Source organism: Emys orbicularis, chromosome 6 (genome assembly GCF_028017835.1).
Source record: "Emys orbicularis isolate rEmyOrb1 chromosome 6, rEmyOrb1.hap1, whole genome shotgun sequence".
Lineage (NCBI taxonomy): Eukaryota > Metazoa > Chordata > Testudines > Emydidae > Emys > Emys orbicularis.
In genome coordinates, this window is record NC_088688.1 from 43,089,637 (window position 1) to 43,233,815 (window position 144,179).

At 41.8% G+C, this 144,179-nt stretch overlaps 1 protein-coding gene across 5 annotated transcripts; it reads left to right on the top strand.

Annotated features, from left to right (window-relative positions):
* Positions 1-26,578: 26,578 nt before the first annotated feature.
* PIK3R1 (phosphoinositide-3-kinase regulatory subunit 1) lies at positions 26,579-106,517 on the top strand. Of its 5 annotated transcripts, XM_065407046.1 has the most exons (16): positions 26,579-26,648; positions 31,462-32,359; positions 80,259-80,351; positions 82,280-82,354; positions 85,590-85,721; positions 86,583-86,784; positions 86,956-87,035; positions 98,216-98,318; positions 99,003-99,101; positions 99,226-99,406; positions 99,882-100,007; positions 101,232-101,374; positions 101,619-101,795; positions 101,893-101,961; positions 105,442-105,612; positions 106,125-106,517. In XM_065407046.1, the coding sequence occupies exons 2-16, from the start codon at positions 32,026-32,028 to the stop codon at positions 106,312-106,314; spliced, it is 2,175 nt and encodes a 724-aa protein (XP_065263118.1). In that variant the 5' UTR covers positions 26,579-26,648; positions 31,462-32,025; the 3' UTR covers positions 106,315-106,517. The 5 variants fall into 5 exon arrangements, with proteins under 5 accessions (XP_065263118.1, XP_065263121.1, XP_065263119.1 ...); XM_065407049.1 differs by lacking the exons at positions 26,579-26,648; positions 31,462-32,359; positions 80,259-80,351; ... (2 more) ...; positions 86,583-86,784; positions 86,956-87,035 and adding an exon at positions 94,693-94,708; XM_065407047.1 differs by lacking the exons at positions 26,579-26,648; positions 31,462-32,359; positions 80,259-80,351; ... (2 more) ...; positions 86,583-86,784; positions 86,956-87,035 and adding an exon at positions 96,724-96,829.
* The last annotated feature ends 37,662 nt before the right edge of the window (positions 106,518-144,179 follow it).

Sequence of the window (144,179 nt, forward strand, 5' to 3'; positions counted from 1 at the left end):
CCTATTAAGCTGTTTATTTGAAAATTAATACTTTCCATGAACTTTATTTCACCTTTGTTAACACAAACAGTGTCATACAGCTGGCAACTGAAGAGATAATTCACAGCAAACTGAGTAGTTAGAAAGGGCCAAGAACTTTGAAGCAAGTCTGAATGTAAATAATTCATTTAGTTAAAACTGAAAGTGATATGTTCTGTGCATACAATTTCACATTACATTCAGAAGGCATTAAATATGATGCTCTGGGACAGATAAAAGGCTATTTATTAAAACAGCATTTTACATTGAAATAGAAACACTAAATAAAATTAGTCAGACAAAAGGGAATTTCTTCATCATATGTTATTCATCCCAGTTGCACTATTCCAGGAACTGATGCTCCTTGTAATAAATCAGACTGTAACTTTACTCCATCTCCACCCTCATTAAAGTTGAGGTAGTGTTAATATAAAACTTTTAACAATGACATCTGAAGCATGTTCCATTAACAAATTTGTAGCCTACTTGATAAAGATGTGCAGCTATCTAGGGTATAACCAAGTTATTGTGTGGAGTCCCAATTAAACTGTTTTCGGGATGAGTATGATATATATTGAATCTCACATATTTTACATCAAGCTTGGCTTTTCCTGTTGAGAAATCTATGCCCAGTGATAAATGGACTGAAAGTGTTGATATTAAGTAGTCACTATGTTTAATCAGAAAATCAAACAAGATTCCCCATCTGTTTGGATGAGAAGTTATCTTAAATAAAAAGTACATTAAAGTTGCCAGAGTGTTTTTAAATAAGCCACCATCCCAAAATGAATTAAATATACTTTATGTCTGCAAACCCTTTTCCAGAGGCAAGTGATTGAATAGTGACAGCTCACTTCAGTAAAAACAAATAGGCTTGGCTTTTACATTGTACGGCTCACCTAAGGGTGTTGCAGCTATGACAAATAGACTTCTCAAAACTTCTGCAGCCCAGCATGATACAGAGGAATCTAGTCATATGCCACAGGACTTGATTCCTCCAATGGTCCATTTTTTCCTTACAGTTGCAGAATTGCCAGCATTTCCATAGACTGTATGGGAAATCCCAACATGTTTAGTCTTACATAATCATTCACGAAATGACAGCTGAAGAAGTGTATTCCGTGGGCAACTGAAGCAATGAAGTTGACCAAACCTCTGTGGTCTCTCAAGTGCTTTTCTGAGGGGCAGAGGGCATAATGTCACCTTTGCCCTTTCTCCTCAGGCTCTGTGCTGAGAACAGCATGGCTGAACACAAGGATTAAGTTTTATCACAGAAAGGAAGTTCGATTAACTGAAAATAGGAATTTCGAGTGAGAATTTAGAATGCCTTCTGAACTTTAGCTGCATACATTGGGCCAAATTCTGTTCTCAGTTATGGGTACAACTGCCCTTTAAGTCAAAGGTAGTTGTAACCATGTAACTGAGCACAGAATTAGTCCCACTAACTCCTGCTGCAAACCCCCACATGCACGCCCATTTGCTGGGAATGCTGCACTGGATTGTACTTTCTTTTAAGATGTATTTTGAGGGCTAGACTGTGGCTATGTCTACACTTCAAATGCTACAGTGGGACAGCTGCAGTGCTGCAGCACTTCAGTGTAGACACTCACTACAGCGACAGGAGGGGTTCTCCAGTTGCTGTAGTTAATCCACCTCCCCGAGAGGCGGTAGCTAGGTCGATGGATGAATTCTTTCCAAGACCTAGCACTGTCTACACTGGGGGTTAGATCGGCATAGCTATGTCTCCTGGGGGTGTGGATTTTTCGCACCCTGAGAGATGTAGCCATGCCGATGTAAGTTTCCAGTGTAGACCAGCCCTGACTGATAAAGTCCATGACTACAAAAACAACAAGGAGTCCGGTGGCACCTTAAAGACAAACAGATTTATTTGGGCATAAGCTTTCATGAGTAAAAAACCCACTTCTTTAGATACAGACTAACACGGCTACCCCCGATACTTAAGTCCATGACTCTTTATGAGACACTAATGGTCCACTTCGCCATTGTTCCACTCCTTGCACAGTTATTTACAATAATACAAAAAGTGGCAGGAGTAGAACACTTCCATTACACTTTGGTAGCATTTTACACCCCTTTGTACTATTGTAAATAACTACACAAGGGGCAGGACCATGAAAAATCATGCTGTAGGTGTATTTTCTTGTTTGTTTGCAAACTGCGCTTGTAGCTCCCAGGCCTCTACTAACAGCTGAAGTCTACAAGCGACTTGGCTGGCTGCAGCTACCAGCAGCCTCTTCAATCAGGTTTGAGGAGAAAGAAAGATCAGGTAGGTGACAGTTTTTATAAAGTATGTATTTAAAACCATCTGCCCCTCCCCCAATCTACACTTCATTTCCACAGAAACAGAAGTGGAAGTCTGCCACTAGCCTCTGTGAATCAATTTCAGCTACTCTCAGTTGATTTCCACAACTGAAAAAGGACCTTGGATCAGTGAAAATAAGAGCTTTTAAATGCTCTCTAGAAATAGCTTTTAACTTATTTTTACTGACCCAAGCTCAGTCTCCTGGAACCAGAGTCAGGGAGGCCAGCAGGGAGCCAGCAGCTGAGAATGAGAACTTTCGCTTATAGATTTCAACAGAAAGATGTAAGTGCTGGTTTATGAAAAGCAGCTGAAGCTCTGGGCTCCTGAAATCTGTAATATTTTTAAGCATTAATAAAAACATTAATTAAAAATGTTTTAAAAATTCTTTAAGACAATGACTTTTTTATATCGGTTTTAAAAACATGTTCTGGAAGCCATTTTATAAAGGTAACAACGTGCTTCAAGAAATGCATTTACTTTAGACTGCTGCACTTCTTGGGTGGTGGAAAGCACCCAAGGCATTTGGTATATAACCATACATTTTGTGATACGTTATTTTCTCACTGCAGTCCATCCATTACGTCCAATAGATGCAAGTCTAAAGTGTCCATATAATTCTTGACATAAAATTCTAGAGCAGGGGTGGGCAAACTTTTTGGCCCGACAGCTGCATCTGGGAATAGAAATTGTATGGCGGGCCATGAATGCTCACAAAATTTGGGTTGGTGTACGGGAGGGGGTGAGGGCTCTGGTTGGGGGTGCGGGCTCCGGGGTTGGGCCAGAAATGAGGAGTTCAGGATGCGGGAGGGGGCACAGGGCTGGGGCAGAGGGGTGGGATGCGGGGTGAGGGCTCCAGCTGGGGGTGTGGGCTCTGGGGTGGGGCTGGAAATGAGGAGTTTGGGATGTAGGAAGGTGCTCTGGGCTGGGACCGAGGGGTTTGGAGGGCGGGAGGGGGAATCAGGGCTGGGGCAGGGGTTTGGGGTGTGGGGGGTGAGGGCTCCAGCTCGGGGTGCAGACTCTGGGGTGGGGCTGGGGATGAGAGGTTTGGGGTGCAGGAGGGTGCTCCGGGCCGGGATTGAGGGTTTTGGAGGGCGGGAGGGAGATCAGGGTTGGGGCAGAGGGTTGGGGCGTGGGGAGAGGCTCAGGGGTGCAGGCGGCGCATACCTCAAGCGACTCCCAGAAGCAGCGGCAGGTCCCTTCTCCAGCTCCTATGTGGAGGCGCAGTCAGGCAGCTCTGCATACTGCCCCATCCACAGGCATCGCCCCTGCAGCTCCCATTGGCTACGGTTCCCGGCCAATGGGAGCTGCGGGGGCGGCGCTTGGGGCTGCGACAGTGTGCAAAGTGGAGCCCTCTAGCTTCCCCTACGCATAGGAGCCAGAGGAGGGCCATGCCACTGCTTCTGGGAGCTGCATGGAGTAGCCCCTGACCCCGCTCCCCAGCTGGAGTATCGGAGCGGGGCAAGCCCCAGACCCCACTCCCCAGTGAGAGCTCAAGGGCCGGATTAAAACAGTTGGCAGGCTTCCGGGAGCTGCGTGGAGTGGCCCCTGACTCTGCTCCCCAGCTGGAGTGTCGGAGCGGGGCAAGCCCCAGACCCCACTCCCCAGTGAGAGCTCAAGGGCTGGATTAAAACAGCTGGCAGGCCGGATCCGGCCCACAGGCCGTATTTTGCCCTCCCTTGTTCTAGAGTATTGAGTTAAGAGAACTCAAGGGCATTGGCTCTGAATTTTTGGCAAAGATATGTTGCAGAAACATAGCCTCCTTCTCCCCTCCTGTTACTTGTACATTGGTGTAGTGCCATTGATTTGAATGGTGTTACTCCTGATTTTTATAACGGAGAGGAGTTTCTTTTGTAAGAAACCATAGAAATGAAAGCCCAGTTTTGAGATATTTTTCAAAATATTGTAAATGTATAGTGAATCCCTTTGACACTACTCTGCTGATCATACAGTTTCTCTTACTTTATGGATGTTTGAAATACAGACCCTGAAGAGAAGAAAAAAGCAGAGGCAATATTCTTGTCAACATACTTGCAATAATGAGGGAGCAGAGCTAGACTATGTCTACATTAGAGCTGGAAGTTGTAATTAGCATCTCAAGGAGACATTCATACACTAATTCTGATTGAGCTTCTGCACTAAATATAAAAGAGTAGTCGCGGTGGGGGAAACAGCAGAAGGGGTGAGCCACCCTAAGTGTGATCCCATTCAAGACCTTAAATATGCATGCGGGGCAGCTATCCTGTCCTGCCACTCATGTCACAGTGGCTGCACTTCCATTTTTAATACGCTAACGTGATCAGAGCTAATGCATCATGTCTTCTGGAAATGGAATTTACACCTTTCAGCTCTAGTGTAGACATACCCCTAGCCTTGTCTAAATAAGTTACTGTGCAAAATCATTGAGTACCAAGTTTTCAAAACTCAGTGAAACATGTGAGCCACTAAAAAGACAATGGGTGAGATCCTCAGCTGGTGTTCTCAGCTAAATATCATAGCTCCATTGAAATAAATGGAGCCATGACAGTTGACCCCAGCTGTGGACCTGCCCCAGTGTGCGCATGTGTTGTTTTCTATGTTTGCACGCAACACACATTTGAATGGGTTAAATGTGTGTTAATGATGCAGATGCTAAGACTGGACCTACAGTTTTGTGGATGCATCCATTGCAGCAGGCTTTATATGTTTGGGTAGAGGTAAATTCACAGCACAGACTTCTAGCTGGGTTGGGAGTCATGTAACAAAAATTCCGTGTAGCACTTTGAATATGCAGGGATTACTAGGTTCTTCCTTTTTCTGATTAGTTTTACACCCTTGACATGATTATAGCATAAAAATTAAATACTTCACAGTATTTTTTTCAGGAATTTTGCATCAATTCTGCACTGTATTGATATAAAGGTCAAGTTCCATAAGCTTCTGCCAGAGAATTCTCTGAATTTTGCTGGGTTTTGTTCCAAGACACACAATAAACCAGAACATTTGTTCTAAAAATGTTTAACTTTTTAGATTGTGGTGTTTTTCTTACTTTTTTTTCTTCCAAGCTGAGCTTCACTTTTGAATAGTATTTGTTTATTTCTTTGTTTTTTATTTAGCTCCTTTATTTCAGCGCTGAGCCATCTCTGTCTTGGGTTAAGCCCTTAGTTCAGTCACCACAGCTCTCAGAAGTGAAAAAGAACATCGTGTTCCTACGGACTGCCCAGGACACATTCTTCACAGCTGTGCCAAGTTTGCAGCTGACCAATTGGCCTACTTTGCAAGAGGACTCATTTTCAAAATTTACAATCGTTTTTTTCAAAGTGTGCCAAATGGGCTGATGCACTGAGAGATGTCTTTGATTTTATTGAAAGCTAGAGCCCAATCCAGTTCCCAGTTAAGTCAATGGAGGTCTTTCCATTCACTTCAGTAGGAGTTGGATCGGTCCCTAACAGGGCAGAACCGTTTCACCATGTCACCTGTTGCTTCCATTGATACACTTCAATAGGTGGCTGATCCCTACTATAGTGTAATCGTGAACAATGGCACTTACTTATTTTGGGATTTATAAAGTCCTCCATCACATTACCTCTCAAGGGATTTACAAAAATGTAGATGGCAATTGAATTAACAAGCAACTAACAATTCCCCCAATTCAAGCCTATCGGGGAAATGGCAATGGCCAATAGTGGAATTTTGTATCTCTTTTTCCAGAAAAAAATAGTGTGTGTATCTTCACTATTCTTATTCTCTGGTCCCTGAATGTGGTTGGCTAGTCTGGGTCCAGGAAGAAAGTAAACTTCAGATGTATATTAAATCAAATGTTAATATTCTTAGCCTAAATAGGATTTGTTCATAACTGTAGAATCCTGCATAATTCAACCATATGATGTTTTGATTATAATTTAGCATCTGAAAATATTTTAGACTGAGCAGTTCAGTTTACAGAGAGTATAAACAGACTTCTGAAATTCAGTGTTTGCAGAGATGACATCATAAACTGGAAGACTCCAAACCCAGATGGCATTTGAATACATAGCCAACAATAGCACACACTCAAGAAATGCAAAACGAGCAAGGGAAGTGACGATATTAACATATACGCTACAAGCCCAAGAAAATTGATACAGTACAAGTACACAGCTGCTTCTCAGGTACCAGGAGAAACAAGGTGACAAGGGAAATTGAACACTTTGGAGATTTCCAATGGAATGGCCACCACAGTACAATAGGAAAAAATAAAGCGTAAAGCCCCTTTCCATGCCTCAGGGAGGAGCCCTTCAATACCCTGAAACAGCCTCATATGAGGATGGAATTAAGGAGCAGGAGAGGAAGGGAAAGAAGAGGAGGAAACAATTACAATTCACCATATGAAAAAGTTTTCCCCCATCATTTTTTTCTTAACGGGCCTTCTCTTCCCTTTGATCTTTTCTCCCCTCCACTTGTGTCTCATCTTCCCCCTAATTTTTTTTCTTTCTTGTTCTGGAAGTCCAGCTGGGAAGAGATGATGCGGCAAAAGAAATTACAAAGATCAGGTCCTATAAAAACTCTTCAGTGACCTCTGTAGTCAGTAGGCAGACTTCATGTTGCTGAATGAATATTCAGAAATAGCTGGTTATTCTGCCACAACTGATGTAACCACTTCTTTTGGTTTTCCAGCAATTTTTTAATGTCTGAATTCAGGTTTGCTTCAGATCACAGATGTCGAACTGACAGCTACCTGTATGCATTAGTTTGGCACAATATTATGCCCCAGCTAAGCTAATCACAAGAATGTTTTCTTTTAACCTCAAGGAGTGAGAGAAATTGTTTACTGTGATCAAAAAGGGATGTGACTAGTTCTGACTAAAGCCGGACAAGGGAAAATTAAAGCTGAATATCAGGAAAAGTTTTCTAATAGCAAAGACTATCAGAATGTGAAATAATATCCCAAGGGGAATGGTGAAAGATCAAAAGTGTCAGTCACTTATATAGAAATTGGTCAAAGCATTTGAGAATAGCTTGTATGGAACAAATCTGCATTGGAGATGTGTATGCATGAACAAGAAAACTTAATAAGCCCTTTCCATCTCAGATTTTTATTATTTTAAACTCATTGAAGCAGAATTACTATGAAAACTGCAAAAAGGACTTAAACAACCAGTCAATTATCCAACAGTTTTCTGGTTTTACAGCACTTGCATTGACACATAGATTAAATACAGGTATGCTGGAATTTTCAAAGGATCCTATGGGAGTTAGACACCCAAACCCCATTGAATTTCAATACCAATAGAGGACCTAACTCCATAATCTGTTATTATTTGTCTTATTGTAGCCCCAAGGAGCCCTAGTCATGGACCCAGGACCCTACTGTGCTAGGTGCTGTACAGACCAACAGGACAGCCCCTACCTCAGAGAGCTTACAATATAGGCATAAGACAAGAGACAACAGATGGACACTGACAGACAGATGCGGGAGTACAAAGAAACAATGATATACTTGTGAACAGGATAAGTAGTGCTCTCAGCACACCTGCAGCCTAACCATTGTCAGGTTTTTTTGTAGGCATCATGGAAAAGGACAGTTTTAAGGAGGATAATGAGGCAGCTTTGTGGATATTTACAGGGAGCGCCTCCCAAGTGTGTGGGGAGCAAGAGAGAAAGCATAAAGGTGCCTGTTTGCAAATTTAACAAGTGGGCAATAGAGGCTGGCACCATGGCTTCTTGAAGGCAACAGTCGACATTTTGATAGCGAGTAAAAGCTGATAGGTAGAGTGAGACTAGAGCATTAAGGGGGGCCTGAAAATGAAGACAAGCAGCTTGTGTTTGATGTTAAAGAGAAGGGGGAGCCAGCAGAGGGATGCAGAGAGAGGGGGGCAATGTGGTCAAAATGACAGGCTAGGAAAATGATCTTTGCAGCAGCATTGAGAATGAATATGCATGGGGCAAGATTGCATTTGTCAAAGCCAAAGAAGGATGTTCTAGTAAAGGCCATAAACCTTCCCCCAGGAGAAGAGAGGGAAAAAAACGGAAGTTAAGTACAATGAGACCTTTATGATGAGTCAGACTGGTGGCCTAGAGGTGCTTGTAATGTTTCTTGGTACCAAGTGGGAAACGGAGATTGAAGAGTAGCCTTTGGTAATGGCTCAGAAGGCTGCAGGGGTGGTGCTCTCCGCTTTCATGCGGGAAGGGAAGTGCTGTAAAATCCCTGCTGGCCAGTTAAGGAGCAGCACTAACTAAGCACCAAAAGAAACCAGGTTCTTGGTGTGAGGTTGCACTCCGTACTCTTTATGGAAATATGCTTATAAAATGGATATGACATAACTGAGATATACTTTATGCAAGATGGGTCTTGTAAGGTATCATTGGAAAGGTTATGATTTTCTGAATGTGATTTTCCAATTTGTATGCACGTATCATTTCTGTATCTAAAGTTAGAAATAAGGACTATGTAACGATTACAACTGGGTGTGTATTGGGAAGACATCCACCACACAACAGGTCATCAAATTTGATGAACCATCAGGAAGGAACAACAAAACCATGAAGATACTAATCTCGCTTCCTCCTGAGCGGCATCCCAGGACGTAACTGTGACACTACTAGGTCAGGTGGTCTTGTCACCTGAAACTAAACATTACCTGGGACTTTTTGTAACTTTCCACTGGAAGGGAAGGAGGGGTCAAATTTGGGAAACAAAAGATTCCCGCCTTATGTAAACCCTATTTAAGGGTGGAGAGAAAGGCAAACATGGCTCCTCCTCTCCATGGCCTGTCTGCTCAAGAAGAAAGACTGCTTAAGCCACCTGAAGGGAAGGCAAGGGGGAAGTCCAGACTGAGACAGGGGTCCAGTCTGAAAAGGAATATAATTGGAACTCTGAAGCACAGAAACTTTGCAACCTACCTAAAATAACATTTAGGGTAAGAATTTACATTTTGTAACCTGTTTCTCAAGTATATTGAGCTTAGCTTGTGTATTTTGCTTTATTTGGTCAGTAATCTGCTTTGTTCTGTCTGTTATCTCTTATATTCACTTAAAATTCATCTTTTGTAGTTAATAAACTTATTGTTTGTTTATAATATAACCCAATGTATGTAATTTCTAACTGGGGGGGCAAGAAGTTGTGCATATCTTCCTCCACATTGAGGGAGGTGGTGAATTTCATAAAACCTTTGGGTTTGTACCCCTTAAAGGGAGTGGGCACGTGAGTGCTGGGGGAGCGCTCTCACACAGAGCTGACTTCAGTCTGTGTCTGCAGCGGGGTGTGGCTCACCTGTGTGTGTGTGCTGCAAGAGGCTGGAGAGCCTAATCCAGCAAACCAGTAAGAGGGAACGCAGGCTGATTGAGCGGGAAGGGGGGGAGGCTTAGTTAAACCCCAGCACATCAGGTGGCATCCCAGAAAAGGGGGTCCATCCGTCACACTTGGATCTCCTGGCTGTGAACAGTTATGGCAATGCAAGCAAATATAGAAAGAAGGATGTTACATTGCCGGAAGAGGGGAAACATGGGTCACCTTTGAAGGTTACATGGGCATGGGAATCACCCTTTACCTTGCAGATCCTTAGGCCCCTGATTTTCTGTCTCTAAAATGGTTCTTATCTCCAGGTCTCAGGGTTGTTTCATATAGCAGTTATGTAAGAATGACAAGAGCTCATGGACTAAGATGAAAGGGGGCTAGTTACAAATAGGAAGAGCACCACACCTGGATCTGAGAATAACCTTGCTATGAGAGGGCCAAGCAATCCAAGAAGAATCTCAGACACCTCTCACCTTCCGAGAGAAAGGATAAAACTATGAAGACCAGAGCCAAGAAATGACTTTTCATAGTTACTGTAGGCAGGGAGATCCAATGTTAGAATCACATAAGAAAGCCAGGGATTAATAACCTAGGCTTGGTTTTGTCACTGTAGCAGGAATGCAGAGCGGACAAAGAAGAAGCCCGTCTCAACTATTGGAGTAAGTCCAATGACTCAACAAGGTAGCAGTAATTGATTATTTGTATCACAATAGCACTGACAGGCCCCAATCTGGACTGAAGCCCTATTGTCCTGAGTACTTGAAAAACCCATAGTAACATATAATCCATGTTCTAAAGCAGGGGTCGGCAACCTTTGGCACGTGGCCCATCAGGGTAATCTGCTGGCGGGCCACGAGACATTTTGTTTACGGTGACCGTCCACAGGCACGCCCCCCCCCCCCCAGCTCCCAGTGGCCATGGTTTGCCATTCCCGCAGCTGCTATTGGCCGGGAATGGTGAACCACGGCCACAGGAAGCTGCGGAGGGCCATGACTGCAGACGGTCAACGTAAACAAAATCTCTCGCGGCCCGCCAGAGGACTACCCTGATGGGCCACGTGCTGAAGTTGTAGACCCCTGTTCTAAAGAGTTTACAGTCCAAGGGTATGTCTCCACTGCAATCACAGGTGTGACTGCAGCATGTCTAGACATACCCAAACTAGCTTTGATGTATCTAGCTCAAATAACAATACCAGCAGCATGGGCTGTACAAGTCTGCTTGGAACCACGTGTATGTACTTCAGTGCCTACCCTGTGCTGCCACGGCTTCACTTCTGTTATTCAAGCTAGCTAGATCAAACCTAGCGCAGGGTATGACCTCCCATGCTCCTGCCACACCTCTGATTGCAGTGGAGATGCAACACCGACAGACCCCAGTCGTTGGCGGGCAGGATCAAACTGGGGACTTCTGGAGCTTAGTGCATGAGCCTCTACCGCATGAGCGAAAAGCCAACTGGCTCTTAGCTAAGGCTGTAGAGCAGACTCATTTTATTTCTCTACGTGGTTTCGATGCCACTAGATGGGACACAACACCACACCCAGGAGGTGTGTGGGTTACAGAGACATACCCTACGACAAGAGGAGGGTGCTGAGGATCTAGTAACTGACAACTGGGAGGGCTCGGGGAAAGAGGATGAGCAATAGAAATACACGTTACATAGACTAGACAACTACAGAATTAGCAGGTTTCAAGTCCTTTTTTATTTAAGATTTAAATGAATACAGAATATTTCATAACAGTAATAGATATTGGCCACCTGCTTAGTCAGCTAATAGCTTTAGTCATCTCACCTCCTCGCTTGGCCAAAAAAGTGACATATGAGCAGGAGATAATCTGGATTGCGAAACTCCAGAATCAAACGGGAAGCTGACTAGATCTCTCACATATCAGAAGAGCTAACATCGGAACAGAGGCTTGGGATGTCTGACTAAGAAGCTACATTTCACATTTTGGGGGAAATTTGTTTTATATTTTTATGGTAGTGTTGATCTTGTTTTTATTATAAAGAATTAATTAAAGTCTTATGTCAGTGCTGCACCTGACAAATTAAGATGTAATGCATTAATGAATATGTAACTCAGACATTAAAACAATCTGCGTGGGCACAGCCAAAGGGCCCATCCACCTGCCAAGAAAAAAGAACTCGTACTTTGGTGTGTTGGGAGGGGGCCCTCGCTAACCATTAAACATCTGTACTGATCAGCAGTTTATCAGAGATACTATCTCAAGGCTTTGTGGGTAACATGTAAGTGCAGACTCAGCAGGTTCAACACAGAGTCTTAGTTTACAGCCTCGGGATGAGATCTAGCTGACAAGTTTGTCTGTAGATCCCATATCAAGCTGGCTTGTTCTTGTTTGTCTGTAAAACTGATCAAGGCATGTGATAGGATGTGCTCTGGGATGCACTGCTGACTAATGAAGACCCAAGTCATCTGAAGCATTACACTTCCAGTGTTACATGTACGAATGGCACATGACAAAAAGGGAAGATGGATAAATAAATAAATCTATCTCCTTGGAACTGCATATTAGCTCTTTCAAAATGAACTGTAAGTGTAAATTAGAGTACTCGTACCATCAGCTACCAGATTTGCACCCCTAATCATCCTGCTGACCTTTAAATGGGAGCATAAAGTCAAAAGCAGGTGCAGGTTGAGGTTACTGTTTAGAAAGTTTGTTCCCTAGAATGGGAAAGCATGTTTGGCCCATTTTAAACCCTACCTTGGGAGCTGTGTCCTTTAAAATTCTTATACAAGGTCTTAATACTGGTGAGAGAGTGGGACTGTTTGTTGATTATGAAATCTCTTCCTTAGTCCTTTTAGAGACTAAATTCACTAAGTAGTTAAAAAGGGATAAGCCAAATTCCCATTTTTCCTTTCTTCATATCAATGCCATTTTGAATCTTATAATAATGACAGATTATGAAATGAACAGCCAAGCATCTGACGTGATACCTCTGTCCCTTACGGGGAAACTATTTTCTTGGAAAGCTAATGATCAAAATACTTGATCTAGGAGAGAAGTTTGTAACTGGCTCCTTGCTTAATTATTTTCACCTTCTCACATTGCATTAGATAACATTCATCCATTGTCCAGTGCAGAATTACAGCTCCTTTCTTCAGAGATAAACATACACACAGCCAAGATGTTCTCATAAAAGATTAAAATTCCATTCCATACCAACAAATTACTCATTTGTTTTCACATTGTTGCACTTCAGAATCAGAAGAACATAAATTATTTACTATTCTTATATTCCTTAAAAAAGCAACTATTTTAGTTAGTTGCTAGTTTGAGTATGACTTAAAAACAAACGAAAGTGTAGTGTACATTTTGGTCATATTGAAACCAAAAGTGGATTCCAGCAAGCATAATATTAGCACTTGGTACGGAGATTTAGAGTGTGCAACTCTTCACACAAAGTGGTCAAATAAGGAATTTCACCAAATATTGTGATAAAGAGAGAGACAGAGATATTTAATAATGTTTCTGCACTGTACATGGCTCACCAGCTAAAAGTATATTTTCATTTTTCCTGTATTTGGAGACTTGACAGCTGACACGAGGGAGTATAATTATATAATTTTGCAAGTGTTTAACAATCCTGCTTGGTACCCTGATGGCAAAGTTCAATCAAATCTTATCTATTACATGAATAATTAATACTTTTACAGGACAGGACAAAGTTAAGGCCCAGTTCTACAAAAGAGATTGGCCAGTGCAGACCTTTGTACCTGCACTGAACCCAGATCTTCAGCTGGTATAAATAGATATATGCCAATTTACATTCGCTGAGGACTCAAATAGTGTGGGTCCTGATGCCATAAGGAAAGTTTAGCAGAATATCATATCTAATGTTATGAACAAAACTAGTCTAAGCATTTCAATGAAATATTACTAGGCAACTCTGCAGCAAGACATTAAACAGAAAAAAACTGTACACCCTCCTCCCCCCCGCAAGTATTTTCCTTCTACATGAAAATAACCCAACTGATGGAGTAATAGAACCATCACAGCATTGCATCAGAATCTTTGTAGGTATAAAACCCTGATGGGCAGCAGAACCCATGGACTTCAAGTATGTGGGGTGGGGAGGTGGGTAAGAATGCAGGGAGCATATGCATGGAATCTGCCCTACAATGGTTCCTACCACCCAGAACAATGGGTGAAACAGAGGGTGGGGTGAAGGCAGGGCTGTTGGAGTTGCAACTATTGTGAATCCAACAGCCAAGGTCCATCCCCCATGGGCATGTATGGGAGGGGCAGAGCTTCAATTAAGTAACCCTGCACTGATGTTATCATAGGCCTGATTGTCAGCAGGTGGAGGATGGGGACAGCATGCAAAGAGTGAGCATATGTACAACCATGTTTGTGCAATATTTTGGTCTACTTGGTGGCCTGCAGCCTTTGCTGGAGTAGGTTCAGTGAGGCCAGTAACCTTGAAGCTGCTTTCTTACAGTAAAACTTCTGGAGGACAGCCAGGGTGCACATGTAACCCATACTGACTAATGGGTTACTTGTCTCCCTCTGTGTCACATGCAGAGGATGCATCTGTTACAGTCCCTACCTAAAGTCTGACTCTTTAGCTCAAGCTGTTGAGACTCACTTTTAGCTTTGGAGGTCCCCACTCAGTAGACCACCATCTTGGCTACCATCATACAAATATTGCCTGTCCTCTCTTAGAGTACATCTACAGTGCAGCTGGGCATGCGAATGGCAGCTCTTGTAGAGGTACTCTAGCTAGCTCATTAAAAATAGAAGTGAGGACACAGTGGCCCATCTAGCCCCCTGGGTGCATACTTGCTTGTAAAGCTCAAACCCAGTGGTTTTCAACCTGTGGTTCACGGACCCGTAAACTATGTCTAAGATTTCCAAAGGGAATGCACCTCCATTCGAAATATTTTAGGGGTCCGCAAATGAAAAAAGGTTGAAAACCACTGGCCCAAACCAAAGGCCATGCCATCACATCCTCACTGCTATTTTTAGTGAGCTAGCTAGACTACACAAGCTGCCATTTGCACCTCTAGCAGCAGTCCAGCCCTCTGAGGGCTGCTGCGCTCCTCTACAGTCACAAACTGCAACTGCCTGCATCGGTGAGGGTACATCAAGTTTGTTATTGCAAATACCATTGACACTTACATGGGAGCATAAGGTCCCAGATTCAACAGCAAAGCCATATTTCCAGTAGGCCGGAGACTGTGTAGTGTGAAGGCACACAAAAGGAACCTGATTTTCCTCTTATTTAAGACAGGGTAACCAAGAGTATCTGTTGAAATCAATGGAGTTACATACCAGCATACACAAGAGAAGTATCAGGCCCACATAATGTCTATACTTCATAGCAAACAGATCTCCATAGTGGCCCTGTGTTACCATGCCTATGATGAGAGGAAACAAGACTGTGGCATACGGGTCCATGCACAACACAGATCCTCTGGGCACAAGCCTGTGAAGGGTGAGAGCAGTGGGCCACATCTGCAACTACATTTTTGAAGGCAACCCATTCTGCTGAGCAACTGAGGGGATGCTTCTCTCTCAGAAGCAACTAGATAACAGAAGTGAACCTGCCCCTTCCTTGGAATCACCTTGGCTTGCCGAATGCCATACACATACATCCCTCATGAGGTCTTAACATGGGGGTGGCTTCTTCTTTGGGTGCCTGAAAGAATCAGACAGGAAATAGATTTTAAAAGGGCAATATAAAAAAAGTGATGTAACTTAAAAAGGTTTCCATCTGGTGAAATGAAGGCCTTATCTGACTAAGAATTCTACCCTGCCCTCTCTTTTGCCCTTCAAAACAGGTGCTCATAGTTGGGGTGGTGAGGAAGAGAGAAACCCACTTAGTACTTAGCTGTTATATAGCATTTTCCATCAGTAGATCTCAAAGTGCTTTACAAAGGGAGGTAAATATTATCCCTGGGAAAACAGGCACAGTGAGAGGAAGTGATTTGCCCAAGGCCCATCAGTAGCAGTGTCAGGACTAGAACTAAGGTCTCCTGAGTACTACTCTAGTGATCTACCCACTAGGTTTTGCCTAAGCCTCGCAATTCTGCTGTCTTCGTTGAGAGCGGGAGGGAATCTTCAGTACATATTATAGTCTCGTAAAGGAGATTTGGGTGCAAAATAAAGTATTTGTTTATACACCCCAAAAAAAACCAGCTGTTTGTTTTCAAAGCTTACAATGACACCCTAAAGATACAAGGTAATATTTACCCCTGTGCAGGGAACCAGCAGTAAGCTAATGCCTCACTAAAATCCCACCTGAGCCCTGCCTAGCTACATAGAGTGGGCATCCATCCAACCTGAGAATAAATGGTGCCCTTCTGATCCTGTTCCCACAATAAATCGTTGAAAACAGTCACGTTTCAACAGACTGCAGTACAGGACTTCTTTTAAGGATTAAGGTGAGACATCATCTTTTATTAAAAGGTGCCGCATAGATGGTCCTCTCCAGATGACAATCGTGTAGGAGTTTTAGTCTATAGGGCAGAATCTTCACAAAGTATACGCCCTTTTTAAAAATAGTCTGTTCCCTAAAAAGCATGTTTTTCAAGTCAGAGCTCAGCAGCCCAGTGTCTGAAATGCCATTCCTAAGTGTTCTCTCTTTGGGGGAAACAATGGCAGCCAGAGAACTAGTTATAAACACAACTGGATTAAGAAGTCTAGAGCCCTAGGCACAACTCACAGTAAAATTAATGCCACAACCATGGCTCTTGTATTAGCACACATCCACCCATCCCACATTCATCACAATGTGAAAATCCTTTGGGAATCCCATCATATTCGAGGGAACAAGAGTCTTCCAATATGTGAAGACCTAAATAATATCGAGATTCTTTCACAAATCCAGAAAACCTTTAGCTTTCAGTTCAAGAGCTTGAAGACTCAGGGTTTTGTCCTGAAGATCAATGGTGAGCAAGATGGATGGATGACACTATCCCAAACACCTGATTAAGGACCCAACCAAAGAATCCATTGGCTTTTCACTCCCATAGAAAATATGGTCCACTTTGAACCACCGCTCCACATCACACGGCAGATGCACCTACCTCCTTCATAAATGGGGACTGAGACACAATCCTATTTGTGACTTCAAACCTTGGAACACCTCATCAACCAATGTCTCACACAATCATATCCTGGTGGTATCTCTTGCATCCAATGTGCATCACCCGAGGCAATCAATTGAGTCACTAGCCTAGACTTGGACATCTAACACTGATGTTTTTATGCCATGCAAAAGAAGATGACCAGGCTCCATCAGCTGCTGCTCTTTCTAGAGAATCACAACCCCCCTCTCCCCCCATCCAGGTCTCTTATCCCAGGCTTTCCACAGTGCCAGTGTAGCATAGTCCCAGTAAGGTCCCTTCCCAACCCTCGTCTCTCTGTGTTGAGCACAGGCTACTTCTTATATGGCTCCCCCACAGGCAGTCATGTGATCCCTGAGACACATGACTCTTCCTGAGGAACTACAATTCCCAGAATTCCTTTTCCTTAGCGAGTGATTCCTCAGTATCAGGCCATCTGGGGACACCTCCTCTTAAAGGGGTTGGCTTCCCTAGAAGAACTATGATGAGATGAAACTAAGCCACACTAGTACCTGCACCCCCATAGAGTTCTCTGATGGAATGATAGTGGTGAAGGCTTTCCCCGAGCCACAGATTGCAGAATTAAGTTGGATGGGACAATTCACAACTTTTGGCGCTTTTGTTTCAGGCTGTCTGCTACTGACACTGGCTGCTGAAAAGCTAATGCAGTTCCAGGCTGCATTAACTCACTTTTGTATATTCCACATGGCTTTGAGGGGCTGATGCTGTAGGTATCTATTTGCCAACCCCCCTCCCTCCTTTGCTATCCAAAAATGACTAAATTTGTAACAAATATTACTTGAATTTAATAGATTAACTAACTCTATTCCAGGCATTCTTTCCCTACCCATTACACGTCGAAAGCCTATATTCCAAACAACATTTAAAATAAAGCTCTGGAATTGCGGGAGTTGTACAAAAGCCCAGGATCATCAGCTCACATGAGATGGGCAATAACAAGGAACAATTCTAACAGTAAGGGGCTGCGTATCAGCAGCCTTATCTTTGAACTTACATGCTTTCCTCAGAACTCTCAACTTCATTTTAGTATAGCGTTTTTTTTTGTTTTTTTTGTTTTTTTTTTTGTGGTTTAACAGTTAAAATGAGAATTGGGAGGGAGTTGCACCATTTCAGCTGCAAGTAAAAACATTAAATTATTCTGTTATTCTGAGGCTCACTGATAATAGGGAGATGACAACTGAAGCATGTGGATAGTATTGCTCTCATTCTATTAGTAACAGATGGATTTTATTTCCAATTTAGCAAAGTCCTGGGCATACTTGTTTTGAAAAAACAGTTATGGGTAGCTGTTTAAGAACGACATATCAAAACAACACTTCTCTGCAGTATTCCTTTAGGTTGGACAGCTGACACCTTCTCTTTTTCACTTTTGTAAGAAAATAACTTGTAGACAACAATTCTGTTTATACTTTAAAATACTAACTAAAATTTATTTGATCACATTTTTGGTGATTAAACACATTAGTACTACAAAAAATCTTTCTGTAAAAATTTATTATATCTGGCAAACATTTTTTTTTAAAGTTGCCAATGCCAACTGAAATGAATTCCCCCCCCCAAAAGGATTGTATATCAAACAGCAACCACTCATTTTATTATGTTTGTTTTACACTGACATTTATTATTTTTTTTCTTAAAAACATTTTATTGTAATGCATATTATCTCATAATATAGAATTTTTATAGCAGCTATAAACAGCAGAAACACACTACACAAAAGGACAATTGCAGTGAGAACAGTGGTATATATGTTTATATTATGGTCCCAATTTTCAAAAGTATCCTCTATTGATGTCTCAAATGTGGTTGTGCAACTTTAGACATGAAAATGCTTATGTCAGAGGACATGTTTTGCTATTTTCATTTGTGTCAAAAAAAAAATAACAACCTACCCGTGAAGATTCTCGTGGTTAGGGCACTTGTCCAATGGCTCTGGTTGCAACAGTGGGGTGGAACTAACACAACCATTGTAAGTTTCACTCTGCTACTCCTGTCAGAAAAATGTTATGTGGAGGAACAATAGAGGCACTGCGTTTGTAATTTAGTATCATATGTGAAGGTGAGAGACACTCTTCCACTCCCTTACATCCATTACTATCTCAGTTTTATGAAACAACCCTAATTTTGTCAAAAAAAAAAAGGGTAACAGCAAAGAATCATTCTTGTCTGGTGCTTCAGCACAGGATATTTCCCCAGCCCAAGCAGCAGAATGAAACTGATTAGATCCTGCATTCTTCCTGAACCTTAAACTCCCACTGATTTCACAGGATGGGGCCCTAATTTCATGTTAGCTTCAAGCTACTGATATCTCTCAAGGAGGCATTTTATGCATGAACATTTTATGTACATATTACTGTCATGCAGAATTTGGATCATTCATATTTATATTGAAATATCTTCACCCCTTTCCAAAAATAATTCTGTTTAAATTGGAAGATCAACCTACTCCAAAACTTTCACCATCAAGTTGAAAATATTGCATGGTAGGGCATTGTGCCTTGCATGCTTTGAAGACATGAAGGTGCTGCCTATCTGCTAGGTGTATCACTATTTAAAGTGATCACTGACTGCTATGAATAATTGTTTTACGGGGAACTGGGTGCCTCAGATGACTGGAGTCCATAGAATAAACTGGAGAGCCTTTACCATATGAAAGTTTACACAAAATGAGTTGTAGTTCATTTAAATCTAACTGGCAAGGTGGCATCCCAGAGCACAACCTCTCATGGACCAATGTGGTCCTGCAGGCACCTGTCCTCTTTTCCCTCCTGGTTCTCCGAGTAACTTATTCATAGTCCTGAGTACTTCAAGTGACCCCTTTTGGGGTTATGATGTCTTTACAAAAGTCAATCTCCTTTGGCTCTTTCAGGCCCAACCCTTCCCTCTTGTTGTTCCATATCACCCTTATTCCAGGGCTTCAAGTTCCCAGTTCTGATGCAGTTCATCCTGAGTCAGGGAGCTCTGCCAGTCTCACTGCAGCCTCTGGCCTCTCTGGAGCATCTTTTCCACAGATCTCCTCCTGCCCTGGTCTCTGTTGGTCCTTCCCATTGGTTCAGGGGCCCTACAGCTCTTCTTCTTGGGGCTGTACTGTGATTCAAGATGACTTCCCCAGGTCACCAGTCTCTCTTCTGGTTCTGGTTCCCATCCCAGGGAACCTCTCTCCTGACTCGATATGCCCTGCAATTCTCTTCTCCAGGCTGTCTGCCCTCTCTCCCCTTCTGAGAGTCACTTAGCAGCTGGGTTTTATCATATTCAGGAGATGGCTACCTGATTCAGACCTGGTCCCCATCCCCCATCTTGTCCGCTGCTCCCCTGAACACCTGTTTCCTTAAAGGGGACACGTCATGGAACTGGGGTTGGCTGTCCTTCTCCCCCACTACTCCTTAAAGGGGACACACCACCACCCTGTTATGCAAATCTATCTGTTTCTTGCATAGTGCCCATCATCATGGAATCTGAATCCCCCCAAGGTCAGATGTCTGTATTAAAGCCCATCTCACAACTGTCACCTCTATTAACAGTCTCAAAAGAAAAGATATACATTTGATGGCTATAGAAATTTAATTACATTTTCTAATTCCTAGGGGGGTCTCTCTAAGACAGTGTTGACTTACACTGGGTGCATCAGTGATATGGTAGTTGTAAAAACTTGTAAGACTCTTACTCTTGATGTATTTGTTGTCTACACAGAACACTTTAGTCTGCAGAGCTATCTAACCTATACCTTTCATGAACATGAAATAATCTGTACAGGACAGTGGGAGGTGTTGTAATGGAACTTCATCAACAGAAAAAGAATTACTCATATTTAATAAGAGGCAGAATCTATGTTTATATCATTTTACTTGGCTGAAAAATAAACACAGATGTCACAGTTGCAGATATGTTGTTTGTAATACATTATTTTACCACTTTCTGAGATGTCGCAGCTAAGAGAACCATTAAATATCTCTCTCAGTGCGTTGTAGTGCTGGTCAAAAACATTCCACTGACGTTTTGTTTTTAACAGAAAATAGCTTTTTGACAAAATGAAATTTTTGCGAAAAATGTTTTTGTTGAAAATTTCTAGGGTTTTGTAGAAAAAATAAAAAATTCAGTGTTCAGTGGCTGAGAAATGAAAAAAACCCACAATGTTTGGGTTTTGACATAAAACCTAAAAAATTTCAAAGAATTTTGTTGACAAAAACAAAAGAATACATTTCAATTGACATTTTTTGCAGGAACAAAATAGTTTCCCAGCCCATTCTAGTGTTTTGTAAGTTTGCTCATCACTATAATATTGGAACACCTTCTAGTTAATAGATTAGCCTATCAAGGTCCCTAGTGAATGTAAAAAATTCTTTGGCTTTTCTCCTTTTACTGATTGTAAAAAACTGCTCATGGGGTAAGGGTTTTTTTGGGTGTATTGAACTTGGGTAATTGCTCTAACAGTCATTCTGAATTATTCTAATTATTGTGGAAAAGTTTAACCAAAAAGGAAGGTCTAGCAGTATGACTGGTCAGGATTTTTGGCTCCTTCAGATGAGTGATATTCATGTGCTTTTTCTATGTGCCTGGTCAGGTTGGGGTGATCTTGGTGGATTGAGGAAAAATCTTGGGAGCTTCGGAGATATTGTCATCACAGCCATATTCTGTCGACTGCAGAACAAAAGTCTCATACTTACCTCTCCAAACATTCTTGTTTTTAATCAAACAAAGCAAGTAGGTACTGCAAAAGCTCTCCATTTGCAATATGTAGGGACTATAAGTACATATGACTTTGTTATCTTACATGGAATTGTAAAGATATACAACTAGCAGCTAGCCTTTGCTCTCTTTAATATCAGTATGAGTCATAAAACTAGTCCATTCTTCACCTCTTTTACTTGCAGCATGACTGTTACTCATGTGCCAGTTCAGCTTCTTTACAGTCTATTTAATATGTATTTGGCTGGGTTTGCTTCCATGCATCTCAATATGATAGCAAGCTTGGGCTTTTTCTTTTATACATTCCTGTGTAATTTTTAGCATCCCCTCCAACTCTGTAGGTCGTGGGTGGCAATGTATTGATGTTAAAAACACTTTTAAGCAAAGAAGCAGCTTGCTTTTCATGTTACTGTTTTGCCTTCCAAAGGCTGTCCATTAAGCTTGATTCTTTGGAATATTATATGCCCTTAGTCCAAGCTATGACAGGAATACATCACAGTTCACAGCCTTTAATTCCTTCCCTTCATTGTGATTTTTTCTCCCTTCTTTCATGTTTGCAATGAACTTGGCTTGGTTTTCTGTGTTTATCCTGACTCCACATACTTCTCCTTAATCCTTTGGGGTTTTACATAAGTAACTTAGCAAAGACAATGTGAACTGTGCTGGTATAGCCACAGACTTACTATAGACACCTCTACCCTGATATAACGCGACCTGATATAACACGAATTCGGATATAACGCGGTAAAGCAGTGCTCGGGGGGGGGCGGGGCTGCACACTCCGGCGGATCAAAGCAAGTTCAATATAACATGGTTTCACCTATAATGCGGTAAGGTTTTTTGGCTCCCTAGGACAGCGTTATATCGGGGTAGAGGTGTATATATATACACACACATACATATATATATGGAACAATGAATAAACAGTCTCTTTTACAGTTCATACACGGACTCACTTTCAACCAGCACTTCTCAACTGCATTTAAATCTGCTGGTTGAAATCTATTCCAGAATAATATGATATCATCTCAAGTGTCCACAGGACTCAGTCAGTTGATGACAAGTGATGCAGACACTTCACTCCTCCCAAAGCACTTTCCAGCAGAACTTCCCTACACACAGACACCCCTTACAATCTGCCCCCATGGGCCAAATTCATCCCCACTGCAAATCCACTGAAGTCAATGGAATTACCCGGAGATGAATCTGACTTAAAATATAAAAGATTTTAAAAACAGCAGAAGAATTTTGAAACTTCTCTGCCCCCAAAAAGTAATCGGACAGTGAATGCACAAAAGGGATTTCTCAGGGGAAATTGAAGTGAGGGACTTGATGCTGTGGGAGCTCTGGCTTCCCCATGGATCCTGTTTGGTAGATGCTACTCCCCTCATCTCAGATCTTTTAAACAAATACAACTCTGGTTTCCTTTCTCTCACCTCAGTTTTTGTTTTTTTGAATTTCCAACTTGAGATCAGGCTGAACCTCTTTGCTACAAGGAAATATGCTCCCTGGGCTAATTTCAATCAAGTACTGCATAGGCAGGGCCTTTGTAAGCAGAAAGTCTACCCAAAGGTGTAATGGCTCAACTCAGCTAGTTGCTAACAGACAGCAAGCACAAACCTCAAAGTAATCAGCACCAGCTCCAGAGAATGGTATGCTTAGGGTAGATGGAAATTCTGCTGATTTATTGCACCCCCTTAGGCAGCCTTTGCCAGCAGTCCTTCTGTGGAGCCCCTGATGAATGAAGATTAAAGATGTCCTTTACAGCAAACACCTCTTGTGAATGTGGCTTGCACCTTGCTAATCCAGTTTTGGTGAATTGAGTTCTCTTTTATTTCACCCTTCCCCCACTTCTGTCTTTACTTCTTTTCCCCAAACGCCTGGTTTGACAATTTTCCTTGCTTGTTATGTTACATTGTGGCTTTGCCTTTCAGTTGGTTAATGAAATTTTTCAGGAGAAACTTTGGGCCTTATCAAGCAAGTCCTCCACAAATGTAACTCCCACTGAAATTCATGCAAGCTTTACATGCAGAGGGCTTGCAGGACTGGGTCATGTATTTCTTTCCAAGCAGCTGTTCAGAGGAGAAGCACCCACAAATAGAATTTTCCCCACCTCTACGCTCACATTTCAAGGCCCCAAACTGCAGAGGCTTTTGACGTCTCTTTAAATCCTTAATTAACTGACCAATGCCTGGAACTGGCTTTTCGACCAGCCTTCTAACCCGCTTCAAAATTCATGTGGTTTCTGCCCTCGGCTACAGAAAATGCCAGGGGTAGCAGTCTGGACAGAAGAGGTGTACCTTTCTTTTCTTTCTTTACTCTACCTTTGCCTTTAATGCTGCATTTTTAAGCCCTCAACAAATGTATGATGGATAGGCCTGGCAGTTCCCTCAATATCCCTCAATTTATAAATTACAGTAATCTTCAGGCAGGTCCCTATCACGATTGGAGCCCTGTTGTGCTTGTTGATGTACACAGAAGCAGAAAGCACCAGTGCTGAGATAAGTCAGCCTAAAGAACTGATGAAGAAGTAAAAAGAACAGGAGTACTTGTGGCACCTTAGAGACTAACAAATTTATTAGAGCATAAGCTTTCGTGGGCTACAACCCACTTCTTCGGTGCTAATGATGTTCAAAGGGAGTCCATTCAGTTATCCTTGGATGCAAAGGCAGAGGTTGCAATGAGGTTGGGGATTCAGAGAGGAGGAAAAAATTTTAAATAGTCCACAGAACCCTAGAAGGAAATCATGGGAAAACGTGTCTCAGGAGAACATCTTTGAAAAAAAATAGTTTGATTTTATGTTCTAATTAAAAACGTGTGGCGTCAGATTAGTGAAAAAATGCTCCTGCTACAAAATACACCCCAGACTAAAACTCATTTGTTTAATACTGGGCCTACATAACAGTAGTAACTAATTTAACATACCAAAGAGAAATGTAACATTTAATAATAAAGTTCAGGATTTTCCAGAGTTTTGTGATTAAAAATTCCTTGATTAAAAAGAAAAATATAGGGTCAAAAGTAAGCCAGAACTCAAAAAATATTTAGTTTCCTCCATGTCCACTAACCTTTTAGAAAGAGTGAAAACTAATTAGATTGTACTGAAGTGAATCTGTTTTGCTCCCTACCAAAAGTGGCTACAATCAGTCGATGAACAGATTTATTTTTTCAGGAATGAACCACTAAAAACAGGGCAGTTTCCTATAAAAATGTACTTTTGTTTTAATCATCAGGCTCCACACCATATACCTTTTAGGGCATCTGCATCACTTTATCAGTCTAAGTCTTGCTGTTTCTTCTACCACATTTCAAAGATCTGACCTTTTTCCTCTGTCCAGATAGACAAAACTCTTATCCATGCCCTTATGTCCTGTCTTGATTACTGCAACTGCTTTTTCTCTGACCTCCTCCACACTCACATCACTTTCTCCAATCCATACAAAGCACAGCTGCTAAAATCATCTTCTTGGCTAGTCAATCTGACAATATCCCGCCCTTCTGAATCCCTCCACTGGCTCTCCCTGTTCCACCACATCAAGCTTACATTTCTTGTCCTTGCTTTCAAGATTCTGCATAACTCCACCCATGCCTACACATCCAGCCTAGTCCCTTATCTCATGACTGTGTCAATTCATACCCTCCTCCCTCCCCCCATGACATGGCCTTGATTACCTGTTTGCTTTTTGCATGGCTGTCTCTGTATGATTTTCCATGCTGCTGGCCTCTATGCATTACCGGTCCTCCCACAACTGACCTGCCAAGCCACTCTCTCACTGAAATCTCTCAAGACCCACTTTCACACTGATACCCACAAGTGAATCATAACAACATTTGTATACATATTTATTATTTACAATCAACTACCTGTTCTAGCATGATGTGTACATGCCTTAACTGCATGATCCTGTTGCCGCAACCCATGTGCTTGTTGTCACATACAATTTAGAGTGTAAATTCTTTCAAAGCAGGGACTGTCTTTTTAATCTGTACTGTGTGGAGCCTAGCATACTTTGGCACTGTAAAATTATAATTAATTATACCTGCCTAGTATTTTGGCTCCCACTGCCTCCCATTTTACTGTGCTTCTTGCTTTATCCTCCCCTCACCCCATGCCAGGGCTGTTCATAGTAGTGACACTTAGGTCCCTCGCAGCTCTGGGTTCAGGACAGCTTAGAGCATGTACCACGGGATGGAGGTGAGCAGTGCACAAGGGTTCATTGTCATCTGTCCCAGATTTTGCAGGCTAGCCCTGTTTTTTTAAATAGGACTGTCCCATAGTCAAGTTTGAGAACTTGGGAAATTTCATCACGTTGTGACAGGATGATGTTTTGACACAACACCATGCTGTTGGTGCAGCCACCAATGAAGACAGCGCTGCGTTGCAGTGGGTACCCATAATACACACGGGTACAGCCAGGCCTGTCTTCTGGACACTCTCAACCCGACCCTCATATATTACATTATAAAAAAAACACACCCAAAGAGGATCAGGATGCGGAGAGGACGGTGAGCTCTCACTGTCCCAACTCTCGTCCCCCGTTACCCTTCCTCCTCCTTTGTGCCTTGGCGTCCTTTGCTGCGCTGAGTCGGATTCACACTGCCACTGGCCTGCCTTGGGAGCCGCGGCTGTGTGTACAGCGCCGCGCACACTGCGGGGCGGCAGGCACAACAGTCACAACTAGGCTGCCCCGCCAGCCCCCCGCATCCTAACCTGCTTTGTCCCTACGGCCAGGAAAAGCCAACGGGCCCCGGGCCCTGCGGGGTAACCGAGTGGCAGCTGAGGGCCTTGATTTCCTTCTGCTCACTCGCTGGGGGCAGGGGCAACGGAGGGCCCCAATTTCCGCCCTCTCGGGGCTGCGGGGGGTCTCTGGGCAGGCGGGGAGAGCAGTTCCGGGGGGCGGCCTCCCGCTGAAAGCGGCGCCCGGCCGGCCGGCCGGCCGGGAGAAGCCCCCGGGTGGAAGCGCGGCGGCGGCAGGACCTGTGCCGGACCAAGCAGGCGCCCGGGGCGGCGGCCAGCGCAGAGGCTGCCCGCCGCATGACAGCGCGGCCGGGTGGGCGGTGCCCAGCCCTCGCAGCCGCAGCGGGTTGGTCGGGCGTGGGGAGGCGGGGCGCACGCCGGGCCGGGAGGGGGCAGCGAGCGGAGGGGCGCTGGCGCGGTGAGTGGAGCTGCAAGAGCCGAGCGGGACGCGACGGCGGTGCCGGGGCTAGAGCGGGCTCTTGGCCGCAGGGAGCCAGGGACGGCGCGGAGCTGCTGCGGACGGTAAGGGCTGTACGCGCCCGGCCCCGCCTGCCAGCCGCAGCCCCGGGGAAGAGCGAGCCGGGCGCTGGGCTCCTTCCTGCACGGCCGGGGCCTCTCGGAGCGGGGCAGGAGCTGAGCCCAGCGACCCTGGGGTGGTGTCAGAGGGCAGGAAGCGCTGCCCCGTGCAGCGCGGTGGGACTGTGCTGCAGGCGGCCTGTGTCCCCGCAGCGAGGGGCGTTGGGCTGTTAAAACCTGGCTTAGCCCTTAGCCCTACCCGTGGCCGGGATGGCGAGAGAGCGCTCCGGGTTTGCCCTGTGCAGTCAGCCTGGCTCTTTGTGTGCAGCGGCTTGTGCAGTTGCTGGGGGAGCCTGATCCCCTGCTAGACCGTGCCGCAACCTGCCCCGGAGCTTCGGGAAGGGAGAGGGGATCGCAGGACGCTCCCAACTTTTAAACTTCCAAGTTTATTAACTTGGAACCAAAGCAGGCATGATGTCCCCAAACTGTACTAGTGATTCTTTTTTAATAAAGGAATTGGCTGATTTAGCAAACCAAAGAGTGGACGGCACTTCCTACTTCAATGATACAGTGTGTGGTGTATGAGCATAGCAAGATGTTACATTTTTATATTGTTGAAAAGCTTCCATGGCATTGCAACTTTAGATTTAAATGTCAGCATTCAATCTCTTATTCGTGGCCAATATGAGCAATCCCTACAACTTCACATGAAAAACTGCCCCGTTTCTTTCTTCTCATTAGAACTCTGGGGTATATGTACATAATACATTTATTCCTGTTTTTTTTTAATGGACTGTGTTTAGAAACTTTTTAAAGAAATTAATATTTACTTGCATTTATGTTGGGAGATTTATGGTAAGAACTATGCTTTGCCTTTCTTTCCCTGTGATCTCTCAAAACTTTCCCCTTATATTTAAAAAACAAAACACAAAACCCTTTCAGAGTTACTTAGTAATATAACTAATGTCCTCAATTTAGCAAGTTTATATACAGATTTCTACAACAAACTCTTTTCATTGGAGACATTTAGCAGCTTGGTATGGGAATATTTTATACTACTTTGAGAAACTGCATTGCTTTCTGAATCTTAATGATGGTATTTGAAGAAAGAATAGCTTTTGTTAAGTGTATTGCGACTTTCCTGTCTGGTTTGTAGAAACAATCTAATGGTTCAAGGATTCTGGTCCATAAGTGGGAGGGAAAAGTACACTTGGTTGCCAAATCCCTGCCTCTAAGCAATGGCTGTACTTGCAGTATGTTGTGCTGACAATTATTAGTTTGTCTCCCAATCCTACACCTGTAGGGACAGAATTCTGTCCCTCTGGCTGATGGAAAGCTGATTTCCTTGCAGAAGTGATTTCAGTCTATGGGTGACCTCTTAACTGCCTGTCAGAGGAGGATTCTAGAGGGGATTACTTATCCTTCCTCTTAATAGGATGGAAAGACACTTAGGTCTGGCTACATTATAAGTTGGTAAAAATACAAAAAAATAAATAAATTAATTCATTAAAAAATCCAAGACGCTGTCATTTATCTCCAGCATGGCCTTGCAGTCAGCGTATATATAATATTTGATGGAATGTCTGCTTAAATTTCAGAATGGCATTCCTTGCTGGAATCTGGGATTGATCAATGTAGTTTGTCTGTGTAGAAATATTTGAATTAATTCAGTGCAGGAAACCACAGATGCTTAAACTGCTTCATCTAAGGATAAGGCATTATAAATGGTGTGATAAATCATACACAATACATTTTATGATACTTCATTGGTTTATTATATTAACTTTATTTTCTTTAGCAAAATAACATCCAAACAAGCTTATCTTGCTTATTTTTATTTAGAGAATGGTAGCATCACACTTTCATGGTAGAGATAACTGAAATTTGAATTGCACCTTGTAGACACCTAGTGGGGAGAAGTTAGTCAAGCAAATATCCATTGTTAAACTTCTATTTCAGTTCTTTCAGTGCATTGCACTGCATCTCTGCATTTGTTGATCTGGTCTGCTGACAAAGCTCATGTGATAATTAAAGAAGGAAAGTTTTTATGCTAGGCAGATTTTTTTCTAGGAATTTTCTTTCCCCCCACAGTGGATTAGGGAATCTTTGGAAAGAAATGTCAGATGAATGTATGTATGATAGGAACAATTGTATCTTGTGTGTAGTCTATTGGGTCAGGGAGGGGATGGATTTTTGTTACCCTGATGATATAGAAGTATTTTGTGGATACATGTGAACATGAGCAAATTGAAGCAAGTCTCCCTCCAGCCTGGCAAAGATTGAAAGCAGCATTTATTCATGGGGGTGGAAGGCAGATACATTTTCCTTTTTAGTTAGTCAACAGAGGAATGCTGCTGTGGGAGGAAATGCTTTGGTACCACAGGTGTGGGTGCCAGAACACTATTTTTTGGATATGGGGAAAAATAGTTAAAAATCTGAGTGGAGGATGATGTGTGGGAACCTCTAGCAATCTAGAGTTGAACTTTAAGTAAGTGTTATTAGCACAACACAAGGCATATCATAGAGTGAGTGGAATTCTGCCCAGAATTAGGGATTGATAAGGATTACAAGTACTCCTATCTCCTCAGGATCAAGCCCTTAGGCTGCAAATAGAACAAATTAGCATTTGATATGTTTACAATCCTTCTTCTACCCCATCGCACCCTACTCCACTCCGTCTGCCACCTGGCTATTCATTCATATTTCCTCCCTAAATATAGCAATGTTTCTTGCCAATGGTATGTCTTTTTTTTCTCCTTTAAAACTCCCCTAGCTGAATAATAATTAAGGCAGTCTCTTAGCTATTTATTTTTAACTCAAATGTCTGAAGATAGAGACAATATAACTCCATTTGGAATAAAGGTAGTCTGTCTATGTAACATCTTAACAGGACAAAATAAATAACTGGTGACACCGTTGATGTGTTGCTGAACAGCATCAAAGATTCATTTATTGTTGTTTTTTTAAACTCTTTAACCACGTTTGCACATCAGTGTATAAAGACTGACTGGGCTTTATGCGAGGAACTTTGGTAGCGGGACAAAATGGCTGCTGTCCCCCCACCCAAAATTGACTGATGTTGTGGTCTAATCTTGCGGAAACCATTATTCCTGGCAGACGCCACCTCTACTCCAGCATACTATCTGCAACTTCTGTGTCATTGTTTGGGCCACTAGTTATGTGCAAGTGTGGCTTCAATAACTCCTTCCCGGTCCAACTGCAACGGTGTGCTAGTCTCCAGGTGCCATTATAGCAGCCAGAAATTACCAGGAGCAAGGATTTTATGTTCCCCCTCCCTTGGTAGGTGGGATGGAGGGTGATGCAGCAGCCACTATGGCAGTTCTGTGTCTCTTGAGAATTCTACTATACAGGATGAATCCAACAGTGCCCAGTTAAATTGGGTTTAGGGCAACTTCATGCTACCTGAGCAGGGCAAAATTTTTCTAACATACCAGTGAATTGGGCCCTTTGTTCTCACATTCTTCTTTCTGTTATAGGACTATTCAGTCTTGATTTTTTTTCTACTACATTAAACTAGTTTATAACCATTTCTTACACTTGCACAGCACTTCAATATACAGTAAAACTATTGCCTACTCATATTACATAATTCTTAAGACTTTTTTTCTGCTGCGTTTTAAAAGTTTTTCATTGCGACACTGAATAGTTTGCACTCTTTGGTATCCTAACACAGCCGTTCAAATTCTGATTGGACGTAAGTAGATGCAAAGGAATAACAGTTGAAATAATAAAGTTTAAAAGGATTCTGTTGTTCTGTCTGTCTTCTTACTGTATATTAAAAGGTTATTTTTCAACAGTGTTTTTTACTCATTGCTTTCTAGTTAGACTTGATTGAACTTTCAGACCTATAGTTTCTTGTATTAAGTAATTTAAGCACCCAACCTCTCAACGCTGCTCAACTGCTCCTTCTTAGGTGGTCTGTGTGTGTCATTTTCAGTTGCTGAGTAACATACTTTACCACTGGAAAAACAAATTAAAAATTGAGGGGGAAGACCCTCACCTAACCAAAAACACAAAGTAGCATAATTTAAGAAAAATTGAGAGAGGGAAGGATTACTTCTGACTTCTATTGCACAGAGCATGAAAATTAAAGGAAACAGTGCTAAAAGGGCCCAAACAATTTGTTGGAGGGAGGGAATCTTAGTCAAAGTAGCATCATTCGTCACCCCCCCTTCCTCCCCCTTCCTCCCCTGGCTGTTTCTCAAACAGCAAGTAAGCTCCTCTATGCAAGCATGCATGGAGGTCCCTGGAGTTACAGGAAAACAATTCTGCACATCCTCATGTTCTACTCAAACCTCAGGGGAATACCCTGGACATGAATTCTGACCATGTCATCACTAATTCTAGTGGGTTCCCATTCTGTCCTGGCATATCTCCTGTGAAAGGTTGGGGCCATGTGCTAGCAGAAAGGCATTAGATGGAGTCCTGCTGCCAGGTTAGACAGTGTGCTGAGGGAAGAAGTGTGGACAGCTAGCCCTCTACATGTGCCCCAATATCCATAGTGTATGCCGTGTGTCTTGAGACATGGAGGTTCAGAGGGACATACCTCCTATTTGACTGAAGGATTTAAATTGGTCTCTTCTGACCAGGTAAGACTTTGGAAAATTAGCAAGTGTAAATGGCCATAGTTTTGGTATGACTTTGACCCTCTTTTTGGCCTTTCCATGGGAATGTATGACCTGTCCCATGTTTTGAGAAGTATGTCTTGCATATAACTTAAATGTAACATAGTTGAAGTCTTGCAAACTTAATGAAGTCTGAAACAATGTCATTAATCTCGTTTTTTTTCTTTTTATAGGTACAGCATGTGTGCAGAGCTCATTAACGGATGTTAAATATATGGAGATATACCTATCTCACAGAACTGGAAGGGACCTTGAAAGGTCATCAAGTCCAGTCCCCTGCCTTCACTAGGAGGATCAAGTACTGATTTTGCCCTAGATCCCTAAATGGCCCCCTCAAGGATTGAACTCACAACCCTGGGTTTAGAAGGCCAATGCTCAAACCACTGAGCTATCCCTCCCCCATGTTCTATGGCAAGTACATCAGAAGAAGGTGTAACAGGCTGTAAAATTCAGCTAAACTTGAATTCTTGGTCCCAGGAGTGCCAGGAAACTCAGAAAAGGAATTAATTGGAAGAATATTGATCTAGACTTGAAGAAGTGGAACACATCAGCAACAGAATACCAAATCCTGGTGCTTTTTGAATCTTTAGAGGATTGTATTCTTTAGGAATTCCTATTGACATTTTAACTATCCCATTTAGTACATTTTTAATCTGTTTGTACATAAAGATTAATCTGGACAACTTGAGTTTTGTTATTGTTTAATTACATTATTGAATGTTAAAATATTTGCCAAGATGAGTGCAGAAGGATACCAGTACAGAGCTTTATATGACTACAAAAAAGAGCGAGAAGAAGACATTGACTTGCACTTAGGGGATATATTAACTGTGAATAAAGGTACCTTAGTAGCACTTGGATTTAGTGAAGGGGAAGAAGCGAAGCCTGAGGAAATTGGTTGGTTGAACGGCTGTAATGAAACCACAGGGGAGAGGGGGGATTTTCCAGGAACTTACGTAGAATATATTGGAAGAAAAAAAATATCTCCCCCGACTCCGAAGCCTCGTCCTCCTCGACCCCTTCCTGTAGCACCAAGTTCTGCAAAAGTTGAAGCAGACAGTGAGCAGCAAGGTTAGTGCTGTTAGCTCAATAATTGTTTTTCTTGTGAGTTTTTGCTCTTATCAGATTTCTCTCTACTCCGTAGTTTTCATTTAAATATAAGTTTGTGTATAGGACAACCTGGCAAATGTACTGTAGTCAGCAATTTATAGAAATCCTATAAAGATTTCATATGGAGAATGAGCAGATATTGCTGTTTAAGTTTTAAAAAGCTGAAGGCAGTTTTTCCATTTTTGGTGCACACAATTCACTAGCAGGAGTTCTCTGCAAATATTGCATTCCCATTGCAAAATTATTTTGTTAATGGCTTAAAAAGATAGATATAACCCTGCGTGAAAATATTTCTAACATTTTCTCTTACAGTAAGATCAGATATTTATAAAATAAGTAATAGAATGATCATAGAAGAAACTCCAGTTATTTTACCGTGTCCCCTGTCCAGAAAGCGTCTAGTTTAGTTCTGTATAAAGGAGAAAGAACTTCCTTCGTTTAAGCACATACTTCCCTAACTTCTGCAATATGGTGGTCAGAATGAAGGTAGAATTTGGCCTATGGTACGTAGCTGACATTGGAAGGAGTTTTAATTGAAAATTGTAAGTAAATATCTGTGTCAGGGTGATTTGTCTAATCTACCTACTAAGATTCAGACTTTTAGGCTATGTTTACACTAACACTTTTGTCGGCAAAACCTTTTTGTTGGTCAGGGATGTGAAAAAAACCACACCCCTTACCAACAAAAGACTCACCCACAAAAGCGTTGGTGTCAACAGTACTATGTTGGCGGGAGAGTGTCTCTTGCCTACATAGCAACCATCGCTCATTGGGGGTGGCTTAATTATGCAGGCAGGAGAGCTCTTAGATATTTGCCTTAAACCAAAAGAAACCAGGCAAGCCCAGCAGACAGTATTTTGATATTAAATTACTTTTTTGCATTAGTCCTTATTTCAGATACAGAACAATTACTTAAGTGATTTTTTTTTGTTTGTTTTAAAGCATTTCTGCAACAGTTTCCTTTTATTCTATTTTATTTGTTTTTACCAGTAATTAACTACATGTAGTAGCATTTTTGTTTAGATCACCATGATTTGTATGGTGGCACAATCCTCCTATACAATGACATCACATTGTACTACCATGGACGTGGTGTTGGCAGTGTTACTCAGAATCATGACCTCAGTTAATCAGATGGAGTGGGATGGAAGCTGGTTATGAGAGGTTCTGTTTATACGTAGCTGCTTTGATAATCTACAATGACCAGAAAGGGAATTCAGAAAATCGTATATAACTAAATGGGAATTTCTAAAACACTCTTAAAATGTGGTGGAGGCTTAATAAAGAACTCACGTGACTTATTCTTCACAGTAACTCATCCTCAAATATTTATGAATTACTTGTAACTCTTAGTGTTTTGATCATAGGTACTTAGACCCCGGGTAAAATTTTTAAAAGCATCTATATCACATTTTTAAATTCTGGCCCGAAGTGCCTAAATCACTCAAAGTATTTAGTTGCCTAGTGGGATTTTCAAAAGCACCCAGGCCCAAGTCTTTAAAACTACTTATGCTTTGCTCTGCTCATTGTTGTAATGCCTAATCCCTAGGTGGCCTGCCCCAGACTAGGCACCCAGCTTTCCGTACAATACATGTAGAGAATTTAGGCACCTAGAAAGGGATTTTCAGAACCTGACCAACTGGGCATGAACTTTCCTAAGCTATTCAGAAGTGAAGTGGTGGGAACAAGGGCTTAGGCATCTAAGTGGCTGACCTGGGGCACATGGCTGATAGGCCAGAGATAGCCACCTCTCCACTCAAGATCATCAGCTGTGACTCTTCTGGAGTTAGGTACCTAAGCCAGGTCAGCTTTTAGGTAGCCCATGCCCTAGCATCCAGAACTGTATCTCCTGCTTATGCTTGAAACCTGTCTTATGCTTGCCGTGTGCACTCGTTGCCTTTTCTGCATGTGCTTTGCTGCCCCTGTGCCTATTGGTAGTCTGCCTCTGACCCTCCTGATGCAGGGGTTGACAGGTAACCGGTATTAGGCTCTGAGCATACCTACAGGATTGGGCCCCACTGGTGAGATCAGTGTTCCCCTGCCTACTTTAAGAATCCTATTTTGGTGTCTCTGGGCTTTAGACTTAAGCTATGGCTCCAAGCCCCTCTTTGGCTATGGAACAGCATCAGCGCTCAGGTGGCTTTACCGAGGTTGACTTAGGTGCCTTGGGAACTTAGATGCTGGTGCCTATGAAAATGTCAGTGGTGCCTAAATGGTGAATGTTGGCACCTAAGAGGCAGATAAATGCCAACGTATCTTTAAGGATTTGGGCCCTAACTCCCATTGATTTCAATGGGAGTTGGGTGTCTAAACACTTTTGAAAATCCCATTAGGCACCCTATCTGTATCTTTATTTAATATTTAATCTGCTCCAGCCTCCTAAATCCCATGGGCTTTCAATGGGATTTAAGCTCCTGACTCAACTAGGTACTTTTCAAAGTCCCAACCTTTCATTGTCTTTTTGGCAACTGGAACACACTGATTTTGATGCGACTACCAAGTCTGGTAAAGATTGGTTATTTCTGCTCTAAACTTGTTACCTGCAGAATAACTTACTTGGGTGGGCAGTAAAAACAAGAAGCCAGCACTCGGAACACAGGTAGCAGGCAGTGTTCGTTTGAAAATACAGCAGGCTAGGAGTGGAATACATTTATTGCCTTAAGTGCTGAGGCAGTCACCATTAACGGGCAGTGATTGCTGAGTCAGAAATTTAGGTGGTGCGCAGTAACTTGCCTGAGCTCCACATGTCTCCTCCCCATTTACTTTAGGGCAATTTAGAAAGCTACCCTCAGAGCTGTATAGTGACTGTCAAACTTTTCAGAGAAGTCAGACAGCTAATGATGCTTTGGAGCCCCTTATGGAATGTGCTCATTATGGGCACTTCTGCAAGCTATGACTCCGGCTGTTCAGTGAAATTCTGCCATTGCCTTAGAGCCCATTGTTGGCTTGTGTATGAGTGCACTGTGCTGGTAAAAATCCCAGACGAAAATAAGTGTCTCCCTTTTGAGTGGGACAGTGCCCAGAGCTCCAGTGGCAGAATCTCCCCTAGCTCTTGCCTCAATCCAGAGTATTAATTAAATGCGAGATTAGCATTCTTTGATTACCTTGGAGCTCTGGTGACTTAGAACTGCCAAATTTAACAGAGAATTTAATAATTTGAAAGGAGATTGGCCAACAGCCAGAGTGAGTTTTTGCAGAAACTTTTAAAAATCATTTTTGCAGTCCTAGACCTGTAACTTCCTGGTAAAAATCCTTTATTTCCCCAAGACTTCTTTGAATTCAGGGGTTTCTGTGTATCTTGTAACAGTTGACTATACAGTTAGCACGTAAAGATGAGTGAATGGTGTTCTCTGCACAGTTGTGAGGGAAACACAAAACTTTGAACTCCAAGTGGCAGTGTGAAGAGTTAAGTTTGTATGTTCACTTGAGAAAAATTTGAAAAAAGTAAAGATTGAAAAGGGATCTGTTTTTTTGTTAAATAAAATACACCATACAAACTTCTTAAAAAAGTAAGGTATGAGTATGTGCACCAAATAGTGGAGACAAAAGAGGATGGGTTGAGGGGAAGGGGGAAATCAAACTGAAAGGAGGGGATAGAAACCAATGTTAAATGTAAACACAAGAAAAAAGTCATTTGGACCCTCCCAAAAAAGGGGGGCAAAGGGTGTCACTGGAATGAGACCTGTAGGTGAAAGGGGAGATACAGTCTAGTTACAGTAACGGACGAAAATAAGAGTAGTTAAAAATGCATTTAATTTTCAGATGGCTAGTTCTGGTTTAAAAATTGCTGCAGGGAATGGAATAGTTAGTACAAGCCAAACTAACATGGCAGCAAGCCAATGAGATTCTTCCCAGGATGATAAAGTATTGCTCTGCACACCCCTAAATGCATTTTGAATATATTAATGCTTGCTGAGAAACTTGCTTGACTGTATTTGGTCAAGTTTATATTTTCATCACTTAACAATTTGAAACTGCTGTAAATCAAAGTGACAGACTGGTGAGGGAATTGGAAATAATGACATCTTTCTTTACTGCAACAGTCTGTCTATAGTTTGTGTGCTTTTTATTTGTTCTGTAATTTGAGCCAACTGTGTGTGTATATCGACAGAATGATAGTAGTTTTAGTGAGCTTATCAGAAAGACAGTTCTTTATACCATACCAGTTCCTTAAAATTAATTTTAATCTGTCAGTGTCTAAAGTTGAGAGAATGTTTAATAATCTAATGTTCGACTATTAACATTTTATGGTTTTTTTTGTTGTTTTTGTATTTTTCTCATTTTAGTCAACTTCACTTTCAGGTTTCCATGCACTAGACTGGGGGTAGGCAACCTATGGCATGCGTGCCAAAGGCGGCACGCGAGCTGATTTTTCAGTGACACTCACACTGCCCGGATCCTGGCCACCGGTCTGGGGGGCTCTGCATTTTAATTTAATTTTAAATGAAACTTCTTAAACATTTTAAAAACCTTATTTGCTTTACATACAACAATAGTTTCGTTATATATTATAGACTTATAGAAAGAGACCTTCTAAAAACGTTAAAATGTATTACTGGCACACGAAACCTTAAATTAGAGTGAATAAATGAAGACTCGGCACACCATTTGTGAAAGGCTGCCGACCCCTGCACTAGACCATAGCCACCATTTTTGTCCCAGATGAATAACTGCACATGTTAGTAGTCCTATTAAATTTAATGGCACGAGTAAAATTAAAATTATTCCTAACATTTGCAGTATCAAAGCCTTTGTTTATAAACTGCATAGAAATCTTTATTATTTTTCAAAATTATAAGCTATTAGAATATTTGTCAATCTTAAATTCTGTAAAAGCAGTTTTTACTAAACTTAAACTATAATTTTGGACACCATTTGAACTGACTGTCCCATTTAAGTTATTTATAGGAGAATGTGGATGGCCGGAATTCTGGTTAGTTACATTAAATTTTAGGACTTTTTTTCATTTTGCGTATCTTCCCTCCTCCTTCCAATTTCTCTGAATTCAGAACATGTTTGGTTTGCATGGGGTTGATTTTTCTACAGCATCTGGGTGGGATCATGGTTGGGGGGAGGGTGGGAGGAGGAGCTACAGGGCGCTGATTCAGTGCTGGTCAGGGCTATGCTGCACAGAGCCAACCTTACCTTATGCCACTGGTACAAAGTTTACACATTGCAATATAGCCTTATCAGGCTGGAGAATCCATCCCTATGACTTTAATGGACATAATAAGTTCATGTTTTACAGCTTAGGTGAGCGATTCCCTTTCTCTGCCCTACAAATCCTTCTCTAATTCCAAAATTAACAGGTTACTTGTAGCCCTGTTAGGTTCCCTGGTTTTTTGACTCAGCTCTCATCTGACCAAATGTATTCATAGAATATAATTTATGCATATCTGAATCAGTTTGCTGAAAGTGGATCTTAGACTCTGGGGTCTGAAGTTTCATTAAATTACAGAAATGTTTTTCAGATTGCATTTTATATGCTAAGTTGTCCTCATTTTTTAAAATTGCCCACCTCATTCTGCAAACTCAATCAGACCAGAATTTCACCTTAGCCATTTGTTTCACTTTTACTATTCTAGAAAGCTTGGTTACTTCCTGTTCAATTTAAAACGGTCACATCTGTTAACAATGAACTCGCTCAAAGGGTATGCAAAGCATTAATAATCACGAGAGGCCATTCAGTGTCATCACAGAAATTCAGCATAGTTTTTTAAACCCTTCGTTCTCTATCCTGCTATATAGATAAAAATCAGCAAGTCAAACACGATGGCTGTGATGGGGTACACTCATTATAGGGGGCACCTCCTTGTGCCTTCCTCTGGAGACCAGCTCCTGCGTGATGTGGTGCCCTCTTCCATTGGCTACTCACGCTATGACCCTTCTCTCTCTCTCTCTCTCTCTCTCTCTCTCTCTCTCTCCGATTCAGGGTGCTCCCTCTTTGTGACTCAGTCATCCGGCCAGGACATTATATAGTCCTCCCAGGATAACAAAGTGCCTCCAGACTAGCTGGTATCTCCAACAATTCTTTGCCATTTCCCAGGAGCTGGTAGGGGAACCCAAGCCTGCTCTCTACACAGGGTCCCTGGGCTGGAACCCAGTAATGAGCAGCCAAGATCTGCTCAGTTGTACTCCTTGCTTCTGTTTACCTAGACTCTTCCTACTCAGCCCTCTCAGGCATTCTTTCCCCACAATTCCTCTGGGATTGACCCTTCTTCCAGAGCTAGGATCCCAGGGCTTATTCTCCCTCTAGGTTTTCTCCTCCCCTCTCTCTGGTCCCAGAGAGTGACGGCACACTTCCTCTTTGCAGCCACCTTCTGCTCTCAAGTTCCTGACTTTATGCTAACTGGCCTGCTCCTGCCTACCTGGGCTTCATGTTCAGTTAAGCCTTGTGTTCCCTCCAGGTGCAGCCAGATACTATAGTTGGCCTCTCAAGCACACATTAACCCCTTCAGGGCCTGAGTTAAAGTTTGTGCATGGCACAAAGTGTTGGGACTCCCTTTCCCCATACTCCTTAACCTGTCCATGACCAATTGTGGGATGCAGTGTGTGGCAAAGACCGAAATGGAGGGAGACTAAAAACTTTATTTATGCCTGAAAATTAAAATGCTGTAGGATTCATTCCTTTATTGTAATTAACCTCAATGCAATTATTTCTTTCCAATGTAAATAATGTTCAATAATAGCAATGAGGGAGACACTTTGTGTGGAATATAGGTAACTTGGGGACTAAAATGAGTAATGTCCTTCAAAGTAAGGGGCATTTGAGAAGTATGCCTGGAGCACCACTTCCTAGAGAAGTGATGGTTATCTGATGACCTGCAAGCTCAGGTATACAGATCTTGATGTTGTATGAGCTGTGAGACTGCATAGTTCTAAGATTCCTCTATTCAGAAATAATGTTGATTTGGTGCTCCACTCGCGTTGCTGCACTGGAAAGCTGAGGGGAATACTACATCAGCACTTTCTGCTGGCAGCGGAGGGAAGAGTGAGCAGATAAACCCTAGTGGTGTGGGGAGAGGAGATGCCAAGGGCTCATTATTTCCTTCCTTCCTTTTTTCCCTATACAAACACACTCTTTGAGGATGAGTCTCCATCCTCCTTTGCAAGGTGTGGAGGAAATAGATCATTTTCCCTCACAACCCATTATGGGTTGCCAACTTTCTGACTGAACAAAACCGAAAACCCTTGCCCCACCCCCTTCTCCGAGGCCCCACCCTGCTCACTTCATCCCCACTCCCTCCATCGCTTGCTCTCCCCCATCCTCACTCACTCGCTCATTTTCACCGGGGTAAGGAGGGACCCTTTTTGACCGGGTGTTTGGTTGAAAACTGGACACCTAGCAACCCTACCATGCGGGTGGAAAAAGGAGGAAATTGTCAGGAGAAGGGAAGAGTCTTTATCTCATTCAGTTAACGTATTTGCCAGTTAAATGAAGGCTTCTAGGAAGTTGTCAGGCTTGCTCCTGGTGCCTTAATACTGGTCATAACAACCTTAGAGTTGTGAACTTCATTTTTGAAATGTTTACTCATGGGGGAATTCTGCACCACTGCGCAATGCACAATTTGCGCAGAAATTAATATTATGTGCAGAATTTCCTTTTCTTCCCACAAAAATGGGCTGCAGAGCTGTTGGCCACCGCTATGGGGCGCTGGACCTGGCAGAGCCTAGCTCACAAATAGAAGACACTGCCTAGGGGAGGGGGAAGAAGCTGGAGGGTTCCCAGCAGCTACAGTACCCAGCCTGCCCTGAAGGAAGGAGGCGGCATGCTGGAAACTCTGTACAAGACTAGGACCCAGCATCAGGCTGTTTCTCCTTCTGGATCCTGGGCTGTGTGTGTGTGTGTGTGGGGGGGGGGGGGGGAGATGAGTCTAGGCTGGGGAGGCACAGCTGGGCTCTGGGAGATAGGGGGTATGTGCAAGTGTCTGGGCTGGGGGGGCCCCACAGCTGGGTTCTGGGGGAGGAGGTGTGGGTGTCTGGCTCCCCTGCTGGGCTGGGGGGCGGGACAGAGAAGCGGACACTGGGTTGTCACAGGGGTTTCCGTAGCGCTCTACTGCTGAGGGAATTTTTTTGTCTGTATTGTTATAGACACAGTTGCTGATAAGTATTTTGAAATAAATTACAAAATAATTGAAACTGGCCTGATTATATAGGGTTATTTTGACAAAGTTTGCAGAACTTTAAAATATTGTGTCTAGACTTTAATTTTTTGGTGCAGAATTCCCCCAGGACTAAATGTTTGACCTACCGTGCTGCTGTAACCAGAAACATGACAGTAAAACGATAATGTGGTAGTGCATTGGTGACTTCATTAATTTACAAATCTAAATATTTTCTAACTGCCAGATCAGCCAATGTATCTGAAAATCAAGTTTACTACCTGTTACATCATGAACAGGAATGAAGGTTCTCCAGTCTACTGCCACCTAGCGGAGGCAGAACAGAACACGGCTTACTTTCACAGCTATAGTGGCTCTACAGTGCTAACTGTAGTTAAAACAACAGGAAATGGCTGGCCCTGAGTAGGAAGGTGTCACTTTATTGACCATGGCTTTTGACTATTAACCCACATTTAGATTTGGTTAGTTGTAATTTAATGTTTTCTAAAACTGCATTTAATAGTTGAAGAAAGTTGCCTTGCCAAGTGCCTAGTTTCTGAACTATTAAATTATATGGGCCCTTGAAACTTCATAGCAATGAATCTTTTATATCTTCTTGCTTTTCTTTGCTTCTTCCTCCGATTAAAAAAAAAAAAAAAAAAAAAAAAGTGAAAATATCCCCTCCATTACATTAGAAAATGATTAAGAGGGGAGCTCTATCTGCAGATGGCACCTGTTGTGAGATACACTTGTTGGGCTGTTGATTTTTAGATGGAGTTGCTAAAAACAAAATGTACAAAATATGCAAACTGAGTATACAAAATAGCTATATATTTTGCAGAACAGTTCTACTCTGAAAATTGTGGGAAGCTTCTCTTAGGTGCTTTATATTTGGTCATGATCATCTGCAAGTTAGAAAGGCTAGTGTAGTTGTCAGGTCCTTGCAGCATAGCAACAAGGCCAAGCAGTTGGCTGTTATGGTAAAGATTAAAAAAGATAAGCATCAAAGTTCAGCTTCTGAATAGCCACTTTTCATATTGGATTGCTGACTTCTGGTCTCAAAAAAGGCTTTTCACAGGGTATGGGGTGTGTGTGTGTGTGTGTGTGTGTTTTCCCCACCTCCAAGTCTGAAGTGCTCTTGTGAATCTTGTTTGTTTGTTCCTCAAAAATGTGTTGCCTTACTATGCAAAATGTTTTAAAACAACAAATACTGGGGAAAATGTCAGTTTTTCCATAGTTATAGGCATTTTTGTGAGCCTTTTTCTCCATAGGATCAAGGCATTTGGCCTACATGATGATATAAATGACCTCTTGTGCCAAATTCTGCCTTGGCTTACACTGTGTGCAATCAGTTGCATTGGGTGTAAGTCACTAAAGTCAGGGCAGATTTTTCTTCTTTATGACTTTCTTTGTGGATACTGTTGAATAATTGCCCTCTATTTCACATGCCATGAGCTCTGTAATGTAATAAAAACCATAAAGACAAATGTCTAGCATGAGGGAAGCTAGTCTGTCTGTGACCTATTCTTGCAGTTAATGTGAAATGCTGAACAGATAGTTGTCAAAGGACATTGTCTTCAAGTGCCCTTTTTAATTAGCTCAAAGAGTAATCATGCTTCACTTTTCACAAACAGCCTAGATATTTTTTAAAAGAATATGGAAATTGTGTCCTTAGACTTGTAAGGATAAAAAATCCTAACAATGTTCTTGTTTTATTCAAAACAAGAAAAATGACTGCTTAAATCTAGTAATCTATACATTTTTATGTTTGTGCATGCCAATGCAGCTGGTAATTGTTCAATGATCAGAGATTTTATACTGAACTGGTTAGTTTTCAAGTTGAATTTGCATTGCACAAAGTATAGTGGTATATCTGTAAAATTTAGCTTAAATTGTATGTTAAACACTAAGACATGAGGAGGTGCATGATTGTTGCCTGACCCCGCTGGCTGGTAGAGGGAAGTAAACATGCTAGTATTGCAAAAACGCAGATTGACAAAGAAACTACCTGTTTTACGCTGTAAGGAATACTCACCTGTTAGTTTGGTTCTGCAGTTATTTTAATGATGCTATTTTAGTCAAATCTGTACCATTATTTAGCTCATTATAGTTGTGTTTTAAAAGTACAAAACAATCATTTTGACTAATCTTTAAGTGACTTTCAGTCTTTTATACTACACATTCGCCACTTTTAATAGCTCCATATGTTACACACGCACAGCAGATTTAAACTTTGGCAAATACCAAGTGGCCTCCACATCTTAATCAGGATCATCGTAATCTGTTCTAGCATCTATAACTCATGGCTGTCTGAAACAGACACTAGACTAGTAAATGCTTTTCATTTAGGTTGTACATGAGAAAATTAAAACTTTGAGATTCTGCAACACATGGTGTCTTACAGCTGTTGAGTACTTGCCAAGAAAGAATAATTCTGTACCACCAGCAAATGACCATACCCTCTTAAATAGTTGTATGGTGCCAATTACACATCCGCATTTTCTTGTGTGAAAGAACACAGATGTTAGCAATACAGCTGGCCATCAAATCCTTCACATGTATATCTTTCTTCCAAGCTGGTTTCCATGATAAACTACCATGAAATCAGCCTAAAGGCTGAAATCTGATGAATTACATTATTTTAATAGCTAGGACAATTGCATGATAAGTACTTAAGAATAGTGAGAGGCCTTATGTATTCAGAGCACTTGCAATACTTTGGACATTAGATTGAAATCACCCTAAACTTGAGAACTTAGTTACATTATTTTAACACCAAAGGGAAGAAAAAAATGTAACCTTAGATTTTATTTAGTAATGTAATTGAAATCAGTATCCCACTGTTTGGTTATTAAGACTGATTTCTGTTTGCACATTTTACTTTAAAAAGAACTATTAAAACTCTGTCGTAACTTACAAAATGCTTTTTTAACTGTAACTTCATATGTACGTATTAAATTTGTCTTCCTATATCATTGCTGTTTGTTTTCAAAGTTAAAATACTTTTTTCACCTTAATTGACGTAGTTAAGGAAAGGTGCTATGTCTATAACTTATCACCTGAAGTCTTGTGTTGAATTACAAGGAGGTACAACTGCTTGTACCAACTCAACTTCCCTTTGTCACAACTGATGTTTAGATTCCATAGTGCAGTCTGGAGTAAGAGCACCTATATGTTAGTCTGCAGTTTCATAGTTTGACCATTATTACAAAATCATTTACAATTGGATGGTATCAGAAGTTATTAATTATGATGGTAATAAGTGTTTAATATAAGTAGGAGCACAGGCTTGATATAAGTATTTAAACTCTTGAATAGTTAAACTGAAATGCAAACTTCACTGGAGATTTAAACCTTTATTTTGTTTTTAAAAAAATCTGAAATGGCAAAAACCAAGACATAGAAATGTAAACTGAGTGAAATTTGAATGAACAGAAGCTTGATGAAAAATTAAGTGATTGAGGGAGAATGAGTTTAAAAATCACCCTCTTTGGCAGTCTTTTATTGGATTATTCTTTATCCCTTTTACAAGAAATCTAAAACACTCTGGGATCTATCATTTGTCTCCATTGTTGCTCCTTCTGTTTTCGATTATGCCAATATCAGTTACACGGTATGGACAAGTGCTACATTTATTATCTCTCTTTTTTGGGAGGGGGTTAATAATGACAAATGGGAGCACTAAGACAAACCCAATGTATTTGATGTGGGTACCGTCACTGACTCACTTTAGCGGGAGGGAAAAAGACCAAACTCCTACCTCTATAGCCTAGGAGAAAGTTCCTGCGCTAGGAATGGTGAGTCCTGGGGTTCAAATCTCATCTCTTTTAGCTACTGTTGATATTCCCATGCACTTTACTTCCCTTACTATTGACTAAGGCCATGAATTCCAACCCTGGAAAGTGCTGGCGAAGAGCTGCTGAATCTCTGCTAACATTTAAAAAATGAAGGTAAAGAGCTTATGCTAAGTCATTTCATGCAGTCAGGAATAGAACCCAGGCAGGTGTCTAATGTGACAAACCTCAGTCTTATTCTCTGCACCATATTAGCTGTCAGTGTGATTATACCAATTTTGGACATCCTATCTCTAAGCACAGTCCTCTCCCGGAAACAAGGGTGGAATCCAGGATTCTTGATCACCAGTATTCTACTGCTGACTAGTAATAGTTGTGTAACCCCCTGGAAAGTGTGTGTGAAGTCCAGCTCCGGGGGCTGGTAATGAATACTGTAGCTCGAGTAGTTAGGTTCTAAACTAGAGAGCTAAAGGTAAGGGTGTTCAAAACCTATTGCTGACCTACTGTGGGGGATGATTTGACTGCATGTGATTCACACAGTGGGAGAACCTCTCTAAAACATATTTGGTACATTTAAAAACTAATCTGTAAACTATGGTGTGAATCACCAAAATGTGTTTCACATTTCAGTAATTTGTCAAGCATTCTACTTGTGTAATTGACCGTCATTGTGTGTTATGCCTCCTTTTTGGGACCCATTCGATCCAAAGAGGATATGAGATTGTGGCAGCTCCTTAATGTGAGAGCTCTGGGGCTCCCTGGTTCAGTCGCTGACGGTGGCCATCACACATGACGTGTTGAGGGGTATGCTTCATAGGGGCAGGGACAGGAGCCTTCCTGCAGTGGTTAGAGCTGCTGCTGGGCTGCAGGTATGCACTCTGGGATGCAGCTGCTTCTGGCTGCATCCGGGATTCAGAAGTCTGATTGGCCATGGAGTGATGACTTGGGATGGTTGAAAAATTTCTATCAAAAATGTGTTTTGACATCAAATTGGGTTTTTGACCTAAAAAAAAATTATCATGGAAAGTGTTTTGCTCTCCGAGGAAAATTCTAATATTTTGCCATAAAACTTTGTGGTTGACAACCAAAATATTTCAATTGAAAATGGCATGCAGTGCCTCATAGGACTTGTAATTTTGATGCCTTATGTGCCCTTTCTCCTCTATTGGCCAGCTTTTCTGGCCAGACTACATCTGCCATGATGCAGCACAACCAGGGACTCCTATGAGACACACCTCACCCCGAAGGGAGAAGGTGGTAAATCACAGGATTTATAGTTCAGCTGGAGAGCATGGCCCATAGAGGAGAATGGAAGCAAAAAATGCCCCCAAACTACACCACCCATGCCATGAGACACCCTTGCCCACTTTCAGTGGAAATACTTAATTTTTTTTTATATTTTGGTAAAAACTCAAAATTTTCAGGGGGAAAATGGACTTTTTTTTTTTTTTAACTAGTTCTAGTGATGATATGAACTCCTTCAGAGGTTCCCCTCAGCTAACAGGTTATGTCATTGGTGCTAAATAGGGAGGGTTGCTCTTGGTGCACTTACTTCCAGTAACTTTTAAACGGATAAAATGTTACAGACACACAGACTTTACTGCAGCACGTCACAGCCTTTCTGATATCTTCTGTCACTGGGTTTTTGGTTAGGCCGGTGAACACAGAGCTCTATTCCCTCACACTAGGGAGCTGTCCCCTGGAGGTTCACCAAACTTGTATAAAAATACTAGTAAATTAACAAAGAAAAACTACATATAGTGACAGTTAAGGTTGCATCACATGACAATACCCCAAAAACCTTTAAAACTCTGAAATAAGAATCTAAGGTGAAAGATTCTTGCAGACTTTTCCACCTTCATATTGCCTACTGCACTGTCAATAGTGCATCCCAGTGCTCCATTGCTAGGTTTTGGTTTCTGTTGCTACCTGATGGTGTTAGATGGAGGAGTAAAAATGTCTACATTATTTAAAGAGTTAGGCCCAGATTGCCTCCAGCTTGGGAAGGGTTGTCGGGGAGTGCATTATTGCTCCCTGATTCTCTGAACTGGTTGGTGCTGGCCCTCCAGGCTTCAGTACCAGCTGATGTGGGTTGGAGGTCTCCCAGGTACTGTAAACTGTCTGGGGAGGGGCAGAGTGCACTGTGTTGCAGCCATGTCCTCTCCCTGCCCCAACCAGCCCCATATGCAAGCCAGATATAGGGGGTGATGCAAGGGTCAGCTATGTTGACTTTGCAGCAATTGAGAGCTCCACCACACTGGGGGAATTCTTAGCTAGCCAGATGTGGTTGCTTTTCAGCCCCGTTGTGCCTCTCACAGCAGTACAGGCAAGATCTGGCCATTCCTTTTTCACTTCATGTTTATTTTACTTGTTTGCAGTGTACTTTTTCCCTGGAGAGAAACTTCAGAAAATGTCATCTCTTGACATTTTTGAGGCAAGTTATTTTGAGTAGTTTGGAGTGGATTCTGTACAATGGTTTGAATTTAATTTAAACTATGTTCCTGCCAATCCAAATCTAGTCAATTGTTCTAAAGCCAGAATAACATAGTTACTCATTAGCCTACATAAGCAATTTTCTTATGAAAAGCAAGCCTTAGCGAGGGTTTTTTTCCAGTATAAGCCTGTTCTGAAACTTAAATTCTCTTTGTGGTCTTCACTTTCTGGCCTGTTAGCAAGAGAAAGTGTTGAGGAATACATATTCAGTTACACAATGGTAAGTAGCAAAAGCTTGCTTTGTATCAAATATCTGGAAATAAAGGACCTCTGTTCATTTAGTAAGGAGTCCTCGAGGGCACTGGGAGTTGTGTTGAATTCTTTTTGCTCTGCTGTATTTGTAATTTATTACCATTAGTTGAAGGATTAGCCTGCATTCCCTACTGCTTTTATGTGTTTCTAACTTCCTCTTGGGTTCAAATTTAGGGCTGACATCTACTAACCCCGTTGTTGTTTAATCTGTGTAATTTGCAGTCCCAAATTTAAACTGCTACATTTTCCTAATCTTATTCTTAGCAGGATACTTTCTTTTTGGTGTAGTAAATCACTGGGTTAATAGCATTTACCACAGAACGTTTTAAGATCCCCGGCTTCTTTTGAGCTGGTTATTGGCTGACTGTAGAATTCTGTTGCTCTGCAGAGCTAAAGGAACATTTTGCACCCATCTGTTGTATAGAATATTAATTATTGTCCTGGACTATGCTAGTTTAACAATCGGATCTGCAAATACCAGATGTGTTTTTCAAACTCATGTTAAATCTCACACTGAAAAACAAATTGGTATCTCGATGATGACTGAAGATAAGAAACTTTGACTAGCTTTTATAGCTTAGTGAAAAGGGGAAGACAGTTATAGGCTGGTATGGTTTTTCTCCAGATGTTTCCTCCAAGACAAATATCTAGGGTTTTATTATGACACGGTAAGGGCGCACCAACCAAATAATGGAAAGCAAAGAAGATTCTTATCTTACTGTTCTAAATATCCAGTCAGTCAAACACAGTGGTAAACAAAGTATGTCAAAACGTTCAGTTGGAACATACATGTGCTTGTTAAAAAGATGTGAGCAGTTCTCTTCTAAATGAAGAAATAAAATATTTTATTCAAAAGCCTATCAGATGCAATGAGAAGTTCTTTTTAGTACTAGAGTGCTTGTAAATGTTGCACATGAGTTGGGGGTGGGGTTCTTTGCTTGTTTAAAGGAATAGTAATATAAGATAGAGCAGGCCCTGATCCTACTCCCGCCTAGATCAGCGGCAAAACCTCCTTTCATTTCATTGGGACTAGCACCCAATTTATAGTCAAGGATTAGCAGCACTGGGACACATCCTGCAGTCCTTTAATTTGGTCAATCGACATTTTGCCTGAGAAGTACTATGGGATTTGGACCACCAAAGACATAATTATGCCAGCTCTGTGGTGTAGCGCCACCATATTTACAGTACACCAAATTAGTGAATAATACACTATATACAATAATTTAAAGGAAAACAATTATTCTTTGTCCTTTCTGAGACTTTAAAACCATTATGATCATAGCAGAGGGCACAGAATTTCACCCAATAATTCCTGTATCAAGCCCATAACTTCTGGTTGAGGTAGTCTCTCTCTCTCTCTCTCTCTCTCTCTCTCTCTCTCTCTCTCAGGGTATGTGTACATTGCAATTAGACACCCGTGCCTGGCCTGTGCCAGTCTGAGCCCAAATCAGCTAAGAGGCTATTTAATTGTGGTGTAGATGTTTGGACTTGGACCTCAGCCTGAGCTCTGGTCCCTCCCACCTTGCAGGGTCCTGGAGCCCGGACTCCAGGTCAAGCCTGAATGTCTACACTGCAGTGAAACAGCCCTTAGCCCACGCCCTGTGAGCCCAAGTCAGCTGGCATAGGTTTTTATTTGCAGTGTACACATACCCGTAGTCACCTCTGTCCCCTCTTGCTGGTACACATTTAATGAAGTTGGTTTAACTTTTTCACCATGCATATCTCCTGTACAAATAAAGATTTACTGGAGTCATGGTACTATTGCCACCAATTATGGTCCACAAACTTAACTTAATTGCAGCAAAACATGGCACTTTATAAGTAGATTCTGTTTAGCTAAATTGCTGTCTCTTTGTATTCCAATATCTTCACTAACTAATGTAAATAAGAGAGATCCATAAAACTATCCATAATCTGGCAAGCACACTTGGTTTCTTAGGTTACAATTGAGTAACTAGTATGGCAGTAACTATGGTTTCTCATAAGTGAGGAAATGAAATGGCCACAGTTTAAATTTAATACTCTGTAGCAATAACATTACTGTACTAGAGTAAACATGGAGTTTTACAATTTTGATGTAGGTGCGTACTGTACATAGAATGTATTACACACAGACAACTATGTTTAAAAGAACATTAAGGTTGAAAAGTCAAGAAATGCCAGAACTAAGGTTGCCTGCAATCTTAATGTAGCCCTGTTGAGTGTATGCATTGCAATTGGGCTTGGTAGGATTCGGTATTAGTTGATAGCTGTTGGTAAACGTCGATTTCAGCTGACACTAAAATCAATGGGGAAAAAATATTAGTTGGTAACAGTTGTCGTGCCTGCAGAGACTGGGTGTCACCACCCCTGTGGTAGTGCAGGGAGCCTTCTGCAGCCCTGCTGTCACAGGAGTGAGGGAGCAGGTCTGTCACAATGGAGCTGCAGAGGGCTCCATGAACTGCTTCAGGGTCAGAGACACCCAATCCCTGCGGACGCAAGGTGTGGGGTGGAGGGAGGGAGGCTGTGGTTCTTGCAGGGCAGAGCAAAGACCCCTGGCCAGGACTGCAAGGAGGAAGAGAACGAGCCCCTGGCCATGGGGGAGGCCACCCCACTGCCTGTGGTGTAGGTGCAGTGAGCTCTTTGCAACCCTGCTGTCACAGACCCTCTCTCACTCACTACATGGGAGTGCTAGGGGTCTCTGCTCTGCCCCACTAGGAATACAACTGTCCCTACACTTTATGCCAGCAGTGTGGCTGTGCACCAAGCCCTGTTCTGCAGCCCCAGTGTAGCAGGAGTGTGGGAGCAGGGCTGTGACAGCGGAGCTGCAGAGGGCTCCCTCACAGCCAAAGGACAGGTGACACCCGTTCGGGTGTGGGGAGGCTTCAGTCAGGCTGGCCCGGCAGAGCAGAGACACCCCCTCCCCCACCTCCCTGCCAGGATTGAAAGGGGGAGGACAAGTCTCTGGCTGCGGGGGAGGTCACCCTGCTGCTGAACAGTTCCTGCCTGGGGATGGCTCCCACACTCCTGGCAGTTGAGTGAGTGGGGCTGGTGACACCTGATCCCTGCAAGCACAAGGTGCAGGGAAGTACTGTGTGCATGTTCTCTTTCTGAGATTGTTTGCACAATCCTCCTAGTTGTCATTCCTTTGACGTCTCATGTTTTGCTGGATCTTTGGCATGTAAAGAAAGAATGCGTGCAAATGAAAATGTCTGTGGGGAGGGGCGGTGCGGGCACAGGACTTACGAAGAACCACAATATTTCCACTTTTGAAAACCAAGGGTGTATGAATATACGTCCTTATGAGAAACCCAAATTACAGGAATCGTTGTGTTAGGCTGTAAAGGCATCTGACAGATTACGTGCGAGTACATACATGTGTGTTTCATTATTTGATTGCCGTAGGAGACTGGTGTTTAAATTGGCAGATCTACTTATTAAAAGCAAAGCTTGTCTGCTGGCAAGATTACAGAATGCCAAAAGAAAAATAAATGGACCAAATGCCAAGGAAGGAGGGAGAGTATGTAGTGTGTTTAAAGCATGGGGAAGCTATAAAGTGAACAGGAAAAAGTATAATTAAATGTGGTTTCAGTCTGTTCTACTGTGTTCAAGATGATAGCAGTTCAGCAGTAAATGATGAAACTTTCTTATTTCAAGATCAAGTTAATATACTGGAAAAACTAGAACTCTCTATTCTACTAACTGTTAGTGTGATTTAACTTCTCGTTTGAGGCTGCAAAGAAGGCTGTGTTGGCCTCTCTCAAATAAGAGTAGGAAACTCACTTTGGGCCTGATCCAGACCAACTGCAGTCAGTGGAAAGGCTGTCATTGACTTAAATGGACTTTGGAACAGTCCCTTAAGTTTTTGTTCTGATTCTGTTTTACTGGTTTGTAAGAAGTGATGATATCAACTCCCAATATGTCTTAAATTTATACAGGTAAGTTGGTCCCTATTCAGTCACACCAGTTTAGAACAGGATTGGTCCCCTTTAAAGCTGACTTGGAGACAGAAGCCAAACAGGTTGAATTTTTACATCTCCACCTTTTACCACATTTTCTCATTCTGGTCTATTGCTGGAAAACTTTGCACAGTAACTTCAGGCAGCATAGGTAAGAAGCATTATATTCCCTTTCACTATTTTCTCTTAACTGGATGTCACCAACACAGCCATCATTTACCCACTTCTGTGCATTGGACCAAGTACAAACCCTAGGGTGTGATGTTATATAAACCTGCAACCTTAACAAACAGTCCTGCATAGCTGCCTTAGGCTTTGTCTCCCAAGTGTCCTCTGATTTAAGCATTGGTGGAGATGAAGTGCAAAGCTGACTAAAGTGTGAGGAAAAGAAGCAAAAGAACTGGATGACTCCTCTGAGAAACAATCTAATTCTTGGTTTAAGAAATCCAGTGTTTCTGTTTAAAACAAGGCTGTAGTCTTAAGTGAGTTCCGTTTAGTGTCTCTTCATTGAGATAGTCAATAGTTTAGTATGAAATACTACAACAACAAAAAACCCATTTTTGTACTATGTTACAAAAAATGACTGAATCCTGAAAGAACCATAAGCATCTGCAGTATCAACAGTTTTTAAAGTAGCTCAACTTCATACCACTTTATAGAAACTTCTAAAAATGAAAGGGTACAAGTTAGTTCCAGCTGCATGTTCACGTTCAATAAGGTAAAACTAAATGGATATGGATACAAAGATTACAGAGTGTTCTTGGAGCTGCATGAGGACATCTGCAATATCCTCAGGAATAAAGGATCATTAGCCCATTAAAGAAAAATGAAGTCTACTTAAAAGACAGGTTCTTCCTCTTCTTTGGGAAGGGAACAGTTTTTTGCAATGAATTAATTTTGGCAAGCAGGAAGGAAGTTCTGTTCCTGCCTCAGCAGGGTCCAAATAAGCAGCTCCCTTTATTCCTCCTTGTAAGTAGGGAAAATAAAAGGGGGGAGGTCCCCTTTTAGCAGGGTCAAAGAAAGTCAACTTTGGTTCTGTCTTTTGGCAAGAAGAAAGCCAAGGGATTTCCTCTTGGGCACAAAAGCAAAAACAAAGTTCCGTTTTTCACAGGGTAGCAAAAAACAAGTAGAAAGTGTCTGGCCTCTTCACATAAGAGCAGCCAGAGCCAAATCCTCACTAGCCAGCATGGAAGAAGGCAAGCTCTCTTCAGCCAGAAGCCTCTCAACTCAGCAAACCTCCACCCGTTTTATGGCTGCATCTTGTTGAGTCATAGCTGGAAGACCTTTTCGTGTACATTTTTATCATAGCTTGTGCAACTGTGGATATTTTACTGTCATTAATCATATATTTGAAGAAGCAGCTAGAATATTTTGCCCTTCCTCTATTTATTAATTATAGAGTATTTTTTAATTATGTTTGAAGAGGTGAGTGGGCTGGTCAAGATAGTGGCTAACATAAGGGGGGAGGCAGCTGTCAGACTTTCCAGCGTGATCTGTGGAGATGGGGAAGGAATCTGCCTTATGCTTGCAACACTTTAAACAAATGTATGGCAGATTTGTATTTTTTGGCACACTGAGTTGTACACTTAGTGCTTCCGTAGGCTCAGATGGAGCCAGTTGACTCAAGCTCCTATCCTGCTCCTCTGAGGTTCTCTAAGGCTCGGTCTACACTTACCCCCCCAAGTCGAAGTAAGGTACGCAAATTCAGCTACGTGAATAACGTAGCTGAATTCGACATACCTTACTTCGAACTTACCGCGGTTCAGACGCGGTCCACACGCGGCAGGCAGGCTCCCCCGTCGACTTCGCGGTACTCCTCTCGTCTAGCTGGAGTACTGCAGTCGATGGGGATCACTTCCTGGTTCGATTTATCGCGTCCACACCAGACGCAATAAATCGAACTCGGAACTTCGATCCGCAGCCGTCGAACTACCCGGTAAGTGTAGACTAGCCCTAAGTCTGGTAGGGAAGCACCGGAGCCACCACAGCTACTCCCTCTGCCCTCCCCTGCAATATGGCAGGTGGCCAGCAGAGGAGCTGCTGATCAGCTGCAGCAGGGAAAGGACAGCAGATGCTCAGAGTGCTCCCCTATCCCAGTAACACCTGCCCTGGCAATGCAGGAGTAGCAGTGAGAAGCAGTGCCCCCTACCTCCTCCCTGTAGCAAGGAGGCTGATTCAAACACTTGAAACCAACTTAGCAGGGAACACCTCTTCAGTTCCTAATCAAATACAGGTGGTGGTGTGTGTGTTTGTTTGTTTTTGTTTTTTAAGCACAACCACCCTCAAGCACTCCAGTTCAGCACTGCCAGGGTCCTTCATGTGATCTTTGGTTACTTCATGTGATAAGTGGTTGAAATGAAAATGAAATATTCTGTCCCCCCACTTGAACTTGCTGCTTTTGTTTAACATGTTTATGTTTGATCTATAATCTGACCTTTAAAAATATTACATTACTTATAGAGGGCCAAATTCTATCTTAATTTATATCCTAGGCAAGCCCATTGAGCCCATCAGGGTTGCATGGAGTGGAAGTCAAGCCTTTTCCCAGAAGCTCAATTGTTTAAAATTTGGATTTCCTTAAAGAGAAAGCATCTTCATGTTATTCCCATTGTCACTTCAACTTAACAGCACCAAAATATACAGAGTGAAATCCTGGCCCCATTAAAATCAATTGGAAAATTCAGTAGGGTCAGGATTTCACCCATGGGCACAGACATACACTAATATCTGCTAAAGTATGAAACTTCCAGCTTTTCAGTAGCTCCAACCTAGCTATTCTTCCCAGTTCTCCATCTTTTCTCTCTTACCAAAAATAAACTTTGTGTTGTTTGTGTCTAAACTGAGCACTACTCCGCAATATATAGAGAAAGACAAGTTGTTGTCCCAGTTTAGATTAAAGGGACAGTACAATTCAGAGACTTTTACTGCTTTGAATTAGTCCAATTGCTAACTTAGCAAATAAGCCTGAATAAAATAAGTCAAGCTCCTAGCAGTCATTTAGACAGTAAAGTTTGAACAAATTTACAATGGATTATGAAGGCGCTAGAGTAGATTACTTTGAACTCCTGTGCAATACATGCCAGTACTTCATATTCTTCAGAAGGACATTTGGACAGCACCCTGTATGGTATGTGAGGAACGTGAAGCACATTAAAATGAGAAATCAAACACATGTCTACACTGTAATTAAAAACCCATGGCTGGCCTGTGCCAGCTGATTCTGGCTCAGGCTAAGGGGCTGTTTAATTGTAGTGTAGACATTCTAGCTCTGAGCTCTAGGACCCTAACAAGTTGCAGCCTGAGCCTACATGTCAATTAAACAGCCCCTTAGCCCAAGCCCCGCAAGCCTGAGTCAGCTGGTACAGGCCAGCCACAGGTTCTTAATTCCGGCGTAGACATACCCTGATACTGGTGCATAAAGGAATCTAGGTGGCTGGGTGGCAGGGTTCAAGGATCTTCTTATATCCAGACTAAGAATCATCATCTTCTGTATCTTAAATAAAATATGATTATCATTATTAGATTTGCCATTGCTGTTCTACAGGACCAGTTTGTGAATTAAGAGGCAATCTGAGTTTTGGAAGTCTCCTGATACTAACTTTTATTGTTCCTTACCAGTAATATATTCATGTGAGGTCAGGCTGTAGTTTAATGGCTCTAAGGTACAATTAACCCATATTTAGTTTATGGTGAGTTCACCACAGCATGAATTAATAAAAATTTATTTCACATTTAACTGATTTGCCATCATACTTCTAGCATTGCTCTGCTCTTTCAAATTCTTAGAATAAGAGATGCATTTCCCCTTTTCTTTCAGGGTAAGGTAGAGAAAGAGACCTGAGTTGAAACATGTTGACTTGCAGAATGAAAAAAGCCATCCTAATGCTGGGATTTTTTTGATGGGTGACTGCTGTACACTCATTATTTTTAACTTTCTCATTTCTCTGGAAGGATACTTATAAATGCTTTCCATCATTCCCAAGATGAAGTAATTGTTTTGGCTTTTGTCTGTCGTCAGCTTCTGCCAGGATTTTTATGTAAATCTTCCAAATCTAAACAATTTAACTTCTCAAACGCAATTGCACACAGTATTTTTCTATTGCAAAGGCGAAGATTTTGTTCTACTTCTCTAAATCGCCTGGCTGGATACTGTGAGAGTGACTTGATTTTTCCTTCACTTCCACATTCATGCACAGTCACTTGATAAAACAGAATTTCATTTTTTCTGCACAAAACATCTTATTACCTCAAAGTTGCATATTTTCACTCAAATTATTGAATAAACAGAATCCTTTAAAAGACGTCTCTAGAGCAGAACACTAGCACAAGCTGGTGGTCCTTCTGGCCTTAAACTCAGTGACTCTGATGAGGACCTAGTAACTAATGATTAGCTCGCCAGCAATATTAGTTGGTGCATATTCAGTTTGATACAATACAGAAACAAACCAAAATAGCATATTCACAACACTCGTAGTAAGGCAAATCCTGCGGTGAGTGTGAGATAAATTGAGGTTTGTGTTGTTAAAGTAGTAGTCCATTTTAAAATTTTCCCCCCAGCAAAAATAGTTATGGAGGAATTTGTATGTGATCTATACTTCTACTATGAAAAATGGTACATAGTAGCAAATAAAGAAACAGTAGGAAAGAAGCTGTGGCTCCTGTTTCTCTACTATATAAAATTATTTATATTTTCTCTAGTTTAATTTTGTTAAGGTTCTCTGAGATTTGAACCCTTTTCTCTCCAGCCCTTGTGAGCCTGTGTGCCCTTCAGCGGCACATCATGGCCTAAGAGACACTTACTATGACCTTGTGTCTGATTCAGCAAAGCACTTCAGCATGAACTTAAGTCCCACTTAGGTGACTAGGAATTCAGATGTGTTTAAGTTAAGCATGTGATTAAACTCTTTGCATATGATAGGTGCTTTGCTGAATTGGGGCCTTAAATTGTTAATCAAAAACTATGGCTACACTATGAGCTAGGGCTGTGATTCCCAGCTTGTGTAGACACACTCATGGTAGCTCTCCTCTGAGCTAGCATGCTAAAAATAGGTAGTAGCCACGATAGCACAGGCAGCGGCAGGGATGGCCCAGGCCAGCTGCACCAGTATGTGCCCTCGGGGGTCCGGGTGGGTTTGTACTGGGGTCAGCTAGCCCCTCGTGCCACCGCCTGTGCTACTGTGGCTGCACTACTATTTTTAGTGCGTAAACTCAAATGAGAGCTAGCACAAGTATGTCTACGTGAGCTGGGATTCACACCCCTAAGTTGTAGTGTTAGCATAGCCTAAGAAGTTAAATATGCAAAATATTTATTAGATTATCAGCAATACCAGCTCCAAACATTGAAAAATCATGAGTCAGACACCCCCCCCCCCGAAATTAGCTTTAAAATCTTTTGGGGGGGGTCTGCTTTTGGGTTTTCTGCACATTTTGAGAATGATGGTACCCCAAAACTTGTCTGTGTGATCATCTCAGGGACAAAATGTGCACATGCACAAATTTAGAACCCCTTGTTCACAGTTTGTGACTTAGGGGCCACCATTGTCCCTAATGGCAGCCTGACTTCAGCCCCACTGGAAACAATAGGAGATGGTGGTCATCCTCTTTGCTGGGGCATTGTCATTTTCAGAGGGTAAAGATAAGGTGGTTATCTTGCTGAGGACAGCCTGCAGAGCTGCCCCGTTCACTCCTGTGAGGGTCTACAGGTGAGTCAGCAGTGTCTTGTGATCAGTGGTATTGAAGTTTGCTAATAGATCTAATAATACCAGCCTGGACACCCGGTCTTCGTCCATTGCCAGGAGGAGATTGTCAACCAATGTGGTTTCTATGCCATAGCCAGGTCTATACCCAGACTGAGAAGGGCCAAGGAGACTGAAGGTCTCTAGTTATGTGAAAGTTGACCTATCACTTTCTCCACAATCTTACCCAAGCAGGGAAGGTGTGATACTGGTCAGTAATTAGCAAGTTTGTCAACTCCAAGAAATGCTTTCTTGAACAAAGGCTCCACTATTGCTTCCTTCTGAAAAGTAGGCAGCCTGCCCTCTCTTAGAAAGGCATTAGCAGTCTCTGCAAACAAGTGACCCAGTGCTTCCTCACTCGCCAGGATATGGCTAAGAATATGGATCCAAAACACAAGTTGTATGACAAAATTCTCCCAACACCTCCAGGGTGAAGAGCTGGGTGGAGGAAAGTCAAGACTAGCATAGGAACAAGCTTGAAGGGGAACAGGGGCAGAACGGTCTGTGCCCACTAGAGGATACTCCTGTTCCAGAACCTGAATGGAACCCAAGAAAACAGCCTCTTCTGCTTCTTAACCCCAAGTAATCCCTAGAGCACTCTCCTTTCTGTGCACTGAAGGAGTCAGGGATCCCGTGGGGGAAAAATAGTCCATGTAATTAAAGACTTACCATAATGCATATGCACAAGGCGGTCAAATTAAGATTTCACAGGCAACCTTAATTCTGTCATTTCCTCATTTCTGAGTGCTTGGCTTGGCAACCTTAATATTCTTTTATGGTAGGGTATTTTTGTGTGTGTGAGTAATTTGTATTTATTGTATCCCTTGTAGTCTACCACAAATCAGCCAGAGGGAGCCCTGCTCCTCCTAACACTCCCCTCAATATGTTCACAGTAAGTGAAATCCTGTGTAAATGGCTAAAATGATATTCTCTCCCTACATCTGGTATGTTTAAAATAAAGTGTGTTCTTATTGAAGTTGGACAGTGTATTTTTAAATGGAACTACGGAATGCAGAAATAGTGTTAGAAATAACTGCATGGTTTTAAATTTAAGGAACGTTAACATTCTGACAAGTCACATGCTTAACTGAAAGGTCATTGGGGCAGGGACTGTGTTTGGACTGTGCCTTCTACAATGGTGCTTTGACTAGGGATTTCTGCAATATAAAGTTATGCAAGGATCTGGTAGGTCACCAGACGTTGTCCTCAATACAACACACTGGTAGCGCTCACAGCCTATCCAGGATACACTCTAATATTCAGTGGAGCACCTTCTCTCAGCCCCCCGCCCCCTTCTTTTAGCTATAAAACCACTGCCACAAGCTGGAACATTGTTATAGCCACTCTGTGGCAGCAAAGTTCTTAACCACAGCGTTTGCTGTGAAGGAAGTTGGATAGGATTTACACTTAGGAGCACGGCACTGCTGTAATTCTGGGGCTGCCGTCCTGAACAAGAAAGCGAAGGGGAGAGTGTGCCTCAGAACATGCGCATGACAATAGGAAATGAAGAGTGCAGCTTCTGTGTACAAAATAAAATAACAAAAGCAAAGGAGCGGGGTGGTCAGGAAACATTCCTCCACCAAATATGTCATAAATTTTCACCCTGATCATCATCTAGGCTGCTTCAGCTCAGAGAGCAGTTTTCCCGATTAGTAATTTAAATAAATGATTGACTTCGGGAAGCCTTGGTATATACTGTGCTCCTGTAGTCACTCAGATATTTAGGGTGAGGGGCATGGTATACAAACCTAGATGGAAATATGTATTGGCTCATACTGGCGTATTGGTTAGAAAAGCGTGGGAACTACTGAACTACCAGTTTTATACATACATACTATTAACAATTGGGAATGAAAGAATGAGACCCACCTTTGATCCAGACAGGCAGTAGTACAAATCTGTAGCCCAATTCTGCTCCCATTGCAGGGTTGAAAATGTCCTGTTAGAGGGTGCGCCTGTTCTTCCCAGCTCTTCCTGCTGGGTGCATTCCCATCCTTGGAGCAGACAGGTAGCTTGAAAACCAGAATGAGGTAAAAGCAGGAATTACTTTTTATTTTAGTGTTTCTACTTGTCACACCTTTTGCTTGACAACTATTTCTTTTCTTTCTACCTCCTCCGCTCATTTTGAATCTTTTTACAACAGATTAAAATTCATACAAACAAGGCATGTAGCTTTGTGACGGAATATATGTTGTATAGATCTGGTAACTTTCTTGTTAGCCTTCCGTGGGTGGTGGTTTGTTTTGTTTTTCCCCCTCTTTTCTTTAATTATATGATGTGCATATATTTCTGTAGAAAGTGCTGATTAGTAATATAATGCAGTGATTTCAATAACTAAATGAAATTAGAGAGACGAGGTGGATGAGGCAGTATCTTTTATTGGATCAACTTCTGTTGGTGAGAGAGATCTACACGGCTAAAACAACGCTGCTTACGTAAATGCAATTAGACCTTTAAGGGGTACTGCAAAAACTGACCCATAGGGGGAAGCAGAATACAATCTTTACAACATGCTCTTAACTTCAGGCTGCTGCTTTTTTAAAATTATCTATGCTCCAATTGAAGCCAACAAAAAACATCTGTTGGATTATTTATAGCTCCTATTTCTAAGAAGTATATTATATAGCAGAGCAGATGAAAAAAGTGGATGACAGCTCATAATTCATAAAGTTACTGAGGCCTAATCTGATAGAACATTATGTACACGACTCCTCCCCACCATAGACAATATCACTTCCTTTTCAACAGAAGATAGAAACAAGGCTTTATGAAACATTAAATTAATAGGTGCAGAACCTAACTTGCAGCAGTTAAGTATTACATCTTAATGAAGAAAAATAGTATCCCAAAATATCACCAGTTGGCTTTAAGCCAATGGCACAGTGTCACTAAGATTTATTTTGTTTGCGCATCACACCAAGCTTTTCCAGTCAGATGCTTTTTTTCTAAAGTTTGTTGTGGAGGGATTTTTCCATTATTAATGCTGGAGCTCTAGCATGCTCTGTTGTGTCTGTGACAAAAATTTGTGGGAAGACAGATAAATAGTCCCCCTCCTTTGGGGGGGCAGAAGATCAATATATAGTAATGTATGACTTGCCATACCAGATCAGAACATTGGCCTGTCTAGTTCTGCAGCCTGTCCATCATCTAGGAGTGACTACTACATTAGTTTTTATAACAAGCTAATTTTCGTCCATGCATGCTCCCCTGACTTCTGCAACCACCTCTTGCTACCCGCTTCCCCCCCAAAATTGCCCCAAGTCTCGTTCAGTGTTGTACATGCTGACTGGGGCAGGGATTGTTTTCTGCTTTTCTCTCTTCATCTCACCCCATCCCCTCCCCCCCATCACATGAAGCTTGACACTTGCTTAACCAGATCTTTGCTTGTATAGCTATACTGGTATGTCCTGAAAATATCCAGGCAAAGTATTTGACTCAGCTCACTTATAGCATTAATTTCTAGAAGCGACTGTATGACTTGTAGTAAACTTATTTCCCTTTATAATGAGTAGGCAGGGTAAAAAAGAGGGTACATTCAGTTTTCACTATGTCCTTTATATATTGTGTTGATCAGATGGATGGTCCAATTGGATTGTAGTTTTATTGCACTTTTATTTGCCCACTTGAAAATCAGTTGTATTGTTGTTGGTTTATTCTATGAAATATTGTGTGTTATTTTCTCTCCACAACTATACAAAAATATTTTTACACCTTCCCTTGAACATTTTTGTCATAAGTACCTACCTCATTTACGGGATTCTACATTTGTTCACTAAGCAGTCTGAGCAATATTATGGATTGATTGAAGTTCAGAAGTTCAAGTTAATAAGGGTGCCCCTCCCCTTGACTTCACAGTCCCTCTTAGGAAAGAGCATTATTTTTTCCTTGAAAGCATTCTTACCATTATTCTATGCACTGGTGTAGGACTGAAAGAGGTTTTTTGTTTTACTTTTTTCTTAAAAAACAAAAAGGCACTTAGAGTGCTCTGTAGGATATGAGAGGTCATTGGCATTGTTGAGAGAGATGTCATAGGAAAGGTACTGCCGGGTCATTCAGCTCTCTCCATGCCAACTGGGGAAGGAGAGGACTGACACAGGCTGTTGTGGTAAATTCTCCTGCCAATAAAAATCCTCCCTCTCTGATTGTGGCTAAAATATTCTGCAGTAGCATTAAAAAGGAACATCTAAATGGAGTTGTCATTCTCATCCTCCAAATCATAGCACAGCCTACTGTTTTGGTTGCAGTAGGGGGACAACTTTGGAGAAAATCTCATTTGCAGCATATTGTGAAGAAATTTCTGATGTGGCTCTAGGCACAACTCCATTGCTCCCAAGTTTCCCAGTTGTACTTTGCTTCACCCCAGGTGAATGGCAGTGGTTCTTTCTCCCACTCCTTTTCCTGTCAGAATTGTTCGTGCCTTTGGTATCGTACACAGCCCAATAAATCTTGACTTGCAAACCTCTCTCTGCTCAGACAAAGGGTACGTCTACACTTACCGGAGGGTCCGGCGGCAGGCAATCGATGTTCTGGGATCGATCCCGGAAGTGCTCGCCGTCGACGCCGGTACTCCAGCTCGGCGAGAGGAGTATGCGGCATCGACGGGGGAGCCTGCCTGCCGCGTCTGGACCCGCGGTAAGTTCGGACTAAGGTACTTCGAATTCAGCTACGTTATTAACGTAGCTGAATTTGCGTACCTTAGTCCGAAGTGGGGGCTTAGTGGGGACCAGGCCAAAAAGGGGTTGTTAGTCCAAAAGGCTTTTAGCCCAGGTAGGCCAAATTGCTTCTGTATCTAGCTCAGCGACATTCTGCATTTCTCCCTTACTGCCAAGGCTTTCCTGGTGACCTGAATCTGCACCATCTGCCAGGTTGACAACATCAGATAAAAATAAAAAGCCAAATTTAGTAAACAGGCCTATTAAGCCACCAGTAATCACACATGTCAAGATTAGAGATGTTTGAGCCCTCTCTTTTTCCCAGGAACTATGTTGACTTTTAAAATATCTTCTTAATGAGGTGCTGGATAGCTCTGTCCTAATAGTCTCCAGAGCCCTGAACAGATCTCTCTCCCATGCTGAGTGGCACTTTCATTCTTCATATAGCCAACCCAGCCTCCTTGGTTAATGAGGGCCTTAAGAAAGAGCCTGCTTCTTCCCTCCCAACAGCTTGACTTTCTACTCTCAATTATAGTACTTGACTAATTTATAGACTCATAGACTCATAGACTTTAAGGTCAGAAGGGACCAATATGGTCATCTAGTCTGACCTCCCGCATGATGCAGGCCACAAAAGCCGACCCACCCACAACAGAATCTTCCAGCCTGCGACCCCTGCCCTATGCTGCGGAGGAAGGCGAAAAACCTCCAGGGCCTCTGCCAATCTACCCTGGAGGAAAATTCCTTCCCGACCCCAAATATGGCGATCAGCAGTACCCCGAGCATACAGGCAAGATTCTACAGCCGGACCCTCATTTTACCCGCGATGGCACGTTAATGCCTAATTGACTAAAACCACGTTATCCCTTCAAACCATTCCCTCCATAAACTTATTTATGACAGACTGTGCATTGTTACTTAACCTCTCTCTCTTTCTTTACCCATAACTTTCTTCTTTATATACATAATGCAGTTAAAGCCTTGGTTAACAGAACCTGGCTTGCTTGCTCCTTTAGCTAATACCATTAAACTCTTTACCATTACTAATCCCAAAGCTAAATTGTGATCATAGGTTCCAAGGCCAGAAGGGACCCTTATGATCATGTAGTCTGACCTCACATATAACAAAGGGCATAGAACATCCCTAAAATAATTACTAGAACATAACTTTTAGAAAACCATCCAATCTTGATTTAAAAATTGTCAGTGATAGAGAATCTACCACAATCCTTGGTTAAATTGTTCCAATGACTGATTAATTCTCTCAGTTAAAAATTGTATCAGAAACCACATAACCTTCTTAGCAGTATAACAACCAGGGGTACAGACCTCCCTAGCAGACAGTCTCAGCAGACATTTGTCCACAGACCATGAATGCGAAATTTATTATTCTGTTCTGAACCAAATCTTCAACAGTGGGAAACACCACCCTGGGATCTCTTTGCCTCACAAGGAAACAAGAAACTACCCCAATACTGCTCCAGGGAAGCTCTGGGCCATGGCTCAAAGGACAATACCTTGCTGCTACCCTGGACGGACCACCTCAGGTATGCCTTCCCTCCAATCTCACTAATACCACAAGTCTTGCAAAAAATCTGCCATGACAGGGCTTGGGACATCCTGATGCCCAACTGACTGACAAAGTTCTGAATCGCAGAACTCCTGAGGATTTGAACCCATCTGACCATTTCCGGATCTGCTGATACAACACAATGGTACAGTGAGGCATGCCAACCAAGGACAGCTACAACTCAAGGCCTGGTATCTGGATAAGCATCAGATGTAGAACCCTCATGTTCAGTGGGTATTCTCCAACCAAAGCAGGAGATGCTGTTTGGGCCCATGGAAGTGCTTCTCCTCTTGGTCACAAGAATGCCAGCTATCTCCAGAATCCACTAGGATCCCTATTGTTCTAGAATACCTACTTACCCCTAAGATATCAGGCCTCTCGTCAGTTCCCTGCAGGTCCATCTTGCAACAGTTCCCCTAACTAATGACCGTACCATCCTTACTCATCCCACAATGACTAGATTTCTGATGGGACTTATTAGAAGTTTTCCACCAATGGCGAAGCCAGCACCTCAGTGGGACATCAACCTTGTACTTTCAGTTCTCACCAAACCTCCTTTTGAACCATTAGCCCATCTCTCAATAAAAGTTGCCTTGCTAGTTGCCATCACATCAGCTAGGATCATGAGCAAGTTGGGAGCACTTATGGCAGATCCATCATATACCATCTGTCATAAAAAGAAGGTCTCTCTTTGCCCCCACCTGAAATTCATCTCTAAAGTAATTTTGGAATTTCACACGAATTAAACCATCCACTTACTGGTATTTTTTCCAAAATCGCTTGCCTCTGATGAGAGAAGGCTTCATTTTCTAGGCGTCTGATGGGCACTGGCCTTTTATCGACAGAGAACAAAAACAATTAGAAAAACACCCAGACTTTTTATCACAATAATGGAGCAATCAAATGGTCAAGTTCTATCTGTGCAGAGACTCTCTAAGTGGATTTCAAGCTGCATCCTCCTTTGTTACCAAGAGAGCCCATTCCACCAGAGTTTAAGCAGCCTCTGTGGCATCTCTGTGAGATATACCTTCACTAGATATATGTAGGGCTGTGACCTGGAGCTCCGTACACATATTTACGAGACATTACTCATTGGTCCAGACTTCTACCAAAGATGCAGCTATGGACACAGCAGTAATATGGATAGCTATACTATCTGCATCCTTGCACCTGCCTCCTGTTTGACTACTGCTTACTAATCTCCCACATGTTGAATGAACATAAGGGAACATGCTTCATTTCTTCTTTGAGTGTACTTATCTGTAACTGGAGGGTCTTCTAAATGTATGGTCCGTATGTGTATTCCACTACCCAACCTCTGTCCCCTCTACTGTGGATCATGACCATATTTATGGTAAGAATAGGAACTGGAGAGGTGTCTGTCCGCACTGCCCTTTATACGGTTGGTTCAGAGCACAATGAGATCTATTGGGCATGTGCACACCAATGGACACTGCTTACTAAAAATTTCTAGACTCAGGCGCATGGTGCACATATATACCCACATATGTAATACAGATAGGGACCACACCTATCTGTATTGAAGAACCCGCAGTTACAGGTAAGTAACCTCCATATTTTGTATTGATAAACAGTCATTTGCACTAATGAAGAGTTTTAAAGCCTCCAAGGGTATTTGCCCAAAATTGGTGAAAGCCAGTATTAAGGTAGCAACTAGGATACAGGCTCTCTCTTTAATGGCAACTGCCAACTGATGGTTAGTGAGAAGGGAAGCTTTCATGATAAGACTAAGAGTTACTCTGCGCTTCCACACCAGGCTTTGTAGAACTGTACCTTTGTGTCAGTAGAGAGAGTATAGTGCTTCTGCCTTTTTGAATCCCACCTTCTCTGTATTTTGGAGTCTGGATTTGTGTACAAGTATGGAGATAAACAAGTCCACACAATCAAAGTAATGTGGTGGTGGGGTTGTTTGTTTGTTTTTGTTTGTCTGTGGTTGGGTTGTGGTGTTTGTTTTGTAAACTGTCAAGCAGTCTATTTTGCTGCCTTTGACAGTCAGGTGTGCAAAGATTGCCTCATCTTTTGTACCTTCATTTAACTTTTAAATAATATACTGCACAAGCATTTGCACTCAATCATTATGAATTCTAAATTTAAATTTAGAAGCTACTTGGGGAATATGGATGGTAAAATGAAACTTTTTTTTCATTTTTCCCCCTACCAGGTATTGTACATATCTGTTTATTTCCTGGATTTAACTATATGTGAAGCAGCTAAGAAAAATCATTTATTTCCCATCAATTTTCAATACTTGAAATACTTAGTATGGGTGCTAAATTATCTGGAGGTTCTTCTAATGTCATAAATTATACTGAGGGCATCAATTTAATTTGAGGATATTGTTTGAAAATAATGTGTTGAGTGGCTCCTGACATCCACTGTTTCCTAATCATTTGCCTAGCTAATCATGTTGAAAGCATTACCCAATTTGCTTGATAACTCCGTTTACTGTTATATATTTAAGTTTAGTATTCATCAGGATCTCCTTCTAACTAGGCAAACTTTTTCTTGCTCAAATGTGAAGAGTTTGATTTTCAAAGCTGGTGTGTGTGTGTGTGTGTGTGTGTGTGTGTGTGTGTGTGTGTGTGATAGACATATGGAGAATGATACAGTTGAGTGGACAAAATGGACATCTTTGCTCACACAACCAGCTATGAACATAATAGGACCTATATACTTTCATATACCAGACTTGCATGCACCACTCTGATATTTGCATGTGTAGTTTGTGGTCACAATTGCACATACCCATTTCTAAAAATCTCAAAAAATTGCGTGGAATCATTTTGGTTCAGATCCAAATTCAATTGTTTATGTATGGTCTCCTCTATAAAAGACTTGTAAATGAACCTTTTTTCCATAGTGTATCTTATTACATTTTAAAGGGCAGGCTTTAATTTTTTCTATCCACTTTCATGCTTCTTCCAGCAATAATGAAAGATTTGGCTCAGAGACTTGTGGATCCAATATTCCACCTTTAAATTTCCATTTGGCTTTGCCAGGTACTAACTCTAAAATATCTCTTTTTACTGAGAACTCCTCCAAAAGGTGCAGCTGTGTGCTGGTTTCATCTTGCACTTTGTAGCTATGTTGGCAGCGCTTAAATGTAAGGTATGCTATCGTCTCCCACCCATTGCTGTTGCCTTAGAGCTGTTCAGGCCTGCCTGTATTGGTGAGAGAGAGAAGAGCTCTCAGATTGGAGGGAATCCTGACTTCTGTTTCATCTGATTGGTTATCACTGTGGCAAGGTAAAAATAGAACTAGTGGAAAATTCAGCATTTATGATGTGTCATCAGAAGGCTTACTACTATCTGAGATACGTACTACTCCCCAGACTTAATGGCTGGCAAAGAAGGCAGTAGTAGTGTATAACAACTTGTGAGAGTCTTGATATTTTGGAGACAGTGGGATTTTTTAAAAAAAAGTTACAGAATTTGTTTTGTGAAAAGCAAAATGATTACTTTAAGTGAAAAACTGATATTGGATTGTAGCAAAGGAATCTACAAAGTTGCTCAGATTCTTAAGAGTGGATTTGGTTCTCCAAACCTCTGTGCTGTGCTACAGCATGCTTCAAAACAAAAGATAATTTTAAAATCAGGTACTAAATGCAGGTTGCATGAGGGTTTGATTCTTTGTACTTTCACTGAAAATGGCATGCTTAAAAGGGTTTTTCCCTCCCACAGTAAATCTTCTGATGTGTGCTGTGTTTTGCTCTAGAACATCTAATCCATGTTCAGGACGTCCTTTAATGATAACTTGTTTTACGGCTTCTGAAGTTGAAGCAGAGACTTTTTCCAGAGTTGGTCATATTTTTTCCAATTCAATTACTGCCATTTCCTTTCAGTATTTTAAAAGTGAAGGGCACTGTGCATACATTTGGCTTTCTTCTGTGTAAATGTTATGAACTGGCATTTAGTTCTGAGAGTGGTGTAAAGTCTCTATTCTGGCAGACATATGTTTTCTGAGGTCTTTCATCTTGAAATGACTATAATTTTCTGTCTTATGCCAAACGTAGAAAGACTAAATTACCAGTGACAATATAATGCTATGGGAATTTTATAAAGGAAATACATTGAATAGCATAAGTAGCAGCAGAGAATAAAAAATTGTAGAATTGTTTAAAAAAATAAATTTGATTTTTTTTAAAAATGGTATCTCTTAAACTTTTATATTGTGACATTTTGTCAAAGTTGATGATTTGTGCATCTATGCTGTTCAGTTGAATTTCCCTTTTATCAGCGTATTAAAAGACAACTTAACGTTTTAAAAAACTTCCTTTATATTTATAGCCTTCTGTTATAAACTCCTTATTTCTGTTGTGTATTATTATTGAAATGGGGATTTGTAGCCCAAATAGTCATGAATTCAAAAATATTTGATCACTTATGCAGTTATGAAACAGTATTATTGTGGTTTCAAAAGTATTCTAAGTACTTGCAAAATTATCAGTTTCTCCAATGTAATAGTTATCTGTAGCTGTGGGAAAAAATGAAACCAAAATCCTCCAAGCTCTCTATATTTTATTATATTATGTTTTTTTCCCCTTAAACATTTTCTTTTGAGAGAGTATGGGGGGAGGGGCGTTAATTTTAAAAAAGATTAAAGTTTGCTCTAAATGTGTATATTATATATGTAAATATGTACGGTGTTTCCTTTTCATTGAAGTCTTTATGATCCAATACTGATATATCAAAAGAAGATTTGAGCACAGGTCAAATAGCTTGTAAATTAGGCATGTGCTTCAGATACTGCGTGTGTGTTGAAAGGCCATCATCAGCACTTTTACATGTGCACTGGAAAATCCATGGCCTGATTTTCAGAGGTGCTAAGCACCAGCACCTCCCCCTGATTGAGAATACCACCAATAGCTAAGATCTGTGGGAAAAAATTAAGCTACTTAAGTGCCTAAAGATGGATTTAGGTGACCAACCCAAGATTTTGGGTGGAATTTTCAAAAGTGTCTAAATGAATTGGGAGCACAAGTCCCATTGAAAAATCAGCTCTGTTGTAGCAGGGCAGATTTCAAGGTCAAAAGACGGGGCGAGGGGGTAGTGTTTCTTTTGTTTTGGAAGAGAATGGTTTTATGTCTCAGACAGGTTTTTACATCATTGATATAGAGTCTTTAGCATTTCAGGGTATTTTTGGAAATGGGTAATAGACCTAATGTCTGCTTCTGTTTCCAGAAGAATGACATGACAGAGGACTCTGTTTACATTTTCCTCTCACCTCATGGATGCTTACATATGTTGCCATAAGTCACCTGCTTAAAATGTAAATGAAAAGCAAAGGAAGTGAGATAGGGTATGGAGAAGCTTTCAGTTTTGGAGTAAGTTGGAGTCTGTGTCCCTCCATCTTTGCCCTTTTGAAAAGAAAACATGTTTTCTGAGATAGTTCTCTGCCTTCCCAGTGACTTCCTCCCATGACATGAAGCCTTCAGGAGACACCAGATGCATAGGTTTTCATTTTTGGTCTGCCTAGACTACACCTTTAACTTTCAGAAACAAAAATCAAGTTAGAAATTAGTTGAAAGGGTGTTCCTTTTCCTAAAGACAACTTAATTTTTCTAAATAGGCATTTGTAATGTGCCTATTATCATAGTCTCTAGGCACTGCTCGCTTAATTTGACGTAATGTTGCACTCTAATTCCTTCTGTTGTATGAACCAAAGAGTATATTGTGGGTTAAGATCTGTAACTGGGCCCTCCCTGCCCTGCTCTCTCCTCAAGCCTTTCATCCTGGATGTCATTTACCCCTACCATCCACTTTTTCCTCTCCCCTTCCTTTCAGTTTTGTGTAATAGCTCTGCATCTTGCCTTCAGTTAGAAGAATGAGGTGAGCATCTCTGCTCCGAGCTCATGCCATTTCATGACTTGGCAGAAGGGAGGTGGGAGAGTAGTAATTAATGCAACTAACTGCCTAAGGGAGCAAAAGGTTATTTTCATCATGGAAAAAATGTAATCTCTATTTTTAAAACATATTCTCACCTTGATATTGGGAGGGATTTTATGCCTTTGACTTTCCAAACATCAGAATGAGACTTATTAATAGTAGTAGTAGTGTTAGATTATATCTTGCAATTGGTATTTTGTAATTTGAGGATTTTCTTGGCAGAGCCTTTGATTTGACACTGTCATATTCTTTGAATAAATGTACATTTATTATAGCAGATTCATAAATTCTAAGGCCAGAAGTGACCATTAGATCATCTAGTCTGACCTCTGCTATATAGAGACCATTACATTTCACACACTTACTCCTGCACTGAGCCCAGTTAGTTGTCTGGCTAAATCATATCTTCCAAAAAGATGTAAAGCCTTTATTTGAAGACATCAAGAAATGGAGAATCCGCCACTTCCTTTGGTAGTTTGTTCCAGTGATTAACTACCCTCACTGTTAAAAGTTGTGCCTAGTTTCTAATTTGGTTAGTCATATGCCTTTTTCCACTACATCAAACAGCATTTTAGTACCTGGTATTTTCTCCCCGTGAAGGTACTTACACACTGCAATCAAGCCGCCTCTCAATCTTCTTTTTGATAATCTAAACAGAGGAAGCTCTTTAAGGCCTGGTCTACACTATGACTTTAATTCGGATTTAGCAGAGTTAAATCGAATTAACCCTGCACCCGTCCACACAGCGGAGCCATTTATTTCGAAATAAAGGGCTCTTAAAATCGATTTCTGTACTCCACCCCGACGAGCGGAGTAGCGCCAAAATCGATTTTGTCAATTCGAATTAGGGTTAGTGTGGCCGCAATTCGATGGTATTGGCCTCCGGGAGCTGTCCCACAGTGCACCATTGTGACCGCTCTGGACAGCAATCTGACCTCGGATGCACTGGCCAGGTAGACAGGAAAAGCCCCGCGAACATTTGAATTTCATTTCCTGTTTGCCCAGCGTGGAGAGCACAGGTGACCACAGATAGCTCATCAGCACAGGTAACCATGCAGGCTGATAATCGAAAAAGAGCACCAGCATGGACCGCACGGGAGGTACTGGATCTGATCGCTATATGGGGAGAGGATTCAGTGCTAGCAGAACTTCGTTCGAAAAGACGAAATGCCAAAACTTTTGAAAAAATCTCCAAGGGCATGATGGAGAGAGGCCACAATAGGGACTCAGATCAGTGCCGCGTGAAAGTCAAGGAGCTCAGACAAGCCTATCAAAAAACAAAGGAGGCAAACGGTCGCTCCGGGTCAGAGCCGCGGACATGCCGCTTCTACGCCGAGCTGCATGCAATTCTAGGGGGGGCCGCCACCACTACCCCACCTGTGACCGTGGATTCCGGGTCGGGGATAGTCTCATCAGCTACACCTGAGGATTCTGCGGATGGGGAAGAGGAGGAGGAGGAGGACGAGCTTGCAGAGAGCACCCAGCACTCCGTTCTCCCCAACAGCCAGGATCTTTTTCTCAGCCTGACTGAAGTACCCTCCCAAGCCTCCCAAGCCAGTAGCCAAGACCATGACCCCATGGAAGGGACCTCAGGTGAGTTTACCTTTTAAAATATAAAACATGGTTTAAAAGCAAGCGTTTTTTAATGATTAATTTGCCCTGAGGACTTGGGATGCATTCGCGGCCAGTACAGCTACTGGAAAAGTATGTTAACGTGTCTGGGGATGGAGCGGAAATCCTCCAGGGACATCTCCATGAAGCTCTCCTGGAGGTACTCCAAAAGCCTTGCCACAAGGTTTCTGGGCAGTGCAGCCTTATTCCGTCCTCCATGGTAGGACACTTGACCACGCCATGCTTGCAGCAAGTAATCTGGTATCATTGCCTGACAAAGCCTGGCAGCATATGGTCCCGGTGTTTGCTGGCATTCAAGCAACATCCGTTCTTTATCTTGCTGTGTAATCCTCAGGAGAGTGATATCGCTCATGGTAACCTGGTTGAAATACGGGAACTTAATTAAGGGGACAGAGGTGGCCGTTCCTACTGGGCTGTTTGCCTGTGGCTGAAAAGAAATCCTTCCCTGCAGTTAGCCAAGCACGGTGTGTGGGGGGGGAATTGGCCCTGAGCTTTTCGCGTTTGGCTAGCAGGGATCTTCCCTGTTACCAGCCACGCGGTCGGGGGAGGGGTACATTGATCATCCCAGGGAATTCATGGCGGGAGGGGGGGGGCGGGGGGGTTAGTTTGGTTTCTGCAGGGATCTTCCCTGATACCTGCCACGCGGTGGGGGGAGGGATAAAGCGATCATCCCAGAGAATTGGATGGTGGGGGGGTTAGTTTGTTTTCTGCTGCTGAAGGTTAACAGGAAAACCGCAGCAGTCAACAGGCTTTGCTTGGTATGTGGGAAAGGAGGGCGCAGAAGCCGAAAGACAATGGCTTACCATGGCTGCCTGCAAGCTGAATTCTGTTGCCCGGACCTGCGTCTGTGATCTCTAACACCAAAGCCACAGGCACTCAATATTAAGATGGAAAATGCGACCTTGTACTGAAATCACATGTGCTATGTAATGTGAATAGTGTTATACACCATGAAAGAGTATAAGCATTGTTCTGTAAAATGTATCAGTTTAAAAACTTCTCTCCTTTCTTTCAACCCTCCCTCCAGCAGCTGCAAATTTTTCAAGCCTCCCTTCTCCGTCCCGAAGGCTATCTCAGATAAGGCGGCGTAGAAAGAGGACGCGAGACGACATGTTCACAGAAATAATGGAATCCACCCGCAATGAAAGAGCTCATTTGAATGAGTGGAAGGACACTGTATCTAAATTTAGGAAAGATGCCAGTGAACGTGAGGTCTTGAGGGACGCTCGAGATGAGAGGTGGCAGGCTGCAACGTTGGGGCTGCTGCGTGAGCAAACGGACATGCTCCGGCGTCTGGTGGAGCTTCAGGAACGGCAGCAGGATGACAGAGTGCCGCTGCAGCCGCTGTATAATCTCCCTCCCCCCTCACCATGTTCCATATCCCCCTCACCCAGACGTGTAAGAACGCGGGGGGGGAGGCTCCGTGCACCCTCCCACTCCACCCCAGTGGACAGCCCAACCAAAAGGCTGTCATTATATTGAATTTTTTCAGTGGCCTTTTACTTCCCTCCTATCCTCCTCCCAAACCTCACCCAGATTACCTTCTTGGTTCTCTCCCTATGTTTATAATCACTTAATAAAGAATACATGATTTTTAAACGATAGTGACTTTATTTCCTTTGAAAGAAAGCTGGGGGAAGGGGGAGGGTGGGTTGCTTACAGAGAATGAATGAGTCAATAAAGGGGGCTGGTTTTCATGAAGGGAGAAACAAACAGAAATTTCACACTGTAGCCTGGCCAGTCATGAAACTGATTTTCAAAGCTTCTCTGATGCACAGCGCTTCCTGGTGTGTTCTTCTAATCGCCCTGGTGTCTGGCTGCGCGTAATCAGCAGCCAGGCGATTTGCCTCAGCCTCCCACCCTGCCATAAAGGTCTCCCCCTTACTTTCACAGAGATTGTGGAGCACACAGCAAGCAGAAATAACAATGGGGAGATTTCTTTGGCTGAGGTCAGAGCGAGTTAGTAGCGATCGCCAGCGACCTTTTAAACGGCCAAATGCACATTCTACCACCATTCTGCACTTGCTCAGCCTGTAGTTAAACAGCTCCTGACTCCTGTCCAGGCTGCCTGTGTATGGCTTCATGAGCCATGGCATTAAGGGGTAGGCTGGGTCTCCAAGAATAACTATTGGCATTTCAACATCCCCAACGGTCATTTTCTGGTCCGGGAAGTAAGTCCCTTGCTGCAGCCCTTTAAACAGAGTAGTGTTCCTGAAGACGCGAGCATCATGAACCCTTCCCGGCCAGCCCGCGTTGATGTTGGTGAAACGTCCCTTGTGATCCACAAGTGCTTGCAGCACCATTGAAAAGTACCCCTTGCGGTTTATGTACTGGGTACCCTGGTGCTCCGGTGCCAAGATAGGGATGTGGGTTCCATCTATAGCCCCACCACAGTTAGGGAATCCCATTGCAGCAAAGCCATCCACTATGACCTGGACATCTCCCAGAGTCACTAGCTTGTGTAGCAGCACCTCAGTGATTGCTTTGGCTACTTGCAACACAGCAGCCCCCACAGTAGATTTGCCCACTCCAAATTGATTCCCGACTGACCGGTAGCTGTCTGGCGTTGCAAGCTTCCACAGGGCTATTGCCACTCGCTTCTCCACTGTGAGGGCTGCTCTCATCCTGGTATTCTGGCGCTTCAGGCAGGGGAAAGCAAGTCACAAAGTTCCATGAAAGTGCCCTTACGCATGCAAAAGTTCCGCAGCCACTGGGAATCGTCCCACACCTGCAACACTATGCGGTCCCACCAGTCTGTGCTTGTTTCCCGGGCCCAGAATCGGCGTTCCATGCCTATAACCTGCCCCATTAACAGCATGATCTCCAAAGCACCGGGTCCCACGGTTCGATAGAATTCCATGTCTATATCCTCATCACTCTTGTCGCCGCGCTGCTGTAGCCTGCTCCTCGCCGCCTGGTTTTCCAGGTTCTTGTTCAGCATAAACTGCACGATAAGGCGCGAGGTATTTACAATGTTCATGACTGCTGTCTTGAGCTGAGCGGGCTCCATGCTTGCCGTGGTATGGAGTCTGCACTGTTCACCCAGGAAAAAGGCGCGAAACGGTTGTCTGCCATTGCTTCCTGGAGAGGGGGAAGGATATACCCAGAACCACCCGCGACAATGTTTTTGGCCCCATCATGCATTGGGATCTCAACCCAGAATTCCAATGGGCGGAGGAGACTGCGGGAACTATGGGATAGCTATGGGATAGCTACCCACAGTGCGACGCTCCAGAAATCGACGCTAGCCCCGGTACATGGACGCACACCGCCGAATTAATGTGCTTAGTGTGGCCGCATACAATCTAATTTATACAATCTGTTTCCCAAATTTGAATTATATAAATTCGGATTAATCCCGTAGTGTAGACATACCCTTAAAGTCTCACTATAAGTCATTTTCTCCAGCCTTCAAATAATTCTTGGGGCTCTTTTTTGCACTCTTTCCAATTTTTCAACATCCTTTTTAAAATGTGGACACTAGAACTGTATGCAGTATTCCAGTATTGGTCTAACCAATGCTGTATACAGAGGTAAATCACCTCCCTTCTACTCACTACTCCCCTGTTTGTATGTCCAAGGACTGTGTTGGCCATTTATGCCACAGCATCACAATGGGAGCTCATGTTCAGTTGCTTGTCCACTATGAGCCCTACATCTTTTTCCGAGTCACTGCTTTCAAGGATCCAGTCCCCCATTCTGTAAATATGATCTGCATTCTTTGTTGCTAGATATAAAACTTTGCATTTGGCTACATTAAAATGCATTTTGCTTGAATGGGCCCAGCTTACCAAGTGAACCAGATCACTCTGTTTGGCTGCTTTATCCTTGTTATTATTTACCCCTCGGCCAGTCTATGTGTTAGCTGCAAATTTTTATCAACAGTGATTTTATATTTACTTCCGAGTCACTTATGAAAGTGTTGAATAGTGTCAGGCCTGGTGCTGTTCCCTGTGGAACTCCACTAGAAACACCCCCGTTTGATAATGATTTCCCATTGAAAACTACTTTTCATAGGTGCTAGAACTAGGAGTGTGAAGGGTGCTACCGCACCCCCTAGTTTGAAGTGGCTTCCATTATATACAAGGTTTACAGTTTGGTTCAGTGGCTCTCAGCACCCCCACGATACAAATTGTTCCACCACCCTTCTATTTTTTGAGATCTGTCAGCCAGTTCTTAATCCATTTAATGTGTGCTTCTCTTATCATAGAATCATAGAATATCAGGGTTGGAAGGGACCTCAGGAGGTCATCTAGTCCAACCCCCTGCTCAAAGCAGGACCAATTCCCAACTAAATCATCCCAGCCAGGGCTTTGTCAAGCCGGGCCTTAAAAACCTCCAAGGAAGGAGACTCCACCACCTCCCTAGGTAACGCATTCCAGTGCTTCACCACCCTCCTAGTGAAATAGTGTTTCCTAATATCCAACCTAGACCTCCCCCACTGCAACTTGAGACCACTGCTCCTTGTTCTGTCATCTGCCACCATTGAGAACAGCCAAGTTCCATCCTCTTTGGAACCCCCCTTCAGATAGTTGTAGGCTGCTATCAAATCCCCCCTCATTCTTCTCTTCTGGAGACTAAACAATCCCAGTTCCCTCAGCCTCTCCTCATAAGTCATGCACTCCAGACCCCTAATCATTTTTGTTGCGCTCCGCTGGACTCTTTCCAATTTTTCCACATCCTTCTTGTAGTGTGGGGCCCAAAACTGGACACAGTACTCCAGATGAGGCCTCACCAATGTCGAATAAAGGAGAATGATCACGTCCCTCGATCTGCTGGCAATGCCCCTACTTATACAGCCCAAAACACACTGTTGACTCATATCCAGCTTCTCGTCCACTGTGACCCCTAGGTCCTTTTCTGCAGAACTGCTACCTAGCCATTCGGTCCCTAGTCTGTAGCTGTGCATGGGATTCTTCCGTCCTAAGTGCAGGACTCTGCACTTGTCCTTGTTGAACCTCATCAGGTTTCTTTTGGCCCAATCCTCTAATTTGTCTAGGTCCCTCTGTATCCGATCCCTACCCTCTAGCGTATCAACCACGCCTCCTAGTTTAGTGTCATCGGCAAACTTGCTGAGAGTGCAGTCCACTCCATCCTCCAGATCATTAATAAAGATATTAAACAAAACCGGCCCCAGGACCGACCCTTGGGGCACTCCGCTTGAAACCGGCTGCCAACTAGACATGGAGCCATTGATCACTACCCGTTGAGCCCGACGATCTAGCCAGCTTTCTATCCACCTTACAGTCCATTCATCCAGCCCATACTTCTTTAACTTGGCAGCAAGAATACTGTGGGAGACCATATCAAAAGCTTTGCTAAAGTCAAGGAATAACACATCCACTGCTTTCCTCTCATCCACAGAGCCAGTTATCTCATCATAGAAGGCAATTAGGTTAGTCAGGCATGACTTCCCCTTGGTGAATCCATGCTGACTGTTCCTGATCACTTTCCTCTCCTCTAAGTGTTTCATAATTGATTCCTTGAGGACCTGCTCCATGATTTTTCCAGGGACTGAGGTGAGGCTGACTGGCCTGTAGTTCCCCGGATCCTCCTTCTTCCCTTTTTTAAAGATGGGCACTACATTAGCCTTTTTCCAGTCATCCGGGACCTCCCCCGATCGCCATGAGTTTTCAAAAATAATGGCTAATGGCTCTGCAATCTCATCCGCCAACTCCTTTAGCACCCTCGGATGCAGCGCATCTGGCCCCATGGACTTGTGCACGTCCAGTTTTTCTAAATAGTCCCGAACCACTTCTTTCTCCACAGAGGGCTGGTCACCTTCTCCCCATATTGTGCTGCCCAGTGCAGCAGTCTGGGAGCTGACCTTGTTTGTGAAGACAGAGGCAAAAAAATCATTGAGTACATTAGCTTTTTCCACATCCTCAGTCACTAGGTTGCCTCCCTCATTCAGTAAGGGTCCCACACTTTCCTTGACTTTCTTCTTGTTACTAACATACCTGAAGAAACCCTTCTTGTTACTCTTAACATCTCTTGCTAGCTGCAACTCCAAGTGTGATTTGGCCTTCCTGATTTCACTCCTGCATGCCTGAGCAATATTTTTATACTCCTCCCTGGTCATTTGTCCAATCTTCCACTTCTTGTAAGCTTCTTTTTTGCGTTTAAGATCAGCAAGGATTTCACTGTTAAGCCAAGCTGGTCGCCTGCCATATTTACTATTCTTTCTACACATCGGGATGGTTTGTTCCTGCAACCGCAATAAGAATTCTTTAAAATACAGCCAGCTCTCCTGGACCCCTTTGCCCTTCATGTTATTCTCCCAGGGGATCCTGCCCATCTGTTCCCTGAGGGAGTTAAAGTCTGCTTTTCTGAAGTCCAGGGTCCGTATTCTGCTGCTCTCCTTTCTTCCTTGTGTCAGGATCCTGAACTCGACCATCTCATGGTCACTGCCTCCCAGGTTCCCATCCACTTTTGCTTCCCCTACTAATTCTTCCCTGTTTATGAGCAGCAGGTCAAGAAAAGCTCTGCCCCTAGTTGGTTCCTCCAGCACTTGCACCAGGAAATTGTCCCCTACACTTTCCAAAAACTTCCTGGATTGTCTGTGCACCGCTGTATTGCTCTCCCAGCAGATATCAGGGTGATTAAAGTCTCCCATGAGAACCAGGGCCTGCGATCTAGCAACTTCTGCTAGTTGCCAGAAGAAAGCCTCATCCACCTCATCCCCCTGGTCTGGTGGTCTATAGCAGACTCCGACCACGACATCACCCTTGTTGCTCACACTTCTCAACTTTATCCAGAGACACTCAGGTTTTTCTGCAGTTTCATACCGGAGCTCTGAGCAGTCATACTTCTCTCTTACATACAACGCAACTCCCCCACCTTTTCTGCCCTGCCTGTCCTTCCTGAACAGTTTATATCCATCCATGATAGTACTCCAGTCATGTGAGTTATCCCACCAAGTCTCTGTTATTCCAATCGCATCATAGTTCCCTGACTGTGCCAGGACTTCCAGTTCTCCCTGCTTGTTTCCCAGGCTTCTTGCATTTGTGTATAGGCACTTAAGATAACTCATTGATCGTCCCTCTTTCTCAGTTGTGCTTCCTCCCAGGATCCCATTTCCCCACTTACCTCAGGGCTTTGGTCTCCTTCCCCCGGTGAACCTAGTTTAAAGCCCTCCTCACTAGGTTAGCCAGCCTGCTGGCGAAGATGCTCTTCCCTCTCTTCGTTAGGTGGAGCCCGTCCCTGCCCAGCACTCCTCCTTCTTGGAACACCATCCCATGGTCGAAGAATCCAAAGCCTTCTCTCCGACACCACCTGCGTAGCCATTTGTTGACTTCCACGATTCGACGGTCTCTACCCAGGCCTTTTCCTTGCACAGGGAGGATGGACGAGAACACCACTTGCGCCTCAAACTCCTTTATCCTTCTTCCCAGAGCCACGTAGTCTGCAGTGATCTGCTCAAGGTCATTCTTGGCAGTATCATTGGTGCCCACGTGGAGAAGCAGGAAGGGGTAGCGATCCGAGGGCTTGATGAGTCTCGGCAGTCTCTCCGTCACATCGTGTATCCTAGCTCCTGGCAAGCAGCAGACCTCTCGGTTTTCCCGGTCGGGGCGGCAGATAGATGACTCAGTCCCCCTGAGGAGGGAGTCCCCGACCACCACCACCCTCCTCCTCCTCTTGGGAGTGGTGGTCGTGGAACCCCCATCCCTAGGACAGTGCATCTTTTGCCTTCCAATCGGTGGAGTCTCCTTCTGCTCCCTTCCCTCAGATGGGTCATCTACTCCACTCTCTGCATTAGTACCTGTAGAACATGGAAACGATTGCTCACCTGTATCTCCATTGCTGGTACATGGACACTCCTCTTTCTCCTTCTGGAGGTCACATGCTGCCAAACTTCTTCATCATCCGTCTGTCCCTGCTGCGCCTGCTCTGAATCTTCAGAACATTGTGGCCGTAGAAGCATCTCCTGACGTCTGTCCAGGAAATCTTCATTTTCCCTTATGCAACGCAGAGTCGATACTCGTTTCTCCAGACCTCGAACCTTCTCTTCCAATATGGAGACCAGCTTGCACTTTGTACAGACAAAGTCGCTTTCTGCCCTGTGGAAGAAAGACAAACATGGCACAACCTGTGCAGGTTACAACAGCTGATCGCTCACCTTCCATATCACCTTCCTCTTAAGAGCTTCCTCAGCTGTTGCAAGAACTACTCAGAGAAACCTGCAGATGAAAGCCTCAGTGAGCTCTCCCCAGGCAAACTCCCTCAATATTCTACACTTCATAAAGTCTAAATTCTATCAATTGGTATCTGTTTTCCCTGTTTTTTCCATTTGTTATATATTACTCATTTATTTCTAATTTCTGTCTTCACTTCACCACTGAACCAGGATGGACTTTTAGCCAAAATAGTCCTTTCCGTAGATTGTGGAATCATGGCTTTTTAGCCATCTAATAAACTCTTCTGAAAGAATTCTCAATTTTCATTCACATTTTTCTGTCTAAATTTTTCTTCCAATAAATTTTGTTCATAATATTTTTCAGCATTGTGAAATTAGCCCTTTTAAAGCATAAGGTATGTATATTACCGCTTGGGACTGTCCTCTGTTTGCCCATATTGAATGTAATCAGGTCATGATCACTGGTCCCTAGGCAACCACCAATTTCCAATCCAGTGATTAATTCATCTTTATCCATCATTATCTGTCAATCATGTCAGATGTTGCTGGCAGCTGTTTAATAAGAATATCTTTCTGTAAACGTCCTAGCTTTCCAAAAATTAAACACGACTGCTTTTTAAACTTTTAAACTTTGCATTTATCACAGAGCGAGAACGTTCTTTTATTCAGTTTGTTCTTTCAGTAAAGAAACTGCATTGTGTGTGAACTAACTTTGGATAAAATCAATATGCAGCTTTGTTTCAGTTTGCAAAAGATTCATTTTAGAATATCTTATTTTTATTCTTTATTGATCATTGTACAAAACAGGAGGCTCTCTCTGCACCACGGGGCATATATTGTCAATATTGTGAACCTATAAAAATTAAAACAAACTGCAACTGTTATTGAGCTTTCGCATTAATATGACATGTTGGTTGTTCCTGCAGAGAGTTCATACCAATAGAAATGTGTTTCATTCAGTAGATTAGCAGTTCCAAGGAGATATGTATATAGCTCCCTCATCTGGTGCACCATAGGAGAACTGTTCTTTTTTTTTTAATCCACCTTTAAGAATTGTATATGGATTCTATATGGCTTCTGTGTGGATTCTACACTTTTTACTTTATTTTACTTACCTTCCTCACAGCAGTAGTGAAAATTTATTAGTGATTTATAAAGCATTTTTTATATTCTCTGAATGAAGGTGCCATAAAAATGCATTTTCCTTATTGTTATTGTTTATCATCACTATTCAGTCTTGGAGAATGGATTTGTGTAAATACAAAAGGTGAGGGGTTGGAATATTGGAGGAACAAAATGTCATGAATTGGACGTCTTTGCTTGATTAAAAAAGAAAAGAAATAAGATAAATCAGGGAACAGTTACTAGGATTTTGCTAATTATGTGTACTGGATGTTTGTCTTTAGTTTAAATATAGCAGTGATATTTAGCATGTGAGGGTTGGTTTTTTTAAATTACTGGTAAGTAATTATGTAGTGTTCTAATTTGCATGCAGAACAGACGAGCAAAATGTCTACATGGACTTTCACAGCTGATAAAATGAATTTGTTCAGTGTTTAAAAATTAACCAGTTGCATTATATCTCATGACTTTCATAAACTGAAATTGCATCTAATTGTAGCTTAACTGATTTTTTTTTTTAACAGCTTTTACACTTCCAGATCTTACAGAGCAATTTTTGCCTCCTGACGTCGCTCCACCAATTCTTATCAAGATAGTGGAGGCTATTGAAAAGAAAGGTATGCTGATGAACAGTCTGCCAGTGTTTTAGTTATGTTTGTGAATGGGGACTGCAGGATCAGGCCCAGAGTTTGTACATTTCCTACCAAGGGTTTGTAATGTATCGCATTGCTCAATTGGTATTCAAGCAAATCTAGTCAGAGCCTTATCTTGTTGGTATGTGCTCAACAGAGGTTACTTGGGTTATAGAGGTAATAACATAGCTTATACCACCTGACACCTGGTAACCTTCTACAGAGCAAAAAGAGAGATTTTTGAGGTTTTGAATAATATAATACAAATATCAACTGGCAGCAAGAGTAATTGCAGAAACGCATTGCCATGAGATAGAGGGAAAAATATCTCAGAATGCTAAGTTTTGGGAGGTATTTTTTGCCCTCCAAGAGGCAGTCCTTTATTGCTACTGTCTGTTCAATCAGCCCGTATTTGTTGTATGCCCTTTGACTTTTCTCCCTTCCCATACTCCCAGCTGTTCCCCTCCTCCCCATACCATTCCTCCCTATCCCTGCTGGCCTTCTCAGTCCTTTGCTTCTCTTCCCTCCTGTTTAAATAACCCATTCTCCGTCCATCTCTTGCCTCCTAATCCCCTTGTCTCTTTCCCCAGCTTCTGATGCTGATGTCACCTTCATCAACCTTATGTGGCCAGGAGATGCCCCCTGTACCCTGCTCTCCTAATGGCCATTTAGCTGGGAGTGGGAGGGCAAGACAGGATTTGTGGCCTGGTTACTACCAGTGTCAACACTTTGAGGGTTGGGAAGACACAAACGTTTAATGGGTGGATCAGGGGCTGCTGATGCCAGTACTGAGAGCCAGAGTTTAATGGCAACCAGCATAGTCAGCCACTGTTTCTAGGAGACCATACTGAATGTTATTAAATCATACGTGACCTGTATCCCTGGGCATGCTCTTTAATATAAAAATATAAAGCAAAAAATTGTACATTTATTATGGTGGCTTTTATTTGGAAGGATGTCTGCGCTTTACAGAGTATACCTAGGGATCACTGCCTCCACCACTGAAATGGTGCTAATACAGGGCAACTGTTTAACATATCTGCAGCAACACCGCCCAGTACTGACAGCTTACGTATTGTGTGCGCTCTGTATGTCTGAAGTCAATAAAATAAATATGCAGAAAACCAGATTGGCTTTAGGGTAAGAACAGTAAAGTATTCCCCCAAAAGGAAAAATAGCCCCTTCAGCTTTGGGTTACACACACTATCACAGTGTAAGGAATTATTTATTCTCGAGCAGTTTTTCAACTGTTCTTTTCCCCTTGAGGCAGACCGTGTTTGTTGTCTCTGCTCAAGTTGTATTGCTGGGGTGGCAGGCCCTGAGTGTCTCTCCGCTTTTGGTAGGACAACTCCACTTCATTTTCTTGGTCTCCTCCCTGCATCCCATCTCTTCTCGCCTTATGAAGACACTTGGGAGAGATGGGGCAATAGGACATGCACAAGGGAGCAATAGTTCCTAGAGGGTTTAGGGCCAGTTGTTCCTTAGCTGGAAAGGTGCGTAGAGTGGCAGGGAAGGGCTGGGTGTTTCCTACTGAACTGCACTCTGCTCCACTGCAGGCAAACCTTTACCTTGGCTAGTACACACTTCTCCTTCTGCTGGTGTTGGTCTCCTAAAGCCAGCGCCCAGCGATTTGTTTGAGTGGGGGAGGGGGGGAAATGAGGGTTGACTGTATTTCTACTGTTTCTTGGCTGGCAGCTTCTGCTGGCCCAGCAGTTTGCAGGCATGGTATATTTTCCTGTGTGCTATATTGTTGCCCTATAAAATCAATAGCATACAGTATTTTGTCATGATGTATAAGAATGATACTAACTTATACTGTAAATGATTATTTGAGGACAATAGAAATATGTTGTTTCCTATATAAAGCCACTAGGGATATTAAGTTCATGTATCCAATCTATTGTGTTTTTAAGGTCTGGAATGTTCAACTTTGTACAGAACACAAGGGTCAAGCAGTATTGCAGAACTAAGCCAAATTTTTGAGTGTGGTAGGTACAACTGTTCTTCTTAAAGTACAAAATAGTTTTTGTATTAAGATTGAACGGGTTTTTGTCTATGCCCCCTATTCAAACTATATAATTTGATGGTTAGTTGATATTAGTTTTTATTCCATTGCATTTGCCGTAATATTAACCTTTTCACTTTCATGGAATAAATATTTTTCTCCAAGTCCCCATTATACTGGTATTTTGTCCAAGAATAATCAGTTTAATGTTGATTAGTAATTTAACTGTTGAGGACAGGGCTCTGGGAGAGGAAAGGAGTCTCGTTCAGAAGCAAGATAAAGATGCACTGTCCCAATAATGCTGTGGGCTAAATTTTATTTATGCATGTACAGCTGCACACAATTTTGTGCATACATTAATACATTCAGCCTTCTGCTTCCTTTGGCCCAATAGATGGAGTTGGAGGGAAGCCTACTGGCTCTGCTGCATGTTCCCTGCCTGGTTCTGTGGTGATGGGAGGGAGGGATAGCTCAGTGGTTTGAGCATTGGCCTGCTAAACCCAGGGTTGTGAGTTCAATCCTTGAGGGGGCCACTTAGGGATCTGGGGCAAAATCAGTACTTGGTCCTGCTAGTGAAGGCAGGGGGCTGGACTCAATGACTTTTCAAGGTCCCTTCCAGTTCTAGGAGATGGGATATCGATATTTTAAGATGCTGGAGAGTGAGGGAAGAGAACCTACCTGACAATGCTACTCTGTGCAGGGATCTAGGTATCAGGGCAGTAGAATTCCACCATTTCCCCTTCAAGTACAACATGCTTCCCCAACTCCTATCTCTCTCTTCTCCTCCCCTGTGCCAGAGTCCTGGGGTTTCGGACACTCATCTGGCTTCTCCCTTCTCTGGCCCCTGCAGTAGCCTAGTGGGGTGGGGAGATACCCACCTGGGTACTTGTCCTCTTGCCTCAAGTCATAGGTGGAACTGGGGGTTTAGCAGCACCCCCTGGCTTGAAGTGGTTTCCATTATATACACGGTTTACAGTTTGGTTCAATGGCTCTCAACACCCCAACTATACTAATTGTCCCAGCACCCTTGCCTCCAGTCTCCTTTAGCACAGATAAATTATGATTCTTAAAAATTTAATAAAACCTAACCATCTAAATGAGAAATAGTTCCAGAGCAACAGCCAGTCAAACTGTGGAAGAGCAGGAGCTCTACTGTTGTGGCGGTAGCGTTACCCAAGCTTCTGCAAGCTGTATGAACTTCCCCTTTCAGAGCAGTGCATGAGGGTACAAGGGCATAATACCACTGCATAAGGCTCGGAAGTGAAACTGATTACACACCGTGTTGTCAAAGGCACAAAATATGCAAACTCTAAAAAAGGAAGCAATTTCTCTACTCTTTCAATTTTAGTAATTAAAAGTAATTAAAGATTAAAATTGAGGAGGAAATAATTTTTGAGTTCACTATGTTTTAAATCTAGCTGGCATCATGATCTCGAATGATGGTAGAGAAAGGTATGGAATTGTGGGGTTAGCAACAGAAGCTTTATTCTTAATATTTTTGTTTTCAGCACTGACTTTCCAAACCACAAATATCTGAATTTCTTAATTTATTCAAAATCCATATAGAATCTCACATCTGCAAGATCTACCTGTATCCTGAGACCACTGTAAAACTGGGGTTTGCCTATATTCTTCTTCAAAATTTAATTTGGTTGGAAAACAGGAAAATAAGGCTTTAGCCTTTGAGGAACTGACTGTCCTTCATTCCTGTTGAGCAGAGCTCATAATCTTCCAGGATCAAGCCAGTAAAGGTGATCAAAAATAGAAAGGTCACAACAACAGCAGCAACAAATAACTTGCTGTACATCAAATAGGTCCAGCTCTCACTAAAGCTCTCGTTCCAGTAATTTGAGGTGTTTCTTACAGACACTGGACCAATGGAACCCAGACTTGATCCAGCATAGAGAATAAAAGCCACAATGACTAATGTAGTTTGAGTTCTTGCTCCGATAGACTGCTTTTTAAAGAATTATTTTCCTTCCCCTATTCCCCACCCCAAATTATTGGGCCCTTTGGAACTTCCTAGATTTGGGAGCATTTGGGAACTTTTGTGAGAGCTTCATGTCTGACGGGAAACCTGTCTGGCTTGTAATAAACACTTCTAATATTTTGTTTTTTATTTTCACTTCTTGTATTCACTACACCAGTGTTAACAGACAATCCTATAAGTGATAAAGTTCAATAGAATATTCTATCCCAAGTCGTAATTACACTAGCAGGCCAGGGGTCATTACAAGTGTGTAAATTCTAACTGCTATTTAAGAAACCAAGGACCCAATTCTGCAAATATATCTACACGTGCTTCAGTTTATTCACATAAATGTTTCCAGGTTCAGGGCCTGAATCGCTAATCAGCTATCAATAGAAATACTGCATTTGCACCCAGCCCTAAGTATGGATTGCTCCTTACTATAGTAGTGTTTACACAAAATATTTACAAGTAAAACATAAACCTGTTAAAAAATATCCAGGTGTCTCGTAACCTTGCAGCCCTATAACAATATTACAAATATTGCCACAAGCATAATTTGTAACTTTATAGTAACATTTGAAAAGTATGCAGAATCCAGGGTCTTCCTTATATAATTTACAAGGTTGGTATGTAAAGAAAGCAAGGTGTTTTTAAACATTGGTCACTTCAAAAATAATATCAGTGAAGGTATAACAACCTTCACTATGGGCCATCTACAGAGTTTGAACCCAGGACCTTCGTCACCAATATATAAACCACCACTACTTTAGCTATAGTAGTAATTTTATCAAGTGACCGCTATAGTATACTGTTAGTCTCTATGTAGATTAGCCACTAGAAGGGACATGAGACAGTTTTCAAGCATGTTATAAAGCCATTTCTTGGGTAATAGAATTTATGTTACTTATAACATTTTCACATAAATATTTTCCTGGATTGGATATTGACTCCCATGCATAATTTACATCTTATCATTTATTAGTCAGAATCTCTTAATGATTGAAGAAGGCTCTGACCCCTTAACTTTACAGTGTATTGCTGAACAATTTTGGTATCTACTGTGGGAATTCACTGCACATTGTAAATAATACATTTTAGCAAAGACTTGTTTAGATGTCTTCAGAGATTTCTTACAAATTGTTCTTCATATATCATATTTGGGTTATCTGTTCTGGTTTGGTATGAAATGACAATTTTAAGGTCCTCAGAAATTTTTAAATTGCATATGTCTGGGGGGTTTTTTCAGATGCCTCATCAATGGATTTTGAGCCAATTGATGTGCAGATCTTATCAGATGCTCTCAAGAGGTATCTCCTGGACCTGCCAAATTCTGTCATTCCAGCATCTGTTTACAGTGAAATGATTTCAGGAGCTCAAGGTATGAATGTGAAAGTATTTCCACTCACAGGGGGAGGGGGAGGAAGGTTTATTAGGATTGTCAGTACCCAGCATGAAGGGGCTGATACTGTCTCAGCCTACATAAAATGTGCGGGAAGATTTTTGCACACCACAACAGGTGGTGCTCATAAAACAAAAATAAGTCTTTTCCTCACTTATTATATATTAGCTGGTTTTGATAAAAGCTGCTGAAATTACCTGACAATATAAATGAAAATTGTAAGATATTACACCGCTTGATGCATTTAGTAAGTACAAATAACTGTGCATGTACTGGTTAAAAAAAATCAAGGACTTATCTGTGTGCAGAAAGAGCTAATCGTTAACCTTTTATCAGTGCTGACGAAGTAAATGTATTAGAGAACATAGTGTTCTGAGGTCCATTGGCAGTTATGGAATACAAAGTAATAAATACATGAATATAAGGTATATCTTTGGCAGTGGTCATTTCAGACAGTACAGTTGACAACTTTCAGTATGTGGGCCTAGTACTGTTGCATGTTCTACAGGCAGGACATTGTGGTTGGTAACCTTCAAAGTTAGAAAAGCACCTGTGATTCTTATCTACTGCATCTCAGAATTACCCAATCATGTGTGACGCTAAACACAAGACAGACTTCTACCAGTACGCACTGCACATATTGTGGTTTTTACCAAACGAATGTTCTGTTTCCATTTTACATTTATTCAGTTGTTTTCTTCTGTCACTTGAGTTTTTCACTTTTGAAAAAGAAGAAACAAGAATCTGGGTTCTATTGAAGGACAGAATATTTTTTCTGTAAAATTGATACTTACCAGGGAACCATTTAATGGTTTCATTTTACTTTCTATTTGCTTGCAGAAGTTCAGAGCTCGGACGAATATGCTCAGTTGCTGAAGAAACTCATCAGGTCTCCAAATATACCTCACCAGTATTGGCTCACTCTCCAATATTTGCTTAGACATTTCTTCAGACTTTGTCAAACCTCCAGCAAAAATCTCTTGAATGCAAGATCCCTAGCTGAAATTTTCAGCCCTCTGCTTTTCAAATTCCAGTTAGGAAGGTATGTGAGACATCTTAATTATCTAGTATATTGTAACCATGATATGTGGGTTTGTTATACAAAATAGTTAATAAATTCATGTATAGGAATCATGCTCATGCTGTTATCTTTGCATTACTTTTCTAAAGGCATTTATGTAAGCCTTTACATTTTTTCCATTACATTTTACAGTTCTGATAATGCTGAACACCTCGTAAAAATCCTAGAAGTTTTAATCACAAGTGAATGGAATGAGAGACAGCCAGTACCAGGTAAAAACAGTTTGGATTTTAAAAAGTAATTGGTTATGGATGATTTTTAAATAGTTCAAAAATCAGTTTGGTGGCCGTTAAACGTCCATTATTATTATTTTTTTCAAATTAAGTAAGCTCATTGAACAAATGTATTAAAGTAATAAAATTATGGAAGTAAGTAGATATGCAGAAGAAGTTAATTTTTGTTTTCAAGGAACTATCCTTTACTCTGAAATAATTTTGCATTGAATAATTTGTGCAGATTTTTTCATAGCCTTAGAATTTGTATTACCTCTTACTGAACACTGTATGAAAAATCAAGAATGTGAGATACTTGTGAAGCAGTATATATTTACTTTTGCATTCCTTACTATTAAAAGCGGACAAATTCTGAAGTCCTTTCTCAGCTCTCACTCAAGCCTTTCTAGGCATATTTCCTCAAAAGAACTGTGCCCAATGAGGACTGATTAAAGACCTCAAATTTGGACCTCTGTTTAGCTTTGTGCATTTTTCAGCCAGGTATGTGGAAAGATTTGTCTGTTAAAATCCACATTCTTATTAGTGCAGGCAGAATCAAAACTGGTTCAGGATAGCTAGTTGACACGTTTTCACTGTCTGTGCTAGCACTCAGTTCAAACAACCAAGAGCAAAGGTTAGCAAACTTTATGCAACAGATTGTATTTGAAATCAAGTGTTCCTCCTTTTCTTAGTATGGGCGAGGCAGTGTTGCTAGACTTGTGCAAAGGAAATTGTGCTGCTGTGCAGCGTGACTTTCTCAGTTAAGCAAAGCAAGCACGTGTTGATATAGAGAAGCTGAAAGCCTTGGCTTACAGTAATATTAGCAAAGGGTACTTTAAAAAAGAAATTACCACGATGAACAGAACATTTTTTAGTGTTCCTCCCTCTCTGCTTCCAAAGTACAGTAAAGAGATCACAGCAGTAAGGTTTTGCAGGATTGGGTAAGAACTGGAAGAGCTGGTACAGACTTCTAAAACCGAGTGTTGGAACAAGGTATCTTCCAAACCCACCGTACATTGATTTGAGCGAGTGATGTTGCAACCTGACATGCAGGGTTGCAGCACCTTTATGCTGCAGGGGCACCTAGGCCAAACCAGACCGACGCTGTGACAAGAGCGGGGAGCCAGGCCCAGCCCCAAGCTGCAGGGTGACTGCGCGGTGGGCTTGCTTTCCAACTTCCTCCCTGTGCCTCCCCTCAACACTGGGCCAGGATTAGGGTTGCCGTGCCAGGGCAAAGGGTGCTCTGCAAGTGGTCTGTGTCCCCTCGTTAGGGCAAAGAGAAGCAGGTGAAGGATTGTGGCCTATGATTTTTGGTCTCCCCATGAATATGGGCCCTAGGCACATGCCTAATTGACCTCTGTTAATCCAGCCCTGCCTACTAGGTTTTAACTCTGCATTTTGATAGGATTTGTTATAACAACTTCCATTCTTATCTTTATATTTCAAAGTCCATACTTGGCAAAAGGACAATCTGTGTAGTAATTGCCATACTGTACATTATTCTTCAGTTAAATATAATATCTGCCCATTCATTAATATGTAGCCAAAAGGTTTAGGCCAAAATTTTCAAACTTGGCAGCCTCTGGTTAGTTCCTTTCAATCCTGCTCCTGAAAAGACTCTTTCTTGTGCTTAACTTTGCATGCCTGAATATTTTTCAGAAGCACATGAGTAAATCTTTGCAGGTCTAGGATCCAAATCTCTGCTTGGGCTCCTGAAAAATCGAGTCATCTATTTGAAGTGCAGAGTCCCCACAGCTCACATTGAAGATTTAGGGACAGATTTTCAAAAGTGCCCAACCCTCAGCAGCTCCTTATTGTTCTCAGTTGACCCTGCATTTAAGTTCCTACATGGGAGCTGAGCTCTTATGAAAATTTGGCCCTTCATATAATTTAGGCAGCTAAAGTAGAGAATTTTGACTTGAATTGCTTTATAAACATCTTAACACTAACTGAATTGTAATGGTTATAAGTGGGGAAGGGGAATTTGCAATTTACCAAGGCAGGGGTTTACTGTTGACATCTTTATTTTGACAAGGCTGGCTTCCAATGCCCTATAAACCCTAAACAATGTAAATGTTCTACCAGACAAAAGTACAATAAACTGGGGTTTATATGTGTTATATTTTGAGATGACACTTACAAAAATGCATCCATGTGCTTCTGACTGTCTCTAAGAAAGTATCTCCTTCTCTTGTATATCTTTAATTTGCTGGACATTTTTCCTCCTGGATGGAAAAGCTGTCATTTCTAGATAGTTATGATGCATTGCGTCATAACTGAAGTCTAAAAATTGAACACCTTAAGCGTATGTAAAAAGATGCAAAACCCACTGTCAAAGTTCATTTCTAATATCTGGTATGTTGCAGAATATTCATGTGCAATATAGTTATGAATCAGGCCTTTTAACATCTCTGGCTTGAGCTTCAGCCAGAGATGTTGCAAGATGTTAAGGAAGATTCCTAAAAAAGTGAAAGGCAACTTTCAGCAATCTTTTTCCTGGTCATGAGCAGTTTGTGACAATACCTAGTGAAAAGAATTTCAAAGATGAGAAATGGAAGGACTTTTTTAAAAAAAAAATCTTACTTTTTAAAAAAGATTAAGACTTATTCATAAAGTGATTTGGTTTTGCCTTTCTGTTTGTCTTTCTTTCCTGTTGCCCTTTAACCTGGCAAGATATACGTCCGTCTAAAATGAGTTGTGTGTGAATTTTAGTCGTGTCATGTACAGGATGCAGATGTTTTAATTCAGGGGTGGGCAAACTTTTTGGCCCAAGGGCCACATTGGGGTTGCAAAACTGTATGGAGGGCCGGATGGGAAGGCTGTGCCTCCCACCAACAGCCTGGACCCCGCCCCCTATCTGCCTCCTCCCACTTCCTGCCCCCTGACTGCCCCCCTCAGAACTTCACCCATCCAACCCCCCCTGCTCTTTGTCCCCTAACCGCCCCCCGGGACCCCACCCCCTATCCAAGCCCCTTGCTCCCAGTCCCCTGACTGCCCCGACCCCTATCCACACCCCTGCCCCCTGACAGGCCCCCCAGGACTCCCACGCTTATGCAACCCCCCGTTCCCTGTCCCCTGACCACCACCCCCACCCTAACCTCTGCCCCATCCAACCTCCCCCTGCTCCCCTGACTGCCCTCTGGGACCCCCCACCCCTTATCCAACCCCCCAGCCCCAGCCCCCTTACCATGCCGCTCAGAGCAGCATGTCTGGCAGCCGTGCTGCCCGGCTGGAGCTAGACGCTGCTGCTCTGCTCCGCAGGAGCGCGACACTCTGCCGCCCAGAGCGCTGCTTGCGCGGCGGCATATCTGCGGGGGAGAGGGAACAGTAGGGGAGGGGCCGGGGGCCAGCCCCCCTGGCCGGGAGCTCAAGGGCCAGGCAGGACAGTCCTGCAGGCCGGATGTGGCCCGCGGGCAGTAGTTTGCCCACCTCTGTTTTAATTGCTTGGTTTTTTTTTAAATACAAACTTTCTTTCTCTCCATGCAGCCATGGGAAGTACGAAAAATAGGACTTGTATGTTAAATTGAGCCATGTGCAGCTTTTCATCTGTAGTTATGATGATGAGTATCCTAAGGCAAAAACAGGATTTCTCCCTAGGCCCATTTTTGATATTTTTTTAACACAATCGCATAACCTTACCCTGCCAATATGTCCAGCCCAATGTCTGGTGGCTGAAATAATTATTAACCAGTTCCATTTTCTGTATTACATTGTCCCTTTCTAGTTCTGTTTAGCTATTCAGTCTTTTGACTAGAATTACCAGATTTTTTCAATCTTTTTTTTTTTTTTTTTTACATACAAATTTGATCAACTAAACAAAAATATAAAGGTGGTGAAGGGAGAGGGAGAGATTGCTTCTACTCCTGATTAAGGCACTGGGAATTTTGACATTGAATTGACGGTTATAGCATCAGGAAAAAGATGTGTGTTCCTTACATGTGCCATATGAAACAACAGTGCTAGGAGAAAAGTATTTTAACTATAGGGCAGTTTAAAAAATATCAAGGAGCATGTCCTTTTACATGTACATATTTAAAAAGAGTATTTGGGAGTTGGGGCTATAAGTTCCTACAAGTATAAGAAGCCAGCTGATTTTTCAGGTCATGAATGATGTTAGCAGTGTAGTTGTGGCCGTGTTGGTCCCAGGATATTAGAAAGACAAGGTGGGTGAGGTAATATTTATTATGGACCAACTTCTGTTGGAGAGAGAGAGACAAGCTTTCAAGCTACACAGCTGAAGAGCTCTGGGTAAGCTGGAAATTTTGCCTCTGAAGTTGGTCCAATAAAAGATATTACCTCACCCACCTTGTCCCCCATCAGTGACACTGGCTTTTCTATCTAGGCTGTTATCCCAGTTTATTCCAGGCTTGCAAACATTTGTGAAAGATGCCTCCTGTGACAAATGTTACAAACTTTGGTGTGAAATGTCAGATTTTACTGTTTTTATAGGGTCCAAGGTAAAAGAACATATGAGGTAATGAGACTATCTCACACTTCTGGTTTATACACAAACTGTCACTTGCTGAAATGTTGGTTGGTGGTGTGGTCATAAACGTTAATGGCAAAGCTGAAAGACAAATTCTCTGATTTTATAGCTGTAAATACATTAGAGAGATTTCCAGCTTAAATGTTATGAAATATACAGACGCTGTAACTGATGCTAGTTGTTTCAGGTGAGTTTAGTACAATAATAAACAGAGCAGGAAAATATATGGCTCATTCCTGTTCCCATTGAAATCAGTACCAAAGCTCCCACTGACTTCACAGGTGCAGAATCTGCCCCCTAGTTCATAACTGTATTGTAGTGTGTTGTGGTACCAAAAAAAAAAAAAAAAGTAAGACTGTTATCAGTTGTCAGCACTTTACATGCAGTGTCATAGATTTAGTCTATATGTTTCTCGTAATTCAACATTATTTTGTAAATGTTAATAGTCCTGTGAATATTGTGGCCTATGCTAAGAATGTTTTGACTTTTCACAATTATAGCTGTTGTACATTCTCTTTTTCATCCAGCAGAGGGCTCCCCTCCTAAGCTAATAAAAATCATGCGGTTTACACCTAATTTAACAAAGTCAAAATACATTAACTAATCTCCAGCCTTGGCAACACAAGGTTGTTCTGTTTAAATTTTGACAATATGTAGAGCTTAGGTTTCTCAATGCCTTGTAATTATTGGTAAAACCACATGTACTTTATTATAACAAGTATATACCAATTAACTGTACACAACTCATCCCCATGCCCAACTATCAGTCCTGCTTCTTACATTGTATATCTTGCATGCAAACCACTTTAAGTAGCAGCAGTCGTGTAATAAGAATTAGTATGAAATCTGATCTTTCAGCAGTTGTAAAAGCTATAAACTGCACACCAGTTGAGGTGATGTAACTTGTAAAGATAAGTAAAGTCTCCGATTCAGCTGTAGTGCGCAAATGCATGTGTGTTCATATATTCATGTGGAGACACACACCTGAATCGCATGTGTGGGGATGAGTGGGAATTCATTTTTGCATGGGTCATTGAAGCCTAAACAAAAATTGGACTTAGTACCACTTTTCCACAGTGAAATTTCAACAGTTGTGTCTTGTTTGTGTGCTAATTACAGTGCTGGTTTGGCTGTTGTTCCTCCCCCTCAGATCTCCTGTGCGAATACCATAGTGTACTGTAGCTGGTTGATGGAGGTTGTGTGATGCAGGCTGTACTCCCTCCTCCCACCTCCTTGAAAAGGGAAAGTGGCATCTCTAGCAGGTGAACGGTCTGTGCCAGCTCTAAGATCAGGACTTCTCTGATGGCTCCAAAACTCTGAGCCTTCCACAGCACTGTTTAATAAATCATACCGGCTAGATATTTTAAAAAAAAATCCTATAGTAGAGTGCATATCAATTACTACCAAATGTTAGGTTTTTCTGTTCTCTCACGGTTTGATCATTAGTACAGAAAGACAGATTACCATCCAAGTGAAATATTCCATGTTATTTCCAGACAAGACTGCTTCAAGGGGCAAGTAAAAATGGCTATCCTTTAGTGGGTAAAGGGAAAAAAACAACAAAAGCAAGGAACTGTTGTAGGTGAAACCACTTAATTGGAAAATTGATGTATAGGGTTTTTTTCTGTGTAGTTTGGGTGTATGTGTGTATTTTTGTTTTGGGGGACAGGAGTTGGCGTTGCAGTAGCATTTTTGACAAATGTAGAGGAGCCCAAACTGATCCCAAGGAATACAGCTAATTAGGAGAAATACTAGTTATGGTGTGGTAAAGGAAACAGGAAGTCTTAAGCCCCAGCCCTTTGGAGGCCTGTTTCTCCTTTCACTAACTCCTGATCTCCTTCGGTGTAACAATTGAAGTGGTTACTTAACTGTCTTCACTACTGAAGATAAAGGAGTGAAGCCATGTAAGTGAAGGGGGAAACTGACCCTTTAATTCCCTCTCCCCTCCCTCATCAAGCATGCATACTTTACCTGACACTAAAACTTGGAAGATTGATTTGTCTCAATCACCTTCCTGCACCACATGCCCATGAAGCCACTTTTGTCTCACCAAGTAATGAAGAGAACATGTATCCGGTATTGGAAACCACCATGGACATAGACATGTGACTGTCTAGTGGTTAAATTGATATTAATCTGACTGTGCAGTGTTGTTGTAGCCATGTTGATCCCAGGATATTAGAGAGGCAAGGTGGCTGAGGTAATGTCTTTTATTGGACCAACTTCTGTTGGTGAGAGAGACAAGCTTTCGAGCTTACACAGAGCTCTTCTTCGGGTCTTTATAAGCTTGAAAGCTTGTCTCTCTCAGCAACAGAATTTGGTCCAATAAAAGATATTACCTCCCCCACCTTGTCTTTCTGTTATTCTGACTAAACAGTTTAGAACTTCATTCTAAGGGTCTTCAATCAACACCTGTAGTTGTGGTCCTGTGAGTATGTGGGAGGTGGTGCAGGGCATGCAAACAAGCTACTTTTGCACTGGGCTGTTCTGAGAGGTACAGAACTTTACAAGGAAGCCTTTGATTCTATTTTTTTCTGAACTAACTCAGCCACTTCCTGTATTTGGCTGCTCATAGTGCTTTTCTTGACACTCGGTTACTTTAATACTGCATTGAGCAGCCTGTTACAGAGACTATTTTAAATCCACTTACAATGGTCTTCTCATTTACTTGGCGAAATGAGAAAGTTACTCCTGCATTGGCCATTTGTTAGCTGATGACAACTTTTACTTTGACTCTAGCTCCCCCCTCCCCCATCTGAAATCCCTGGCTCAGCAAATATTTGAACCTGCCCGAGTTAATCATGAAACTGAGATCTTTATCTGAGGGAGCCGGGCAAGCTACTGAGGTTTTTTCTACAGTACTAAAATCCTGTTCACTTTTTAATGATGAACCAGAAATGTGTGGATACCCGTTGCACAGCACAGAAGTTTAATTTATTTAGAATAGAAGAGGGGGCTTGGATTTTCTGACTTCATGTTACAGCTCTTTCGAGTGGATTTTATGGAGTGTTAATTGGAAAGCACAGAGCGTCTTTTCAGAACTGTTCACCTAATTCATTCAGAGAAGTGTCCTAACAAAGGAATTTTTTGAAAAGACTTTTCTATATGAAAGAATTGCTATCTGAACTTTTCAGGTTGTTGGATACAAGTATTACAAGGGCGAGCATTGCAATGCATAATTTACAAAGTAAGTGGTTTTGAATGTGTATGCATTTCCCCCCCAAGTCCTTATAGAAATACGGGTGTATATATTTTCAGTACTTTATTATAATTGATCACCAGTCATAACGTACCAGGTTAAGCTGGGACAGTGGAAAATCACCTGTCTGTCTGTATTCTGCCTGTTCTGGTTTGCCATATGGTGTCACAGCAAGCTAGACTAGTTTGGGCTGAGCAGTAACCTGATTTTACAAGTGTGGCTCTCTAAAATTTGGCCAATGGTAAAAGAAAAGTGGGAAGAATTTTTTTTTCCTGATAGCAGTTTTTGATGGAAGTTTAAATAAAAATCATACTAACCTCCTATTAGACTAAATGTAGCAATATATTCTTTGTAGGAAATCTCTCATAACCTACTTTAAGTAATGTACTGTGGCAACTCAACTGCTTGAGGAGTAGGTGGGCTGGCTAAACCCTCAAGTTCAATGTTTGGACTTGTGTCTGGGAGCATCTTACGTATCCTGTTACCCTCTGCAAATAGAACAAATCTTTGGTGCTTGTCTACCTAAATGGGGAAGAGAGGGAGGTTACTTCAAGAGGAGCTTAAGCATGATCATGTGTAGGCAAACCAGCATGTACAATTATTGATTATGTTGGTACTGTAGCCATCTTCTTGCATGCTAGTACTTGTCTAAAAGGATAAAACTACAACGGGATAGGGTCAGGATGTGGGTGCAATATTGAGGAGATGCAAATAGTTTTGTTCATTTTAAAGTATATAACAAGTATTTGTGTAATATGTGCAGATTTTAGCTATACACCGGTCAAAAGAATTTCTTAAGATGACTGAATTGCTTCAGTTACTTATATTTTTGGTATCTAGTTTTCTGCCTAGATAGAGGATAGTGAATATTAAAGCATTCATAAGTGCTATGCATAGTAGCCCACTGCTGCGTTAATAGTATTCTTTAGAGGAGGCTCAGAGAGTAATAGTCAAAAAATCTTTTTTCATATTCAGTGTGGTTGAGAAGAAATATTTTTCAATAGCAGGAGGCTCCTGCTGATACAAAGTCAGATGTATAAATAAGAAAATGACAATGGCTCCTGCTTTCAGAAAATAACTAGCATGGTAAATAATGAGAGCGGGGCAGAGAAACAATGGGAAAAGGCAGACTAAATCATGTATTCTGACTGACAGGCTCTGTATGTTCAGAAGAGTCATTTTTCAAGATTTTGCTTAGTTTGGTTCACTGCCCTGGTTTAAAAAAAAAAAACAACTCATTAACATCTTTAGTATGAGATTGCAATATTTTATTTCTAGCTTTCAAAATTAAAGTGAAAATGTGTAACAATTGCATTGCACTACAGAATGATAAGGAAACAAGACACTTGATATTATATAAAATGTATCAGGGCATTGGGACCATTTAAAAGTTGAAAACTCGGCACTGCTTAGAAGTGCAATTTCTGTTTATTACATATTTGGAGCGCATGATTTCCCCCCCCCCCCTTTTTTTTTTTAATATGTAAAGTAGGTACAAAAGGCTTAAAAAGGATCTTGAATGGTCATCTTTAGGTAACTTAGTGGGCTATTGAAAGTGAGAAGTTACCTGCCTATCTGTAAACACAGATCCACTATATGTATTTAAAAAAAAAAAAAAAGCTACGTGCTGCAGCATATCAGCCTTTGTCAACCTGCCAGCAGTGGAATGTACCATGCTGCAAAGAGTCAGAAAAATAAAATGGAAAAGTCAGCATAAGGAGAACATACTCAGTCTGTTTGTGTATAACATCATTCATATATTGCAATTCTGTTAAATGTAGAGTCTTTCTGAAACTGAAATTATTTTAAGATTAGTGTAGAACAAATTGATGAAACAGGAGTGGTCTGGTGACATTATTTTGACATGATTGGCTGAGGATTATGATGTAATAGGTTACAGTGCAGCCCCTTATAGGTTTTAAAATGAATTCCAAGACACCATTACAAAGAGAGCCTGATTCTTTTTTCTTATAACTGAGCTTTACTCAGTGAAACTCATACAAATGTACAACACTGTTTGGAATATGGAAGAACTGGATATAGACTATCCCAAGACAGATATAAATTGTGGCACAGACTTGATGTTTTACATAGAAATGGATCCACCAGGTAATACTGCAGTCTTATTGTAAAAACCTAGTTCATTTTGGTCTTTATGATAGCTGCTGCAAAATCCTCATTAGATGTTTAGGATTTACTTACTTTGTCATTGATGCAAATTATTTTATTTTTTTCATAAATTGGAATTAAAATGTGGTTTTAATGAATAGAAGTAGCAATTAGAATCATAGCCTGTAGTAAAGAATTGAATTGAATTCAGGTGTTTCAGTTTTGATTGTATTTTCTCATATGTAGTCTTAGTTCTGTTTAGTATATACTAAAAATGTTGCATCATTTTTATTTTTATTTTTGCTATTTCTGCTCTATATTATGACTGACAAGAGATCTTATAAATACACTTGTATTTCCTGATACAGTGATTACACATCAGTATGCAGGATTGTCTTGGGGAAAACATTTTAAAATCTAACAATAACTTAATTCCTCACTTTGTATCATTTAGTCATTTGATATTGGAATTGTTATACTATCCTGACACTCTTTATTATTATTATAAAAACATTGTCTTTTGCAGTCAAGCATATTACACAAACAATCATATACCTAAACAATGTAAAATTTACTATAGAACTCAAAACCTTGTTTCATTTTTAACGCTGATTCCAATGTTGACCTCCTAGCTAGTAAGACAGAAATGCTGCAGTATCTTTTTTGGCACCCAGTGGTGTATGTATGTAGCTTTGACATTGAGAAAAGGGGATGTGGTTTTTAATCAGACTTGGCATTTGGAACACAATTTATCCTGTCAAATACTAAGATTAACACTAGGGATATTTGGGTCACAGATGGGTTCCTGAAAGTGGTTTTTAGCAGATCATTGTATAAAATGCTGAGGATCAGAGAAACTCAATTCCTCCCCCCTAAAACATACAGTATTGCTGTGGTTTTGCTGTTTTTATTACCCACAGCAGCTCTTGTACAAGAAAGGAGCAAAATTCCTCTTGGATAATTAAGTGGGAGGAAAAATAAAAATGAAACTTGACATGTTTTGTTATTTGTAATGATCTCAAGATAGACATTTGTTGTAGGAGGTGGACTAAGGTGAAAACAAACTTCAGTTTAAACATTTTTGCCCAAAAATGCTTTTTTGGGGGTTGTGTTTTGCTTGAAATTTATTCTTCAGTAACTAACATACATCTTTTGGTATAGTACATCCTTATGGTGTAATTACGTTTGTTGCCAGTAAAATATCTTGATTTATTTGGTATCTTTCAAAGATTGCCAATAACAGAAACAGTGTGTTTTGCAATCATTTTTAGCTTTTTTTTGACATAATGATTGTTGTAAATCATAGCACAAATTAGAATTTTGTGGCATGTACTATTTAATTTGCAGCTAGGCTACAAACAACTTTTTTTCCCCCCTCCTCTGCAGCACTGCCTCCTAAACCACCAAAACCTAATACTGTAATTAACAACGGTATGAATAACAACATGTCTTTACAAGATGCTGAATGGTATTGGGGAGATATCTCAAGGTAAGACAGAAAAAGGCATGTATGTATTTGCTATATTCTCTTTGTATTCTACTTAACTACAGAAGAATGATTGTAGTATTAAGAACCATTTTCAGAACATTTTCCAACACAAACATACCATAGATGGTTTTGTTGCAAAGATGACTAAAAAGTGACTGACAGTCAGTTAGAATGCAGTATGTCCAAAAATATAATTCTTTGTAAGTTCTATTATTTTAAGACCTCTATATGAAACACTAGCATGAAAGGACAACCCTGAGAACCATCATTTTCCCCCCTTCTTGCATCCAAGACCAGAACTCTGAGGCACAATACTGTTGTGTTAATAAAACAGACTAAAAAATGTTATATATAAGCAACATTTTTAACCTTACTATATATAGGTACAGTAGGGTGTCACTGGATGCTCCAATTGTGCAGGCTTGTATGAACAAGTAGGAAGAACTTTGCATAAATATAAATCTGTTCCAGCAGTGGGAGGGTATTGGGTACAGCATTTTTATATTCCATTTGTTCACCAGTAGAACTATTAAATGAATGTAATGTTCTTAAGGAGATAGAGAAGGCTGATGGGAAAAAGGCAAAGATGTATTTCTGTTTTAAGAAAGATAGAGGGAGAAATGACAGATTACAGTGAGGAAATGAATAAGAGGTAGTCATTGGTTACTTTTGCTTTCATTTTAGGGAAGAAGTAAATGAGAAGCTTCGTGACACTGCTGATGGTACCTTTTTGGTACGAGATGCTTCTACCAAAATGCATGGAGACTACACACTTACACTAAGGTAAAATACTCAGCTAGATTCTGATATTGGAATATATTCTTACAGAGCTGCATTTAAAAATGCTACTTTCTTTTGGCAAGAGCATCTGAAGTATGGCTGACTGTTTTCCAAACTTTATTTACAGGAAAGGGGGAAATAACAAATTAATCAAAATATTTCACCGAGATGGGAAGTACGGCTTTTCCGACCCATTAACTTTCAACTCTGTGGTTGAGCTAATAAACCACTACCGGAATGAGTCTCTAGCCCAGTATAATCCTAAACTGGATGTAAAATTACTTTATCCAGTATCCAAGTACCAGCAGGTAACATTTTTTATTCTCTTTTTATTCTGCTTATGTACAGAAAAGTTATTAGCGTGTAGAGCCATTCGATATGGAGAAACTCACTTCAATTAATATTTGAGATAAGAATAAACTGGATCTAAGACTTAAAAAAAGCAACTTTACATATTGTACATCAAATAATACAAACTTTAAATACTGTAGATAGCTCAGTAAGAAATAAACTTACCAGGTTAAATATGACCATTTTAATGATGAAATATATCATTTTCAGCATAATGCTGGCAGTGCAAAATTGTCTTTTGTGCTTAATTTCATTTCAAATGTGCATATTATATGCATTCAGTACATCTCTTCTCCATATTGTAAGAGAAATATCAAGTTATATTGTATTTCTTTTCAATGGTCACTTTTTTCGTAACCAATTTTATTATGAAAATTTGTACTGTGTAATTGTTTCTTTACTGGATATATTTCCTTCTGTGTATCCTCCCAGGATCAAGTTGTGAAAGAGGACAGTATTGAAGCAGTGGGAAAGAAATTACATGAATATAACACTCAGTTCCAAGAAAAGAGTCGAGAATATGACAGACTTTATGAAGATTACACCAGAACATCTCAGGTGAGTTATCTTTGAAGCAGGACTAGTAGAGTGCAGGACTTCTTGTTTGGTTTTAAGAGGACACTGATATAAATCGCTAATGTTAACTTTGAGATATTTTTTTTCTTTTCTTCTTTTAAAAGACAAAAGTTGCTTGATGTGAGAGTTCAGTAAGTTGGAATCGTTTACTCATGTCTGAGCCGTTACCCTCTGCACAATATAACCATAGGTTGGTACCCTCTCTTGCAAACACACAGTATGCAGAACTCCTACTGGTTTGGCAGCAGCTCTGCATACTGACCATTTGTAGGGTCTGGATCCCCATGCCTTGAAGGCACAAATTAAAACTACCACAATACCTTAGAATTTCTTTCGAGAGAAAAGTATCATGTGCAAAATGTATGGAGCGTGGGTGTGACAACTAGACACAGTGCAGGAATGAATAGCAACCCACCTCTCTCATATTTACCTGTAATTAGCAGAGCCTGGGAATGCCAGGGGAGTGGCACTGTTTTATAGTTGCAGAATGAATACTGTGCCTTCTGGAACCTGCAAGAAACATACCTAAAAGATGGGAATTTTGAAGCATACTGGAGGTGTGGGTGAAACCCCAAGTAATCACTCAGATCAGCTGAGTATTTCAAGAGTCCCAACTATACCTGTAGGGGTACAAAGGGTAAAGTGAGGGCAGTGTTGAAAGGCTCCCATTGCAAAAATAAAACTAATATATAAAACAAATGAAGAGATAATTCTATGTATGGTCATTGCCTTTCTTGGAAAGCAGCATCCCTGTAGATGACAGAACAAGGAGTAATGGTCTCAAGTTCCAGTGGGGGAGGTTTAGGTTGGATATTAGGAAAAACTTTTCCACTAGGATGGTGGTGAAGCACTGGAATGGGTTACCTAGGGAGGTGGTGGAATCTCCTTCCTTAGAGGTTTTTAAGGTCAGGCTTGACAAAGCCCTGGCTGGGATGATTTAGTTGGGAATTGGTCCTGCTTTGAGCAGGGGGTTGGACTAGATGACCTCCTGAGGTCCCTTCCAACCTTGATATTCTATGATTCTAAGTTGTACAAGGCTTGCTTTTCAGATATTGGAAGGGTCCACAGACAACACACATGTTGCTTCAGGGATATTAAAGTACAATCATTTTGCTACAAGATAACTTAAACCTTTCCAGAGATATAGGCCAATAAATCATCCCTTCAATTTTATAGGGACTATAATGATGATTACTTTATTTTCAGGAAATTCAAATGAAAAGAACGGCTATTGAAGCATTTAATGAAACAATAAAAATATTTGAAGAGCAGTGCCAGACACAAGAAAGATACAGCAAAGAGTATATTGAAAAGTTTAAACGGGAAGGAAATGAAAAAGAAATACAAAGGTTGGTGCCAATGCTTATCTGTTTAAAATGTGTGTGTTTTAGACAAAGTAAAAAAATACAAAGTCCATACATGAGAAGGAACGTCAATGGAATAAATCTGAAATGCAGTGGGTGACAGCTTGCAAATTTTGCAACTGAATCTTGAAAAATAAATCTGGTCTTAGATGTTTACAAGTGAAAATAGGAAACCTGGATTATGTACCAGGATCTAACAAAGTATAACAAACCTAATTCTGCTCTTCAGAATAATGCACAACTATGAGAAGCTGAAGTCTCGAATAAGTGAAATTGTGGACAGCAGACGTAGACTAGAAGAGGATTTAAAGAAGCAAGCAGCTGAATATAGAGAGATTGACAAACGTATGAACAGCATTAAACCAGACCTTATACAGCTGAGAAAGACAAGAGACCAGTACTTGATGTAAGTACATGTATGAATTACGAAGAATTGTTTTCCCATAATGTCCAAATTTTGCCAATTAAAAAAATGTATAAACCTGTTTTTAATTATTTTCCAGGTGGTTGACTCAAAAAGGTGTTCGGCAAAAGAAGTTAAATGAATGGCTGGGCAATGAAAATACAGAAGAGTAAGTATTTAAGGAATTGAATATTCCTGAAATCAAATAATTCTACACAGTAATGAGTTTAAGCATGTTTAGTTCAATGACTGTAGGAAGACTCTCGGGCACAGCACAGTGTATCTGAGCATATCTGATACTGGTTTGGACCTGACAATCTGTTTTACTGAGAATATTAGCAAGGGCACCAGTCTTATCCTTTGCTCTTCTATAAATACCTAAGAGACGTGTATGATCAGGTGACTATAATGAGGAATTGGAATCTAGGATTCTGGGTTTGGCTCTTGACTCCATCACTGACCTCTTAAGAGACTTGATCTTAAACTGTAACCTTGCTGCTGCTGTCAGTAAAATGGGGATCATATGATATAAATACCTCAGAGGGGTATTATGTAGCTGAATTAATATTTATAAAACACTCTGAGAAATTCTGATGACAGACTCTTTACAAGTGCAAAGTATTGGTGGTGGTATAGTATCAACCATCACCAGAAATGGACAGAATGGAATAGCTCATCCAGAGCGTGGATCTGCTCTGCCTTTATATTCCAGTTTATAACTTTTCTGAGTGGAGGCAGGTATTGTTCTGTCATTAAAGCAAATGAGTTGGGTACAGGTTTTTAACTTGCTTTGGCCACTGGATCATCGCCACACATGGATCATGGATGAAAAGTGCTGATCATGTAACTGTTGAGTATTCCAGGCTATGTGAAGTGGCTATAGTGATGGATTTTAGTTTCCCTTTAAAACCAAATCTAACCAACAGAAGAATGCAAAAAGTACCTTCATGAATCAATAGTTTAAAAAAAAAATAAAATCTGAATGTGAGAAGGGGTGTCAGTGGAATACATATCATGTTAACATTATCACCCTGTGTTGCTTCCTGTCCTTGCCTTCTACACTGCCTTTCTTGGTCAAAGGTAGCAGCAGCATGGTCAATGGTATGTTTTTCTATGGTTCCACTCTAGCTTTGTCCAAAATAGTGGTTTGGCTTTTCTTAGTTGTCTTCTATTGCTATAGAACTGGTGCAGCTCCACTAGGATTGGCAATCATGGAAGTATTGGATAGACAGGGCACAGACATTTTTACAACCATGTTGTTTAACCTTTCGGAGCACAGGTAGAAGATAAGGTGGTAAAAATGTAGGCAGCCAGTCTCCATTGGCCCTCCCATCATTGTTATGACAAGAATTCTGCACCAAAGTGCACATAAATAATTGGTTAAACAACCACAAACAAAGAGTAACTATGAATGGAATGGTGTCAGATTGAAAGGAGATCTCAAGTGGGTTTCCACAGGGATCTGTTCTGGGTGTTATTTAACATCTTTATTAATGACCTGGATGTAGGAATAGAGAGCAAAATGAAATTCAACAAAGACAATAAGGTGCTACAAATCACTGGAGGTGATAGTACCACTCTACTTAGTGCTGGTTCGGCTCAGTTGGAGTACCGTGTCCAATTTTGGTCACTGCTGTATAGAAGGGGTGTAGCGAAACTGGAAAGGATCCAGAGGCAAGCAACAAAGATGATCAAAGGGATGGAATGCACGCCATATGAGCAAAGGCTGAAGGAACTGGGTATGTTCAGTTTGGAAAAGAGGAGATTAAGGGGGGGAACATATTAGAGGTCTTCAAATACTTGAAAGGCTGCCATATAAAAAAAAATAGAGAAAAATTTTGCTCTCTTGCCACAGAGGGGAGGTCAAGAAACAATGGGCTCAAACTACAGCATAGCAGATTTAGATTAAATCTCAGGAAATACTTCCTTACTGTAAGAAGAGTAGGACAATGGAACAAGCTGGCTAGGGAAATTGTGGGAGCTCCATCACTGGAGGTTTTCAAGGACAGGCTGGATAGCCATCTGTCTTGGATGATTTAGACGCAACTAGTCCTGCATCTTGGCAGGGGGGTTAGACTAGATGACCCTTGCAGTCCCTTCTAATCCTGTGGTTCTATGATTTTATTCTTAATGCTAGAACCAATTGGAGATTTCTCCAAAATAAGGCTAGTGCAGACAAGGCCACAGTTTGGGAACATAGGATCCAAATATGAAATGAAATGTTGAAAAAATAGCTTTTTTTTAATTTTGTTTCTTTCCTTGTTAATGAGACATCTGATTTCTGCTCAAATTTATGCTGACACCATTCAGATTGTTTTCTGAAGTTATAATATAGCCAAAATAAACATTGAAAATGAGCATAAACAGACAACTGGGATCCCTGTCTAGGAGATGGCTGGAGTTAGAGTGGTAGAAATACAAATAAGGACAATGGGGTGTGGCAGGATAAGGAAGGTAGATGGTGTTCATTAGGCCAGGTCTACACTAACCCCCCCACTTCGGACTAAGGTACGCAAATTCAGCTACGTTAATAACGTAGCTGAATTCGAAGTACCTTAGTCCGAAGTTACCGCGGTCCAGACGCGGCAGGAAGGCTCCCCCGTCGATGCTGCGTACTCCGCTCGCCGAGCTGGAGTACCAGCGTCGAAGGCGAGCACTTCCGGGATCGATCCGGGGCACTTCCGGGATCGATCCGGGATCGATTTATCGCGTCTTAACCAGACGCGATAAATCGAACTCAGAAAACCGATTGCTTACATCCGGACCCGGATGTAAGTGAAGACGTACCCTTAGTGAGAGAAACCAGAATCTTCCAAAGAAACTGAATTCCAACAATGGACACTGATGTTTGTAGCACAGATTGAGGCTAACTAGAATCAAGGAATCGGGGATGAATGAGAAGCCGTATTTATTCAGTACTTGAAGGCATGGGGAGGGAAGAGCCTCTATTCTGTACCTTTCTTAGAACCCCCCATTTGCAGCAGAGAGGAGAGGGAAGTCTATTATTCTGCCCTTTCCATACACCTTTTATTTTTTGGGGTCTCTTTCCCAAAATGAATAATTCAGTTGCCTGTCTCTGCTGTTGCACATAACTTTCCCAAACAGCAGCATGAAATTGACATGATTCCTGACCATTTAACTGCTGACCACAGAGTTCTGACCATCAGCAATGAAACTGACCCAGAGTGCTGTTCAGTTTGCTGGGCCTGCTGCTTGCCAAAATTAGGAGCAGCAGCAGAAGCACTGAAGCACTCTCTGAAGACTCAGGAAGATAACACTGCCTCCATTTATATTTCTTTCATATTTATAAGGGTATCTGCACAGTAGTGCTAGAAATAATGTTTTTATTTTTACATGAAAACTTAAAGTCAGAAGAATTATATGGCTTGGGCCCCTGTACTCACCTTCCTGCTAGTGGGTTTTTCAAGTCTTGCTGCCTGTACCTAGTTTCTTCACTGTAACACTACTGAATGTGGCTTGCTGGTGTAGGCATATGATCCTTGCTTTGGGTGTGAGAGATCCTGGGTCTCAAGATCAAAAAATCTTGGACAAGCCCTTGTAAAGGCTGCGTTTGAAGGCTGGACTTGATGACTTCTCGAGGTCCTGCGAGTGTTACATTTCTATGATTATCCTTTTCATATTTGAACAGCCAATACTCTATGGTGGAAGATGATGAGGATTTGCCCCATCATGACGAGCGAACGTGGAATGTGGGAAATATCAACAGAAGCCAAGCTGAAAATCTGCTGCGGGGAAAACGGGATGGAACGTTCCTTGTTCGGGAGAGCAGCAAACAGGGCTGCTATGCTTGCTCTGTTGTGTATGTATCCTGATTTTTTGCATTGTTTGTAAAGCATAGGGGTGACAATGAGGTCAAAAAAATTGTTGCTAGTAGGTTTACCTGGCTGATGAGCAGATATCCTGTTAGGGCCTGATCCCATTGACTTCAGCAGGCTTGGGACTGGGCTGTTAGGCATAGGATCATCTACCCTCATTGCTGCTCCTCTCCCTCCTGCAAAGTTCAGCCCTGGGAAGTTCTCACAGATGGACCTTATAGCGAAGGGGGAGAATGACAGCATAGAACTACTGGCTGTGGATCCACTAAGTTCTTTGTACCTTCTGCCTATCAAAACAGTGTGTAAAGCATGACGCACTGAGAATTCTGGTTAGATTTAAGATGAATGGAATTACTCCAATGTAGCATACTGTCATTTTGTATATTTACCAACATTTATATGTTCACTGTCAATTCACTATTCTCTAGCCTGCTTTTTAAAATGTAAACTTTGCTTTCTTGACCAATTAAAAACCTTTCTATTTTTTTCCCTTTAGGGTGGATGGAGAAGTAAAGCACTGTGTCATAAACAAAACCCCTAGTGGGTATGGATTTGCAGAGCCATATAACTTGTACAGCTCTCTTAAAGAACTGGTGCTACATTACCAACACACATCACTCGTGCAGCACAATGACTCTCTCAATGTCACACTAGCCTACCCAGTATATGCACAGCAGAGGCGATGAAGACCTTAATACTCTGTTTTAAAACAAAAAAATCAACAACACTGAGGCCTCTGGAGAGAGAAGGTTCCTTTCAGCCTGATTTGTGAATTTCAGCTGCAGTATCAAAGCTGTCTGTCTTCAGATGGGACTAGAGCTTTCTTGACAACTGCAGTGGGAGAGATCACAGTATTAAGCTGTGAATGTATGTTTCTTATCTAAAGTGCTTTTTTATTGAGAAAAGAAAAACACAACAAGAGAGGGAAATGCTATACCTATCTCCCTGCAGGAACATAGAGGCCTTTAACCATGGTGCTTGTTTACGATCTCTTTGAAGCTTTACCAGCTAGAATGTGGGATTCTGCAGACCCAAGGGGCAACAGGTCTGTGTAATTCTGTTAATGGAATTTCTCAGTCATGGCGAGGTTCAGATTTGGTGTTGCTGTACTCAGTGGATCCGGGCACAGAGCATTGTGGATTTTCGTTTCCTGATGAATGATATGTAGCAGAATGGCACTTTCACTTATAAGGGACACTTTAAAAAGACTTCGGTTACAGTATGTTGTTCAGAGGAAATGATGTAGTAGCAAAGTGCCAGGAAGTGTTTTGTTTAGATGTTTAAAATCCCGTGTTAAGAATATATTTAAGACTGAAGAGAATGGGACTTTCAATGGCATATGGTATATAAAAATGTACATAGTGGATGACTAACTATCATCAATGGAAACTATCAATACCAAACTGCTTCTATTTTCTCTTTTCTGTTTGCTGAAAGCTGAATCCTTAGACAGTGCTATGCAATACTGAATTTTCTTTTGGTTATATTTCTTTTTCAAGTATACCTACAGGATAAGCTTTTTTTCTGTTTTTTGTTGCCTGAAAATGTTTTTCCTGAGTATTATTTTTTGTTAATATTCATTTTGTTGTTCGGGATTTTTTGTTTTGTTGTGTTTTTTTAAGAAATGTACAGGATGCCAGTAAAAGTTGGCTTCAGAATTAAAACTATGAATATTTTACAGTTTTCCTTGTATAGAAGGTTAAAAAGGGGTTTTGGGGTTTTTTTTTTTTTTTTTTTGGACTAAATATTTTGTTGGGCAGTGCCTGATAAGCTTCAAAGCTGCTTTATTCAATAAAAATATATGAGCATTACAAAGTATCACTGAGTCTAACAATATTGTTTCAAGGATACCTTTCGAATACGGTACCACGCTATATTTGCTTCTTAAAGCCTTTTGAACTTCTGTCCTGATTGTCTTTGTATTTGGAAGAAAAAAGATGTGCATCCTCTTCTGAGTGTTACTATGGAAGAACAAATGAAAAACTGGATACTATAGTAGTCAGTTTGGATTTCAAGCTCAATCCACATAGTAAATCCATCATAAAAAGTAAATCCAGCATCTTGATCTACCATAGTAGACTTTGTCAGCATGTCAAGATACCTTTCATTTCATATGAAGGAACAGAGGGGTAGCCATGTTAGTCTGGATCTGGAAAAAGCAACTAAGAGTCCTGTGGCACCTTTTAGACTAACAGACGTATTGGATATGTCTGTTAGTCTATAAGGTGCCACAGGACTCTTTGTTGCATATGAAGGAAGATTCTCTAAAATGTGTTTGTTTTTTGTATTAGTAGAAAAAGACCCCCAAGTTTGTTCTGAACAATAGAGTACAAGATAAAGTAAATTCAGATGGGAAAAGCTTGCTTTTTTAACATTACGATTTCCATAACAAACTTTTGTTATTTTCACAAACTTATTTACTGAAAGGTAATGTCATCTAAAACAACAAATTTAAAATTCCAGGTACCAAAGAGTTACAGGATTCCTATTAGTTAAAGAAACAAAGGATGTCAGTGTCCCTCTTACCAAAATTGTAAAGGGTTATTCACTGTGGGTTTCTGACATGGTTATCCACTCACAACATTGGATAAATTCATGCTGCTACTTCGCGTTTTATGGATAAGTAGGGCAATGATGTCTGAGAGGAATCCTGAGGATTTTTAGTCCAGGTGAGATATTAATTTGTTTTTCTTTGAACTACAAGTGGAACACCCTTTATTATTAAAGGGAGTTAGTTGCATGCACAATGGCAGGAATAAATCTCATTGAGTTCTCTGATTATTGCCCCCCCTTTCAAAAATGTACATCTCTTAAAATGAAGTATTAAGTACTTATTTAAAATCTTTACCTTTTAGAAATACTGTTAGGCAATTAGTTTGTCACCTGTGGTTTATTTCTACATTACCGCTTCATTTCTGATGTTGTGAGGTTTTTGTTTTTGTTTTTATTTTGTTTTTGTTTTTTTAGCCTGTTGACTTTGCTTTTCTGTGGAATGTATTTTATCTTACCAGAACCTAATCTTTCACGTATCAGGGAGCAAAGCTCAACCATCATTAATGTCTCAGGACAATTAAAATTTCAAAATCATTCTGAACTTTTTTCCAGTTATACAAACCTACAGTTCATCTCTCCTTCCCAGGCAGACTTCTCAGAGTGAGACAATCTGAATTTGTTTTTTGTAATGCCTTTCCTTTACTTCACCAATTATTCTGCTTTAAATGTCATTCAACAGAGCTCAAAATTCAAATCCATCCAGTATACAGCAGTTATGCAGCCTTCATACTATGTCAAAATATCCTTGTAAGGATAAACAAAAATTAAAAATGTTAAACATGTTGGAGGAAAAGTATTACATTTATTTTCTTTAGGCAAAATGTATATAGCCTGGATTGATGTGTCCCTTAAAACACTTTTCAGGAAAGGAGGTAGTGATTAGACATTTGGGACCTGACTTTCCTCTCATGTCCACAGAAGTCAGTGGGCCTAGTTCTCAGCTGGGATACATTGAGTTGCTCCATTGCCTTCAGTGGTGCTAGGCCGATTTACACTACCTGAGGATCTTTGCTTACGGTGGAAAAAAACTAGTATATGTGAGAATCAGGCCCCTGTCTTCTCTTGCACAAACAAGGACAAACAAGCACAAAGCTGAGAAGATTTTTTCATTAAGGCATCTTAAGGTGAAATTTAGCCTGCACAAGGTCTATGCACTACTTAAGGATCATTTAAACCCTCAAAATAGGGCTTTAGTTGGTTTGATGTGGTGCCTAGTCCATGCGTGGACTCTGCAAAGTGAGTTGTACAGTACTGCAGCTTTGCCAAACACCTTTTTTAATTGTTGAGGTTTATGTCCTTCATATATTGTATGATCCACTCACTTTGGTTGAACTAAACCAGCTTTAATATACCTGGAAACTCAAACTTCATATGAACATGAAACAAAGATATGTTGATATAACAGAAGAAACATGGTGCTTTTAATGTCATTTCAGCGGTAATTTTTCCATCTAATATGATTAAAATTTTTGAATACTTAAGTCTCTGAGTTGCCGCAGTACTTTTTACAAGGCTGCTGAAAGGTAGATGTACATGTGACCACAAGAAAAGTGAGAGAAAGCAAATTATTGTTTCTTTAAACTGAAGCTTGGATTTGGGGGGTGTGTGTGTGTGTGTGTGTGTGTGTGTGAGAATGGATCATAATCTAGGTGCATCTTTCACCAAACACAGTCATTTTGCTCAATCAAGCACATGCTGTCACTCATTTCTTTGTTTAAAAATACACACATACACACACAACTTTTTAGGTGAAAGTTGTTTCCAAATAAAGTGAGAAGATTGTGTAGTTCTGTTTTTAAAAACAACTCATCTGGATGGTTCACTTATCTATCAAAAAATCTGTAAAGCCAAATCTTCTGTTTAATGCCAGCTGTTCTGTAGATAAGGAGTGGCTTTGTCTTGTAATTGGCAATGAACCATAATGCTTGGGAAATCCTTCTGCCGGTTATAACACAGTGCTTTTGCTATGCATGGTATTCAGTTGGGAAAGTGAATCCTGATATTATTTTTCTTCAGGGTCACTTTAGAAATGGGCAGCTCAACGCACAATGCCTCCCATGGGACAAGGTTCCAAAATGCAACATTCTGTACAAAAAAAAATATGAAATATTACTATCATAGAAGGCTAAACTGGACTGGTGTGTGAGTTGATAGTTACATTGCACTTGTCCCTATGAGACTGCATTAGCTGCCCAAGATGCTGCTATTTTTTGTATTCTTGTTTTAAAAAATAAAGCTCTGTTCTGTTATGTCTTTAAAACATTAAAATTACTTTGTTTAAAAAATGGTCTTGGAGGAGATGGAAGGTAGGATGGGTTGTAAATTGCCTTTACAAGGCAATAATAAAAATGTGCCTCCTTGAAATTTTGTTCAAGCTATAGATTTGATGGAGCTGTGTCTTGTTTTTAAGTTGCTTTAAAAATTGTACTAGGTCTTCAAACAGAATAAAGATTGTTTTGAAACTGCATTTTATTTGTCGAGGCCTCACTAAGGACTTTTTGAGAAGTTAATTCAACAAGTTACATCACTGACTCCTACAGTGTGCTTGTTCCCCACTTTATAGAGGAGAGTTGAAGGTGCATATTGGTGAAGGGAGCTAGTTAGCTTATGATTTATACTCATTCTTAGTTATTCTTCTAACTTAGTTATTCTTCTAGTGACAATAGCCACTGAAGAGCTCTGAAGTAGTATCGTGCATATAATGACACCAAAAATTGTAGTTATCTTAGATCAGTGACACTGCAAAATCAATGTAAGGTTCATGAGTTATAAGCCTGTTCCCTCTACCTTCAGTGTAATCCTGGCTCCACTAACGTCAATGAGGGTTTTGCCATTGACTTCAGTGCGGCCAGTATTTCATCCCCTGTATCCAAATTTAACCTAGCAGCATGAACACAAACATCTACAAAAAACAATGAGGAAAAAAAGGGGGGGAAAAGTCATTCTTAATGTTGTTTTCTTCCAGACTTTGCTAGTGGGAAATGTCTAATTGTCTCTACTTTGTAAAAGAGGGTGGACTTGGGAAAAACAATGAAGATTTCCTTTCCATCTCAAAACAAAAAAAAAAACAAAAAAAAATCCAGATGTCTGAAGGCGTATAACCTTATCTGGGGAGGTCAGGTGACAGTTCTATCCATAGTAAATGTTCCATTCTAGAATTTGCACAAATAGTGCAAATTATAATTGCATACTGGGGCCTCCAGAAATCACAGCATGCAAATAATAATAGTTATTAATGTTTTCACAGCCCTAGTAGAGCTCCCATTACTGGACCCTCACCAGGGTCCCATGATTTGGTCCCATGATGCTGGACCCATGTTCTCATAACCTTCCCTTAATCCTGGAACCTACCCAAACCATCTCTTTCTTTGGCCTCTCTGGACTACTGCCTGGGCATAAACACTGACTGTTATTCCTCCTCAGAAGTCAGACCTCGCAATCCAGTTGCCCATGGCACCTAGGTGACTTGTGGTGATCCCCCAAAACACTCCAGTAGCTTAAGCAGAACTCGAACCTTGTGGGCACTCTGGTTTACAGCTTCTCTTGCCAGAGACACGTGCTATTTGAAGCACATAACAGGCTTTGTAAAGGGTTTCTAACACACTCTACGTTAGCACAAGCGATATACAGATCTAGACAAAAACACCTGTATGTCATTCCCTGCCCCAATTACCGCCCCACTTTTGAAGGTTGTTTGGGATTTGATCAGAGTCCTATAGAGTATTCAGGATCCCACATCCTGCACATTGTTTCTCCTCTGAATGAGGGAGTCTCGCTCTCATTGTCCTACTTCAGCTGATCTTACCATCAAAAAGGACAAAAGCATGCCCCTCTATTCGTCTCCCTTGCCCCAAGCCTCCTTATTCTTTTTAAACCTCTGCTTTGTCACCTCTTTCCTTTTATTCCCCTGTTTGGGGATTTTCTTTGAAGTAGTCAGTGATGCAGCAATATCATAAAATCAACCAGAATTCACAGGCTGTATATAGATAGACTCCCCAAATCATCGCAAACATGTATTGGAGATTATTATTTAAAATATTTACTATGGGCTACTGTTAAATTTTTATTCCACTCAGTATTGAGTCTGGTTGGGTTTTTAAACTGATCTCACACACTGCAGTTCCCTTCTGCTAAAACTGGAAACATAGCAAACTTCTCTCATTTCTTCTACCAGAACACATTAACACAAGCTTCTCTTCTAAACAATGAACTTCCACAAGATCCAACTTCAGGATGTAAACTTATATGGTATTATCTTGAACCACAGAATATTTTATTGTCAGCTATGGGAATGATTTTGGTTAAGCATATTTCTGGACTGTGTAGATGTGGTCCTTGGCAGACAATGGAAATTTGCAAAGATGTTGCCTTTCCATTTTGATCTCTCTCTCTCTCTCTCTCGTGGAATGCCAACCTCCCCTCCCCCACAAAATGTCTAATTTGTGCAAAATAAGGTACATGAGCGAGTCCTCCACACTAGTCCCTTTTCCATGAGTTTATGAACCCAGAAAAGGAAGAAATGGTAAACCCTTCATTTGTTGCCGCCTTCAGATTAAAAGATTATACACAGTGTGATTTCTGGAAGTTGCACATGTTCAATAAAGCACGCTGAAGGATGATACTGTGGGACTAGTCCCTCCCCCTTAACCCTTCTTCCTGTCCATTTTTCCTTCCCTAAAGCTAACCTGTGTATGCCCCTGGTTCAAACACTGATGCAATTAAGTGAATTTTTGTTCCTATACAGTAGAACCCCTATATAGGAACTAATTGGGGATTGAGGACTTCATAAAATCAAAACGTTCATAAAATTGAACAGCTCAAAATTACAGTAGATCGATGCATCCATTAATAAATTGTTCAATGGAAGTGTACATAAAGAATGGTAACAAAGGTCTACAGTCTGCCTGATTTTTCTTTGAGAACTGCATCTTTTCTTTGCTATCAAATCTCTCTTTTCAAACCTGTACAACTGCTTGAACATTGGCTGAAGGATTGAAGTCACATTCAGGGGAAGAAAGATGACTTTGGTGGCAGGAAAATGGCTCATGTAACTAGTCGTCATAAGATCGATGTTCATAGAGCAATGTACTGTAGTCCTCTGGTTTTAAGTCAATAAATCAGAGACCCAGCAACTCAAGTGCCAACATTAATCAACTGGGCATTAAGCAGCAATGCTATTGGTAGGCATAGTGCAATTTATGCCAAGTAGGCAAGGAGCAGATAAATGGCAACACTCCACACTAAACAATAGGAGCCAAAGGACCAAAGAACAGGTAGAGACTATGTGAGAAAGCATGGGGGGAGTGGTGTACTGCATGTGCACAACAGCAAAGTTAGACCTTAACCACCTTTCCTTTTCCCCAAACACATTTCAAGTACAGTAATCACTAGTCAATCTGACCTTTGACTTGCAGTCAGCCAGCCACTGGACTGAATGTACGTATGACTCATCCTCATGCTGCTGCCAATTGGTGTGAAATCAATGGCTAGGAAGCAATAAAAGATAGCAGCAGTGGCAGCTTGTGTTGTATGCTATTGCTCTACTTTTTGAGCGGTTTTAAACACTTGTCAAGACACAGTTCACTAAAATGAGGTGGAATGAGGCCCCCATCCCAGCATCCTCCTTGCCCGTTAGAAGAGTCCTCTCCTCCGAGTCCAGCAGCAGCTTCATTCTCTTTGTGGCCAATCTGCACCCTTCCTTCTAGCTCCCTGATTGTTTGGTTCTCCGAGTCACAGCTGGTAAATTAAACCTGTTTTGGGGCCCACAGCCTGAGCTGCCTGATTCTAAACTGCCCAACCCTGAGGAAGCTCTACTACAGCCCCTACTTGGGGGCCCTACCATACAACTGCAGCCGCCTGATAGGTGCCTCAGCTGGAGACACTACTTTACTTTTGCTCTTCTGCCCTGGATCCTCTACTTTGTGAGGATGAGGAATGCTTTTGGTGTACTGCAGGGGTTCCCTTTAAAGGATTCATAGATGTTCAGGCTAGAAGGGACCATTATGATAGTATAGTACAGTACGCTAGTACATGCTCAGGATGATGTACTACTCCAAAACTTTACATTTAGAGCCCTCCAACTGCTTTACTGAACAGAGGGAATTAAAGTCTCTGAAGTCTATGAGGCTGGATGCCTTGCCCGAAGCAAGGGGGGATGTCAGTGTCACAGCCAGGACTAGAACCCGATGGCCTGACTCTCAGTGCTCTGTTGTAGCCACTGACCCATCCAAATATGAGGCTTATTTAGAATCTAAGATACTAGAAAAGGAAATCAGTAAATACAGGAAGGTGCTGTCAGCTTCTCTGGCTAAAAGTAGGACAATAAATATTCGGCCCTTCCCTCTGGTCAAGGACAGTGGGCTTAAACATGGCCCCAATCAGACTTTAATCACACCAGCAACAATATTAATGATATTGACACAACAAAAAATGTTCATTAATTGAGTCCTGATGAGGACAAAATTCTTGTACAGAACAGTCCTGAATCTTGATCTTTCAAAGGACCTATGCCCTCAGCTATATGGACTGCCAAAAATAGAAGCTGTGCAGGGGTACTTCTTACAGTCTGTAAACAGCTGTACTGATTGATCAGCCATTATTCAAACTTTGGATGATCTTTGTGGAGACTAGCACTTTAACCTCCTACTGGATACTGATGTCATCAACCCACTGATCAGAAAGGCACTGAGGTTTCCATGCGCATGCCCAGCCATGTCTATTGCCAGAACAATATTATGAGAACCTTCCACTTCTTACCACTCATTCCTTATATTTTGGAGAGATGACATTTGTCCTATTATTAAAGATGGAATTTAGGCCACTCATTTAAGCACATGCAAATAGTTACAGAAGAAAGACCTGATGGCTAACGCACAGCAGCACACTAAAACCTCCCACCCGTAGTCATTTGAACACATAGTAACTGGCTAGTGACAATAATACTGGACATAGGTTTAATTAGAATATGTATCTTTTCTTAATCATTAATTTTAGTCTGAAGCTGCAGGATCATGGAAAAAACAGGTAATGTGTTCAGAACTGGCAAAATGCTTATTGTTTTATCCTTTGAAATGCAAAAAAACTGGCACCCCCCCCCCACAAGGCAAACCCGCCATAACCCCAACCCCCAACCACAAGGCAACTCTGCAACTCCCCCACTTCAACAGCCACTTATCATATCTAGTGAGATAACACATACAGATAAGACTGGTAACATCAAAGAACTCCTCACTCTCACATGACTCAACCCCTCTCACACACACATGCCCGGTGCGCTTGGGTGTTGATGGGCAGACAGCTGCTGTATTTTCAACTATTTTGATCTGTTATCACTTAAACTGTGGACGTGGGAACACTGCAGCATCTTTCACTGGACACAGAAACTTTTCACAATAGATATCCCAGTGTATTGTGATAATAATGAAAATCTTTAGACCCACGTAAAAAAAACCCCGGCAGATTAAATTATTTTTCTGGCAACTGGCAAATCCATTAAAAAAAAACTGTCCAGGCTGGTCAAACACTAGCCAGGTGATCACCCTATTTTATCCAGACACTTTCCTTTTCCTCATCACTCTGTTCTCACTATGAAAGCTATGCTCTAGCTAGGCTGCTAGTTCGGGGGGCAGTTCCAAGACCCAGTGGGTCTCAAACCCAGGCTTACAGAGCGAGCAGGCAGCAAACACCTGCACACTACTCTTTCTCTGGCAGCTCTAACCAGCTCCCTCGCCACTACTCACTGACCCACTGCACACAGAGACCACAGGAAGTCCCACCTCAAGGGGTCTGACAGGCAGCAGCCTCATGGCTCCTCACCCTATATGAATCCCAGGGGTGTCCAGGCAACACTGTGGATCTCCTATACCAGCTGTGACTATTCCTGCACTTAAACTCCTCACTTGGACTTTGCATCCTGATCTGGACCCTGAAACCTGACTTGGACTCTGATCCAGGGTATCGACTCCAGCCTGGAACTTGACTATGAACTCCTCTGCTACTCTCAGCCTCTGTTTGACTCTGCTCTTTGGTCCTGACTGCCCTTGTCAGGATCCTGACAGTTTGCCTAGCCTACGGTGAAGGCCTACCTTGGGGCACCAGGCAGGTAGTGGGTCACTCCCTGCCCAGCATACCCCGGAGGGTACTGGAGATAATGAGCTGCCCGCTCTCAGGAAGAGTTCCTCACTCTTCGAGCCCAATTATTGCAACTCACAACAAAGAACCAGGCTCTTCACTGGCAATCCATGATGAAAATGTGGGACTGCAGGCCCGACTGGCACAGCATGTGGCGGATAACCTGATGCTTTGAGAGCAGGCGGCCCAGCTGCAGGATGACACTGCATATGGGCACACACTGCAGCTGCCTATCTAGATCAAGGCCCCCAGACCACCTCCAAGAAGGTTTTAACAGGGACTGCCAAAAATTCAGGGGGAGTTAACAACCAATGCCTCCTGCTGGTCCTACCCCACTGACCAAGCAAAAGTAGTACTCAGTGTTAGCCTCCTAATGGGAGATGTATTGAACTGGGTCTTGTCCCTGCTCGAATGAGCGAGCCTGGCTCCGTCTGACTGGGATGGCTTCCTCTAGGCATTTTTGTGCCATATTTGATGATTTTTCCCCCGTGCCCATTCAGCAGAGACGTCCCTGAGCAAACTCTAGCCAGGCAGGGACCATCCTCCCCCTAAGCTGCCCACTTTCAACAACTAGTCTCTGACACTGATTGGAACGAAGCAGCCCTACTCAACAAGTTCTGGTGGAGACTACACAAGGAGATTAAGGATGAGCTAACTCACGTGGAGGCTCTGACCAACCTAGATGCCTTGGTTGACCTTGTCCTATACATTGACAATAGGCTCCATGAGTGACTTGAGGAGAGAAACCACTCCCAATTGGTGCCCCTTAGTTCCCATCTCTGACCTGGACCTTGAACCAATGCACCTGGATACTACCCATCGCCATGTGACCCCTGGGGAAAAAGAGCAATGTTGTTGTCACAGACTGTTTCTATTGTGGAGGATCTGGCCACACTCTCACCAACTGCCCATCATGAGCTCCAGCATGACTCAGTTCAGGAGAAACCAAACTCAGGCCTGGTAGAGGGGGTTGGTCTGATAGGGTTGTCAACCCTCCAGGATTGTCCTGGAGTCTCCAGGAATTAAAGATTCATTTTTAATTAAAGATTATGTCGTTTGATAAAACCTCCAGGAATACGTCCTACCAAAATTGGCAACACTATGGACTGAAGATAACACCCCTTCGACTCCTCACCTTCTAGCTATCAAAGTAGCCTTCAAAGAGTGGCACCACTGGTACAACTATTTACAGGGTGCTTGGTACCCAATACAGTTTTACATGAATCCTAAAAATGTAATGCCTCCACTGAGCCAAGGCACTGAACCAGAGGCAGCTGTGCTGGGCCCTGTTCTTCACAGGCTTCAATTTCACCATCACCATCCTTGCAGGGTCCCAGAACAAGACTACCAATGCCTTGTCCTGAAAAGGGGAATACCCCACCAGCCAATACATGCTGAGTCCCCAGGCATTCTTAAGCCCCGGAACTTCCTGGATGCCACGATTACCCAAGACCTCATGTCACTGATCTGCTCAGCTGCAGGGAAAGAGCAGCTTCCCAAAGAACTTGAGGCAGCAAGCCAAGGGCAACACCAGATCCAGGATGGCTTTCTTTATGTCCAGGGCTGCTTGTATGTTCTGCCAGGACTCCCTCAGTTAGAGGTACTATGGTTCTGTTGTGACTCGCCATTAGTAGAACATCTGGGTCACCTCAAGACCCTCTATGTGACCACACGCTCCTGCTGGTGGCCCTGAATGAGCACAACAATCCACTTGTATGTTGATTCCTGTGAGACATGTGCCTGCACCAATATGCTGCAATAAAATGCCCTCAGCACCCTAATGCCTTCTGAGAGCCCCTCCGGACCCCTGGGCAACCATTACCCAGGACTTCATAGTAAAGCTCCATGTGTCTAACAGGTACACTGTAGCCTTCACTGTGGTCAACCAATTGACAAAACTGGCCCACTTTGTCCACAGTGTGCACCTACCTTCCTCAGAAGAAATGGCTCAGCCCCTCGTGACTCATGTCATTTGTTTCCATGGACTCCGGAAGCGAGTCACAACTGATTGGGGTCTGCAGTTTGTGTCACCGTGTTAGTGTGAAACCCTATGATTGCTCAGGGTCCATGCTTACCCACAAACTAATTGTCAATCCAAATGAGCGAATTGAGTGTTAGAAAATATTCGCACTGCTTCATGAATTTCCATCAGGACACTGGTCAAGCCTCCTACCCCACACAGAGTTTGCTTATTACAATGCTGATCATGTCTCCACCAGGCAGAGTCTGTTCTATGCAAACTGTGACTTCCACCCCCGTCTCCAGCTGGCTGTACCTGTGAACTCCACCAATCCTGCAGCCACCGACTGGGTGCGCCTGATCCACGAGATCCAAGAAGTACTCAAGGCACATCGGGACAGGCCAAGGAAGATTACAAGCAGCACATTGACTGCTGATGCTGGGAAGGCCTGGCATTCACCATTGGGCAAAGTGGGGCTCTCAGTCAAACACCCCTGCATCGACTGTCTGTGTTGTAAACTGGATTACCAATACCATGGGCCATATTCCATCAGCCAGGTAATCAACACACTGACCATGAGATTTCAATGACCCAGATCCCTCAAAATCCACCTAGTGTTCCACATATCCTTGCTAAAACCCTACATTGAGAAACCCTTCACTCACTGGGCCCAACCACTGCCCCCTCCAATGTGGGTCCAAGGACATGACAATTATGAGGTCCACAAGATGCTGGACTCAAAAATCAAATGCAGCTCCCTCTGGTACCTTGTAGGCGAGGAGAGCTGTGGGCCAGGAGAGTGATCCTGGGAGCCACTGTTCCAAGTCTATGGCCTTGACCTCATGACAGCCTAGACAAGCCCAGACCAGCAACCGGTGCTCAGGGAAGGAGAGTACCCATAAGGGCCAGGGGGTCTCAAACATGGGCCTGTAGAGCAACTAGGCAGCAAACAGCTGCGTGCTGCTACCCAAGGGCAGCTGTAATTAGCTTTTGCTCCACTTTCCATGACCTGCTGCAAACACAAATCACAGCATGTCCCTCCTCAAGGGGTTTGCCAGGCAGCAGCCTCATGACTTCTGATTGGCTCCCTGCCCTTTATAAATCCAAAGGGTGATCCAGGAAGTGTCTAGTCAGCAGTATGGGTCTTCTGTAGCTGCCACATTCATTTCTGCTCTTGAATGCCTGGCTTTCACCTTGCCTTAATTTGGACCTCATCTCCTGTTCTGGCCCCTGATGCCTGACTCAGACTTGGATCCTTGGTATCAACCCCAGCCTGGAGCTTGACTATGAAATCCTCTGCTACTCTTAGCCTTATGTTTGACCCTGCTCTGACCCTTAGTCCTGACGACTCTTGTCATGATCCTGACAGCAGTAAACTTTGTGTTCATCACATCTATCAAGATAGTTTTGCATTACAAGTCCCCCAATACCTTTTGCAGATGTGGTCACATGGAAATAGTGCAGCTCAATCATCTAAGTGTCATATGTTTCAGTGACATGCCTGAAGGGAGTGTCATTTAGCAGTCAAAGTAGGGGATGAGAAATCAGGCCTTCTGAGAGTCTGTGCCTGACTAATACTGAGTTGCTGTGTGATCTTGGACATGTCACTTATCAGAGGTGGATAAGGCCTAGCTATTACCCAGCTAGAGAATGCATATAGCAACACTCACATACTTCACTAGCATGTTGTGAGGCTTAACGGTTGTAAAGAACTTATAGATCCTCAGAGGAAAGATATTCTGGAAATGCAAAGTAAGATAGTTTAGTAATGGTTTCTTCTTAATGCCAAATGGAGTTGCACTTGCTTACATAAGGTCTGAATTTAATCCAATCCTGTTTATTTGATCTTCTACAAATTTCTCCCCCTCTCTTGTTTCGATAAGACAGTAAATTTGGATAACTTCATGGACATGTGGCGGTGGATAGGAAACTAACTTCTCTTTAACCCTGTCAAATGTTGTGTGATATCATTATAATGAAGAATATAGCATAAGACATTATTAGTTTGTGACATGAAGGTCAACCCGTTTCATGTCACAGTGTTCCTTATAGTTCATTTTTCACTGATGAAGGAGGTTATGTTTGAAACTTTCAGGATCATATTTTCCTCATAGTTATATCACTGTGACTCCATTAAAGTTAATGGAGATAAATAGTGTAAGGGGAGAATTTGCTGCTCTGTTTCTATTCTTGATTCCAAAACAAGCCATGGAATTATCGTGGGCATGTCTGATCAGGGCTTTGGACTGTACATTTTTAGGGGCAGGGATTCTATCATTGTCTGTTGTGTAATGTACATGCACATCTGTGGTGCTCTATAAGTAGGCTTGGCAGAATTCAATTGTATTTTTATAACTGACAGATAACATCTGTTTATTTTTAAGCATTTTTTATTTTTATTGTTTTAAATTTTCATAGTTGTGGGATATTATTGTGGGAGGCGATAATGTGGGGAGTTTGACAATTATTTATAACAGTAGACCCTGAGATTCAAAAAGTTAAAGCTTTATAACTCCTAAAACACAAATTGTCAACATCACATGTCAAAATATCCAAAGGAAATAGCCTTAAATCAAACTCTAAGTTCTCAAGCAACATTTTTCTTTCTTTGTGTATCTGTAAATTTCAGTTATTATCAATGGAAATATTTTTTGTCTGTTTGTGTATGTGTGTGCAATGAAATCAGCTTTTACCAACATTTGCTGATTAAAAAGGTAACCCTTCCAAGCCTATCTGTAAGTAATAATATAGCCTCTTGCCAAATCATGTCATCCTGGTCAGCTGAGGAAAGATGACTGAATGAGAAGACATACTGCTGAGTTTCTCTAGTGAGGTCAGTTTACTACTCACCATATCTATGTTTCCCTCCTTAGCCAAAGGGAACTTAAGCTGCTTGCTTTTCCAGCTTTTCTTTGTTGTCACGAGGGTCCATTGCCAGGCATACAGGGTGGGGGGATAATGAAGGTAAAACTATGTTGAAAATCTCTGCAGTCAACCCCCCAATCAGCCTGATTGTTCTCTACCTTAGGCAGCCTGGCAGTGTGAGATTCCCCATGCACCCATTACGCAGATAATGCAAGAAGACAGCAGGTCCTGTAGCATTTTCTTAATATAGTACTACACACATCCTACAATTACAGTGAACTTTGTAGTAGAGCCCTGTGCGGAACTATTTTGTTAATCCTGCTCCTGCTATTATGGCAGTACCGCCAGGATCCCAGTCCTGCTGCAGGACTCTACTTTGTAGTAGAGAAAACTCTCTAAATTGTATTAGGCAAGAGTGTCACTTTGCAAGAAACCGCTAGTAAAATGAAAGCTAAGTCCCCAGTCCTGAAATTAACCGTTGTGCCCATGTAGAGCCCCATTGACTTCAACAGGGTGCCATGCAGGTAGAGTGAATTGCGGGGTTGGGGTGGTAACTGTGAAAAATCTATGGAGATCCTTAGGAAGCATTGAGACAAACAGGCCAAAGCTATTTTGCAAGCAGCTGTTGCTTATACTGATAAGGGATAGTATACACAGGAAAAATTTGAACTTTCTGAAGCTCCTTGAAATCTAATAACCTTTGAGTCCCAGGATTCCTTTAATTATTGGTGGCAGATCCTTGGAATGTGTTGTTTGCCATTGTTTTGTGCTAGGCAACATGTAAATTTTGAAATAAAAACAATCCCTAAAGCCTAGAAGAGTGAGTGGGCTTCTCATACTTGAACATTGAAAAAAGAATTGACTATGGTTTTCAAAAAAAATTAAAAGGGGAATGGCTTTTTAAAAAAATGGATGTTAAGAGTCAGGTTTTATTATTTGTATTACAGTAGTGCCTAGAGCTACCAGTCTGTTGTGCTAGAAGTTTACACTCTCTATATTTTATAAGACAACAACAGGTGGATAAACCCAAAAAACTCTTTGCAAGGGCAGGTCATGGAGGGGGAAGTGTTAGAGGAAGCCGGGGTAAACAGAAAAAGAATCCAGATTGGCTTAATAAGTGGAATGCTATATTGTGTTGGTGTTTTAAATGTCCAGAGCTATGTTATTAATAACACCTTAAGTTATTAAAACTGAAAATACTTTAACAATCTAGTTTACTTTCCACTGCTTGCCTGGTACTTTCTATTTTCATAGAATCATAGAAATGTAGGACTGGAAGGGATCACAGTAGGTCATCTAGTCTAGTCTATTGAACTGAGAGGCAGTACTAAGTATTATCTAGACCAGTGGTTCTCAAAGCTGGTCCGCCTCTTGTTCAGGGAAAGCCCCTGGCGGGCCGGGCCGGTTTGTTTACCTGCCACGTCCGCAGGTTCAGCCGATCGCGGCTCCCACTGGCCGCAGTTCACCGCTCCAGGCCAATGGGGGCGGCGGGAAGCAGTGTGGGCCGAGGGATGTGCTGGCCGCCGCTTCCCACCACCCCCATTGGCCTGGAGCGGCGAACTGCAGCCAGTGGGAGCTGTGATCAGCAGGTAAACAAACCAGCCCGGCCCGCCAGGGGCTTTCCCTGAACAAGTGGCGGACCGGCTTTGAGAACCACTGATCTAGACCGTCGCTGACAGGTTTTTTGTCCAACCTATTCTTAAAACCTCCATTGACAGAGCTTCCACAACCTCCCTAGATAATTTGTTCCAGTGCTTAACTAACCCTACCGTTAAGAAGTTTTTTCCTAATGCCTACCCTAAATCTGCAATTTAAGCCCATTACTTCTTGTCCTGTCCTGTGGGGAAAACCCATAAGAGCGTTTGTACAAGATCAAATAATATTAAAATACTTATGATCTAAAATCTATGATAGCTATAGAGGACAATTTTCCAGGTGAAGTTTGCAAATAACCAATTTGCCTATAATTTATTCTTCACTCCTTTGGACCTCCCACAACTTCGTGAATTCAAAAACAATTTCCCTTTATAAGCCAGGCATCAATATCAGATGTTATATACAGGAAGAAAGAAGACCCATCTTGTCAAAACTAATAGAGTCAAGAGATAGTACAAGTGTATTCCAGATGCCCCTTGCCCTTTTCAGGTTGGCTTGAGAGTTGATTATTCTCCAGCATGATCACATTCACACTGTATACCCCAAAGTAAAGAACAAATGTAGGTCCTGCTTCTTGTAGTGGGCTCCATTATAAACGGACTCCTCCTGTAACTCTGAAGAACCACATTGGCACTGATGCTCATGCTGAGCTCATTTCAGGAGTGCAACTTTAGGAATGATCCAGCACTTTCTAAGCTGGAAACATTGCATTTGAAGTAAGGGGGAGTGTTGCCTGAATCAGAAGCACAGGTCTGGGCACATAAAGGTAGACCTGGCGTTAAGTTCTCCAGATGAATATGCCCCATAACAAGTTTTAAATTTCTTCCACCACTTCTTTTTAAATTACTTTGTCTCTTAAAGTGGCTGAACATTAATGAAGAAAACTGATGATCCCAGCGCCTTCTAATCCTAAGAACTGCAGGACACTTAAAGAGTGATTAAGCTACATGTGCAAAATAGGCAAACGCGGGCCTGTTCAGCAGCACAGTGCATCTACGCACTCATGGCCATTTTAGTTGGAGTGACTTTAAAGTACAGTTCCGGTCTGAAACAGCATGTCTGGATTCGATGTGTATGGTGTGCCTATGACTTCCACTTCAGATTCTTCTCAGTTTACTGCCAGCCGCACAAATTCAGTCTGGGATCTAAAAGTCAAACTATTCTCTTTGACTCGTGCCTCATCATCAGTAATGTTCTGCAGGCCACATTGTGCCCTCTGTTCCTCCTATCCAACCACATCATCTTTCCACCAGTGATGGGCAGATTCAGGCTGGGTTTTCAAAGAATGCTAAGGGAGCTAGGCACCAACTTCCATTGAATTTCATCGGGAGTTGAGCACCTAGCTTCCTCAGGCGCCTTTGAAAATTCCAGCCCTAATCTCTAGTCACTGGAAATTGCTGAATCAGCATATCCCTTGGCCATCTACTTTTGGGACTGAACTGGCCATTTGTGGGCTCCCCAGCAGAGGAAAGATTGTAAGTACCTTACAGATTTTTCAACCCTACCAGCTCTCCACCAGCTCCCATCTTTCTAGGTTCTAGAGCTTTGAGAAGGCTCCCCCACTGAAATATGAGCTGTTGGAATTCACTCCACTTTCCATTTTTGTTCAAGTCTCCCGTTTCTACACCTCAAAGTACTGTGAGAGCTGCTTGAATGGGGTACAAAGAATGGAAACTCCACAGGCCAGGCTGCTACTTTTCTGCTCACATCATTTACAAAGACTGAGTTTGGATTTTTTTTAGTTATCTCAGGCATTACACACACTCCGTTAAGGATCCGTTTTACAAACTAGCATCTTTAATCAGTTTACAGTTATAGGTGAATCTGTATATTAGACATTCCTGTAGTCAGATATTTGGCATAATCAGTGACTTGTGGTTGCTGACTTCCTATCCTTTTGTTGTAATACACTTCAGCTCTGATCATGGACACTGGACAATAGAGATGAGATAAATAGAAATGATGTAAAGTTACATATCCTATTACTAAGGCTATGAGTTGGTCACGGAGGTCACGGATTCCATGATTTTATGTGACCTCCATGACATCAGGCCCGGGCAGCCAGGTTCGGGCTGTCAGCCCCAGGTCGTGTGGCACGGTTCAGGCATCCATGATTTATTGTTTATTGCCCATGACCTATCTGTGACTTTTACTAAAAATACCCGTGACAAAATTTTACCCTCACTTATTATTAATCTGGGGGTGACAATGCTAGTACCTCTGTTACCCATTGAATGTGCCCTGGGTGGGCCTACTGATTGCAAAACCTAAGCAGGCTCAGTCTGAGATGTATGCTTATGCAGTTAATAAAAGTGTTGCGACTCTCTTCTCCAACCAACTTGACTCCTTGGCTCTTTACATAACGTTACAGCTGAAGATGTTGTATCTACATCTGGATTAGTTTTAGGTTAACGTTGAGGTTCAAGGCCTTTGGAAATATAGACTTTCAAAAAGATTTGGGTGCCATGGTGGATAATCAGCTGAACATGAGTTTGCAATGCAACACTGGAGCCAAAAGGGCTAATGTGATCCTTGGAAATCTTGAGTAGGAATAGTGAGGTTATTTTACCTCTGTATTTGGCACTGGTGTGACTGCAGCAGGAATACTGTATCCAGTTCTGATGTTCACAATTCAACAAGGATGTTGTTAAATTAGAGAGGGTTCAGGGAAGAGCCATGAGAATGATTAAAGTATTAGAAAACATGCCTTATAGTGTTAGACTCCAGGAGCTCAATCTATCTAGTTCAACACAAAGAAGGTTAAGGGGTGACTTGTTCAGTCTACAGCACCTACATGGTGAACAAATATTTAATAATGGGCTCTTCAGTCTAGTAGGCAAAGATATAACATGATCCAATGGCTAGAAGTTGAAGCTGGACAAACTGACTTGAAATAAGGTGTAATTTTTTTAACAGTGAGTTTAATTAATCATTGGAACAATTTATCAAGAGTTGTGTGGGATTCTCCATCATTGGAAATGTTTAAATCAAAATTGGATGTCTTTCTAAAAGATATGGTCTAGTTCAAAGGAATTATTTTGGGGAAGTTCTGTGGCCTGTTTTATACAGGAGATCAGACTAGATTATCGCAATGGTCCCTTCTCGCTCTGGCATCTCTGAATCTAATTTAATTAGGGCTCAGTTTTGAGTTCAGGTTTGAATTCTAAAGTACCATAACCTTGTGACTTTCTCTCATGAGATTTTGACATAAGATGGCAGAAATCATGCAATTTCACAGGAGAATTCAGCTGCATCCAACCCAGAACAGGAAAATAAGCCCTTCCAGACTGGAATCTAACTCAGAACCCAAACTAGAACGGAATACTTATACTTGGGGCTTTGAATCTTGACCCAACCAAAATTCAAGGTTCTGGTTTTGGCTTATATTTACCAAAAAGTAGCAGCTGAATATCTAGAGCTCTTGGATCAGAAATAAAAAGCAGGTGAATTCAGCAGTAACAAACAGGCCACTGAATGCATGGTCCTCTTACATGGCCCTTCTCTCTCTACTACCTGAGCATCTCACAACCCTTAATGGATTTATCCTCCAAACAACCCTGTGAGATAGGGCAGTGCTATTATCTCATTGTACAAATGGGGAACGGAAGCATGGAGAGCTTAAGTGACTTGCCCTAGGTCACATGGAAAGTTTGTACGAGAGCAGGCAGCTGAACCTAGGCTTCACAAGTCCCAGGCTCTGCACCATCCTGCCTTTCTCAATGGCTCCAGGAATCGTGGATTTTGTGGTGTGGAACACTGGTTGTGGTAAACTGATTTAAAGATGCCAGATCTGAAAACAAAGGTCCTTAATGATGTTAGTTGGAATACAATACTCAAAATGCCAGACTCCTATGGTCCCATCATATATGTTCTGGTATGAACACATGCTCTGGAAATGGATTAATATGCATTATAAGTGGGGTGGGGGGGCTAAGAGAGAGAGAGAGAGAGACAGGAATTTCTCTGGGATTACTGCATCCACCTAGATCCCTGTACTACAATCTAATAAGAATTATTTTCAGTCCCTATAGTCAGGGCTGGATGTCAGCCAGGTTTCGAAAGGTTTTTATTATTGTTAAATTAAAATGATTTATCTACCTGTCTACATGCTGGGTAAATATATTTACAGTTTCTGTTTTTTTGCTTGGCATTTGCAATTTTTAATTGTTAAGTAATAGAAACCACCGATTTTCCTTCTAGGCTTAAAGAAATATGCAATATGTTAAAGGCTCAATCTGACTCCCATTTGTTTGAATGGGAGCTCTAAATGCAGAAACCTATGTTGATGGTAGAATTGTTTTGAAGAGTATTCGTCGGATAAAGTGCTTGATGGATGAATTTTTTGATTAATACTTTATTCAATTAATACTCTTTTTGGTATATTTGAACAACAGCTGTTCAAACACTATTCAACCAACAGAGTATTTGCCAAGTAACAATAATATTAATTCTACTGACATGTTTTCTGTATTATAGAGCCAAGGTGGGTGAGGTAATATCTTTTATTGGACCAACTTCTGTTGGTGAGAGAGACAAGCTTTCAAGTGTTTCTGTACTTCAACTAACTCTGGCTAATGTATTGATACTGTATGTTTGAAGTTTTACATGAATGAAAGTAAGGAAACCTAAGTTATGGGTCTCATTCAAATGTTACTAGTGCTTCTTGCTCACATGCACAATTCTGTATTAGTGTAACATATGTTTTTCACTTATGTGCCCTAGTACCATGTGACCAAATTACACTTTCCCCAACTGAGTCAAGGTTGGTTGACATTTCTTACAGCTGAAGGTTATCTCTTTCTCAAGAGTCTTCTTGCGGAGCTAGGTGGGTGGAGGAAGTGGTTTGTTGATGGTCGGGGCAGAGGGAGGTCTCCATTTCCTCTAGTAAAAAGGAACAAATTGTAGATTCTTACATGTAGATAGGGTGTATTTTATAATTCAATACATAACTGAAATTCATGCAGCTGCACACCTATTTTGTACAGATCTAAATTTTTTGGAAATATCTAAAAATTGCACACTCACTTCTTCACAGCCTCCAAGGATCTGAAAAGCAGGCCCACTGGTTCGGGAGCTTCAGATGAGTGCGTTGTCTTATCAAACATAAAACATGTGGGAAGCCCCGGATTGTGTGCATATAGGTATTACCCACATTGGTTCAGAAATTCAAGATTTTTCAGGTGTTTCAAACGTCTTCAAATATAGCTAAGGCATTTGTGCTCATTGAGAGCTAAGTCCATGGCTAATTTAAAAATAAAACTGGTGGCAACTAGGAAAATAAGAATGGCCATATTGGGTCAGACCATTGGGTCCATCTACTCCAGTATCCTGTCTTCTGACAGTGGCCAATGCCAGGTGCTTCAGAGGGAATGAACAGAACAGGTAATCATCGAGTGATCCGTCCCCTGCTGTCTACTTCCAGCTTCTGGCAAACTAGAGATGAGTCTAAACTGCTAAATTCACACCTGGATTCTGAACTCCTCCTGAGTCCAGGGGATTTTGGTTCAGTCCATTAGAACATAAGAACGGTCATACTGGGTCATACCAAAGGTCCATCCAGCCCAGTATCTTGTCTATGGACAGTGACCAATGCCAGGTGCCCCAGAGGGAGTGAACCTAACAGGTAATGATCAAGTGATCTCTCTCCTGCCGTCCATCTCCATCCTCTGACAAACAGAGGCTAGGGACACCATTCCCCTGTGTGTCTAGGGACAGCTGCAAAATTCAGATCCATGGCCTTGTTTAGACTTTGAATCCTCCAAAGTTTGGGGTTCTGTTTTCTTTTAGGATTTTGGTTCAAATCCATCGCTAAACAAATAAGTAAATAAATAAAATTACACACTTTTTTTTTCTATTTGGCAAAATTCCATCTCTGGCTCATGAGGAATTTCAATCTCATACATAATTTTTTCCTGAAAGATACAAGTTTTTGACTGCAAGGGCAGACAATAAAAGTACCAGCTCAACCATAGCTACAAGTGCTAGGATTGCACTATTTGTCAACACAAACAGATAAGGGTGTGTTTTTACTGAGTTGCAGTGACCTTTTGCTTCAAAGGTAAATGCAAGCTTAATTTCTAGTATTTCTCAGCTTTTGCAGCTACATTCTAAGAGGCTCGGTTTTAAACAAGATTAAACATGTTCACAGCTGAAATCTAAATGGGTTCTGCATAAATGTTGAAATGGTGTGCTTAAATGCTTGATCCCTAATGCAGCCTACACACTACCCACAGCAAATGTTCCTCCCAGCTGCTGTTCTTCCCATTAACAGAATGGGGGAGAAGAATTAAGGTATTGCTTTATCTAAACAATCTGAAGCCAAGAGTTCAGTAGCTGTCATCCAGTCTGTGGAAGCCTATAATAGATGAGTAGTTGCCTACCCATGTATACAAGGCTCAAACTGAAAGGAAATAACATTCTCTATTAAAATTATTATGGCCTTGAGCCTGCAGTCCTTAAAACTCCAGTGACTTCAAGAGGATTTTCCCCTTAATTTCAGAAAGAGCCCAAATTACTATCTGGAGGGGACAGAAAAGAGGGTGGTGTTCCTCTTGCAAAGTGACTAGCATTGAAGGAAGTTTAATCTTGTGGCTAGAACACTGGATGCAGGCAGAGCTCAGTTCTGTCACAAATTTCCTGTCTGAGTTTAGGGGACAAATCGCTTAATCTCCCTGTACCTCATTTCCTCATCTGCAAACTATAGGTGCTTATTTTCTCCCATCCTTCTTCTATCTTGTCTGTTTAGATTTTAAGCTCTTTGGGGCCTGGCCTGTGTCTTACTAGGCATACAGCACCTCACATAGTGGGGCCCAAGCTCTGCTCTACCCTGCACTAGCCTGCTATGGGCCAGCTGTCCAGGTGCACCCTGCTGACATGCATTAACTGTTTGTTAGTTTGCTTTGATCTAGTCCCATTTCAAAGCAGGGTGGCTGACAATTAAATGTTTGTGTGGACAAGGCCTAAGTCAAATATTTCAGTGCCCACTTAATGGTGAATGGGGAGAGCTGGGGCAACTAATTCAAGCTACTAATTGAGGATCTATCACAAAAGGGAGTGTTTCAACTTAATTTCATTTGATAAACTCCAGGTTCCACTCTGTTACCTGAATTTCATTTGACAGCCTCAAACCATTTTGCTCTGTGTGTGTGTGTGTGTGTGTGTGTGTGTGAAAGAGAGAGAAAACTGTAGATGTAATGACTCAAGGGCGATTATTAATGAGAAGGCACAGCCGTTTTGTTAAACCATGTGAGAACTGAGATCAGAACACTCTTCATGTATTTCTAGAAAACACCGTTTACACTGGGCATGCTCAGGTGCTTAATATAATCATTAGAATAGTCACTTACAGATTGGTAAAAAGGGACTTAGTACCTACAACTCACATCAGCACAAATCTTGGAACAAATTCACTAGAGGCGTAATTGGACGCAATTCAGTTGAATAATGCAGTTATCCCTGCTTACAGGAGTGGTGAGTTTGGCCTATTTTTGTTTGTTGTGTAAAAACTTGGGGATATTAAAAGGTTTTTCTGTCCCTGGAATTTTTCTGTGGGTTCAAGCACAGTGTCTGGCTGCAATAGCTGACTAGTGCTGTGGGCAGGGAATTCAGCTGACTACTTGATAAGTTACCCAATGCAAGCTTGTCACTGCAATTGGTCACATGCCTTCTTTTTTGCTGTCTCAGCAAAGTCTTATCTCCTCAGCTCACTGCCACAGGCTGATTTGAGGAGGGAAATGCTCAGTCTGTACATAATGGGAAATTACAAATGAGAAAGTTAATGGGAGCAGTTCCCACCGACTCTGGTGCTTCCAAAATATCAGCTACAGCTAGAGGGGTCCCCAGTGTCAGGAGGGGCATGCCAAGCACTTCAGCACTTGTAGAAGAACAGCATAGCATCAGCCCTGACCGCAAATCTCAGCAAACCCATGATACTACCAAACCCCACCGCAACCAGGGATGATGATCCCTTCCTTTGCCTTGACTGAAGGAACCATTAAAAGACAGAGCAAAGGCTATCCCCATGGCCTAATGATAGTGTACTGTAGTACCATGTGGAGACCTGGGTTTGAATCCTAGTCCCAGTCCCTCATTCCCTGGGTTAATGTGAACTGAATATATGGCAGCAACACATTCAGTCCGAGACAGGGGATGCCTGCCTTTCCCTCAGTAGTTGCCTTACTGGTGAGCTCTGGAATCAAATGAAAACCAAGTACTGTTGTAAAGCTGACAATGAAACCATGTGAAGCAGGTTTCACATGTGGAGTCGCTTAGCAATATGGCACAATTTATGCCTGTCTAATTTGAATCAAAGCAATCCCCTGTCCCGTTAAGAGGAATGGTTGAGACCCTCAAAAGCTCAGAACTGGAAGGGAGGGACTGAGAGCTCTGGACCCAGAACTGATCCCATGGAGGAGAATTTGTTACAAATCAGCTTAGCTAAGAAACAATTTTGTAAGGATTACTGAAAGAAAGCCAGCAGAAGCATAATTTGATTAGAAACATGGAATTATGAGATGGACTGGCTTGAAATAAATTGTTCGGCTTTTTAAAAAAAATTAGTGCTATGGGAGAAATGGGGAATGTAGAGGATGTTCAGTAGTTAAATTTTCATACAGCATTTGATAAGATTCCTCATTGCCAGGGGTAGCACCGCATAGTACAGGGGTATAATAGATAGGGACAGACAACAGGCTCAAAAGTAGGAAGCAGTGAGTGTCAACAAATGGTAACATCTCTAGCTGGAAAGGGGACATCACTGGATGGAACTGGGATCTCTCCTGTTTCCATAAGACATTATTTGAATCAATGTAAAAGCCCCATCGTCACTGCTGTACATTGCAGTTTGCTGCAGATGGAAATTGAACCACAAGCCGGGGGGAGGGGGAGAGCACGGAATCCTCTCCCCTGCCTGAGAGATTGAGGAAGCAAAAAACCTCATCCTGCTTTGGCCTTGGGAATAGAGATGGACCGGCATCACAATCAATATCTAAATACAGTACACTTGTACTTCAAGGAAGCCTGGATCTGAATTAGAAAGTTGCTGTATGTGAACCCTATCCACTGAAAATCCGAAGTAGATCTGGACCAGTACTTAGCACCTTGAATCTTGTGATAGAATATCTGGGAGCTGAGATCTCTAGTGGGCTTCCTAGTCTTCAGAAGGCACCAGAACCCTGCTAGAGCAGCCATGTCTATATGGAGCTAGGCCTTGTATATTTATATATAGCTTGTGAACATGGTTATTTGGACCTCAACTACATCTGTGTGGTTTCCTCAGATATTAATGTTGTGTAGAGAGCAAAGACACATTTCAAGGCGTGTTAACTGGTGGTGTTGAAACCTAGACTCCCCACTAGGTGAAAACACAGCCAGCCAGCTAACACCCCTTTGAACAGGTTAGCCTGCCTGCATCTTGATTTTCAGTCATGCTAAGCTAATTCACTTGAGCCAACATGACTGAAACACACATTCTTTGTCTGTTAAGACAGGGCCTCTGAGGCAGAGGTAACGAGGGTCAGGGACAGAGGGGTGCTGCAGGGAAAATCTCTACACACAGCCAGGAATAAGCTGAGGATTGTTTTGTGGTGTTGTTTAAGAAAACCATTCTGGTAAATCTCTGGATTTAATCATACATAGGCAGTATTTACTGTGTTAAGAGCCAGCTGTGAATGCTACCTGCTTACACTCTCCTTTCTAGTTCTGGGGGTGTCTATCCTAACCCTCTGCCTCATACTCACAAAAAACAAAGTGAAACACTTTTTTTTTTTAAATATAGCTTTATAACCATTCAGGTAGATAAACAAAATGAGAAGCCACTCTATTTTGCAAGTGATATTGTAGGCTTCAGTTTCCAGGTTTCCACTGCAGTCAGTGGGAGTCATATGGATGGCTCCCTGTGCAGTTCTTTGGTAAGTTATGCCAAACAGCTTGAGGACTTGGTCTTACAAGGTGCCAAACAACTTCTGAGGAATGCTGAGTAGCTTTCAGACCCCATTGGCTTCAGTGGGAATTGAGTGCTCATCACCTTTCAGGAGATGCTCAGCATCTGGCAGGATCAGTCCTTACGAGAGGAAATTCTGAATATGGTATATTTCTTCAGTTATATCTCTGCTAGTAGCTACCTCAAGTGTTGGTCCAAGCACTGGCATGCTATACAATTAGTATCTCACAACTGCGGGTAGTTTTCAGTAACCCTTCAGTATGCAATTCCCAGTACTCTGCGTCTTCCCTGTGTTCAGAGTGCATCATCTGCAGAAAAGATGGCACTTCCACTTTACATTTCATCTAGAAGAAGGAAAAACTTCACATTCTATATTATCTGACACTTCAGTACAGTAACTTCTTGGGACTGCTCCGTTACATCTGCAATAAATGTAACTTGAAAAAAAGAAAATGAAACTTGCTTCTATGCAGTACCCATTTCACCTCACCTATTGCTCTTTTTGCCTTCTTAGATATTAAATGATTGGGGCCAGGGACCATATTCACCTATATGTCTTCACAGCACCAAATCCAATGGTTCTCAAACATCTTAATGCCTTGTAAGATCCTTCCTCTCCCACACACAACCATGGAGGCAACTCAACTTGTGTTCTCAACTTCAAGGGCCACCTCCACTTCCACATGATCCCATAACATCCCAGTTGCAATGACTACACTTGCTCATATGGAAAAATAAGATTAGGAAATGTATTTTAACCATCTTTAATGTGAGAGGTGATTTATGCTTTCTGGGGGGGGGGGAATTAATCCCACTGTTGTGCTTTCTTTCATTTAATCTCCCCCCTTCTCTCTGGAGCACCATGCCTCATTTGTCCTGCCTGCCTCTGAATACTATTACGTGATCTGTGGAACAGCAGCAGTCCACAGAGCACCATTCATAGACCACCAACATCCTCACAGATTTTTGGATGCATTTGCAAAAAGAATAATCTGATCATCCATATTCAGCCATTTACTTAATACAAGATACAGTTATTGCCTCATAATCAGGAAGGACCTTCAAGTTATCATCTAAATAAAACTAGTGTTTGAAGTTCCTTTACCCATCACTTCACCCTTATCTTCCCAAGCTGTAAGAACATATGAGAGGTGGGCACTTCAGTTGTTGGGATAAGAACATAAGAATGGCCATAGTGGGTCAGATGAATGGTCCCACTACCCCTGTATCCATGCCAGCGGCCAGTGCCAGATTTTTCAGAGGGAATGAACAGAACAGCACAATTATTGAGTGATTCGTATCCTCTGTCATCCAGTCCCAACTTCTGGCAGTCAGAAGTTTAGGGACACCCAAAGTATGGGGTTGCATCCCTAACCATCTTGGCTAATAACCATTGATGGGCTATCCTCCATGAACATATCTAATTTTTTAACCCAGTTATGCTTTTGGCCTTCACAACATCTCCTGGCAACAAGTTCCACTTGACTGTGAGATGTGTGAAGAAATATTTCCTAATGTCAATTTTAAACTTGCTGCCTATTAATGTCATTGGGTGACCCCTGATTCTTGTGTTATGTGAAGGGGTAAATAACACTTCCTCATTCACCTTCTCCACACCATTCATGATTTTATAGAGCTCTATTATATCGCCCTTAAGGCGTCTCTTTTCTAAGATGAACAGTCCTAGTCTTCTTAATCTCTCCTCATACGGAAGCTCTTCCACACCCATATAATTATTGTTGCCCTTCTCTGTACTTTTTCTAATTTTAATATATCTTGAGATGGGGCGACCAGAACTGCATGCAGTATTCAAGGTGTGGACATACCATTTATTTATATAGTGGCATTATGATGCAAGCACTTATTAAATGTGTCAATATCTAGTTGTCTGCCTTCATGTGATGTGATTGAATGGGATACTCTTTCATTTGACTGTTTCTCTTCAGTTCCTATCCGTACTTTATCGACTTCTATGGTTGTCTCTGTCCAAACTGTGTGCTCCTCTGCACCTGTCAGCTTTCCCCAGCCCTTCATTTAAAAAATCTTCTACAACCTTTTTAATTGTACATGCTAGCAATCTGGTTCCATTTTGATTTAAGTGGAGTCCTTCTTTCCTGTATTGGCTTTTCCTTTCCCAGAAGGTTCCCCATTTCTTAATAAACCTAGATCCCGCCTCTGAACACCATTGTCTCTTCCACACATTGAGACCCCACAGTTCTGTCTTTCTAACCCTGTGTGGAACTAGAACCATTTCAGAGAATGCTACCATGGAGGTCTTGGACTTTAATATCGTACCTAGAAGCCTAAATTTGGCCTCCAGGACCTCTCTCCTACCTTTCCCTATGTCATTGGTATCTACACGTGCCACAACCACTGGCTCCTCCCCAGCACTGCACATAAGTCTATCTAGATGTCTTGAGAGGTCTGCGACCTTCGCTCCCAGCAGGCAATTCACCATGTGGTTCTCTGTCATCACAAACCCAACCATCTATCTTTCTAATAACCCAATCCCCCATTGCTATTACCTGTCTCTTCCAAATAACAGGGGTCCCCTCCCCCTCCTTACTTAGTGCAAGAGAATATCATGACATCATCTGAATAATCACAATTTATCACATTTAGACTAAGTTCTTTGGAGCAGGGACTTGTGACTTGTATGGGACATGGTTGAATCTGAACATTCCTCACTTCCCTATTATGTTTTCTTTATAGTACTGTACATGGTTGCATGTATCAGGTATTCAGTATCCAATCTCTTGTATTCAAAAAGGGTTTGTGATATTTCAATGAGATCATTTTTGATGTTTTAGGATTAGGGATAAGCAAACTTCTAGATGTTTGCTTTGGTTCTCTGAAATTTTCGAGGTATCCTTCTCCACACAGTCTTCTGACAGTGCCCAGGTCTCTCCCTCCATCCAACAACCTTTTCTAATGGGCTCTGGGCTACCACAACCTCTTATCATTGGATTGTTCCATTTTCCAGGCGTGGTAGATTCTTAGGGATCTATGTGGTCCTGTTTCCCAGTCCCTGGAGGCAGCTCATTGGTTGTGGAATCCAGTAGGCTTTCTGCTGGGCCTACCTACTGTGCTGTTTAAATCTTGCACCACTCTGAGAACTGAGACATTGCTAGTAGTTCCTACAGTGAGTGCCTGGAGCCCCAGAGCTCATGAACCATAAGTAATTCTGGGGTTGTGCTGTGCCTATGTAACCCGTGCCTGCTTGGTGGCAGCTAGACTAGCTAGAGATTGATGAGCCTGCTACAGCCTTGGCTAAGAGAGAGCTGTCCTTTAGCTCACACAATTTCAGCTCATGTATTAAGCTCCAGAGGTTCCAGGTTTGATCTCGGCACTGATGTCGGCGTTACACCCACATTTTATAAAGAAGTCCCCAATCCTGCAGCTATTTGTGCACATGCCTAACTACCTCTGAGGAGTCCCATGGAACTCCTTATTGACCATGTTTAAGTGTTTGCAGGATTGGGGCTTAACATATGTACTGTGATACATTTGTCATTGACACAACACCACCACCACTGATCATTTCAGTTGAATGCAGCCTCAGTCTATTCAAAGTGGCACAATCTGTGCTGCTCCTCACAGGAACCACAAGATATTTCTATCACGTCTGAAGTTATGTGCCAGCACCACACCATCCAGTTGTGGTGCCCTTCCTACATAGACACCCTGTATGGAGCTGCTTCTTTTGGGCTTCACTCAGGAAGAGCCTCTTTCATCGACTGTGTCCATGTCAGCGTATCAGACTACTGCTTAGGTGAAAGATGAGAGTTCATAGATCAAATGGAAAAAACCCTTAACAGGGCAGTCAGAAGTCAAGGGAAAGACTAAGGCTACGTCTTCACTACCCGCCTGAATCGGCGGGTAGAAATCGATCTTTCGGGGATCGAATTATCGCATCTCGTCGGGACGCGAAAATCGATCCCTGAATCGACGCTTGTACTCCACCAGCGCAGGTAGGAGTAAGCGCCGTCGACAGGGGAGCCGCGGAGGTTGATTTGCCGCCATCCTCACAGCGGGGTAAGTCGGCTCGGATACGTCAAATTCAGCTACGCTATTTGCGTAGCTGAATTTGAGTATCTTAAATCGACCCCCCCCCCAGTGAAGACGTAGCCTAAATGTACATAACTACAAATTGTCCACACACCACACAGGCCACACATCAATATGTCCTAACACTGAAATACATTCTTCCTGTTTAGACTGTATAGCAATACCACTCAAAGCAAATGACCATTATCTCTTCGGGCAGATAAGATAATGCTCCTGTGGGACCTACTGTCAGCAGGGATTTTGGGCGCACACAGCTATTCCGAGTACAGGTATTCCTCTTCCCAAAAACTCTCAGGGATTCAAATTCCACTAACCTTGTCGGGAGAACTCAGAGATTCATTGACTTTCTTGTTCTGTAAAAAGGAACTTGGAAAGAAGTTGGTCTCATCCATATTTGGGGATTAGGTTTTTATCTGGCAGATCTCTGACACTGCAGGGCCGGCTCCAGCTTTTTTGCCGCCCCAAGCGGCAAAGCAAAAAAAAAAAAAAAAAAAAAAAAGCTGCGATCGGCGGCACTTCAGCGGCAGCTCAATCGTGCTACTCCATTCTTCGACAGCAATTTGGCGACGGGTCCTTCGATCCCTCTCTTCGGTGGCACTTTGGCGGCAGCTCAAAGAGGAAGAGAGGGACTGAGGGACCCGCCACCGAAGACCCGGACGTGCCGCCCTTTTCCATTGGCCGCCCCAAGCACCTGCTTCCTTCGCTGGTGCCTGAAGCTGGCCCTGGACACTGCCCATATTTTAGGGGTTTCATGTTTGCACATAGATCAGCAGGGCACCAAACCTATGAGGTGGTGACCTGCAGATAAGGATCTCGATTCCACTAGAATTCCACCTCAGCCCATCTTGTAAGAGAGGATTGGGCATTGATTTTTTTCAAAGGTATTTTCTATTTTAGTTGATTTTTTTTGGTGCCTGTGTAGGACCAAACTTCCCTCCCTGCCGATTTTCCTATGATAGTGGGAGGTGTTCTGTTTTATGTTGCAGGTTAACTATCTGTAACATCCCAAGCACCTTAGTGGGCACTAGAGTGCTTTTAATGTTATTATTGTTCTTTGTATTTCAATAACACCTAAAGCCTCCAAATGAGATCAGGGTCTCCTTACACTAGACACCACACAAGCGCACAGTGTGAGATGGTCTTTCCCATGAAGCGCTTACAGTCTAAATAGAGAAGACAGACTACAGATGGGAGGGGGGAAAAGAAGCAGAGAGGCCGGGTGACTTGCTCAAGGTCACACAGCACATCAGCAGCAGAGGCCAGAACAGAATCCAGGTCTCCTGGTCCAGCACCCTACCCACTGGACCATGCCACCTCCCCAAATGAAAATACTGTTGTTATTATTTGAGAATGAAACCAGACCAGATGTGGATGGCAAGAGAGTCCTTTTCTTGTGTGTGCACTCTCTCTTCAATTCAATTCACCTTCAGCAAGTCTGGAAGACTTTCCACAAAGACAGCTTAATAGAAATGTTGCTGCTAGTCCTTGCCGTTCCACTCCATACGGTACATGAGCTAGTTATCTAGTCCTGGGTCTGCTTTCCCCTCCACCCCCCTAACTGAGCAATTCTTTAAATGTCATTTTGATAGCAAGATTGCAGCCACAATAAGGCCCACATCATTCACAGATGGTTTTGTCACCCATTTTCTCAAACAGCTCTAAGCTTTTACAGTAACTGGTTTTACTTACGTAGTAAAAACTAAAATAAAAGAGTACATTTACAGCTTATTGCACTACCGAACACAGCGGTAGACCCCATTAACAGCCATATTGTTCAGCTAGAGCAGTAGTAGGACAATGCATCTCATGGTATATAAAAGGATTTGACATTGCTGAGGTCACAACTCCGTGTCTCTTTTTGAAAGATATCAATCTAGCTGTCAAATATAAAAGGCAGGAAGGGTCAGGTGTGCCAGTTTAGAAAATGGCCAGACAGGAGGGGGAGGAGAAGAGGTAATGATTTAAATGCATGTTTCTTTGATTATGATTTTACATATGTTATCCTGGTATTAATTCACATTACTAATGAGAAAAGGGGCACCTGCTCATTTCTCACCCGTAAATGGTATTGCTTTTTCATTTAATCAAAGAATGGTGAGCTGTCTTGGGTCTTCCTTGTCCAAGAGGTGAGATGCTGCATGCTATATCAGATGCAGTTTCTGTATGGTCTTCACAGTCATCCCCATGCTAAGTGAGTTGCAATAAACTGATCTTCAGGTGGTGAACATATAGATCAATGTGGATAGAACCCAGGAAGAAACTTCTGGAAGTAGTGAGAAAGCCCTAAGCCCTAGGGGTACTCAGCTGTGGAAATTCTTCGCATTAGTAGCTCTAGTTAAAACCTATAGGGGAGCCTGGGTTTGAACTTGAGCAATGTACCTTTGGTAAAGGCCAAGTTGCTGTCTCGTCACTGCTATTTTAATTAGCCCAAGTAATAAAGCACCTTTTTGCAGTGTAGACCTACCCTGAACCTGGTCATCTTCACAGCACAATGCAAGAGACAATTTTTATGCAAGCCTTACTGTAAAAATACTCAGAGAACACCAGCCAGACTTTTCGTGGAATAATAACAACTTCAGAAATATAGTAACACCAGGTAAGACAAGAATGCTACTATGGAATCATACGTTCTTTTCCTATGTAGTCCACCCTCATTTGTAAAATAGCCTGTCTGCCAGTGATTTAGTTTGAGACAGCTGCTGCTATGCAGGGAGTCTCACACACGGTGCTCTCTCATGCAAGCTTTGCATGTATTCTTTTCTTTGATTCCTTTCATCTGACACAACTTATCCAGACAGTAATTACATGTTTGCTCTGTCTATGAAAACACATGACCAGAAATAGCAGACTGTAATTGCATCTGTGGGTAAGCGATGCAATTTTTCATGTTGAACTTCATTGCTAACTTCCATGCAATGGTGAATGCATTAGAAGTGCATAGATTAATTAAATTGTTTACATTTCCTGCTGGGTATCAGGATCATGGTGGCATCAGTATCTAAAATTGCCTTATGTCACCTCCAGCTTGCTAGCATGCATTGGTCACCTCCAGACTGGATTACTGAAAGTCACTGTACCTGACGGTGATGTACAGGCTCCAGCTAGTACAGAATGCAGCTGCCTGTCTTCTTCATGGTTTAGGCTGTCTCGAGCACCTCAGCCCTTTCTCAAGTACTTCCACCTGCTCCCAGTCAGCTTCCAAAGCCATTTAAGTCTTTGGTTCTAATCTTCAAAGCAATTACTGGATCAAGACCTAGTTACATTAAAGATAGAACTTTGAACCACCATGACAGATGTGCTCCTCTGATACAATGCATGTGAGAGCTAGGTTCAAAGCACTCTCCATCAAGGAGCCATGCAACAATCTTCCACAGGAGATCAGGTGAATGCAGTCTGACCGTCTTTAGGAAACACTCCAAAACCTCTCTCTTTGAAAAAGGACTTTCCACCATACAAATGACACTCACAACTCTTACACCTCTTCTGTCCAAAAAGACACAACTAACCAGAAATCCCCTGAAACAAATCAACCAAAAACCAAAGTAAATTAATAAAACCTAAAAAAAAATCAGATCAACAAATTCTCCCTTTTCAGGGTTAAGCTTGGCTTGGGGGAGAAATGCCAGAGACTTTAAATCCATGGGGGACTGTGCTAGTTTTTATTGACTTTTTTTTTTTTTTTAATGTGGAAGGCACTCAGATATGCTCGTAATGGGTGGCAGTATAAACCTCTAAAATAGATAGAGACCTCTATGGATTAGAGAAATGTTGGATATGGTCCCCTATAAACTTGTCACTCAGCAAAAAGTTGTGAAAGTTTTATTTGCTCTGGGCCCTGTATGATGATTATCCAAATTCACAACTCCTAACCATGAAACTGTTCTAAACTGTAAACATCAGTAGCACAGCATCTCCTTGGAGCATGGCCTTGAACTCAAAATGTTATTGTTGTATACCAGATCTGGAGTTGGGGCCCTTACCCCTTTCCTTCAACAGATCTACAGACTATTCTGTATACAAAATACTTAATCTCCTTTTAGTATAAGTATTCCAAGCATCAACATATAGTCAAAGTATTTTTCTCTTACAATATTAATAGCAGCATGTAGCAAGAAAAGGTATTGTTTCAGCAACATCTTGTTCTAAACAGATACAAAAAAATAACTGTGAAAATCATCCCTTAATGGCTGATAAATACAGAACTGCAATTTATGCTCCCAAATACTATCTTTATCTTAAGGAGCATTTTCAGTAATAATGGCTGATTTAGATGGATTCCCAGGGTGCTGGATCATTGCCGATGACATTAATGGTTTAAGGCTCCCTGAATTTTGATTGATTGCTGTAATCTGCAGAAACTATTTCAGGACATAGATTTATTATTATTAAGCCTATAAAATGGTGTCAGGGTCAAAGCAAGCTGATGATTTGTGTTGTGATGCAAACATTACACAGGAGAAGATGAAATCTTTTAATAAATGTGAAATGCAGGCGAGAACAGTGTTCCATCTTCTTTCACTGAAGAATCTGTGGCCAACAAATACAGATTACAACAGCAGGGAGAGTGTATTTAGGTTAAGATTGTACTGAAAAAATAACCTTCAAAACCACACTGAGCACACTGATGATATTCCCCTCAGTGATTGAAATCTTTCAAGGTGTCTCACGCTGTTAACATGGTTACCAGCCCTTCTCAATACTATATCTAGCAGTCTAATCTAATCTCTTGATTTTATAAAACCTACATGTTGGACCTAAATCTACTTGATAGCAACCTGACTTTCAAAGGTAATTTTCCTGATAGTCCCCTGCACCTTCACCTCTTAGTCTTCCTATTTAGAGGCAAGAAGGCCATGTTTCCTACCTCATTGTTACAATGTAAAAGCTAATGATTCCTATGAGAAGAGAGAGGTTACATGGGCCAGAATCAAATCTCAAGAGCTTTTTTTTCTAATTTTTATTTTTATTACTGATCATAAGCACAAACTGAATAGCTGGCATCCTTAATGCTGTACAGGGGACATTGGATTTTAGAGAAAGCACATCACAGTATTTCATAAAGGGGATACAAAAATATCCTTGTTCCCTTCTTCTCTTATGAACACGTGAGCATGTGTTTTCAGGGCTTGCATTAGTGGCAGTGGCGATATGCATGTTCTCAAACAGTCAGTGGACGTTTGTGTGCCAACCAAGCCTGGCAGGTCGTTTATGTACTTCTGGCAAAAATTGATTTGCTCCATTTGAAAGGACCACTGCTGAGGCACTGAAAAGCATACGGACTGTGATAATTCAGTCATTGTAGTTGTTGTAATCAACTAACGACTTGGATACAAAACTACCAGAGAGTTCCAAAATCATGACAGTTTGTTTTGTTCATGGCAGCGTGACTTGATTTTCTTGTGACATGTTAGATCCAAAACCACGGTCATCATCATTACTGTTCATTATTACTATTCTTACAGTAGTGCCAACAATCTGTTAGACACCGTGCAAACCTAAAAGGACATACAGTTCTGGCTAAAAAGACAAGGGCGGAGGGCAGAGGAATGTGTGTGTGTGTGTGTGTGTGTGTGTGTGTGTGTGTGTGTGTGTGTAAAAATTAAGCGGTTAGGCTTTCCAGTGGCCACATCATGTTAGTTCAATGCTAAGTTGTGCTCTTTGTGTATCTATACACTGGGTATATTTATATTCTAAGAATGTTTCAAGGGGCACTCATTGGAATAGAAATGGGAGAGTGGAAGGGAGAGGAAGGTAGAAAGGAGAGCAGGCAGGAGGGAAATAAGCAGGGCAGGGAGCACATTTTGGCAGGGATTCTAAGATGGGCAGCTGCAGTAAAAGATGGGCAGAACCAACAACTAATGGCTGCAGAGCAACTAAAAAAAGAACACCCAGAGTCCAAGGTGCAGAGTTTAGTGAATCATGATGTCAGAAGGCTGTGAAGACTCCTGCCAGCTGCTCCTGCTGGTGAGATCGGATGCTGCTGGGCAAGTGCCCTGGACAAATTCCACTGCGTATGGTGGGGGAGGCTGAAAGTACCCTATCCTTGCGTCCATAGTACTTTTGGTAGGGAGCCCCCAGGGTCAGGGAATTTCCACCATGTGACTAAGATAACCTATAAAAAATGGCAATGAATACCACCAAATCCCAATCAACAACTGATGTCCAAAACTGGTGAATTTTGAGAAAATTACAATGTTTTCATGACCATTTTCATCTTTATAATAGGCCATTTTTTCAATGAAATATCTTTACTTCACAACATTTTGACAGGCTGTGTTGGCTAGGTTTATCACTCTTTGCTCCACTCAATGCATTATCTTTAGCATGACATTTAGAGGACAGCCTTTAATCCCACAGATGCAATCCAAATTAACTTGTCTTGCCAATAGGTTGTAGATATCATTAGTAATGAGGGCTTTCTTAAGGCCATTTCCTATTATATGAAGATTGCCTTTGGCTCTCAGCCATTTCATTCGAAGCCAGGGCACCGAGAAACATACAGGAGGTGCACAGTCCATCGAAGGATTGTGCTCAGGGTTATCTTGACATCTGAAATATCTTAGATTCTAGGAGTGTGACACTGGGTTACTGGCCACATGTCAAAGCCCTGACCATATGATCTGCTTTACCTATGGATGGAGAATCAATGCTGCTGGAATTATTGCTAGTAACAGTGCTGCTTGGATGTCCTTTCAACTCAATTGCCACTGCTGAGGATGCCTGGACAAGAGTTTCTTCTGGTATGTGATTGGAAGCATTTGGGAAAACTTTTTTCACTTATTTTCCAGGGATTGTGAAGAAGGACTTCTGAGGGGAAAATAATTAAGGCAACTGCTGTACTTTTTGTGCACCTATTCAAACCTATTTCCAAAGACACTATAATATACATTAAAATCATCCCCTGTAGGCCAATGCCCTCTACATCTACCTTCAATATATTTTAATGCTTTATACTCTGTGATGCCTAGCAATATGTTCCACAGTTCTTTTTTTAGGAATGGGCACCCTTAGCCCTTACTCCCTCCATTTACATGTAGATGATAATTCAAAGAATACTCCAGCCACTGTGTTTATTGAGAAGGGAGGTACATAATGTGCCAAAGCCTCTGCAGAATTAGTGGATGTAAAAGCAGCTTGATAGGTTTCCGTTTCTCTCTCTCTTTCTCTGTGTTTCTAGTCTCTCTACATTACCCTTAATGTTTCTAACCTCTCTAATTTACCTTGATCAATCTGTGAACTCTCAGTTCAATAGCAAGCATCTGGGGACAGCTAAGGCAGTATTTATTTGAAGTTTTCAGCATACTAATCTTTCCCCCAACAACTGTGGGTCTGGGAAGATGGATGGAAGGGAAGGTTTGTTAAGGAAAAGTTCAAGTACA

Excerpts from the sequence above, each read along its gene's own strand:
- PIK3R1 (XM_065407046.1), top strand. The coding sequence starts at position 32,026 with ATGAGTGCAGAAGGATACCAGTACAGAGCTTTATATGACTACAAAAAA. Across the intron at positions 80,352-82,279 it reads GGAGGCTATTGAAAAGAAAG|GTCTGGAATGTTCAACTTTG; the intron begins GTATGCTGATGA and ends TGTGTTTTTAAG. Across the intron at positions 101,962-105,441 it reads GGCAATGAAAATACAGAAGA|CCAATACTCTATGGTGGAAG; the intron begins GTAAGTATTTAA and ends ATATTTGAACAG.